The sequence below is a fragment of the Adiantum capillus-veneris genome, chromosome 21, assembly GCF_014529385.1.
Source record: "Adiantum capillus-veneris isolate H3 chromosome 21, ASM1452938v2, whole genome shotgun sequence".
NCBI lineage: Eukaryota > Viridiplantae > Streptophyta > Polypodiopsida > Polypodiales > Pteridaceae > Adiantum > Adiantum capillus-veneris.
This window is the reverse complement of record NC_140951.1, coordinates 41,113,910-41,258,088: the sequence shown is the minus strand read 5'-3', so window position 1 is coordinate 41,258,088 and position 144,179 is coordinate 41,113,910. Positions and strand designations below refer to the sequence as shown.

Here is a 144,179-nt window from a genome sequence, read left to right as displayed (position 1 = left end):
GTGCAAATGTAAGAAGGCTTTGTATGGGTTGAAGCAATCTCCTCGTGCTTGGTATGAGAAAGCTGACACTCATTTGGTTAAACGAGGCTTTCGTAACAGTCCAACAGAAAGCACATTGTATGTAAAGCGTGAGGATGATGTATTTCTCATTGTGGTTCTTTATGTTGATGATTTGCTGATCACTGGACCAAATGAGAGACATATTGCTGAATTTAAGGCTGATTTGAATGCTACTTTCAAGATGAAAGATTTGGGGCTGTTGCATCATTACTTGGGTATACAGTTTAAGCAATGTGATGGTGGTATTGCCTTGTGTCAGAAAAGTTACATAGAGACATTGCTATGTAAGTTTGGACTTGAGGATTGCAAACCTATTGCCACTCCCATGGAAACAGGTTTGAAGTTGAGTCTACATGATGCTGGCGATCCTGCTGATGTCACTCTCTACCAAACTGCTGTTGGCTGCCTCATTTATGTATGCAACACGAGGCCAGATATTCAGTTTGCAATCTCGCAGGTCAGCAGATTTATGCATAGCCCAGGGTCTAAGCATTGGCAGGCTGTCAAGAGGATTTTCCGCTACCTTAGTGGCACTTTACATCTTGGCTTGTTTTATCCCAAGGGGGGATCATTGCCACCAGACTTACATGCTTTTTCGGACTCAGATTGGGCTGGTTGTTTTGACACGTGAGTGTCCACAAGTGGTTTTTGTTTCATGCTTGGCAGTTCATGTATATCATGGTTGAGCAAGAAGCAACCTACTGTGGCCACTTCGAGTTGTGAGGCTGAGTACAGGGCAGTCTTCACAGCTACGGTTGAGTGTGTATGGCTCAGACGCCTTATGGCTGACTTGGGTGTTGGACAGGACACTGTCAACACTATCTACACTGATAGTCAGAGCGCATTGGCAGTTGCAAGGAACCCAGTTTTTCATGCTTGCACAAAGCACATTGAGGTGCATTACCACTATGTCAGGGAGAGGCTCTCAGCAGGAGAGATCATCTTGGCTTATGTGCCAACACAGGACAACCTTGCAGATCTTTTCACAAAGGCATTGTCTCGTGAGAAGCTTGAAGCTTTCCGCAAAGCTTTGGGCTTACTCCCCTTTGTGGACTGATCCTGTCCTCAGGGCATGGCACTTCCCTTTACTCATGTGCCAGCTCTCGTTCACCGCATCACTCCAGGGGGGATTTGTTAACATATACATGTGGTAGTGATGTGTGTGAACACACTAGGACCGCCGGGGCATTTTTTCCCTCTTTAGGAGGTTTTTTCCCCCGTGCATTGTATATACGCCCATCACTCTAGGGCTATCTATCTTTCCATTGCACACTAAGTAACACACTCTCTATTGTGTGCCTTGAGTTTCCTTCGTCTTCTCCAAGCTGTGTGTGTTTCTCTGCAACCCTAATTCCAATAGTAGCATACTTTTCTATATGTAGAAACGACCCTCCGTTAAGGTGGTTTCACAGCACTTGTAATCACAACAAGTCTGTAATTAGTACCTGACAATTTTTGGCCACTGAAATTGTTCCCGATACTGTGTGCGTCAATTGGTCTAATGAACGGATGCGACCAGCACCTAGGGACTTCGTCGCGACACATCATTTCAAATTGAGCGCCAGTGTCAGTCCCAGAGACTCATATTCTCCACATGTGGAATATGTCTCAAGTAAGGATGCCAGGAAAAGTGACATCCATCAAGTACGAGTTGTACTTGTGTGTGGAGGTAACTACGAACACTCTGCGACACGAGTGAGAGGGACCCTCATTATCATGCTCCACACTAGCTAAACCAAACTCCTTGAGTTCCTAGACCATGTTGTATCCCATGTGACAACATGTGCCAAATCGATCCCTACAAGTAGGTTCGTAACAGCATAAGGCAAAAAGGTAGATTGGACACTTGGCCCAAAATACTTTGTGCCGACATGCCCTTGGCATGGCTCTGTAACATTCAAGCGTACTTATACGTCTTGAAAAAAAAAACAAGCAAAGTATACAAAAAATGGAATAACACCAAATTAATAGATGCGTACCTGGAGGTTTGAACGGAATGTTCACTTACCAGTATTCAAACGGAGAGGAGCACATCTCCTACCTGAAAAACAAACAACATTGCACTGGGAACCATGGGTGTTGCCTTCGCAATCCAACCCCTTTGGTTAAAATCTACGTAGTCAAACCCCTTGGTAAGACCCTTTGTAGAAACTGCTCAACTAGCAGGTAACGGCAACCAACATAGGTAACCATGTACATAATAAATCAACTTGAAAAGTTGAGTTTGTCCGCTACCGCGTGGTAGATTGCGGAATTCTTTCCTTGAAAGTCTAACTGAGAGAGATCAAACAGTGGGAATCCTCAATGCAGAGTAACTGTGATCCTCAATGTAGATCATCTATGATCCTCAATGCCTATGGGGTGATGTAGCAGTCACCCGCCGGGTCGTACCCCAAAATAGTATGTCCATAAACACTCCGTAGGGCTATAGAGAGAGCAGGAAATCCACACAAGTGAACTGCCTAGCTCATGTGGACAGCCATGCTGTCACCACTGATTCCTGCATCTATACTTCCTTATAGAGATCAACTGCTGTGAGTTGAAGATTATCAAAAACTCAGCTTGAGTGTCGCACTGAAAACATGTAGTGCAAAAATGACACCCTAAACATCTGTAATGACAAGACTCTTGCTTGTGCATTAACGTCGATGTATACTTCCCTGGGTAGATCTGTTCAATCTTGAAAACAATCACCCCAAAGAATGCCAATAGTTGGGTCTTACCCTTGGCCTGGTAATGGCTCTTAGCCGGTGTGGCTCATAGCCCTTATGCAAATTAGTGTTCAATGGATGAACCGATGAAGAATAATTTGAGTAGCATCTTAGCCACGTGCTAGCTGAGAGTTAGAGCACCTTGGCTCAGGCTGACTCACGAGCAAAACACGTATCAAAAGCTTCTTAGAAGATTTTTCATTTTTCCCTTAAAGAGAAGGAGAGAGAAGAAGAAGAATATGTTGGGCTGAGGAATTTTTCTTAAATTTCTAGAGTGTGTGCCCAATCTGTGTGCTTTTACACATCTTATGCCTGACTTGTAGCTTATCCTATAAGCATTCCACAGTTTTTAGGTGTGACTCTCTCAATGAGAGAGGTAACAGAAAAACACAACCACATTTTGACCTACCTGCCTTGCAGGGTCGTGATTGTATGAAAATGACTTAGCCTTGGCACTTTGCCTGTGAAATAAGTTCTAGTTTTAGGTTCCTTTTAGTGTTGTTGGGTGTTGATAGCAACCAACCATCATGTTCAATAACCATTACTTAGTCTGTCCTTGACAGAGTTGCGAGTGTGACAGCGGAAGCGTAATCCATAAAGTGGTGGAATCCATGCCACCTGCTTAGCATGCCTTGCATGCAAAAACGTAAGCCCTTGGCTACTATGACGGTCTCAAGCGTGAGAACCAAAACCATAAGTGCCTTGCATATAATAAACTGGTAGGGATTCTGTGAGCTGACATTCCCTATTTTTCCCATTCCCCAAACTTGTGTGCCAATGCCCTTAATTCCAAATCAATGGGCATTATCTCGGCACAAGGGAGAAGCCTTGCTTCGTATAAAATTTCCAAAGTACTTTGTTTTGCACCATGACAGTAATTTGCCAAGTAAAGTGTAAACATGGAAAAAAAAACAAGGAAAACTTAAACTTGGCTAACCTGGTAGTTGTTGCTGCAACCAGTTGTCATGAGATTCCAAAGGGAAAGCTTGCGTAAAGGTGGCTCATAGCCAAATCTGCCGTGTGAGAGAGAGTGCTAATAGCCAACTGATGTGGCTACAAATAGCATGACAAAAAGAGTCGACCTTGTCGAGCGATTACAATTGAAATTAGCCAGTACTATGGGGCAAACATCCTCTGTCTGCTTCGGGAAACAGTGATAAGTAGTCGGCCATGCCGAGCAACTTGCTGCCTACAACAAATCTAGTAATAGGCCATATCTATCTCCTTGAGAGACTGAAAAATTGGCACTTGGCCTTGCCTTGGAAAGAAAATGTAACCTTTGATGAGCAAGCTCTATCAAGGTACTCAGGAGAAGCGATGCTTCATATAACTATGTCCGGCGTCCTTGCCAATAGATGCTATTAGCGACCGATGACATAGCAAAAAGAGTCGACCTTGTCGATCATGCAGAAAATAGACCTTGTCTACTTGTAGATCTTTTGGAAAAAGAGAATTATATGTGCAAAGTGTGCGCATCTCATACCTGTGTGACTTTATTAATGATAGCCGTGATCATTCAGTCCTATGCATACCAGAGTTATCAAGCACATGCTCAATAACTACTCTACTGCATGCTGTCAAGGGCCTTGCCCAATTTGCAACCAAGGTGGAATCGTGTGAGAACTTCCATGCTCTTACCTGCTAGGTTTGAGTGCCATTGTTCGTGATAATCACCACATGGTGCGGTTGACCGATGTATACATATGGAAGCCTTGCTTCGTTGCAAGCCCAAACTACCATGCAAAACAACTGTGCAAGCATGAGCCGAAGTAGCCACCGGCCTTGGCGGTGCATCAAAGATCAAGCTTGGAAATTCGTTCTGTATGAGTCTACAAAGTAACATCACATAGGGATTAAGAAAATCCGTGGAATGATGAAAAAAAACAAACCTGATGAGCATGGCGTTCATCCGTGGACGTTGCAAGCATATCCTCATCTTTGTGATTCCCTTGCGAGAAACAGCTTGCATGCCGTATAATCATCTTTGCCAAGTTTTCCCTGTCGAAAACCACGTTGGTAACCGACGAAAATGCAAAAATGGGGATATCTCCGTAAGCGGAATATCGAAATTTGCATGGCTCCTTGAGCAGTCTGTGACTATGTCCGAAAAACTTGCCTAATCAGCATAGGATTTTGAGGTCTTTCTATAAGCAACAGAGGCTTTTGAGGTTTGTCAATGGCTCCTTGAGCCGTCTATAGTGCCCCCTTGAGGCAAGACCACCATGTGCATAGACTCTGTGTTCCTCAGCAAGACCACCATGTGCATGGCTATGCCTCGGATGCCAGTTATGTAGGCGGAATCCAGTTCGCCATGGGTTCAAGCCCTTAAAAGAGATGGGTGCCCAAAATAGGGCGCCCAAAAGGTCAGAATATTTTCAATTTTCTGTAAAAGAAATAAACCTGCACAGGCTATGGCGATTTTGGCGACTCTGCGCAAGGTAATTTGCCAACATGCCGACTCATATGTTGCTCCAATCACTTCCATCAAGTGACGAAAAACCCTCTAGAGCCTGGGGCGCTTCCAACAAGGCCAAAATCAGAAATTTTTGTGCAGACAGAATTCATGCCTGTCCTCAAGGAAGAAACCGTTCCCGCGTCCTCTGTCGACTTCTACTCCTAACACAGGGGTTGCTCCCCACGGCTTGCTTGTCCGAGCGGTAGCAATTTCTTTAACCATACATGCATGCTTGCATGCAATCCTTCTAATCTTCTTCTTCTTTGATTCGGTTTTTCTGCGTTCTGATTCAGGCTTGCCATGAAAGAGAGTCCATCCTTCACTAGAGAGAGAGAGAGAGAGAGAGAGAGAGAGAGAGAGAGAGAGAGAGAGAGAGAGAGAGAACGAAAGGGAGAGAGAGAGGACTCGAGAGAAGGCCCTGCCTCTTCCCCTCCTCCATGGCTACTCCCTCCCCTGAGCTCTGATACCAATTTAAGACCGCGGGGGACTGGACCATGCAAGTCTCCACCCAACGGTGCCATATATAGACTCCTAGCCCCTAAATATAGCGCCCCTTGACCGCATGTCCGTCCTGGCCCTTGGCCCTGCCCTTGGCCTGACATGGATGACCATAAATTCATTAAGCAGATACTCGATTACCTCATTGAGAAAATGAGTTCCCCTATCAGTGAAAATTTCTATTGGCAGTCCATATCTTGTGAATACATACTCATATAAGAATGCGGCAGTGGTTTTGGCATCATTATTTTGAGTTTCCTTAGCCTCGGCCCACTTGATTAAGTAGTCCGTAGCTACAATGATATATTGAGCTTGGGTTCTTTAAGTAGGTGGTTGTATCGTCCCAACAAAATCTATACCCCATTTTGCGAAGCTCTAGCTCCCGTCACTGGTCTTAAGGGCATGCTATCTACTCTTGTTGGCATTTTTGCTCGTTGACAAGCATCACACCTTCAAACATCTTCTTTGGCATCTGCAAAAAGTGTTGGCCACCATATGCGTGCCATTAAGATTGCTCTTGTAGTGGTCTTACTAGAAAAGTGACCTCAGCTAATCTAGCATGTGCTTGTTCTATAATTGGAACATATTCGTCTTCATTTGCACAAAGATGCAAATGTTGATCCTTACCTCTCCGATATAATTGGTTTCCAATAAGAGCATAGTCTCTTGCTTCAGTTTCAATTGCTCTTTGACGACGTTTACTCATATCCTCAGGAAATGTTTGGCTTGATAAGTAAGTAACTAGATAGTTACTCCACTTAGGAACATGTGACATTTAGAACAATATTACATGAGGTATGGGCGTCTATTTTTGACATTGAGGACAATCCTTTACAAAAGAGAGAATATCATCCTCATAGTCGGCCAATATACTCCAAGTCTTAAGATTTGTCGCATAGTTGTGATCTTCCGCAAAGTGAAGTCTTACTATGGTAATATGTGCTTGACTTAGGTATTGGGTTTTCTCTTCAGGATTAATACATAAGAGAAATATTCCATCTCGGTTTCTTTTGTATAGCCTACCAGCTAGTAATTAATACATAGCCGATTGCTTGATTAAAACTATTGTAATAGGAGGTGGTATTTGTGAATCCACTTGAGCTATGGTCATCAATAATACCATATTTTCCGACCATCGAGGTATCATTTCCACGGAGAACAAATAGGTATCGTCTACCCCTTTAGGTGATTCCCCTGAAACAATCATTGATAAATGATCTGCTCTTTGATGAGTGGTTCCCTTTTTCACAACTATTGTGAAGTCAAATTCCAGAAGAATGATGAACCATCTTACTATTCTTCATGTGTTGCATGGCTTGTTGACCAAGTACATTAAGACTTGGTGGTCCACAAAGAACACAAATTTGTTGGCTAATAGGTAATGTCTATACTTTTTTACAGCATAGATCATTCCTAATCCTTCACTTTCTATGGTGGTATAATTCTTTTTTGCCATGTTCAATTTTCGGCTAGCATAAGAAATAGAAAAATCAATTTTCCAGTCTTCTGGTTGAGCTAGTATACACCCAATGGCAAAATGGAAGCATCTACATGTATGTGGAATATCTTATTCCAATATGGTGCTTTCAATATTGGAGCTGAAGTGAGAGCCTGCTTAAGCTTCATGAAGGATTCTTCACATGCCTCAATCCACTCAAAGTGTGTAATCAAGCTATACATAGGTTTTGCAATTATAGCGTACATGTAAATGAACCGTCTGTAATATCCACAATGTTCCATGAAGGCTTGAACCCCCTTGACAGGCAAATCAGCAATAACATGAATTTTATTCATGTCAGTAGTAGCTATGCTGTTTTTAGACACTATATGTCCAAGAATTTTTCCTTGTCTACCCATGAATGTGCACTTTTCAGGATTTAAGCAAATCCTATAAAGTCTACATTTTTCGAATACCTTTTTGAGGTGTTCAAAATGATCATCCCGGATTGATGAATGTACACATAGATCATCCATAAATACTTCCAAGAAATTTCTAAGATATTCTTTAAAATCATGGCTCATCAATCTTTGAAAGGTGGCAGGAGCATTAGTAGGCATAACCCAATAGGCAAAAATATCCCATTTCGTTGCAAAAGCAGTTTTAAGTTGATCTTTTGGATCAACCAAAAGTTGATTGTATCCTGAAAAGCCATCTAAGAAGCTGTAAGCTTCTTTTCTTGCAACTCATTCTAAAACATGCTCAGTGATTGGCAGAGGAAAGTTGTCTCTAATGGGAGCTTCATTCACTTTCTTGAGATTGACACACACTCGTAGTTTTTCATTCTTCTTGGGTACTACCACAATTGGAGACACCCAATCTGTGTTCAATTTCATAAATGAATTCGGTTTCCTTTAATTTTTCAATCTCTTCTTTGATCTTTTTGGCAAATGTCTCATTATATGTATATGGCCTTTGTCTACTTGGTTTTGCATCATCTCTCATGGGTATGGTATGTTGACAGATTTCTGGATCAACACCCTTGAGATCCTTGTAAGACCAAGCAAAGATATCTTGTTATTCTTTCAGTAATCTTAACAAAAGCTCTTCTTCTTCTTCTGTTAAGTCATTTGCAATGTAGGCAGGACTAGGCTCTTCTCCTGGTTCAGCTAGATCTATCTTTTTTGCATTTTCAGGCCCTTCGTAGAACTCGCCCTGTTTTTGTAGTTCTCTAAGAGGTTGTTCAGCTATGATTTTTTGATCTCCCAAATCTTTTGCAATTAGCCTCGTTATCCCCACCTTCTCTAGGGTTTTTTGTAGATCATTCCATAAATATAGTCTGAGTTTTAACAGTTCTCCTAAAGTAAGAGTGCATTGGATGTGTGTAGACATGATTGAATGAATGTTGTCTACTTCTAGGGTCTGTTCCGCTCTTTTTACTTGAGTAGTCTTACACGCTATGGATTCATCTTCGTTATCTCCCAAGTATGAGGGTAATTTTTTCAAGGTCAATGGTTTAGACATTCCTGAAGCTTCAGATCCGTAATCCCCACACAAGGATTATACATCCATGTCCATTTAATGAGGTAGATTGTCTAACCAAACTTCCTCTACAGGAGCTGATTTTAGAGTTAGGCTCCCATCATTGATCTCTCTAAATTTTTTCCATAAGTGTCCTGGCCAGTCTTCTTCTATGAATGGAATTTTGTCTAAGGCATCTTCGCTATCCGGCACTATAAGTTCTGGCTCTTTTGTTTCAAGGTGGGGTTCTACCACCACCTCGGATTTTTCTTTAGTGTCTCTTACCACAAACTCCTCATGTTTTGCCATACTTTTGAGCTTGGGTTTTTGTTTTTCCAGAAATTCTTGATGATTCTTACAAAATTTTGATAAGCTTCAAGCTTAGCTGCTTCCATGTCTGGAGAAGGATAGTTTTTCCATTTGTTTTCCATGTTTTGGCCTGTTTTAAGTCGTGCTTGGTAGGCTTCAAAGGAAAAAATTTGTCAACCAAAATTGATCCTCCAGATTTCACGGTGGTCTCCTTGATTTCGCTTCTACTTTATTTCACCTTTTCCTAGAATAGCTTCTTTGCTTTCTCCTCAATTTCAGCCCTTTGTTTCTGTTTTCTCATCTCATACCTCTTGCTTCTGCTTCTTTTGGTCTTTTGAGAGGCAATTTTCGTATTTTTTTGAATCATCATAGGAGTTATGTTTCTTTTTCTTAGCCTGGGCTCTAGTGATTACCTTGATTGGAACAATCGGTTCACTCTCAAATGAGCTACTAGGTATCACTTGGACTACATTCACTACTGTTTTACCCTTGTTTAAAGGATTTTTAGGACAATCTTTCAAGAAGTGTCCTCCCTTTTTACAACATTGTATGAAATAAGCTTCAACTGGCTTGAGGTTCTTGTCAGGCTCTGGGCATTCATTTTTTCAATGATCATCTGCACCACAATTATGACAGTTTATAGGTCTGGGCTTAATCATGGGTCTTACCATATGAGGTCTAACACCTTGATTAGCTACATAGTACATTGGTGCAAGCTCTGGTGGAGCATAAGTCACAGGTTCTTCCATTGGTGGTGGATGTGAATTATACCAGTCTCCTTCTACCATTACTGTAGATAGACTAGGCTCAACATAGGATGTAACAGGCGCTAGTGCTTGTTCATCTATGACTCCCTCTAGATGCATGTAATTTACAAGCACTGCATTATGTCTCAGATATGGAGTTTGTTGACCCAACACAGATTGAGGTCTTTCCATACCCATCGGTGGTCTTTGAGATGGGGCCATGCTAGGCTGATATCTGTACACGGGTTGTCCTTGTGGCCTCATAGGCATGTATTGAACATTCCCATCATACTTTGGTCGATATAGCACTCATTGGTCTCATGGTTGGTCCATTTACCCTCGATTGCAAATCCTTGAGCTAATGTGTGCAAGTCCATGATTAACCTTGGTGGACTGTTTTGGAACCATGTTAATGCTTTTCCTTCTAATGTCATTTCAAACCCCTCGAATTGAGTATGGAAATCGAATATGCGTTCTGCTCTTAGCACTTGCTTAAAGCTTGCTAAGTGGTCGTGTGGATCCCCAGATCCACTGGATTTTTTGATCCATCTTTTAAAATCAATTGGTTTGACACGTCTATTTGGTTCAACTCCCGGTCTTCTGGCAATTGGTCTTGTTCCGAGTCCTTCAAACCAGTCTATTGGAAATAGTGACTCATGTATCCCTAGACTGGCTTTAGTGTCACCCGTTTTTCTTCATGATGAGGTAGTTTTTGGTTTCTTAACATTACTCCCAAAAGATCTCTCACGGTGTTCATCTCTTGGAATAGTTTCTGGTCCTAATCCCAATATCCAATCCCTTATGGAATACCCTTGATATTTGGTTTTCTCTACCTCCTCAGGACTCATCATAACAAAGTTGTTGTTATAACAATCCTCAAATAGGTAGGTTGGTAGATCTGTTGATCCCTTATCTTTGATCTTGAAGATATAGATGATCTTCATGGCCGTTAGTTGTCCTGATTTGACATGCGAACTCCATAGAAGATCTTTTATATTTCTATCCTCCCAACAATAGACTCCGATCTTATGATTATCCGTACTAAGCCGTTTCAAAGGCTTCAAATCAACTTGATCGTATTCCTCAAATTCTAAAGTTGGTGGTCCTTCTTTTGCTGCCATATCTAGAATTATAGTGTTTACTTCTAACCCCCATTTGTCTATCACGTCAGGGTCTTCGACTTGCAAATATTGAGTTCCTTTTCTATCCATGTACATTTTTCCTTGTTTGTTTTCCCTAATCTCCTCTTTGAACTCAATACCATGGTCGTCAATGCGAATAGCATACTCTTCATTAGGATCCAGGTAAACCTGAGCTCCATGGCGATTAGTCTTATAAAATGAGAGTATATGCTTGTAGCGCATTGTCATTCCGGTTTTTGAGTGAGTCGAATAGGACGACATTTCAAATGTTGAATCTGAAAGAGTTTCTGAGACTTCTTCAAGAATAGTGTGCCCAGGGTTGCCTTGATTCACGCTTTCTTCAGTGGATACTCAACTGGAGGTTTCTCCAAGTATGCCTTGATTTCCTAGTACATGACCGGATCTAAGGTTCATAAAGACTTGTGAAGCCCTGGATAGAGTACTTACCTTTGGATTAACTCGTTGTCAATTTCCACTTGACTTGATTGCAACTTCTGTCAAGCTACCGATTCCTTGTGTGCAACCTGATTCCTATATCAATTTTGATCAAGTTAGCTATTCTTTCACAAGGACTATGTAATTTCTGCTAACTATTGTGATTGGTCTATGTGGATCACTTCAAATCGAGCTAATTTAGTCAGCAGTTGAGACTTTCATATTCGACTTTGGAAAAAATCAAAAGATGAATCTGCAACCTGGAAACTGAGTGAACATGTACCAATTTGGATTTGATTGAACCCAAAATTTCCCAGTGGCCTTGTATTATGTTGTTCTATCACTGTACAAGTTCATAAGTCAAAATTGGTGTCTCTGTGTAGCAGTAGTAAATAATCGCGATTATTTACTTTTGTCGGTTCTTTGCACTTTTTGGCTTGATTTGCCAAGTGTACAACCTATTAAGGTCCCTGGACAAGTTTCACTAAGTTTGAACAAAATTTGTTTAAGTTTATCACTTGTTTCTGTCCATCGACTCGGTTTTCAAGAATCTGGCTTAAGTTTCACTTTTGTGATCCAAATTTCACCAAAATTGATTTGTATGGTCTACTTGATATGCTTGACCTTGTGGTATACTTAAGGTCTCTAGCCAAGTTTCATTAAGTTTGGACTATTTTTTGTCAAATGGTCATCAGTTTTCTGTCCCCATATTGACTTTGCAAATTTGGTCACAATTTTCAATCCAATGATCCAAATCTTACCAAATTTTTCTTATGGGCTTATTACAACATGGTAAAACTAGTGGTATGCTAACTTAGTCAAAAAAGTTGAAAAATGGGGCAGATGTAAATAATCACGGTTATTTACAAACTGGCAACTTTTTGCATCTTTTTGGTCAAGTGAGTATATACACATGTCTATCACATCAATATAAGCCTATGAACAAATTTCATTGAGTTTGGATAATTTTTTCCCCAATTTACACTCAAGTTCCAGGAAGTCAGTACAAACTTTAGTTTTTTCCCAGTTTGGTGATCCAAATCTTTTGTGTCTTTACAAAGGTTGTTTGTACACATGCAATGAGTCACTGGTATCAACCTTGGTTAATTTTGAGCTGAAAGTAAATAATCACGACTATTTACTCCAGGCTTAAAATGAACATTTTTTTGCACTTTTTGAACGAACAGTTTTTTCAGGAGCTATTTTAAGCTTAGGAATCAAGTCAAAACTTAATTTGGCCTAAATTGTCAAGAAAAAGTAAATAATTTGAGTTTTTGTAAACTCTTGAAATTTTTACCTCAATGTGTCCTTTAGCTTACCCACTGGTTCATACAACTTTTAAGCATGCTCTCCAGTCGGATTGAGTGGTTTGGAGTCTTTTTGCGCTATTTCTAGCCATAGACCTAAAATTTTGCAACTTCAAATAACAAGTCACAATGATTCTTTCGGAGAGAGAAATGTTTTGAAATCCACATCGGATCCTACTTACCCTACTCCTAGGTTCTCATGCAATGGGGTTGTGGAAAGTGTCCACAAACACTCGTTTTCTTGTTTTTTATGGTTTCCTGAGTATTGATCTTAAGACTTGTTTTGTCTATCAATCATTCTCACAATTCTAATCTAGTTCTACAATCCTAAAATCCTAAAGGCACTCAACAAGTACAACTTACCTCCAAGCTACCTCTACACAGCAAAAGACGACAATCTTGAGCTATACGGTTTCTAAAAGAAAGTTTTTACTCTAGGAGATCCTAGAGGAACTTAAAGGATAACTTTACAAAATGCTGGTGTTTTTCCCTAGTTTAGGTCTCTTCAATCCCCGGGCAACGGCGCCAAATGTGGGACGGGTGTCTAACCTCACTCCTATCTTATTGCAGATTTAGCGAGAACCACAATTAAATTGTCAATCCATGGGACGAAGCTGACTCGACTAGTGCATAGAGGCTACAAGAGGTTGTCAATCTCTCAGAAAACAACAAACAACTCGCATCTAACTCAAGCTACACTCAAGTGACTGAAATCACCAAAAGCCAATCGTTGATCGGCAAACAAATCACATCCGTTACATCATCAAATGACATCCAAATGTAATGAAACTTTTAGGACATGTTTATAAGACCTAAGCACACATGCTTATGGTCTCAAATCCCACTTTAGGTCAAGTGCAAAAATCACGATTATTAAAAGCAGTGGATATTTGACCTAGTCGTTTTCGACTAAACGTAATGAAACTTTTAGGACATGTTTATAAGACCTAAGCACACATGCTTATGGTCTCAAATCCCAATTTAGATCAAGTGCAAAAATCACAAGTATTAAAAGTAGTGGATATTTGACCTAGTCATTTTCGACCCAAAATGCACCTAAATGCTTAGCAATGATGCCCCAATATCCTGCCTATGCTTAGTTTTTGATTTGGAAGTGTAAAATTCTACTTATGATGAAATTAAGCCGCTACAAAATACTGTGAAATAATTACACCAATGCGTAGAGCTCTTACCTGCGGTTGCAATGCAACAAACGCGACTGCAATGTGACAACCGGGGAGGGAGTAGTAAGCGCCGTTAGCTCACACTGTGTATTTCATTATCCAAAACTTGAAATCAAATTACAAAAATTGGCTTTTATACCTTAGCCAAGGTTTTTGGTGGTCAAAATTAATAATCTGGGAGCTCTAATCAAAGATGGGTAATGACAGGTTGATACAATCTGGAAGCTTGTAGCCCCGGCTCATCAATTACAAGGTTTATCCGAAAAATAGGAGTTACAATATTCTCGATTTATCAAAATAATAAGTGTTTTTACAATGAGAGCTCCGAAAAATGGTATTAAAGTTAGCTTGCCGCTAACATCCACCAAGCCAAGAGCAAAAAAGTGAGAGATGGAACTCTGCAGCTTTGTCAGGAAAAATTAATTGGAAGATTGTTGAGGGTGTACCAAACAGCATGGTCAAACCATATAATGTTGGACTCACAAGCAGCTTTAGGATCTAAAAATCTGCACGCACACTTGAGGTAGGGTCTGGAAACATTCCAGACTATTTCTGTATAGTAGTCAGCATTATTTTTACTAAATGTCAATAGTCCTTTAGTTCTTACATAAAGCCCAATGTTAGAACCACATTTTTTGTCATCGAGGAAAAACATGTTAAACGGTGCTTTAATCATATCTCCTTTCTCCAGAAGTTGCATTCCCTTGAGTATTTTAAGCTTGCATTCTTCCATTGAGACAGGTGCGAGGTTGGCAAGAAAGACCCAAGTTTCCATAGAGATGGGGGCCAGAAACCTTTTATTTGGGAGCATCCAGAGTTTGTATTCTACTCCCAAGGATTCTACTTCAATCTGTTGAGATCGTAAGAAAGAAAAAGCTCTTGATACTTTGGGTACCATTTCTACAAGGGATGCCTCACTACGTAAACAAAAGTCTTTCTAAAATTCTTTGACTGACTGCTTCTAAAGCAGCAGCATCTCTACAGAAGAGGCTGTTAGTAGGAGGGACTATTGGAGTAGAGGGAGCACTGACAAATTTAGGACTTAGCCCACATAATTTTGTAAGGAGATTGGATAACTCAGAGTCTTTAGAAGAGAAAGTAGCTAAATCCTGATTGTGGGTTTTGGCAAGACCAAAAAGATTCGAAGTATATTCAAGTAGTAGGTTAATGCCTTCAACCCTATTTTTAACAAGGAGGGCCATGATTTTTACCCACTGCTCAAAGGTAATAATATGAACTAGAGATAGACTAGCCTTCTGTGAGGCATCAACAATAAGAGAAGAGGCTTCCCTATCCTGGATACATTTTAGAACAAGAAGAGAAGCCATGGATAGGGGCTCCATAGGCAGAGAGGCCTTGGGACAGTGAAATAATCTGAAAAGATTCCAATAACTTATATTAGAGCAAATATCTCAAAGGAATAACGTAAATTGCTTAGAGTATATTCAATAGGTAACTTTTTTGAGTTTTACAACCCTATGAAAATAGGGCCTAGTCCTAAGTAGGATAGCTGGAAAGAAAGTTTCTAATTCTCTAGATTTCCATAATTTTTCGTTAAAAAAGCTCTTTTTGTTGGGCCAGAGCACACCTTCATTCTGACTGTAATTTTTTCAATTACCTGGTAGACAGCAAGTAGTTAAAAAAAGTGAAAAGATAGGGTAAATGAAAAGTGGACAGGAAGAGAGGTGGATTATTTTTATAATAAAATATGTCAAAATATTATAGTAGTGCTAGCAACCTTTCACCAGTTAGGCCATAAGAGGCCATTAGGACTATGTGATAGCACCCCTACCTATTAAAATATAATCCCTTATATTATAACAAGCACTAAATTCTAGAACCATCATCTAAGAGAGAGTGACAAGCCATCCTCTCATTTGTGCTTATTGTGTGTGTGTGTGTGTGTGTGTGTGTGTGTGTGTGTGTGTGTGTGTGTGTGTAGTAGTTACAAATAGATACATATTTGCAAAAGAACACTACCTGTTTACATACCAATAATTATAGACAAGTATAAACGAATTTGTATAAATGATTTATTTGATATTGAAAATAAATTTTGTACAAATATGAGGGGAAACCCAGTGGGTAAAGGACGGAACAATCTTCCTGGATGGAGCCTTGTCACTCCATGATTTTAAAGAAGAACTTCAACTCAGCAACCATAATAGAACAGTATATGTTTTTCATCAGAGAAGGTATCCCTCACTTGCACCCATAGAACACAACATTTTGTTAGCATTGGCTCTGTATGCAGGTGATGCATGGGCATCCCAGTTGTTATCCATGTCACAGTGAAAAAAACACAACCTACTATTTGTAATGTAAAAATCCATATGTGCTAAAAGAATTTAGTCTCAAGTTGGAGAATCATAACTCTTATGTCGTAATTGCAGCTATTAGTAACATAAACCAGCAAAATTCCACAGATTTACCAAACCTTACATATAGCAGTAGACCATATGGGTATCCCATATATCAAAGAAAAGAGGTTCTTATATAGACGCATTATCAACCAACTTCATTTCATTAGCTAGCTCTTCTTACAAAACAAATCTACTCTAATGATCAGTATATATTCCCTAACACTTCCAGGAGAAGGTAGATCTCACTCAGCATGACTGTTGTTATGACAGTTGTTACGTTAAATGGTTGGATAGTCTGTCTTTATTTTGTACATGGTAAAACAAACATAGCAAAGGTAGTAGTGTTAGTCCGTTAGTGAGCAAAGTAATATGTTAGATTAGCATGGCTTTAGAGCATGGTTTTAGAAGCTCAATATCCATATTAAGCTATCTTTCAAGGTAGGAGTGGAGATATGAATGCCCATGCATTCTATCCTTAAGAGAAGCCTCAAACTTAGAAGATTATCCTTCATGTATCTAGCACCAAAAAACAACAGCGGGGCAGTTTATGCAGTTGAAACATTTCCAAGACCTTCAGCTTAACTCGGGAATCTTTACACTTGATATTATTTACCATGATACATCCACAGTTTAGTAAAAAGCACCTAGCCATGTTACCTATACCAAGTAATCGATATATTTTAACCATTAACAAACCATAAGGTCCATTGACATTAAGTCTTAATCTTGTGAGGCAATTAAAAAAGCATCAGCATCATGCCACTAAATTGCCATCTAACTGTGTAAGTGCTGGTTCATAACCACCATATCAAGTTTCATCATCAAATTTTTAATTGTGTATCAATTTATCATATTCACAGCAGTACACTAAGTTCAAAAATAGTGTAATCCAGCAAGAGAGAATCATGCCCCAACAATAAGCATGAGCCAGTATATAGAAAGTTTGGCATGTTCCATAAGCAACCAAGATTTTCATGCTAGCACTAGGCAAATAGGCAAGCAGCTTTCCTCATACCGTCATATGATTTTACATAGGCTCACCTTCTTATTAATAAGAAAATAAACATAGTTCTCCGAACACCTAGAGCACTAACTACTTAATCAGATGATTCGACAAGTCTACGATGATGCAACATTTTCAATTATCCTCCCAAGTAATCAGAAAGGAGGTATACCCTTTAAATCATTTTTCACAGAGTTGGCCAAATTTATAAGGAAGTAGGGGATTATGTGTGAGCATGAGCACTTTACAGAAGTTGAATGCTTGCCCTACTTCCATGTCAGTAGTTAATTAAGTGTTCAATAGAGCACCATTTATGCAAGAGTTCTCATGCCAGTTGAGCAGAATAGAGCCTAGTTCATCCTCACCCCAAGTTCTATAGACCAAGTGACATCAAGTGTCCACAAATTAGTTGATTCCTCCAAGGCATGTGTTGCTATCAATCACACTCCTATGTACTTTCAAGCTTACTCTCCTACAATTGATTAGTATATAGAAACAAGAGCAACAATGAAGAGGCTGTCTTTCAATAACCAAAAAGTCAAACAGTATCCACAGTTCCGACCTGAAGAGAAGCCACTGTGCAAGTGGATCAACCACCACAAATTTCACCATCCCTATGTTAATAGCATGCCTTAGATGTTTCCCACAACAGAGACACACACATAGAGCACCAACAGTACAAAAAGAGCATCATAATAATGTCCGCACTCACTACACTTACCCCTTGACATAAAGTAACCTGCAGAAAACGGTTGTGAAATCTATGATTCTTATCATAGCTAGTAAGTCCATTGGAAAATCAGACAGTACTTCTCACATCATTTATATAGGGATAGAACGTGTAAGTAGACAACATAACTAGAACCTCATAGTCATATTCAGCAGAGCGTTCAGTCTGTGATTTAAGACAAGCCCGAGAGAATCATCATCATTAAAAAACCCCACCATCCCGGATGCGCAGCCATTTCAACTGTGCCTAAAAACAAATCCTACCAAAGCTGGGGTATAACATCATAAATCACTCATATGCACTGAGTCACATTTATTATAATCTCATAATGCTCATTCAATAAATCAACAGGGAGCAACCTCGAATGTAACCAGAAATGCATTGTTACTAGAGTCTGGAACTTCTTTTATTTGAGGTGTAATAGTATTGATGGATAGTTAAAAGAAGACAATGCAAGAATGTTCATACATATGCAAGGTACAACAGCAACAAGGCTAAATGAGTGCCCAAATGAATGATAACAGGCTCACTCTCCTATGGAGCTAACGTACAATTACCATACAAAGTGAATTCAGTTAACCAAAGGAAAACCCATATATATCCGAACCTACTAAACTTACCTCTTGTCATAAACCAACAAGCAGCAAGAGGTTGTGAAATCTAAGAGACCTAACAGAGCTAGTAAGCATTTCTCAAACCATCTGTACATGGAAGAGCCTTCATTGTATGAACTGTACTAACATAAGCTGAAGGGAATTAAGGGTTCAAACTGAAGCAGTCAGTTTATAGAGAAATCTATCTAAAATAGAAGTAGAGTATTTCATAGGGAAAAACCCAGGGGTATAGCATCACCAATCTCTGAAATAAACTGTTTCGATCCTTCCTAATCTCATAGTAAATAAGCAAGGAGCAGCTATGATTGTACCCATGCATGTTCTAAATGGTGCATTGTCTAGTAAAACAAGCATTAAAGGTAATCAAACAAGACGTAATGCAGTCATGGGTTGGTCCACCACTATATGCCTTTCTTGATCGTTGGCCATAGCACGCCTTAGTACTTTTTAGAAAAAAGGCTTTCACAGAAGCAAACATAGGAGAAACTTATCTAAAGTAGGAGTAGAGTATACATGGATTATAACAAACTCCGGAGTATAGTATCTACAATCTCTAAATGAACTGGTTAACCCCTTTCTTAAATCTCATAGTTAATTAGCAAGGAGCATCCCACAATTGTAACCATGCATGTTCTACAAGATGCTATGTCTAGCATATCAAAACAAAAAATAAAGGTAATCAGACCTTAGGAAATGAAGCCATGGGTTGGTCCACCACCACATGCCTTTTATGATCTTTGGCCATAGCCGGCCTGAGTACTTCTTAGACACAAGGTTTTCCTAGAAGCAAAAACAATCTAACATCAAGTTTAGTATATCTAAGCAAAATCTTCCAATTTTTTGCCAAGAATTCATGCAACCATTGCAGTATCTAAAGCAATCAAATAAGTTTAATAGTTTCCCACTATGTTGCCCCAAATATCCTTATCAAGCAAAGAATTTAGGTCCAACTTAGCTATTGGTCAAGCACAGTAGCCACCCTATATTATAGTCAAAATCAAAACTCAGAGAACGAACACTTTTTATCAATATACCTAGATCATAGGATTCTTCTATGTCTAAACATACCTATTTATATGAAATTGGGAGAGAGCCAAGAAAACGCCCATAAAGAAAAGTGCAGTAATCAATTTATGATAGCACCATGAGGTAATACACCTATAAGCCTCATTATGTAAACCCATACATCCATAAAACCAATCTTCTAGGAACTGATTTCAATGAACCAGCATGATTACAATCACAAAAAAATCTCAGGAGGAACTGTTCTCATATAGAATTTCTAGCAATTCTTATATCAAATGCTTAGCAATTCTCGTATACGCCTAGTGTTAGCAATCAATTATTGTAGCATGTTATGATGAACCAGCATGATAACAGTCATACAATTTGTAATGTGAAATTGAAACTCATATATACGAGGAAGTTTAGAACCTATAGCCGCATGCAGTAGCTATCATAGAGTTTCATCTGGCAAATTTATGCAAACAGTAAATAACCTATAGACTTGGAGAAGACGATGACTCCACCACATATTTTGCCTTTCCCTTGGGCATGATGCATTCTTAACTTCTCACAGGGTAGACACAAGCTAAACACACAAGGTGAAAACATAGAGCAACAATGCTAAGGGAGTGTAGTACTCTCTTGTTCCAATTGCGTGAGGGTTTTATAGAGTTTGATGCTGAGCTGTAGCTGAAGGGATGCAAAATCTATAGCCCTCTCTTTATTGCAGGCTTTCTTCTCGGCATTCCTGCATTCAAGGTAACTCATAAAGCCCATGTTTTTTGGGATTTTATCAGCGCAAGATCTGGTAGAGCATCATGTGTGAAATCGAGTTGTGTATCCATGAACGATCAAGTGTCGTGCAGAGGATAGAGTGTGAAAGAAAACATGAATGCGTAGTTTTTATGTTGAAGAGGGTTAAATAGCAAAGCTATATGAGATTTTATGAGGCAAAATATTTGAAAGTATCTAGGGTCTTTAGAAAGCACAAAAAATTAGCTGAATAATTCTGAGAAAAAGGCTTCAAAGAGCCACCCCTTTTTTTAGCTAGAGGAGACTAGTAATGTAGATTTGAAAACTAGTATTTTTGCAATAGTAGAAACTTGAACTCATTAGATTATTTTAGCCTAGTCGATGCGAGGCTCAGTTTATCATAAAAAGGTCTTATGAGGTATAGTCTCCAAATCTGGATGGTCGCAGACGAAATATTCATACAACCGGAATTTCTATAGAGACCCTTATAGGTGGATGGCCAGATGGGTCAGTATCTAGGAAAAATATTTTGCTAAAAGACCAAGGTGTGTTAATGTGTTACGGGATTCTAGTAAGTGTGGGCAAGTAATGTGGGATTTTAGTAATTATAGTCACTGGGTAGAGGTTGCTTTGTGGGTCTATATAAGACAAGAGTATTATACTCCAAAGTGCATTGTAACAGACTGAGCAATTTTTAAGAGTTTAGTCAACACTTCACTAGTTTTTTCAATATCTTGTCTTAAGATGGGCCTTATGCTTCATCGTCTATGACTTATAGTCAAGATCAGACATTAGTGATAGCCATTGCTCATCTGCAGCAGTCAAGTGAGTCCATCAAGAGAAATTCCATACTCTATGAGTGTCTTCTATTCCCTCTATTAGGAACTTTGGTTGCGCAGATGAAATGGTGAACATATCAAAATAGAGTGACATGGGTGACCCTCTGGGGTCAAGAACATTTCCAGAACAATATCCGTCTGGCAATGGTAAAGGAGGGCATGGGCTTAGGGCCACAGTATTATTATGTGGAACATTTAATGAAGCGTGGATTTTTCAAGCAGTTTTATTTGTTAGCGCAGTTTCTACCACATCGTAATATATTTTTGTATCCGCATTTTGCCCTACCCCTAAGAGGATATTTTAACCACTCACCCCAAACTAGGGAGTGTTTGTAATTTTAGCCAACCGTATCTTACCATTGGCAGAGCGTCCAAACATGTGTTATTATTGTGACAATTGCATATGTGATCATGTAATGGATGGGCTAATTGCGATGTAAAGGTGATGACAAAGGGTTTTTATTAATTCTAAGCCATGCTCTTTCTGTCCATTTATGTAGTGAATCTTGAGAAAAGACTCGTGCAATTTTGAGTGTGTATGTGTATGTGTGTGTGTGTGTGTGTGTGTGTGTGTGTGTGTGTGTGTGTGTGTGTGTGTGTGTGTGTGTGTGTGTGTGTGTGTAAAACATAATCAAATGTATATAATGGCAAGAAAATGCATCATCACAAGTTGTATGCTAGTCATAGGTGGTCTCGTAGAGCTGCACGCATACTTTGTCTTCATTTGACCACTTCTCAAGCGCTATTGCATGGCAAAAATATGGTTTTTTTAAAACACCATTAAAAACAAATTTTAATAGGTGTAGTGCAGTTCACACTTGAGTTCTCTAAGTTGAGAATGTGCAAGAAACTATAAAATTAACATGGTATCCGATTGTCAAATTATTATTGCATAGGTAGCAAATACCTCTGAACTACTCGGTAAAAATCCCAAAAAAACATTACTCCACTGAATCCTTGGCGTGTGGAGTTGACTGCAGTTTTGTGGACTGTTATCTCCTTAGTGCAAGATGCGTATATGCCAAATACTATGATGTGAATATACATTGTGTGTGTGTGTGTGTGTGTGTGTGTGTGTGTGTGTGTGTGTGTGTGTGTGTGTGTGTGTGTGTGTGTGTGTGTGTGTGTGTGTGTGTGTGTGTGTGTGTGTGTGTGTGTGTGTGTGTGTGTGTGTGTGTGTGCGCTTTGCCCCACTTGTCATCGCATCTTGATTGGGAAATTGCATTTCATAGAGATTTAACAGTTTGCACATTGGCAATCATTTGGGAAGTGGTTGTCAGTCACCACTTGTGAAGTCCACTTCAAATATTGAGCATCACAACAATCTTTGATTCAACATTATTGTAGCAAGATGTTTACACCAAGTTGCAACAAAAGTTTTTTCCAGATGTCCCTTGGTAAGTCAAGCGTCTTGAATTGTGTACAATAGAGAACCAAGGCATGGGCATTTTCTTGAAAATTGTTTGGATGGATGCAACATCCTCTAAAATCCATTGGTGTGTGTGTGTTGTTGTTGTATTAGACTTAATATATATACACAAAAGAACATAACATTCAAAATACAGCTGGCTTTGGATAACTAGACAATGATTTTTATAGAAATGAATCAGTCTTAGATTCATTTTTGTACAAAATAATAAGAATGAGGCATCATTCCAATAATCCTATACAAAAGTAATAGAACTATTGAGGTCATCCCAGTTGAATCATCAAGGATCTTCCGAGTCGGACTACAACAAGCTAAACCTTTTTAAACCAAGATAGAATTCTCACCTTCATCCATATACACAAATCAATAGATCTGCTAGACTTGGCCACGTATAATAGGTGCCAAAGAAACTATCACTTGTTATCCATGTAAAACTTAAAAATTATTAAACAAACTACAATCCTATATGTAAAAATGATCATATTCTTTAATCTTATATAAACCCATCCTTTCCTTACTACAAGATCTGACACAATTGTCCTTACAAGATTTTTTAGTTAGTTGTTGAAGTTCCAAGCTCTACTCGTGAGGCAAAGTCCATTTTATCATCTCTATATTTTACTGCTTCATGTAAATTACTTCTAGATTATCATTTTTGAACAAATTGGAGACCAATGCATAGTCTATATCTTAGGTTCTCCATGATTGGCTTCTTTTTGGTCACTAGGGCAAGAAGATTACACCCCTCGAGGAGTAGAAATTCCGTACTCCGTTAGATTTAAACAAAAAAAATTCAGATTTGTAATTTTTTTAAACAAGATTTTCACTGTATCCTATCAATATTTTAAGAATTTCCATTCTAATGTATGAATATAAGATATGTATCTCACCCAAGTTAAAACCAAAAGGCACATATGAGGAGAACCAGTGTGCTTAGACAATATGGCAGAGCCCTTTTCAATTCAAGCTAGATAATTAGTTAACAGGTAAACATCTAGCCCAAGGTAATTACCATGAATCCACCCTTATTTCATTTCATCATTCAAAGGAGTATCAAGAAACAACATTTAGTCAGATCAATAAAGCGAGCCAGTTAAATTACCCACCCAATCATATATTCTGAGCCAATATAAATCCAAAAGCACCATAAAAGCTCAGTAGCACATTAGTATAAACAACAAGGAACCAAGAACTAATTGTTTGTTAATCTTGAATTAGGTTTTAGACACCAACCTATAAGAATAGGCATCCGCCACATAGTATGTTGAAAATAGTGGTAAAGTTGAATGTCTGCGGAAACACAAACACCATTCCTTGAAATTACAAAAACTCTCTCTCTCTCTCTCTCTCTCTCTCTCTCTCTCTCTCTCTCTTCTCGTCGGATAGATCTTTACGGTCTCTTGGGATAGTTTCCTATGACATTAAAATTCTCTTCTTCTTCTTCTTCTTCTTCTTCTTCTTCTCTCTCTCTCTCTCTCTCTCTCTCTCTCTCTCTCTCTCTCTCTCTCTCTCTCTCTCTCTCTCTCTCTCATTTTTCTTAAAAGCAAGACAAAAAAAATAAGTAACCAAAGTCTAAGTGAGGGGTTGAATCCTCACCTTTAAATAGAAAGGGGCATTAGGTCAAGTCACCATCCTCCTCCTTCCATAGCTAATGATTAGGTCATGGGAGTAATCCCATATGCTTGAGTAAGGATATGTCGAGTAGGATACCATGCAATAAGTGCTACCAACAAAGGATCTTCAAGAGAATGCATTCCTACTAACTGCATGAGAGTGGGTGCTCAATCCATCAAGGCAAAGCTTATATTAGCCTAGCACCATGTATGCAATATAAACAGTAGTGAGCCATGCAATCAGTATAATGTATATTGTAAGAGGACAGCCTACCCATAACATGGAAGCTAAGAGTAAGGGAGAGAAATCCCATTTATTTAATTATGAGAGCAATCTAGAATGATGGCAGTAAAGCATCAAAGGACATGTAATTTTACCTTTCACTGTGATGTTAGTGGTCCATTATAGGAGGGGAGGTGGGCATTAAAGTTGCAATGTGCTGAAGAATCAAGGGACACAAACAAGTTGTAGAGCATCATCACAACGAGGGTGGGACGCATTAACCGAAGTAGCATGGACAGAATGGATGCTCGATTCACTCCAAGAACGAAGCAAAATGGGGACATTGTTAATTTTTATGAGGGTTTTATTTGAGGGGCCCATCTTGCTTCACACCTTAACCACTAAGGATTGCAAGATGGCCCAGTTAAGAGGTCAAGAATCCTACTACTTAAAATCAAGGAGACCATCGGTCCATTTATGATCAGAGCATCACAAGGCCACTCCAACTAGAGGTAAAAAGTGCAAGGTAAAGACTTATGTTAAATAACCGACCATTACATCGATAGATGAGATTACAAGGTAAAGAATCATGGTGAACACCCCAAGACATCATATTCATCAACTCTCTTATGCATATCATGAGCCAGAATCACCCATTGAGGAAGTGCAAAGTAATTATCCAAGGTAATCACCCACCAGACACTAAAGCTATCAGCTACATCAATAGTTCAAGTATAGGTGTGGGTGTGCGTGTGTGTGTGGGTGTGGCTAGATGTAGCAATCATAGTGTGTGTGTGTGTGTGTGTGTGTGTTTTGGTTTGGGGGGGGGAGAGAGAGAGAGAGAGAGAGAGAGAGGGTTCTTTGGATAAAGATGCTATTTACATTATCTTCTCAAGTCTTGTCTTCATAAAGGATGGCAATATTCAATATCCAAGTTGTCTATGCTTGTCAATAGCTTTTTTTTGCTTATCTTGAAGCTAATAAACAGTGGTTTACATCTTCTCATTGTATTAGCTGCCTTGTTTCCTCCTAAACACTTTAAAGTGATTTCCTCTTGGCGTGTCAAAGTCGATGATACGATTATAGTCTATCCTTTGTAAGTCTTTGAGTGCAGCTAAAAAACAAACACTTATTTAAAGTTAATTTTTTATACAATTGGAATGCCTTTCACACCACCTCTTTGAATTAAAAATAAAATTTAATTGTATAATTTTTTGAAGTAGACCAAAAGAGAGACTTCTTCACGACAGGAATCACTTTTTCTTTGTTGGAAAAAAAAAACTCGATAATTATCCACACAATGCAAGTTGAATCAATTGGGAGGAATTTTCCAGTCTTCATCGTAATATCATATCGTAATGTCCCCCAATCAGCCCATTGAGCAAAAAAGAAATCATTTTTGTCATCCAATCACTTCATATGTGCATATAGCAATAGCCACACTCAACTTTTGAGAGAGAAAATTAATTATGAAATGAAATGTTATATTAACGTCTTCAAGAGGCCAAAATGACCTATGAGACCGAAAGTTTACAACACGGTGAATCTGATACAATGTCTGAGTACCAAAAATAAAAATAAAAAGGTACTGGAAAAGGGGTACGATAAAATCCTAAACTGCTAGATGTGAACTAAGCAACTAGCTGGAACTATGTAGGATATGAGTAGGGGGTTGAAAGTAGTGACTGAGGGCTAATACAACACAATGTGTGTGTGTGTGTGTGTGTGTGTGTGTGTGTGTGTGTGTGTGTGTGTGTGTGTGTGTGTGTGTGTGTGTGTGTGTGTGTGTGTGTGTGTATAATGGGTAAGAGCTGATATAACTGCTGATACGAAGGCTCATACAAGATAAGTAGGGTGTGCAATCCTCAAAAGAGCTAAATCACAAGAGATCCATCATCGATCGTTGGCGGATCTCATCAATCTCCTCCATGGTTAGTAGTTTGATCGAGCGTTGTGCATTCTGGGCCAAAGTGATTTGAATCCTTTGATGTAACCTCCGTCGATGTTGTGTAGTTATCCGCAGTCGTGGTCGTCAGGATCTCCCTAGCTCGGTCGCTCGATCGATCAATGTGCCTCTGGTGTGAGGAGAATGTGAGCTCTGTTGTGGTAGCTGCTCCTTCGGCTGCCCGCTCTAACGAAGTCTGTGATCTATCTCTGACACTGGCTAGCCTCTCCTCTCATCAAGCTCTCTGTGTGTCTACGCAGCTCGAGCAAATAGTCCCAGACATCTTTGGTCCTCATACCCCATGACTCTAGAGAGTGGTCCAAAGCCCTCTCTAAACAGGCAGTGAAAGCAGCCTCGTATCTCATAGTAAACTATTGAGTAGCTTTGTCTCGGGCTCCATGTGACATAGGGGACATGTCCTGGCCTCTGCTGGTACTCCATTGTATCTACCAGTCTCGATATGAAGTTGGTGTGAATCTGGAGAAGATGCTCTCTATAGAAATCCATCTTCGTGCCCAGCTCCTATGCCGATTGTATCCAAGTCCTCCTGGTATCTAGCTGAGTCACGTCCTAGCAGATGAACCTGGTGATCTTGGACTGTGTAAGAGTAAGAGAGGAGTAAAAAGGATTGACTATTGATTAATGTTTTGTATTGTAACTCTCTGATGGACTTACCCAATTCGAGAACTTTTTTTGGGGTGTTCTTTTTTGGCTTGGACTTTGTTTTGTCCGCATCTTGGCAGAATTGTATGTTCCCATGGAGCTTTAAACCTTCCCTAAAGCTTTTACTTTAAATCAGAAGCATGTTTTCATTACTATCTCTGATTTTCTTCTTGTTCGTGTACCCCAGCTGATTCCTGGGCTTGTACCTAATCTTGGTCGTGTATTGACAGGAGTAGAACATCTACTAGTTCCTCCCAAGGTTAAGCAAGTACTCATGTTCGGGTTAAATCACATAACTTCTTGCACCCCTAATCTACATGAGGCATATGAAGAGCTTTTGTCGGTTATTTTAAGACTATTGGCTAAAGAAATTATCTTCTTACCCCCTTGCTTTGACATCGACTCCGTTAGGCTAGCTTTTTATGATTACTGTCTCGGCTGGTTGCCTCAAAAAAAAAATTATACTCCTGACTTGGATATGCATGTCATCTTTAATGCTCTCAAGAATCGATATCTTATTATATCCATTGACAAAGCCCCTAACAAGCCACTTTTTATTTGTAAAGAAATTGTATAGATGGAAAACCAACAAAGACTCACTAGTAGTGACTTCACTCTTCGCCCAGAAGACCCTTTTGAGATTGTAAGGGATATGCTTAAGAGGATGAATATACCCTCCTTAGCACCTCTACCCTTCCTAATGGCATCTTTTAAATTACACAAAAACAGTTTCAGATGGCTAACTTGTGGTGCTTCCAGTATTTACTAAGAGGCATCCTTACTTATGGCCTGCTTGTTGAAATCTTGCCTCCCAAAGCTTAAACAAAGAGCGAGGTTCCTTAACCAAAAAGCCCTTCTCTGCCATAATCTGAAAATCCAGTCATGATGGATTATTGAATCTATCTATGATTGTGTACTTAACCTACCAAAAGATGCTTACTCCTTCTACTCAGCAGACATTAAAAAATGTTATGAGAACATTCCTCATAATGGAAAGATGGGACTAATTCCTCTTACCAATAATCTCATTACTTGTGCTTTCCAAATTGCTGATGTTCCCTTCATTTCTTTCCAGAATTTCCCAGCTTTTGTGTCAAGAGGGGAAATGGTCAAAGACCAAATATAAGAATGGGCTTTCCTTCTCTGTTGATGATGTGATTAATATCAATATTTGGTTAATTAACCATATGTATAATCAATGATACCAAAAAATTTACCAGCAGACTAATGGAATTCCTATGGGGCTTGCACGTTCACTATCTGGTGTAATCTTTATTTACATGTGTTGGAGTACAATTACTATGAGAAGATGATGTTGTCTTCTACGTCTAGGGTAAGATTAATTGAGTTGGCCACCCCTTTTAGGTATTTTGATGATATTCTATCGATAGATTGTCAAAATCCAAAATGGTTTCTAGCTAAGGAAGGTATCTACCCACCAAAGCTCACCATTAAAGGTAAAAAACCATTAGAAACCACTTTTCTAAATCTTTCCCTTTCCATAATTGATGGAAAAATTTACATCTTTAGCTAAAAATCATACGCTCCTTCAATTTACTCTTATAAAGTATATCCATAGGGCTAGCAACAGATCTAGCAACTGGGCTCACAAGTCATCCTGTCACAATTAAAACCTATTTTGTTCTGCAACTCGGATACCTTAAAAGCATGTAATGACATCCACCAACTAGTAGCTGCTTGTTGTAGAAATGGATTTGAAAAGGCAAAATTATGGAGATTGATCAGGCAAACCCTACAGGGATATTGTTCCTCCAATTTTACTTGTGATCCCACAGTACTCTTGCACCATCTGTCTCTCAATGATGGGCACTAGGACCTTCAAGAGAGGGGGCCTAGTGACCCCTCTTTGTCCCAAGTGTGGGATTGGATGGAGGGATACACATATAAATCCCACTATTACTTGGTTTTTTTACAACATGGGCTTATGCACCGACATTTTGAGAAAACCTCTTTGTCCATATGATACTCCTCCTAAGATATTGATTCCCATTAACAAAAAATGAGAAGGCCTAAAAGGATTGAGGATTTATTATCTTTTGCATGTCTAAAACATGTGGGGAGCCACCATTTATGGGCGCGATGAGAAAAACACCCCAGTACTTGGCAGATACGACTTGCAAATATATGGTTTCACCTGCAGGTGGTAGCCCCCACAAAAAACGTCTTCTGGTTTGGCCTGGTTAAGACGTGGCTCCACTCCGCTGTTGAGATGTCGAGCTCTACACCTTGAGCTGGCATCCACTACGGGTCTTGGCCGCTTACGGCATTTACTCACTGGCGCGTTAGGTGACCGACACGGAGGATCTCTGCCAGTGATTCTACAGCTGGACTACACATATAGTGTCAGCCTAGTACACTTCTAGCGAGTTCACACTTAGTGACCGCATGTACATATGTGCTACTTTTCAGCTTTAGCACTTAGTCATTTTGTACTCTCTTTTCTGTGAAGAAGAAGAAGAAGCTTTCCATCTCTGTGTGCTTTGTGCTTGTCTTTGTGTAGCTCTCTTGCATCCTCATTCTTTACATGGTATCAGAGCCTGGTGCAGGCAAGAGAGGCTAAGAGAGAAAGAGCATCACAATCCCTTCGTTCTATCACAGGTCTCCAAAGTGCAGTATACAGAGATTTACTGTACAAGTACATTGGTTGTATGTACGCTTGATTGTTGACACTCGTTGAGTGTAGAAAGCGTTACAGGTACCACGATAGCAGGTTCAGCAGATTTGCAAGTTTTTGCAGATTGCAGCTATTTTGCCTTAGTGCTTCAAGATGTCTGACGGTTTCAGTCAGATTGTTACTGAGAAGCTTGAGAAAAATAACTACCCTGCATGGAAGTTCAGAATAACAAATTTCCTAAAAGGAAAAGGTTATTGGGACTATGTGGAAGGAGACAATGAAAAGGAACCAGAGATTCCCAAGGCAAATGCTACAGCAGAACAAAGGAAAGCTTTGAGGGACTGGCAACAAGGCCGGAGCAAAGTGATGTATTGGCTTTCTATGAGCATCACAGATGGCATGATGGGCTATCTACAGGATGCTGAAACCCCCGCCATTGCATGGAGAAACTTAAGCAGAGTGTTCGAGGTGAACACCAAGGCCAGGAAGCTTCAACTAAAGTCGGAGCTAAATCAAGTTAAGAGGAACAACCTCTCAATCAATGATTATGCCTTGAAGATCAAGATTATCATTGAGGCTCTTGGATCTATTCAATTCTCAGTGGAAGACGATGACATTGTCCGTGCATGCTTGGATGGTCTAGGAGATGAGTATGTACATTTTAGGTCTTCCATGAATACAAGAGGCGACATCCCCGTGTTCCAAGATTTGATTTCTATGCTTATTCTTGAGGAGAAGAACCTTGACACATCTTCTTCTCATGGCAGAAATAATTCTGAACAAGCCTTCTATTCTAACTCCAACAGAGGTAGAGGTAGAGGTCGTGGTCGAGGCCCAAGGGGTTGCAGGGGCCAATTTCTGGAAGGTCAATCAAATCAAAACAATACAGGTGGCAGGGGAAACCAGTCTCAAGGAAGGGGGAGTCAAAGAGGTCGTGGTGCAGGATCAAGCAGGCAGCAACATACTCCAGATAGCAGAGAATGTTGGACTTGTGGTGAAAGAGGTCACATGTCACGTGACTGTCCAAAGGGAAAAGCAAGTGGAAAGAGAGAACATGGCAACTATGCATCTACTAGCAGAGATGCAGATGACAGCAAAAACGAGCGCATGTTTGTTATGCAGCATGTAATGAATACAATGACTGCAGATAATTCCACCCAAGATGATGTTTGGTATGTGGATTCGGGTGCCTCTAATCACATGACGTCTCGTGGAGAGTGGTTTAGAGATATGCGCAAACCAGATGTGTCAGGCTATGTGCAGATAGGAGATGACACAGCTCACCCCATTGCTCATGTAGGGGACATACCTCTAAATACGAAGAGTGGGAAATCAAAGTACTTAGCAGATGTACTTCATGTCCCAAACATTACAAAGAATCTTGTTTCTGTTGGACAAATGGTTGAGCAGGGTTTGCAGGTTCGCTTCAATCCAAATGGCTGTTATGTAGAAGATTTCCAGAATGGTTGTAAGCTGATCATAGAGGGCAAATGTGTGGGCAGAATGTTTACGCTGAATGTAGACATGCCTGAGGTAAAAGCTGCATTATTTGCACAGGGCACAGGTGTTGTGGCTGATGTTGACATTTGGCACAAACGCATTGGCCATGTCAATGAGCAGAGATTGCGCAGCATGCAATCAAAACAGATTGTAAAAGGTTTGCCCAAATTCAAGGTGGATGGTATGCATAAAGTGTGTGCAGCATGCCAGTTTGGAAAACAGTCAAAGGTCTCATTTCCACATGAGCGTAATGTATGTAAAAAGCCACTTGAGGTGGTGCACACAGATGTTTGGGGTCCAACCGATACTGCAAGTATACATGGTTGCAGGTATTATGTCTCTTTCATTGATGACCATACAAGGAAAGTATGGGTCTACTTCATGCGTAACAAAAGTGAAGTGTTTGGTCACTTTCAAGACTTCAAAGTCATGATTGAGAAGGAGACAGATATGCAAATCAAGACATTGAGGTCAGATGGAGGGGGAGAGTACTTCTCCAATGATTTTTCAGATTTTCTGCGAATGCATGGTATACGCAGGCAGTTTACATGCAGATATAGTCCACAATAGAATGGGGTCGCAGAAAGGAAAAACAGGCATATTACAGAGGTTGCACGTGCATTGATGAATGAGAAGAACATGCCTCATCATTGTTGGGCTGAAGCCGTAAATACAGTTGTGTACATTATGAACAGGACACCTACAGCTGCGGTGCATGATGTAACACCTAAGAAAAAGTTTACAGGTACAAAGCCTGATTTGGCACACTTGAAAGTGATTGGCTACATAGATTACGTGCATGTACCAGATGAGTTGCGTAGGAAATTGGATCCTAAAGCAGAGAAATGTATTCTTGTGGGATATTCCCTTGAACAAAAGGGGTACAAGTGCTACAATCCTACTACACGAGAATTACGAGTGAGCAGAGATGTAGTCTTTGATGAGATGAGCAGCTGGTACAGTAATGCACATGGCACTATTGGGGCTGATGTAAAAGATGATGTGGTTGTACAAAATGTGAGGCCACAGTCACAGGTTTTGAGTGGACCACAAGAGTCCTCTTCTCGTGGCTCTGTTGAGAAACCATGGAATGGTAGACTACGTACGCAGGTTACGCCACCAATAGGTACAGGGAATGTATCATGAAAAGGAAAGGAAAAGGTTGATGAACCTCCCTTTATGGCTGATGCATCATCATGTTTTTCACATGTAGACATGGATTCAGATGGTTCTGAACAAAGTCTTGATGAGGAATTTGGAATTCCGGCTGTCAGGACACCTGGTGTAAGGAAAGTACAAGAAGATGCTAGAGGGCAAAGGAGTGACCCAGGACCCCGTAGATCCAATAGAGTCAGAAATCCAGTTCAAAAATTGACTTATGATGGGTATCTAGCGCATCACCAAGCCTACATGGCTAAGGTGATACAGGATGTGGAGCCCACATGTTTTGAGGATGCAGGTGGAAATGTGCATTGGGATGATGCAATGAATGAAGAGATGGCTGCATTGGAAGCAAACGACACATGGGAGTTGGTGCCATTGCCAAGTGGCAAGAAAGCTATTGGCTATAAATGGGTGTATAAAACCAAGCATAAGTCTGATGGTAACATTGAGCGTCACAAGGCAAGGCTGGTCGCAAAGGGTTATGCACAGACGTATGGCATAGACTATGAGGAGACCTTTGCTCCAGTGGCAAAGATGACGATTGTGAGAGCTGTCATAGCAGTGGCTGCATCTAGAGGATGGATTATGCATCAAATGGATGTAAAGAATGCCTTCTTGAATGGTGAGTTGCAAGAGGAAGTGTATATGGATCAGCCACCTGGTTATGTCGATCCAGGTTACCCAGATTATGTATGCAGACTTCTCAAAGCTTTGTATGGTTTGAAGCAGGGCTCTAGAGCATGGTATGATAGGATTGCCAAGTATCTTGTCAGTATTGGTTTTAGGAGAGCTCATGCTGATCATTCACTCTATGTACGTGAGAGTGATGTGGGGATTGTGGTCATTACCATATATGTAGATGACCTTATTATTGTTGGTGACAATGCTATGGAGATTGACCATGTGAAGGGTCTTCTCAAACAGGAGTTTGAAATGAAAGATTTAGGCGAGTTGTGCTACTTTCTTGGCATTGAGGTGATCAGGACTCCAGAGGGTGTATGGCTATCACAGAGACAGTATGCTTTGCACATGTTGTCAAAGTATGGTATGGCTGATTGTAAGCCAATTTCTATTCCCTTGGATGTGAATGCAAAGCTGAGTGCAGAGAAGGGTGATGTTGTTGAGGATGTCAACATGTACAGGAAGATTGTGGGTAGTCTAATCTACTTGACTATCACGAGGCCAGACTTGAGCTACACAGTAGGCTTGGAGAGTTAGTTCATGCAGCTTCCGAGGAAGCCACATTTGGATGGAGTACGACGCACACTTAAGTATGTGCAAGGTACTCTTGACTACGCATTGTTCTATGCAGCAGATGCACCATTAGCATTGTATGGGTATACAGATGCAGATTGGGCAGGTAGCATTGCTGATAGGAGATCTACGAGTGGCTTCATGTTCTCTTTTGGGAGTGCTGATGTTACTTGGAGCAGCAAAAAGCAGCCTACGGTTGCTTTATCTAGCACAGAGGCCAAGTACAGAGGTGCAGCAGTTGCGGCGTGCGAGGTAGCTTGGCTACGCACATTACTTGAGGACTTGGGAGTGCAGGTGGACCAGCAGATTTTCATCCATTGTGACAACCTCAGCAGCATGCAGTTGGCTAGGAACCTAGTGTTCCATGCCAGGACCAAACACATAGAGGTCCATTACCACTACGTTCGAGAGCGAGTGTTGGCGGGCGACATCGACTTGGTCTACGTCAGCACAGAGGAGCAGATAGCGGATATCTTTACCAAGGCCCTCGGAGCTGAGAAGCTTCGACGTTTCCAGACTCTGCGACATGCAGAGCTTGAGGGGGAGTGTTGAGATGTCGAGCTCTACACCTTGAGCTGGCATCCACTACGGGTCTTGGCCGCTTACGGCATTTACTCATTGACGCGTTAGGTGACCGACACGGAGGATCTCTGCCAGTGATTCTACAGCTGGACTACACATATAGTGCCAGCCTAGTACGCTTCTAGCGAGTTCACACTTAGTGACCGCATGTACATATGTGCTACTTTTCAGCTTTAGCACTTAGTCATTTTGTACTCTCTTTTTTGTGAAGAAGAAGAAGAAGCTTTCCATCTCTGTGTGCTTTGTGCTTGTCTTGTGTAGCTCTCTTGCATCCTCATTCTTTACATCCGCCACCACCTTTTTCATGCATAGCCATGGCTTAAAAGAAGTCATCTTTTCGGACTTGGTACAAGCAGAGACATACTACCTACATTCAACATAACCCCATAGCCATGGAGAACACTACTCAGGTGCCAACTTCCTACTATAAGGATTTTGATTTGCATGGTGTTTATGGTTGAAATCTATAACATGTGGGCTTCTTTTGTGACACATGTCTTCCACTAACTAACATAGTTTTCATTTGTTGGCTTTGATGGTGACAGGTAAAGAATAAATCCTTACCGTAAATGCTTCTGCAAAGTGATTTCTCTATGGATTGTTGATGGCATGCCTATGTATCATGATCAATATTTAAAGCTTTTTCTCCCCGTAAACCAAAAATGGTATTCTTTTTCCCATATGTTGTCTACGTGAAGAGCCTTGGTCTCTTGTACCTACACACACCCATTACATTCCCAAAACCAACAAGCCTATACATGCAGTTCACAAAAGGCCTCACACGACGCATTTTGATTCGGCAAGTCTCTATGAACATGGGCACAAGAAATCTTTGCATAATGCCTACCTTAAAGGAAGTGCCGTCAAATGATCATTTCACAATTTTCAGCACCTAAAAGCTCAATATGGACACCGAATGTTGAAAGCCCTAAGAATGCTCAATGGCTCTCTTTGAAGGGGGTTCATCTCTCCCCTCCATGTGTCATAATGAGAGGAAAAAACAATCTGTTAAGTTCACTTTGGCACATTAGTGCTATTAACAACACAATTTTCCTTTAAACCCTTTTATGTTTTAAAACCATCAGCCATATCTAAAGAATATATCTCTCTTTAAGGACAACTATCATGCATAAGACATGCGAGGTTGATGCCATATATGCATCGATTTTCTAGGTATGAAGCGTGAAAGAGTGAAGGAGTGGGTATGCTACTCAATGGCTCGGGAGAGGGGAATGGCATTAAAGGCATGGTACACATTAAAAGCTAATGCCCAAAATTACCACATTGTTTTTACCAAAGTCTAAGGGCATGTTCCCACAGGGTAACAAAATAGCCAAAATGTATCTTTCCAGTGCATGTTAAATAGAGAAATTTGTTTTTACCTAGTGCCTTGGGTATATGCCCATTTGGGGGGGGGGGGGGGGGGGGGGGGGGGGTTAGGTAGGGTTGGGGCTGGTGGTGGGTTATGTGGGGTTGGGGGGTGATGGTTGTGTGGGGTTTTGTTATGGTTTAGGGTTGTCATGTGGGGGAGTTTTTTTTTTCAAATAATAAAAGACCCTTTTAAATTTGTTGGAGAAGGGTTTTATTTCAATCTAGCCAGGGAGTTTTTTGAGAGGCATTCCTTAGCTGAGAAATCATGTAGTGTCAAGTTCTAGTCACCTATCCATAGTACTGATTACTAAAGGGTATTTATCCTTAAGATACAATGACCAATAGCTAACTCTGTAAGTGCTAGTTATTGTAAATCTAGATCCATCTCTTTCAAGTTATATGACAAGGTATAAATTTCAAGGTTTCCACCCATAGGTCTAGAGATATAGTTACCAAGGTGCTTGTTGTGTAGCTAGATGGATGAAGTGACTAGGTTCTTGAAGTGTCAGTTGTGTGGCAAGAGGTAGCATTAATAGTTATATGAAGTGACCAAAAGTGAGTGTGTGTGTGTGTGTGTGTGTGTGTGTGAGAGAGAGAGAGAGAGAGAGAGAGGGATGTGAAAGAGCCATTCTAATTTTTACTGAGAAAAAACTCATGTACTACTGTACACTTAGCTATACATTTGTTAGCTATACATTTGCTAGCCCGATGCCACCTCATGTCTGTGCATGGGCTATATGCCGTATTGGACCTCATCTTGCAGATTGCATAGTGTAGGCATGGATGGTAACAACAACCTGAAGTGCATCAATTGCCTACGATAGCAACCCAAAGTGTTGGGACGGTACCCATATCACCAAAACTCTTTGTTTTCAGGTGGTGGTGTTTGGAGGGAGAGAGAAATGAAATGAGAGAGAGAGAGAGAGAGAGAGAGAGAGGTCACAGAAACCACGCAATAAGAACTCAACGCGACTACAAACCTACAAACAAGGTTAAACTCTTTTGGTACACTTTAACTTTGACTACACGTATCATGGCCTTGATGCTATCTCAAGTCACGAGCTAAAAATACCAAGTGGAAATCGAATCGTAGCATTGCCCTATGAGCTTATAGTGGATTTTGTAATGAGCAAGAGGAGGGAGAGAGAGAGAGAGAGAGAGAGAGTTTGTTGAAAATGCCAATGGGCTATTTTTGGCAAAAGCTTCACCAAAACCTACACCAACTTTGTATGTATCAATAACATCAGGAATGTGTGTTGGTGGCAAGCGGAGAGTGGTAGTGGCCCCTTAAGTAGGTTGTGAGAGCAAAGGCTCCAACAAATTTCTTGAAAGAGCAACATTTTAAATGGGTATTGAACTTCTCTGCCCGTCTTTTGGAAGAATACGGAGCCCATCAAATCTTCTTTTTTTTTTCTGGTTTGGGTCATACAGTTGTGAACTGATGTTGTATTAACATAAAAATGAATGTACATAAAGCCCCAAGCAGATTCACTGCCTTGAGGAGTCAAACACATACGAAGCCCTTCAAATCCTAACATTGAGCTGTTGCACATTGTGCATAGAGATTATATATGGTGTGTTAAGCACATTATGAGCCTATGTGGAGCACCCAACATCAATCCTGCAAGCCTCGTGAAATTTTCAATTGTTTCTACTACATTGACAAATTCTCTCCTCTTTTCTCTGAAAATCCTAGAAATGCTCTTGAAACCCAAACAAATCATAACATAACACAAATAATGGCATTATCTAAACCACCTTATAATCCCACGACACCCCAGTGCATTGACGCCTACGATACATGCTGTGCTATTAATAGTCCAAAGAAAATGATAATGCCTTTAATCTTGCACGGCTCCCAATCAGCCCTTTGGGCACTTTGGGCAAAAAAGCAGTTTTGCCATTGAAGTGGGTCATATGGAGCAATGTCTCACACATTCCACCGTGTGTGTGTGTGTGTGTGTGTGAGAGAGAGAGAGAGAGAGAGAGAGAGGGGGGGGGGGGGGGGGGGGGGGGGTCTACCAGGAAGCCATGAGATTAAACAACACTATATTGAGGGGCGGATTTGATTCTGGGTAGCCAGGTTGAATGTAACCAATGACCATGACTGTAACCATAGTCATGAACAGACTTTACACATTGTCTATCATAAACATCATACAATTTTATCCCACATTGCAAAGTTGAAATCAACTTGCAATGAGTGGGCAGAATACACGTTTGCAGCTGTCCATGACAAAGATGGTGAAGCAGGTGTAGATGCCTGACTAGACAAACCCAGGGTCCCTCCCTCTTCCTCTCTTCATGCTGCATCTCCCTTCAGTGTCATCGATCAAGCTTGGCAATATCCATCTCCTCTACATATATTACAAAATGTGAGCTCCACGTTTGCAGATGAGGCAATGATGCTGTTCCTACTACCCACAGAAACAAAATTTCACAATAGCCATATAGGTCCACAGCTTCAATGCGTAATTCCTCAGTCTACGTCAGCTCTCCCTATACTCCAGCTTTGAACTGCTGGCATGGAGAACCCTTCATCATGGTGTAGCTCCTCACTTTGCCGCATCCACTCCTGTTAAATTTACGACTCATCTCCACCCATTTGTATCTTACTTCTCAATACCTTGCTGTAAATACTGAATAAGGTCATAGCCTGCCGTGGTCCATTTATTGTAGGCATCTGCACACGTCTTGATCATGAAGTTCGCAGCTTCCTGCTCGCTCATTTCAGGGTGAAACCTCTTTCTGAGATTCCCAATTGGGTCCCCACGACTAAAGCATGGAAGTCCACTATCCACCATCAATAAAACAGTGTTGACAATTCCATCCATATGATACCGTGCTGCTAGGTATCCTTTTACACACAAACTGAAAAATAATGGATAGGCACACATGAGTATACAAGGACAAATGCCAGGACAATTTTTTAGAGATTTGATCATGAGGCCAACCTGACAAATCTGCTCCACGTGTCACTTTTCATTATTCCGGAGGGATCCAATAGTTGAGTCATTTCATGACTCAGCTTGAACTGTGCATTTTCAAACCTCATGTTCCCGCCCGGTGATGTTTCCAAGATGAAACCAAAATCGATATGCACAAGTCTCCCCTCGCTGTTCCAGAGCAAAAAAATTAATTTGATTGACACATGTGCCAATGATTATACTTTGGTAGAGCCCATGATTGTGCTTGTGTAACTCAATGTAAAAAATCGCAAAACTTACTTATCAAACAGTAAATTCCCATTGTGCCGGTCCTTTGGCTGAAGCAATAAACTTGCCACGGCATAACCTGCACTGCTCACAATAAAATTGTCACGTGCAGCTTCAAACTGGGGAGAGCCAACTGGACCATAATCCTGTTGGAAAATCTCATAAAGCCCTCCATCCGTTGTTTCCCCCATTTGATTTCTGCTTCGTGTATTGGGAACTACCTGAAAATAAAAGAATCGATGAAGCTTGTCCCAAAACAGTCATGTCTACTTGGTTATCTAAGAGTAATATCAAAAATCCTTTCATGGCCTTAAAAGAATCACACAAAAAGGTTTGGACAAAACTATCAATCAACACACCTGTAAAGAAAACACACAAAGGTTTGCGAGACATCAAGACTTCATGCAGCTGCAGTGTTCAAGAATCTCAAGTTCCCTAAACTTCGAAAATGTATTTCTTTGGAACTGTGCAACAGTTTTTTTTTTTTCTCAGCTCCTCAAGACAAAAGCTGGACGTTGGACACAATCGTCTTATATATGAGCACACAGTGGAGCTCCAGTATCTGGTAAAAATCTGATGCTCCCTGCAGGCACACCATGCGCTGGAACCTTCATGAACAGGTGTAGGTAAGCATGCTCCTTATAAAATATACAAGCCTTCCAGAACTTCACTCATGGGTTACTGTTATGCCCCTATCACAAGAGAGGACCTAGTCTATGACACCGTTGGGAATGATGTCCAGTGTCCGACGGACAGTGTGAACCCAGCCAGCGTGGCCGGTCGCTTGTTAAAGGAGGCCAAGGCCTCATTTGTAATGACGACCTCCACTAGCAGAGTGCCAATGGTCAGCACAAGGCTAGGCATGCATGAGGTCAACTCGAAGAAGCCCTTGCTTCATATAGGCCAAAAATGGTCTCTTGTCCTGTGGCATGAGTCAATGAGGTGTAAGCCTGTCAATAGTGGTGCTGTCCAGGGCTATTCTCGCACACAACTATATACCTCTTCTCATTTTTCTGTTCTGCTGTAAATTTTCGATATACCACTATGTGCTCAGTTCACATATCATAAAAAGTGGTGTATCTGTTTGAGCCAAAAGTTGATCTCGCAGATATAGGACATATCAATTGGATCGGGTAATGATCATACAGGAAAGAGAACTGTACATGCAGAGCAAGCTGCATGCTGGAAGGTTAAAAAGATCTCCTCTGTGCACATCTCAGGTCCCGAGAACCGAACAAATGAGAGCCTAGCACCAAGGTTGCCACGCCTAGTAGCATACTATTACTTCAGTCGCATTGTTAATACTGTATTCATCAGCTGCAATGTATGCTACATCCAATCACACACACACACACACACACACATTTATTTATTTTTTGTAAATCTGATTTGATTAATTTACCTGTGGAAAACCTCGAAGGGAGGAAAACCCACCAAAAAGATCAGATATAAAGGGAGGAACATAGAAGTGTTCTGCAATGAGAAAGCACTAAAAGCAAACATAGAAGAGTTGCAAGATTTCGAGGGATATGTCCCCAATATCAAAGGCAACATGTAACAATTGCCTTAGCAAATTCCCATAGAGTTTCCACCTACTCCTTAATGCTTTCGAGCTCCTTCATCATTCTCCTCCTTTGAAGAGGTATTTTTGTAAACTGCGAGGTCTCCCTTAAGTGCTTCAATCAATGCATCCTTTTCATTCATGCGTTCTTCCATTTCTAATTTCCAGGATTCAAACGCAGCAAGTGCATCCTCTAATCTTTATTGCATCATACATTCCATTACATTCACTTCTACCCTTACAATCGTCTACATTTTGGCCTTCAATGATGTGTACATTTCGTCCCGCTTACTAAGCATCTCTTTGTCCAATTCTTTCCTCATACTGCATACATAGCTTTTTTGTAAGTCTCCGCATTTGCATACATCTCTTTTTCAATGTCACCCCTCAAAAGGCTCAACTCCGCCTTAATCATCACCTGTGCCTTCTCAAACATTAAGTCATCTTTAACTCTAGAAAGTTTCTCTGCTCTCACAAAATCTGGCGAAATGTGCTCTCTCGAATACTCCGCCTAAATGTTGCTTTTGATTTGGGCGGGGTTTCATAGATATCGTCATATATATATATATATATATATATATATATATATATATATATATATATATACCTTCATAAGTTCAGAATAGTCTGAACTCACGAATTATAAGAGGGACTAAAGCACTCATAAAATTATAAAAGCAAGGGACACAAGAAAAGAAAAGAGAAAACAAAAACAAACAAACAAACAAACCAAATCACTTTGTTTGCTAACTAGATAAAACAAAACATTATGAACTTAAAAAAGTTTTTAGAAAAGGCATGCGTAAAATAAGTTGATGCAACTTACTTGGCTTAAAATAAGTACTCAACTTTAAGCAAAAAATGATAAGACGTCTTAAAAACTTAATCCTAGAAATCAAACTTCACACAACAACTTCTAAAGCAACACATTCTTAAGTCCTCAAGTAAGCTAAATATGAAATCGAAAAATGAATACTACTACAAACCTACGAAGAACAAAGATCCAAACTGACAATATGTGACCTCAACTTCGTTGCTTGTCCAAACAGGAAGAATAAGATTATCAACTTTATCATGCATAGTTTGGACAACAGCTATGACATCCCGTCAGTGCCCAGGAGTAGGTGCAGGTTTGTATAGAGGTCATTCATGCTTTAAACGTACTCTACAAAACCAACGAGCTGAGTTTCTATCACCCTCCGGAGGTGATGGGTATACTCAGCCATGATAAAGGCTAGCATTTGTCAAGCTATAGTAGAAATACTAGAAGCGCTAGAGATCAAAACAACAACATAAGGTGTTATTAAGTCAAACAATAAGTGGGCTTTTTAGCTCCCCACTTCTATTGAATTTACTACTGATTATCTTGAACATTCCAAAGGAAGAAACATTAAAAATAAACTTACTGCAATGCAAAAATGAATAAACGTTTTTCAAGATAATAAATGAGTATCGTTTTTCAACTAGTAAAGAAATAAGATGGCAAGATTGAACAACAAAAGCAGATTTGCTAGAACAAAGACGAGAAAATCTAAATAGTTGAGAGCAAATGATACCGTACTTAGCTAAAAGAGATATGTTCGAAGAAATGTGAGCCATACGGATGATATTTAGATTGGCATATTCTGGTTCAAGGCGCTTATCATAGATATCTACTTCTAATCCCAAGGGAGTCTGAAGGAACGTCATCTCCGAGATCGGCTGATTGGTCCATCTCCCCCACAACCGGCACAGCCCTGTAGAACTTGTTCGCTCACACGCTTGTGTTGCCTCTCCCCTGTGGTACTACCGCCTTGCTTTGCACAGACATTCCCGGTGCTACTTTGCTTGAAGAGAGAGAGAGAGAGAGAGAGAGAGAGAGAGCGAGAGAGAGAGAGAGAGCGCACACTGGTGTGTGCTGCTACAAAGTGCGAATCTATGTGCTTCTTTGTCTGCTCGCTATACTTCCCTTGCCGCTATACTGCTCACTCCTCAGATTTGCGCCCACTGCCTACTGTAACCCTACTCCGGTGCGTGCTGCTAGGAGGACGACGACATCAGCGTGCTACTTGACATCACAGAGAAATGAAATGAAATGATATATTAACGTCTACAAAAGGCCAAAATGACCTATGAGACCAAATTGATATGGTGAGTCTAGTACCAAGTCTGGGTACAAACAAAGAAAACTAGAAACTAGAAACTGAGATAGGAGTGCTACCGACTCCTATGGATGGCTCGTAAGCTGAGCAATGGTATAATGCCACAAAAGTACAAAGTGGGGATAAGTGTCACCATGATACAATATAGCAGTAGCATGAGGTCTATCCTGATCGACACTCTGGGTGTCGTGCTAGAATCCTGTGGATCTTCTACCGCAATCTCCATCAGTGCTCCATGGCTCCCCTCCTCAGTCGTGGTCGTCTCGATCTCCCCAACTCTATAGCTCGGTCAATGAGAGTACCACTGGTGTGTGTATGGGTGGGAACCGAGCCCTGTAGTGGTGGTGGCCCCTCTGCCTCTGTGGTACTCGGACTGAAGAAATCTGAGATGCGTCTCTAGGACGGTCTCTGTCTATGCCCTCTCAATAGAGAGTCTCTATGTCTCTGTATCTCAAGTAGAGATAATCCGAGACATCTCTGATCCTGATATCTCATGACTCTATCTAGCAAGTCAAAACCATCTCTGAATAAACAGTGAAAGCGTCCCCGTATCTCATAGTAGAATGTGCAGTGACATATGTAGTGAGACTCTGTCTCTGGCTCTACATGGCATAACTGACATCTCCTACTGTCTGCTAGTATGCCTCTGAATCTACCTGTCTCAATCCCAAGCTGGTTTGAAGATGTGCGTATCTGGTCTGTGGCACATCGTAACCCATGAGATAGATGTTGTCCATGTAGCTGGGCCGTGTAAGAGCCGAAGATGGTGCATCAAGAGAATACTGGAAAGGGGGCAGCTTGTCCATGTTGAAACCATGAGCTCATTTGTGCATACCAACATGATGTATCTCCCTGTAATGCCAGTTGTCTAGATGACTCAAGAGCAAGCCTAGCATATCTGTCCCTGGTGGTGTCCCATAAGCTGTGTACAAATGATACTGATCTGGTAAGTGCCTCAATCTCCATAGTTGGGGCAGCCAGCTCCGCTCGCATGATGTCATGTGGAAATGAGGCCTTGGCTCTAATCAACCTAGAAATCATAGATACCAAGGGCCTCTCCATATTACTCCATCTAGCACTGTCAACAGATGGTCCCCAAACCTGAACCCCGTAGTGCATAACTGAAGCGACCAAAGTGTCGAAGTGCCAGAACTTTGTTCGAGGTTCCTGGAACTAAACCTGCGAACAAATTCTCTCTAAACCGCCTAGGGCTGCATAGGCACGAGTCAATCTAGTGTTTGCTGCCACTTTCAGTGTGAACCTCGGTCCACTAAAGACCACCCCAAGATATGTGTATGCATTAGTGTACTCCATACTGTCCTAACCATATGTGAATGTAGGTGCTGATCTCCTAACCCACTGTGGCGTGGTATTTAATACCATGACCTTGGTTTTACCAAAGTTGACAAACAATCCACTATCCCTTGCCAAACTATGCAATGCGTCCAAATGTCTCTGCATACCCTCTGGTGAGTCTAATATCAACACGATATCATCAGCATACAATAAAAGAGGGGTTCATGTCCCTGCAAGCTGAGCACCTCTATCTCCTCCTCTGTCAATATAATGAGAGACCTCATCAACATACATACCAAATAAAATAGAGGACAATGGGTATCCCTGTTTCACTCCGATAGTGGAGTGAACCATGTCAAATATCCCCTCTGGGGTGCGTGCATGACCCATCACTGAACTCTACAATGCCATAATCCCCCATATCAGCTCTATAAGTACCCCCAATTCCATAAGTCGGCGCATCAATCTGGCCCTCGGTACTCTGTCAAAAGCTTTGCGGAAGTCCACAAAGCTGCAATAAATCCGTCTACCATGTGCCCGACCCTCCTCAATGATAGCTCTGAGTGTAAAGACATGATCCAATGTGGAGAAACCTCTCCTGAAACCAGTCTGTCCAGGTGCTCATATGCCCATAGTCTCAGCCCAGCTGCTCAGCCTATGCTCAAGGATGGATGCATACAACCGTGCCAATGTGTGTCCTACCATGATAGTACGGTAATTCCCTGGCACTCTGGGGTCTCCTGTCTTGAAGATAGGTACAATAGTAGACAATCTCCAAGACTCAAGAAACCTCCCACATGACACGGTTGAACAACCGTGCAAGCATCTCTTCCAATAAGTCCCCAGCATGTATAATGTGCTCTGCTACCAAACCCTCATGATCCTGTGCCCGTCTGGTCTTCATCCTATCAATGGCCTCCATTACCATCTCACTGGTAAAGAAGGTGCTCGTAGCTGGACATGGTTGTGGTGGATCTGGTAGTGGTGGCTGTCCAAGTACAATGTATAATGATGCTGCATACTGCCCCCATATCTCCGTAGAAGTAATCACTGGTGGGGGAGACTGCTCATGGAATAGACGCCAAGCCTCTCCTGAATCTCGACTAAGGAAGAGTTGATATAAATCCTTCTCCATCTGGACCAAGAAAGCTCGCTTCTTGCGTCGTACTAGTCGTCGTGTAGCAATATGAGACTGTCTATAGGTGATCACTCCCAATGCAAGCTCCCGCTGGATCTGAGCTCTCCTCTATCGACACTCCTCATCATACCAGCTGTTCTGAGGCATGTGCCCAGAACGACGCCTCTAACCAGAGAGAGAGAGAGAGAGAGAGAGAGAGAGAGAGAGAGAGAGAGAGAGAGAGAGAGAGAGAGAGAGAGAGAGAGAGAGAGAGAATGTGTAGGCTATGTAAACATCAAGGTGGTCTGTATGATGAATGTAATGTGACCTTGATCCACTTTTCTACTTCCTTTGGGTGATAGGCTATTGAGCATCTCCCGAGGTCTCTATGTACACAAAAAGCAACCCCTTTTCGCGCACACAGAGAGAGAGAGAGAGAGAGAGAGAGAGAGAGATGAAATGCATTGAAATGTTATATTAAACGTCTTCAAAAGGCAAAAATGACCTATGAGATCAAACCAATACAATCTTGTTGGATCTAATACAATGTCTGGGTACCAAAAAGAAAATGAAGTGAAGTAAAATGAAGTGAAGTAAAAAACTAAAATCATCATGAATGCCCAGGATACATGGCATCGGCCGTTGTCCAAGAAAGTATTGCATCGGTCGTTGAGGAGCTTCGCCAATGTCTGCCTCTGTAAATAGTCATACTGGGTGTCTCCCATGTCGTGCTAGAATAGTCTCGCTCCTCTGATGGAGCCTCCGTCGATGTCGCCCGAGCTCAATGGCTCTGTCAACTAATATACCGCTGGTATAAGTGGGCTCTCAAGTCTGTTGTGAAGCATGCTCGTCTAGCGGTTGAGTCCCTGCTCTAAAGAAGTCAGTGATCTCCCTCTATGTCAAGAGACTCTCCCTGTGTATACGCAGCTCTAGCAAAAACAACTCGAGGCATCTTTGATCCTGATATCTCATGACTCTAGCCAACGGTCCAAAGCCCTCTCTGAATAAAAAATGACAGCGGCCGTGTATCTCATAGTATACCGGACAATGACAAATGTGATGTAACCTTGACTCTAGCTCTATATGACGCAACTGGCATATCCTGGCTTCTGCTGGTACTCTCCTATATTTGACACTCTAAATCTCTAGCTGATGCGATATGGGGGGGGGGGGGAGAGAGAGAGAGAGAGAGAGAGAGAGAGAGAGAGAGAGAGAGAGAGAACGTCTCTAAAAGGCCAATGTAGCCTATGAGACCAAACTCGTACATACAATGAGGGAAATCTCTCATCTGAAAGAAACAAAAAAGTAAGCCTAAAGCTAAAGACATGTCTCCCTCATGGGAAGATGTAGGAGGTGTCAAGGCATCTGCCTCTAATGGCGCTCAATGATAGTTTTGATTTGTTTGTGATGTAGGCGCCCGAGTCTCCTCCAGGATGGAGGCAGTTGCCTCGTTCGAGTGAGCGTTATTGCTATGTCCAAGGTAACACCTCTTAAAGATGAAGGCTCCCAATGCTGTGTTTGTGTCGAAGTCCATGAAGCAAGAGTGGTGTCAGCAACACTACCCGTAGTCGGCAGCAGCGGTAGTAGGAGAGAGAGGGGGGGCGGGGGGGCTCTGCACAAGCTAATATTGTCATTGATTTCAACTTTGAAGTAGCACGCATGGCAGCGGTTTCTTTTAGCGACGCACTCTGCGGATGCTTAGCACATTCCGCTCTTTGCTACTCATGGGTTTTCAAGGGGGCAGCTAGACTGCTCGAGCGTCTCGATAGATTTTATGTTGGTGCATAGATAGCCTCAAGGGTGGTGCCACCTCAATTTGGGCCGGTTCTGCATTGTTAGATCATGTCCCTATTTCACTTTACATCTCTTTTGGGGTTCCTTCAGCCCCGAGAAGAGGTGCTCGCATCCCAGAGTGAGTTCTTTTACAACAAGATCTATGTTAGCAATTACAACGTATTGAGAAAGTTCTGCAACAAAGTTAGGGATTATCATTTGAAAGCAAGTATGCACATTCCAAGGTATATTAAAGGAACTTTGGACCATGGAATTGTCTATGGGCTTAACCCTATTACTCTATATGGGTATTGTGACTTGGATTGGAGTGGAGATTGTCATTCTAGAGAGTCTTAGTCTAGAGATTCAGCACAGAGAGCGTGCTATACGTGCTCCCCTCAGCTTTACGCATCGCATCCTTCGCGACTCTCCACATAATCCTTACTTTGCAGGCACACATAGAGAGAGAGAGAGAGAGAGAGAGAGAGAGAGAGAGAGAGAGAGAGAGAGAGAGAGAGAAATGAAATGAAATGTTATATTAACGTCTTCAAAAGGCCAAAGTGACCTATGAGACCAGAAAGTTACAATGTGGTGGATCTGATACAAAGTCAAAGTCAGAGTAACAAGATGACAAAAATGAAATGACAAATGTCACAATAAAATACTATGGAATCCTAAACTACTAGGTGTGAACTAAGCAGCTAGCTGGGATAGCTAGATCACAAGAGATCCGGCAACGGTCGCTGGCGGATCTCATCAATCTCCTCCATGGTCAGTAGTCTGACCGGGCGTCGTGCATGTCGAGCCAAAGTAATCCGAATCCTCTAATGCAGCCTCCGTCGATGCTGTGTAGTCCTCCGCAATCGTGGGCGTCTGGATCTCCCCAGCTCAGTCGCTCGGTCGATCAGTGTGCCTCTGGTGTGAGACGACGAGCTGTGCTGTGGTAGTAACTCCTCCGAGCGTCCAGTGGTGGCAGCTCTAAAGAAATCTGTGATCTGCCTCTGAGACTGGCTAGCCTGTCCTCTCATCAGGCTCTCTCTGTGTCTGCGTAGCTCGAGCAAAAACAAACCCAAGCATCTCTGATCCTCGTACTGCATGACTCTGAAGAATGGTCCAAAGCCCTCTCTGAACAAGCAATGGAAGCGGCCGAGAGAGAGAGAGAGAGAGAGAGAGAGAGAGAGAGAGAGAGAGAGAGAGAGATCAACAGAGTCTCTGATGAGCGCGATCGGGAATTCTACAGTGTTGCATACGGAGCCGGATCAGGTGCTAGCTAATGCTTTAGATTTCTATGAGCACTTGTTCATAGCAAAGCCATTCGCTCTTGAGGTTTTATAGGCTAGAGATTAGGTCTGGCAATTCACGAGGAGGTAAGTGACCACAGATGCGTGCCTGCAGATGGCTCTTTTTTCCTTGGACGAATTGCAAGATGCAGTGCAAAGTTTGGCTCATTTCTCTTGTCCAGGTGATGATGGTCTCACTAGAGGTTTTTTCACGACTTAGTGAGATGTAGTACACCTGTGGCTTTTGAGGTTGCCATGATATATTTGATACTACTCGGTGAGTTTAGGCCTTATATCTCTTATACCGAGGGGAGGGGACACCACTTGTTTGCGACAATGGTGGCCCATCACAATCCTCTCTTCGGTTTAAAAGATAATGGCCAAATTGGTTAGTGCTAGACTGCATCCTTTTTTGCTAGACCCTATACACAATTCTCAGATAGGTTTTGTTCAGGATCCGCGTTTTTTGGACACTTTCATAAGGCAGTAGAGTGGGCTCGATCATCCCATATGCCGTTGGCAATCCTCCTCCTTGATTCTGAGATGGTCTATGATAGAGTAGACTAAAGTTTTCTTGTGGGATCCCTAAATTGGATGGGTTTTTCAATTGCTTGGATCATAGGAGTATCAACATTGTACGGATCAACTTCTAGTGCAGTGACCATTGGATTTGTTGGACGCTCGTTTGCGCTCTCTCGTTCAGTTAGGTAGGATTGCCTGCTTGCAGCTTACTTGTAATTGTTTGTGGCGAAGACGATGTCGGATTTCATTAAAGCCCAACAGCCAGATGTTAAGAGGTCTACTCATGCTTGTTGAGGATAAGCCAAATTTGGTAGAGTATGTTGATGACACTCTACTGCTTTTACGCTAAGCTATGGGTGTTTTGGATACAATCTGTCACTCTTTGGATGTATTTTGTTTGGCCAGTGGTGCACGCATCAACTAGCACAAATCTTTTGGCATTCTTGTGAGGACTGATGACATGTCCACCTCGGGTACAGTGGATTGTTTCACTTGGTCGAGACCTAGTCAGTCTTGTGGATCCTTGGGGTTTCAGGTAGGTCTTCAAAGTAGCAGTTTGCACCTGTTATGCACTTGAAGTATAGGAAGCTTTGCTACTGGTCCTCACAGCATCTTTCTTTAGTTGGTAGAGCATTGGCGGCCAATCACGTGTTGTTGGCCTCTGCTTGGTACATTGCATCATGTTGGACACGACATGCGGGAGTTATGGAACAATTTGGACGCTTGATTCGAAACTTCCTTTTTAAAGGATCAGATGGCACTCGTGACACTCAGGCTAGAGTTCAATGGCACAGTGATTATCCCTTGTGCAGAGGGTTGTTTAGATATCATTGATCCTAAGTTGCAAAGCCGTGCACTTCTGACCAAGCTCATTGTCACGGGATTTTTCCTAGGCACGAAACCTTGGAAGATGCTACTTCAGTCCACCTTGGCTACAATCACTTCCACCCATGGTCTTAGGGACATGCACACATGGACTGCAGGGATACAATTTTCATTTATGGATGCGCCTTTTCAACGAGATCCTCTGTCTCCTTTCGTGCGCTCTTTGTTATAAATTTAGAGCTCCATTAGAGTGTGCTTGGTCAGATGCACTCCTCGCTCGAGAGAGGAGATTGAGCAATTGCCTCTTGTATGGAATTCTTTGGTCACCATTCCAGAGTCTGGAGAAAGACCTCAGCAGCTAGGACAACTATTTGGGATGTCGGTCCGGCGAGCTCGATGACCACTTGGTATTGTGATAGATTTTTGCCGACTGATATCCTGGCAGAGAGGTATACTATCTACACACAGATTCAGCCCAGGATTCTTGAGATTGAGTCCACTCCAAACTTGTGAAACTAGGTTATGAGAGGTGATCCTATACTTCCATAGAATCAGGGTTGGTGGGGTTACTTTGATGGGTCAGACACAACCCTTCTTGTCAAGTATCAATTCCTTTCGTTCATTATTGCTAGAAAGCAGAATCCATTTTTTCTTTTACTTGGATGGGTCTGACACAACCCTTCTTGGCAAGTATTTATTCCTTTCGTTCATTATTGCTAGAAAGCAGGATCCATTTTTACTTTGATGAGAAAGAGCCTGTTCTTTTTAGCCTTGCTTGGCAGTTGATCAGAGTCGTGGGTTTCTATGTCATAAAAAGATGCGTGGATCCTTATCTCTCTGCACACGAGGCTGCCTCTTGAAGGCTTTATCTCAACTATATTGGGATCCTGGTGAGTAGCAAGGGCCGTTGGATGTACAGTGACATGCTCCAATCACCTCTTTTGAGTATTCTGTCAGGGTAGGACGTACATTACTTGTGCATAAGAAGTCTGAGAGCGCTTACATGGAGGTTTATCACATGCTTTTATATATCAGTTTTGGTTGGACTTGTGGGCTTTGCAAGTTGCACTGAGGATTCCTTATTTCCATTGGCTACTTACTCAAGGTGGTCTTCCAATTGGCTCTCGGAGTGCTCAGCTGAGCTTCGATCCTCTATGTATACGCTCTACAAGTAGGATTGTGGAGACTCCCAGCCACTGCCCTGGGGATGCATCACATCACTGCTTGTTTGGAGAGTTCTTGCATTACATCTTTCCAGAGCTGGGGTCCAGTTTGGCTTTCATACCAAGGTGGAAAGGTACGATTCGGATTCAATATGTAAGATACGATACGTTTGTACTAATGAAATTTTAAGGTACGTAACAGTACATACCTTAAAATACATAAATTCTACATTTTTTAAATACATATTCAGCCATGTATCCATTACATAATGTCTGCAATGACTCTGCTCCATAGACAACTATATAACTATCATAACCTGTAAATCCATGAGTGTGGAGAACACTCGTTAAGAGTATGGGCATGTCTCTGGATTTGTCTTCTCAATATCACTATCTCCTAAGGAGAGGTGATAGAAAGTGGGCTGTTTTGTGGTTGTGCTTGATCTGAATGAGATAGTTTTATATTTTCCCAAACAAAAAAACTGTGTACTGTACGAATCCGTACGTATTGTTCCAAACCGTACATATGTACCGTACAGAGGGGATCACTATGTACATACTGATGCAACCTTGGTTCTTACGTGGGGAGCAATCTCGTGGTTGATGCATTGTCTTGGCAATGTAAACAACCTGCCTCTCCTGAGCCTAATAGGGTTCTTGGGAATTATGCTGTACCCTTATGCACTTCCTGATAGAAATGACATTCCAAATGTTGTGCTCATGACACAGTATGAAGAGATTTTTTCTCCTCTAGAATTACAACAAAACGATTAACTGAGAGACTGTTTTTAAAAACCAGGAAGTAGTCTTAGTAATTTTATGTATATTTCATGGACGTTCTGGAGATCATGCATCTGTGGTGATCAGCTTTGAGCATTTTTCTTAAGGCTATGCCCTTGAGATGATTATTTTGATAAGAAGAGTTTTCCTCTGTGTGTGTGTGTGTGTGTGTGTGTGTGTGTGTGTGTGTGTGTGTGTGTGTGTGTGTGTGTGAGAGAGAGAGAGAGAGAGAGAGAGAGGGACCTCAATAATGCCCTTCCCACAGCCAGTTGGAAGGACACCATATGGAAATAAATAGAGGTTCAGTCCAGAAGCTTTAAAAATGTCTCTCAACAAGGAAATTACTTGGAGCGCTAGTACATCTTGCCTACAATCATCCCCCACCTGTTTGGCTCACGACCACAAAAAAAATTTAAGACTCGTGAGCAATTTGTTTATATCATGAAAATGTTTGTCAGATTGTATTCAAGCAGACTTTGGGAACTTCCTATCAACCTTGAAAATGCAAGCCTGCGGCCTGATCACACTGGTGTTATTTCTGTCCACCACATCGAATGTGACCATAATGGGAACCTTTGCTGCTGATTGTAATGGTATTCCACTGTTAACTTGAATCCCTCTGACTAACTTGTTTGGGGCTGTAGGTAAGTAAAGGTCCTCACCCTCCAATTCAATTTTCTCCAATTCCCTGTAACGCACAGAACACTGAATCATCAATTGAAGCTTAAAACATTCACATCAAAAAGTTTCAAAGGTATGAATATCCACCTCTTTATACCAGCACGCCGCTGCTCCTTCGGTAAAGGATACAGAACTCCAGAAATGTTTGTAACTTTATCAAAGAATCTGAACTCTCTCTCAAACATATCGAGAGCTGCAGGGTTGAAACTTTCTATTATTCGTTCCCTAACCCTTGAGACAAGATCTTGGAAAAGGTTCCTCTCCTGTGGCAAGGTAAAACAATGAAAGCTCATCATTATCTTCCACGCGAAGTTGCAGTGATACCCGTGCAATTAACTTAAGGAAGACCACAAGCTTCAAGTACCAAGCCCCACAGCTCCCTAAAAGCCTTGCACCAAACAAGTTCTATTACTCCTGCTTCTGTTTGCTACTACACACCAAACCTCTGTATATATAGTTTCATGAGGTCAAAAGGATCTAAACTCATGCAATACACGAAACAACAAGAAACAAATGAAGTTGAATAAAAAAACATATGCTTAAGAGACTATTCATTTGAAAAAAAAATAAAAAAAGATGAAACCAAGAAAACAGACAGATGAAGCTTCCTTAATTGACATTCATCTATTTCTGATGCCCAACCAGCGTTGAAGTTATTAACGCCATGGACATGAGGCCAAACTTACCAAACTCTGATAAATTTTCCTAATGCCAGCTAAAATAGTTCGAAACAAAAAGGACTTTTGAAATGAAGCCTTACAAGATAAATTCAAAGCCACAACATGCAGCCTTAACATCACTTTTATCGTGCATAGCTTTGATGATTTACGAAAAATTTTAAGAGACTATCTTCAAAATTTGACATCATACTACAATCATCACTATTAGAAAGAGAACGATAGCTAAAATATCCCCATTCTCACCATAATGCCCACAAGTAGGTCCACACCTTGAAATTGTGATAGAAAGTCATTTGTTTGATTCAATAAGCAACTTCAAGTTTGGAATGGGAACCAAGAGTAAGAGCAAGCACACAAGACAACATAGAGCACAAAGTAAGGCACTCACCTAAAGAATAATGGGCTTTCAAGATATATACCTAGATGAATCCAGAAAGAGCCGAAATTCACCTATGAAGGAAAGTGCGGCTACAGACTCATGGTAGTCACCCATAAGACAATATAACCTTCAACTTCATCATGCCTGGTATTGACTAAATACTACAACATCCCCACTAACGTCATCAGTGCCCAATAGTGGGTGTAGAAACTAGGTACTCACATATTATCCCAACACACCACACGCACACACACACGGGCATATATCAACACAACGTTCAGTGTACCGAGTTTCTGTCATGACTCCGGGGTTCAAGGGTTGAGTCAGCAATGATGAAGCCTAGAACCGGAAAAAAACTTAGACAGAAAGAATTAATGCAACAAAAAGGCAGTTGACAAGCCATACGCACCACTAAGAATAGAAAGAATTTCCACAATATCAACCGGTCACAACTCGGACGGAAACTTCACCATGTGAAATCTGCATGTCCGCTAATACGACTAAAACATATACTTGGATGAATCCAGGAAACCCAGATTCACCTATGAAGGAAAGTGCAGCTATAGACTCATTGTAGTCACCCAATAGACAATATAACCATCGACTCCATCATGTCTTGTATTGACTAAATACTACAACATCCTCACTAACGTCATCAATGCCCAATAGCGGGTGTAGCAACTAGGTACTAGCATATGCTCCCAACACATCACATGTGACACGCGCCCACACATGAGCATACATCAACCCCAAAGTTCAGTGTACTGAGTTACTGTCAACTTAGCCACGATGGCTTAGCCATGATGAAGACAATATAACCATCAACTTCATCATGCCTTGTATTGACTATACAACATCCCCACTAACGTCATCAATGCCCAATAGTGGGTGTAGAAACTAGGTACTAGCATATGCTCCCAACCCGCCACACGCATGCACACATGAGCATACATCAACACAAAGTTCAGTGTGCTGAGTTCCTATCATGACTTAGCCGCGATGAAGCCTAGCACTACAAAAAATCTTAGATAGAAAGAATTAATGCAACAAAAAGGTGGTTGATAGGCCATACAAACCACTGAGAACAGAAAGAATTTCCAGAATATCAACTAGTCGCAACTCAGACGAAAACTTCACAATGTGAAATCTGCATGTCCACTAATACATCTAAATCATATACTTAGATGAACACAAGAAGAGCCCAAATTCACCTATGAAGGAAAGTGACTCATGGTAGCCAAGCATAAGACAAAATAACCATCAACTTCATCATGCCTAGTGTTGACTAAATTCTACAACATCCCGACTAATGTCATTAGTGCCCAATGATGGGTGTAGAATCAAGTCCTAATGTATGATCCCAACACATCACACGCACACACATATGAGTATACATCAACACAAAGTTCACCGTATTGAGTTTCTGTCATGAGTCCGGAGATAAGGGCAGACTCAACCTCGATGAAGCCTAGCACTAGAAAAAAGCTTAGATAGAGAGAATTAATGCAACAAAAGGATAGTTGTTAGGACATATGCACCACTACTGTAGTGTGACCCCTCTTTAAATGTCAAAGGGTGGAATTGGGGCAGCTCTATGAAAGAAGTCCGTGAGATGTGCTGGTCGCCCTCCACTAGTGTGTGTGGGTGACGGGAAGAGTCTCTCTACGCGTTTGAATCTCCAGTAAGAAGCGACCAAGCTGTCTCTCATCTCTCAATTCCAATAGAACTCTTAGTATGGGCTGTCATGTGAAAAGGGTTGTATATCATGTTTGTATGCTCTCACATGCTCGGCATCTCCATACATAGTGCTCCTCGCTCTCCCCCCCACATCCACATACCTTGCATGTCCTCCGCTCTTTGTCAATCTATGTTCCCCGCCTAACCTCAAACTCTAGTGTGTGAGATGAGACTCTGAGCTGTCCAATCACCACTCTAGCACCATGTGGCATATATGTGTCCATATAGCTGCTCGACGAAGACATGCTCTAGAATTAACATGAAGTGCTCTCTATAACATGCATCCTTGATCGAAGAGGCTGATCGCGTGTAATGCATGCCTCTCAGATGTATAATTGCTAGAGTTCCTATACAAGGATCCGATTCTTCTCACTATGAGAGGCATATAAATCGTCAAAGACTGGGCTGTACTAGAAAGGTGGGGGTTGCTCTATATCAAGACCTTTACAAGTGAGACACTGTATCATTTGGGCATACCATGATTTACTCTCAACTGTTTCTGTCAATAGCCTAGATGCTTCCAAAGCTCTATACAAGAATCTGCCCTGCGGTAACCCTTAATCTCTGCATGAAACATACTGTGTGGAAGAGAGCCTCCACTAACATGGGTGGTGTGGCCAATTCCCCTCTGATAATGTCATGTGGGATTGAAGGGCCTGTTGCGGATGATGCGGGAGATCATCATGAAGTGGCCTCTCAATATGTGCCCACCATGAAGCTGTAAGTGCTGCATACATGCCAAAAGTAACTAGGGCCTCAAAAGCCACACCTTTGTGCGGGGCTCTTGGAAGCGTGTCTAGTGGAAATTGTGCTCTAGCATTTCTAGTGCATTGTGCAACAAACCCTCTAGTGAGTACGTCTCTGGCTGCGCTTTCCATGGAGAACCTGCTTCTGGCGGTTGTGAAAGCAATCCCAAGGTATACATACAAGTCTACCACCTCAACTTTCCCTCTAGCTAGTGTGAATCGGGCTCTGCTCTTGATCTAGTGTTAGGCCAATGTGCTGCCTATCATGATGGCCAGGTAGTTCCGCGTCGAGATGTCCCTGAACTTGTGGATAGGCACAATGGTGTGCCTCATCCACTCTATTTGTAATCCCTCTACTAGTGCTTTATTAAAGAACAAGGCAATGAATGGTGCGAGGGTGCTTGCGGCATATATGAGGTGCTCACTTTGCATGCATGAGAGAGAGAGAGAGAGAGATTGCGAACGACTCAGCTTATAGACTTCCCCAGAGTTGCCTTACTTACACCACCTATCCCTAGGATTGTGATGGTCTCCCCACTCGGGAGAGGATGCTTGTTACAAGCTTGGACACTCCAAGCGAGAAATCGTCAACAACACACGAACAGAATCTGCAAAATCATTGAACTTTAAGAGAGAGAGAGAGAGAGAGAGAGAGAGAGAGAGAGAGAGAGAAGAAGAAGAAGAAGAATTGACACGACATGACGGAGTTCTGAGCCAAGACGCACTCGACCCAAAGATTGGCGCCCCTTTCAGTATTTCTTTATTATTGCTCTTCACAAAGTACAACTCCCGAGGGTCCAACTCTCTCCGAGACGTTGCGTCCAGAATGCTTTGCTGAAGAGTGGCCCCAAGGGTCTTATAAACTTACGAGAGATGTCCAAAAGCAGATCCCCAAAAGCACTTGAACCACTAAAAGCTCATGCAAAACTGCCCGGGGCCTATAACGGGACGGGGACCACGTGCCAGCGCAAAAGAACAGACTGAACACATTTAGCACTTCAAATAACACTGAACTGAAAGAGAGAGAGAGAAAGAGAGAGAGAGAGAGAGAGAGAGAGAGTGCACGACACATGAGACGGGAAGTGGCGGGGTGGAAACCTTGGCGCCCCTTTCGGTATTTCTTTATATTGCTTGAACTTAGTACAACGCCGGTACTCCATCCTCTGCACCTCACACGGAGCATGCCAGAGAATGAGCCCTTGGCTCATATTTAAAGGCCCTTCGCCATGAAAAGCATTTACATGAAAAGCTTTTAAACTCAAAAGCATTTGGCCCAAAAGCTGGCGTAAAAATCAACCAGCATAAATCATGGAAATCCGTACAAGTGCCACATCAGCATGTCAGCGTAAGTTGCGGAATTTCGAATTGTCTGCCACGTCAACATGTCAACGTAAATTGCGGAATTCCGTATTGTCTGCCACATCATCAACTGCTACGTAGGAGTCCTATGTGTGCGCGCGTGCGCTGGTCCTGCTTTATTTGTTCTCTTTAGGTCACTTGGGCCCCATGGAACGGGGTCCCGTAAGTTGGTGGGAGCTCCTCTTTAAAAATAGACCACTCGGCAAGACTTTGCAAGTTGGTAAAAGTTCTTCTGCTACTTCTGCTTCTTCTATTGCTGCTTCTAGGCTTTAGGCCTCTCGGCTGGGATCTGCAAGTTGGCTCCGTTCTTCAATGGCTTGACACGTCAACAATTTGTGACATCTGAAATAAAGTAATCGTCCGGGATTATAACATATTTGTAAAACAACTGAAGTTAGCTCAAAAAAAATTGAGGGTCATTTCGAGGGACAATCCGAGGGACAGTCACTTTTCTCAATCCAAATCGGAGCTCTTGATTCCCTAGGTCGTTGGCTTTCCAAAAGAATCTCATCCAATAAGGAGTCTCATTGGAGCTCTTGATATCCTGGGTCGTTGGCTTCCCAAAAAAATCTCATCCAATAAGGAATATTCAGTGGTTGGCACATAACAATGCAACACAAATGCTCACATATGCATGTTACAAGACATAGAAACATAAAGTCGTCGATGAACACTCCCCCCACAAATAACCATCCAGGTCCGAGCCATGAGCTATTCAACGACTCCCTCATCACCCCTCTTGCATAACCTAAAAAGGTCCGGGTCAGGAGATATAGAGGCCTTTTACAACCAAACGCCCTCCAGACCGCAACCTGCGTCATTTGGAGGTTCAAGCATACAACAAAACGCTCCCCAAACATCTCGTCTACGTCGTTCCGAGGTTTTCAAGCAATACCAAAACAACATTTCTCACTACTCCACCCGGGAGTAAAATCACCAATCAATAAAACCAATGTTAAAACCAGAGTCAAACAATTCAAATCAACACCAAGAAAGGTTCAAAACAAATATCCTTCATTTCAAACAAATTCCAAACAAGATCACCAAACAATTTCCCAAACAGATTCAAACTTAAAAAGCAATCTCGACATCAGCCGAGCTCGAAAAGTCGAGTGACTTTCCATCTTGAAACCTGCACCAAAAATTTAGGGTTAGGTTTCTTCCATAAGGTTGTAGCCGACCGCAGCATGGTCCATAAGCGCTTGAATAATCGAAACAAGCCTCGACAAACAATGTTCCTCTGGCGGTGATGGTAGCCCCAAGATATACACCTAGACCTCCAAGGTTATCATTCCAATTTCAGGTCGTGATCTGCTAGGGTTTCCCCGGCAAGCCCCACTCTGCCAAAAGCTGCACTCTAAAGAATGTCAGAAGGCATATAACTTCGGGCCAAAAATTTTCTTGAAAGCTTGCCAAGTCCTTGGAGTGTGTGGCTTGGTAGCTATAGACCTCCACCACTGCATGGCACTGACTCTCAGAAATACAGCAGCTCGAAACAAATCTTGGATCCTTCTCTTGCAAGTGATCTTTATGGCTTAAGCCACTCAGTACAACGTCGGTACTCCATCCTCTGCACCTCACCCGGAGCATGCCAGAGAACAAGCCGTTGGCTCATATTGAAAGGCCCTTAGCCATGAAAAGCAGTTACATCAAAAGCTTTTAAACTCAAAAGCATCTGGCCCAAAAGCTGGCGTAAAAATTAGCCAACGTAAATCACGGAAATCCGTACGGGTGCCAAGTCAGCATGTCAGTGTAAGTTGCGGAATTCCGTATTGTTTACCACGTCAACATATCAACGTAAATTGAGGAATTCCATATTGTCTGCCACGGAGTCCTGTGTGTGTGTGATGGTCCTGCTTTATTTAGTCTCTTTAGGTCACTTGAGCCCCATGGAACGGAGTCTCGTAAGTTGGTGGAAACTCCTCTTTAAAAATAGACCACTCGCTAAGACTTTGCAAGTTGGTAAAACTTCTTCTATTGCTTCTGCTTCTACTACTGCTGCTTCTAGGGTTTAGGCCTCTTGGCTGGGATCTGCAGGTTGGCTCCGTTCTTTTAGTGGCTTAACACACCAGCACTTTGTGACAAGGCCAACTAGCACAAAAAGCGGAAATTCATATAGCTGCCACGTCAACACTATCAGCACAAATCGAGGAATTCCGTACGTCATCAGCCAATGCGATTTCCAAAAAGCTGCCCAGAGTTCATGTAACAGACTTGGGCACCCCAAGTCGAGAATCTGGAACGACACACGAGAGAGTAATCACTTTAAAATACTTCACCCTTAATCACAGTTCAATTTAGTCGACAAGGCCCCCGACGTAGTTCCGTGCCCAAAGAGATTGGCCCCAAAGACTGGCGTCTTTAGGTATTTCTTTTTTATATTAATGCTTGAGCAAAGTACAGTTGCCCGCGGGTCCTCTCTGCTCACAAGCTCGTCAGCACATATGAGCCAAAGAGAGACCCAGGGGTCTTATTTAAAGGCCCTTGGCCAGGAAAAGCAGTTACATGAAAATCCTTCAAACTCAAAAGCACCTGGCTCCGAAAGCACTAGCGCAAAAGCTGACAACGCGTTCTGTGGAAATACATACAGGTGCCATGTCAGCACAGCATTGTAATTTGTAGATTTCCGTACGGTCTGCCACGTCAACACAGCCAGCGCAATATCCGAGTCCATACAGCCAGCCCGCCAGCTTCTTCTAAATCTCTAGTGTCCCTAGGGCCTTGTCGGCAGGTACCCATAAGTTGGGACAACTTATAAGTTTTTGTCCTATCAGTTGGGCGTGCCACATCATAATTTTGTGATAGTTCAAGCTTTTAGTTTTTAGGTTTTACGCCCCTCGGCCGGTGCTCCATAAGTTGGAAGATGGTTAGGATTAAAATCCCTAACCCCCTCCCTCTGTTTAGGCCCCTCTGCTAAACTTTTTGGATTCAATTCCCTTGTTCTCTTAGCCATTTCCTCACTTGAGCACACCACCACCTCATCACTTTGTGACATTTCCCCCTCTTGAAAGTAATGTGATTGCCCTTGATTACCCCTGCAAAACAACCAAAGGACAGAAACTTTCTTCAGTAGACACTGACTCTATGTACCCATGCACTTACAAAGATATCAGTCATTGATCAATCTCATTTCCGTCGAGGGTCTCAGATACAAATCATGATAATTGTAACCATTTAGCAATCACATCCAGACCGCGTTGATCCTTTTTGCGGATATCTTGATCTAATAAATCTTGTTACAATCACATTCATATCCTTTCTTCTCACATTTCAAGCAAGCAAATCAAGCCCATGCCCATCCCCACAAGGCAGTACATCCAATAGCATGCAATTCGCAAAATCACACTTAGTTTCTCACAAATTGCTGACATGTCAAGCCACTGAAGAACAGAGCCGACTTGCAGATCCTGGCCGAGGGGCCTAAACCCTAGAAGAAGTAGAAGAAGAATTGTGTGGGGAACTGATGACGTGGCAAAGCTGTACGGAATCCCCGATTTCACGCTGGCATGCTGACGTGGCAACTGTACGGATTTTCGCAATTTCCACTCACATTGTTGACGTGGCAATTGTACGGATTTCCGTGTTTTACGTTGATGACGTGGCAACTGTACGGATTTTCGCAAAACGCGTGGCAACTTTTTGCACTTTTTGACCAATTGCTTTTTGAGTTTAAAGCTTTTCATGTAAACTGCTTTTAATGGGCAAGGGCCTTGGCTAGAGCTCATTCTCTGACACACTTCTGGGAGGTGCAAAGCGTGGAGTATCGGCTTATACTATGTTGATGCAATATAAAGAAATACCGAAAGAGGCGCCTAGGTTTGGGGCCAATACTCTTTGGGTGGAATTCCGCCACTCCCTGTCATGTGTCGTCCCTCTCTTTCAGTTCAGTTTTTATTTAAGTGCTAAAAGTCTGTTCAGTCTGTTCTTTTCTATTGGCACGTGGTGCCCCGTCTTGTGACAGTGGTATCAAAGCATTAGGCGTGTGCTTTCTGAAAGCATACCGGTCCTACAAAAGAGCAGACAGAGCAAACCAAAGTCTATTGAAATCTTATTTGAAGTACCCCAGACTTATTAGCTTTTTGCACTTTTTGCCAGTTGCTTTTGAGTTTAAAGCTTTTCATGTAAACTGCTTTTAATGGCCGGGGGCCTTTAAATATGGGCTCATTCTTTGACACACTTCTGGGAGAAGGTGCAGAGCGTGGAGTACCGAGTTGTACTGTGTTGATGCAATATAAAGAAATACCAAAAGGGGCGCCAAGGTTTGGGGCCAATACTCTCTGGGGTGGACTTCCGCCACTCCGTGTCGTGTGTCGTCTCTCTCTTTCAGTTCAATTATTATTGAAGTGCTAAAAGTCTGTTCAATCTATTCTTTTCTATTGGCACGTGGTGCCCGGTCTTGTGACAGTGGTATCAGAGCATCAAGCGTGTGCTTTTCTGAAAGCATACCGGTCCTACAGAAGAGCAGACAAAGAAAATTGGCGATTCCAAAGTCTATTGGAATCTTACTTGAAGTATCTTCGGGCCCCTACCTCGTGAAAGCATACCGGTCCTACAAAAGAGCAGACAGAGCAGACCAGCGATTCCAAAGTCTATTGGAATCTTATTTGAAGTATATTCGGGCCTAGAACCCAGACTTATTAGCCACTCCCACCCTTACTTCATAGCGCATCAGGCGCGTTCCCATCTTTACGGCTCATGTCTTACGAGGCATAAGCCAAAAAGATCACGTGCAAGAGAAGGATCCAAGGATACCTGCGCTATAGTGACACAAGAGAGGGGAATGGGATACATATTCTAGAATGCACCTGTATGAGAAGACCGACACCAGATTGGCCCCTAACTTAGGCGCCCCTTTCGGTATTTCTTTATTGTTCAAAAGAGGGAATAAATGTTGTGGATCCCTACAAGCTGCCCCGCACAAACATGGCTGAATTTCAACTGTTCCGGCCTGATTTCGGCAACATAACTGTACTAGGACCCTTCACAGTCAGTATTCCCACGAATTGACCGACTTTCCCGACGCATACAGGCACTTTGCAAAACCTGGCGAGAATCTGCAGCATGCTGAATTCTCTGTTTTCAGCCCTGAAAATGCGCCAGATCGCCTGTACAGCGGTTTCCTTGCGTCCCCGAATCTCCTGGGGGTATTAGGGTCCGTTTAGGGCGAAAACCATAAACCTGCAAATATACACAGCAGGCTGTAATTTACTGTTTCGGGCTCCGATTCGCGTGCCGGTCGCATCCGTAGCAAGTCCTCGAGCTCCCGCACCTGTAGGGCTACTTGCCCTTTGAATCGGACGAGATTTCTAGCGTGAAACCTCCCCGAATTCACCTGTACCTGCGGGGGGATTAGCCGCTAGCTAATCTAGAACCTGTACAAGAGGCTCTTGCCTCGGCAATCGCGCATGAACCCACACAACTGTACATTGGTCAAATGAAGAGCCCACTAGTGGGGCATAACATACTGCCAAAGGGGAGAGAGAGGGCAGTGCGTAGCGTGCAGGGCATCACTCCTGGCACCGCACTGTGCATACATAAGAGGGAAAGCAAGCACTCCATAGCTCTTAGCCTATGACCAATTCTGAACATCAGCCTCCTCTCTCATTTTAGGCGTCCCCTCTTTGGCCAAGAGTAGCAGAATGCTCACAGAGTGCCACATGGCACATTTTTCGACTTTGGGCATTCCCGGCTAAAAATATCTCAACCGGTGCGTCAGTTGACTTTGCAGCAGAGCAAGAAAATGTTCCCTTTGTCATTCCAGAGGTAATGACATCAACACATTTTCAAGTCCCAAAATAGCAGTTCCCTAAATTTTAGGAGATGCTGCCATTGTATCTTTCTAGGTCATCCGACCCTCTTTGTACACTGCAGCCACATCCAGAACTGAAATGTAGCCTCTGTAGCAAAGGATTCCACTTTGGCTAGTCAATGACCCCACTTGGCTAACCATAGTCCTTGTCCAACCTTAGTGCTCTCTTGCCCTCAGGCCTGGACTCCCTCTGGACAGTTTCACACTAGCTATGCAATGCAGGGCAGTTAGATTTCCCAAGGGGTGTTTCCAAAAAGTGAAAGTAAATAGATAATAAGAAAGAAATCAACAAAAAGGATAGATAGTAGTCACACGCTGGTGACATACCCGCCTCTTGAAATCTCAAACGTCCTCGTTTGCATCTATGTCGTACATCCTTACTGTCAACACTAATGTATTCAACACCTGTCGACACATATACGACACATACATGCTCATTGTCAACCTTGCCGTATTCAACACCTCGTCGACTCATGTATTGCCTGCGTGTGAACCCTGTCCCAATGACATAGTGGTAGCTGCGCACTCTGCCATTGCTTTGAGTCACGAACTTTCCAATGACAAAATGGTAGCTGCACATTTTGCCACTGTCTTATAGTACACGTTGGATCCCGTAACACTTTCGAGCATACCCAAACCGACAGTTTAAGAATGCAGTTACACATGTACTCTTTAATAGAAGTAACTACTGTATTCTTGACAAACTGACAAGAAATACTCACTTCTATAGCACTAACCAAACTTTTGGACATTCCATAAGAGCAATTGACAAACTGACACTGTACAGCTCTAACATTCATGTAACAGGTATTTCATTTGAGCTCACTTTAAATACCATGTACATCATTTGTTTCAGAAGCCATTGTCACACTGACAATCCATATAGCTTTGAAACTCAAGGGGTCAAGGTAGGTTGCAAATCGAAGGCTTCCAAGTAAAGTGATAACACAGTTGGTGACTCTGCAAGTTCACCTTCTTCCATCCACTTAGCATCCATTGGTGGATAGCTTCTAAACTTTACCAAGTAACGCCTAGCAACCTTGCCTTTCACTTTCCTTTCTTTGTGTGCCAAAATCTGTTCAGAGACCAAGATCTCGTCAAGTTCCTCGACTTCCGGCTGATCTTCAGCTGGCATAACTTCTGGCACATCACCCACATAGGGTCTGAGAAGACTCACATGAAACGCATTGTGAATCTTCCAACTGTCAGGCAATTTCAGCCTATATGCAACATCACTGATTATGTCGCACACTTGAAAAGGCCCATAGTAACGCATGTTGAGCTTTGGAAACAGTCTTTCCTTGCCCTTCATCTTCTTTAACCTTGCCTTTTCAAACCGTAAAAGCACCCAATCACCAAGTGAATATACCACTTCACGACGGTGATGATCAGCTGCTTTCTTTTGCTTTGCCTGAGTCTTTTCCAAGGCCACTTTGACCTTCTTGTACATTTCATCCATGTCCTGAACATACTTATCTGCTTCAAATATCTTGTCCTTTGTATGCAGTATGGGAGGAACTCTTGCCATCTACAACTATCTCAGGTGCCTTGTGTAACCGGCCTGTTCAATCCAAAAAGGGTGGTAGACTTTACTTTAAACCTTGATTTAGCTTTCACCCATTATTAGTCGTCTATTTTACCTGTACTTTCAAAACACAACAAAGGGGAGAGGGATACAGGCTGCTAGATTGCACCTGTATGAGTAGACCGACACCAGATTGGCCCCTAACTTAGGCGCCCCTTTCGATATTTCTTTATTGTTCAAAAGAGGGAATAAACGCTGTGGATCCCTACAAGCTGCCCCGCACAACCTTGGCTGAATTTTGACTGCTCCGGCCTGATTTCGGCAACATAACTGTACTAGAACCCTTCACGGTCAGTATTCCCACGCATTAAATGACTTTCCCGACGCATACGGGCACTTTGCAAAACCTGGCGAGAATCTGCAGCACGCTGAATTCTCTGTTTTCAGCCCCGAAAATGCGTCAGATCACCTGTACAGCAGTCCCCTTGCGTCCCCAAACCTCCTGGGGGTATTAGGGTCCGTTTAGGGCCAAAACCCTAATCCTGCAAAAATACACAGCAGGCTGTAATTTACTGTTTTGGGCTCCGTTTCGCGTGCCAGTCGCATCCGTAGCAAGTCCTCGAGCTCCCGCACCTGTAGGGCTACTTGCCCTTTGAATCGGACGAGATTTCTGGCGTGAAACCTATCCGAATTTACCTGTACCTGCGGGGGATTAGCCGCTAGCTAATCCAGTACCTGTGCAAGAGGCTCTTGCCTCGGCAATCGCGCATGAATCCACACAACTGTACATTGGTCAAATGAAAAGCCCACTAGAGGGGCATAACATACTGCCAAAGGGGAGAGAGAGGGCAGTGCGTAGCGTGCAGGGCATCACTCTTGGCACCGCACTCTACACAGGAGGGAAAGCAAGCACTCCATAGCTCTCAACCTATGAGAGACACTTGCAAAATGAGCCTTCCAGCTATAAATCACGTTTTTGCCTTCTCTATAAGTAGTAAACTGGCCTCAGAGTGCCAAGTGTCACTCATTTGTGCATTTTCCCGCTCTAGACCCTCGGGTCTAAAAATATCTCACCTGCAGCCTCTGTTGACTTGGCCACAGAGTAACAAAATGATCCCCATGTCAAACTGCACGTAATGACGCGAAGACATTTTCAGGTCCCAAAATAGCAGTTCCCTAAATTTTAGGAGATGCTGCCATTGTATCTTTCGAGGTCATCCGACCCTCTTTGTACACTGCGGCCACATCCAGAACTGAAATGTAGCCTCTGTAGCAAAGGATTCCACTTTGGCTAGTCAATGACCCCACTTTGGCTAACCATAGTCTTTGTCCAACCTTAGTGCTCTCTTGCCCTCAGGCCTGGACTCCCTCTGGACAGTTCCACACTAGCTATGCAATGCAGGGCAGTTAGATTTCCCGAGGGGTGTTTCCAAAAAGTGAAAGTAAATAAATAATAAGAAAGAAATGAACAAAAAGGAAAGATAGTAGTCACATGCTGGTGACATACCCGCCTCTTGAAATCTCAAACGTCCTCGTTTGCATCTATGTCGTGTATACTTACAGTCAACACTGATGCATTCAACACCTGTCGACACATGTACGACACATACATGCTCATTGTCAACCCTAGAGTATTCAACACCTCGTCAACTCATGTATTGCCTGCGTGTGAACCCTGTCCCAATGACATACTGGTAGCTTCGCACTCTGCCATTGCTTTGAGTCACTAACTTTCCAATGACAAAATGATAGCCACACATTTTGCCACTGTCTTATTGTACACGTTTGATCCCGTAACACTTTCGAGCATACCCAAACCGACAGTTATAGAACGCAGTTACACATGTACTTTTTAATAGAAGCAATTACTGTATCCTTGACGAACTGACAAGAAATACTCACTTCTATAGCACTAACCAAACTTTTGGGAATTCCATAAGAGCAATTGCCAAGCTGACGATCTGTACAGCTCTAACATTCATGTAACAGGTAATTGATTTGAGCTCACTTTAATACCATGTACAACATTTGTTTCAAAAGCCATTGTCACACTAACAATCCATGTAGCTCTGAAACTCAAGGGGTCAAGGTAGGTTGCAAATCGAAGGCTTCAAGGTAAAGTGATAACACAGTTGGTGACTCTGCAAGTTCACCTTCTTCCATCCACTTAGCATCCATTGGTGGATAGTTTCTAAACTTTACCAAGTAACGCCTAGCAACCTTGCCTTTCACTTTCCTTTCTTTGTGTGCCAAAATCTGTTCAAGGACCAAGATCTCGTCAAGTTCCTTGACTTCCGGCTGATCTTCAGCTGGCATATCTTCTGGCACATCACCCACATAGGGTCTGAGAAGACTCACATGAAACGCATTGTGAATCTTCCAACTGTCAGGCAATTTCAGCCTATATGCAACATCATTGATTATGTCGCACACTTGAAAAGGCCCATAGTAACGCATGTTGAGCTTTGGAAACAGTCTTTTCTTGCCCTTCATCTTCTTTAACCTTGCCTTTTCAAACCGTAAAAGCACCCAATCACCAAGTGTATACCACTTCACGACGGTGACGATCAACTGCTTTCTTTTGCTTTGCCTGAGTCTTTTCTAAGGCCACTTTGACCTTCTTGTACATTTCATCCATGTCCTGAACATACTTGTCTGCTTCGAATATCTTGTCCTTTGTATGCAGTATGGGAGGAACTTTCTTGCCACCTTCAACTATCTCAAAAGGTGCCTTGCCAGTTGATGAATGCACAGTATTATTGTATGCATACTCCACCAATGGCAAATATTGCTCCCACTTTCCTTTATGCTCTGACACATAACACTTCAGCAGATCTAGGACAGTAGAATTTGCCTCTTCTGACTGCCCATCTGTTTGAGGATGAAATGACGAAGAGAATTTGAGCGTGGTGCCCATATTCTCAAACAAGCCTCTCCAGAACAAACTTGTCATGCGTGGATCACGGTCGCTAACAATCGACTGTGGCATGCCATGATACTTGAAAATATTGCTCATAAACAAGCATGCCATCTGATCTGGCTTTATCTTCTTCCTGACAGGAAGAAAATGAGCGTGTTTGCTGAATCTGCAAATGATGGTCCAAATACCATCGTTTCCTGTCTGCGTTCTCGGAAGATCAAAGATAAAATCCATAGCAATACTTTCCCATGGTTTATCTGGAATAGGTAGTGGTTGCAATAACCCTGGTGCCTTTTGCCTATCAAACTTGACCTTTTGGCATATTAGGCATTCCCGCACAAAGGCATCCACATCTCTTCTCAATGTAGGCCAATAGAAGAATGTCTCAACCGGTTTAACTGTAGCATCCATACCACGATGCCCTGCATACGGTGGGACATGACTCTCTTCCATTACTTTGCGTCCCAATGGCTTTGTGACACACAATCTGCCATGCATCATCATGAACCCGTCTTTAAGAAGATAGTGTTCATGACGTTGTCCATCCATTAGCTGCTCGAAGACCCTTGCAAAATCTTCATCATTTGCATACTGTTCTCTCATATCATCAAGTTCATGATGATAAGGAATTGACACAGCTGAAATTTGTGGCTTCCTAGACAAGGCATCAGCCACAACATTCTTCTTGCCTTCCACATTCACAATCTGAAAATGGAACATGGACAAGATATTTGCCCATCGCATATGCGTCTTAGATAACTTTGTCTGTGTCAAGAAGTATCGCAAGGTCTGATGGTCCGTTTGGACAACGAAATCTGCACCTAGCAGGTCGTGTTTCCAACTTAAGAGCACATGAATCACAGCCAGTAACTCTTTCTCATAGACCTGCATGGTCATCTCTGGCCCTTGCAAAATTCTGCTCTCATAGGCTACTACCCTGCCATCTTGCAGTAGCACTGCACCAATGCTACTACCACAGGCATCACACTGGACCACAAATGACTTCCTAAGATCTGGCAACACAATGACTGGATTTGAAGTCATCTTTTCCTTTAAGAGATTAAAAGCTGAAATCTCTTTCTGTGTCCATCTAAAGGTGACTGCCTTCTTTTGAAGAGCATGTAAAGGTGAAGCAATCTCAGCGAAATTTTGGATAAACCTTCTGTAATAGGAGCATAGTCCCAAGAAACTTCGGACATCGTGCATCGTCTTCAAATTTGGCCATGACTTGATCGCTTCAACTTTTGCAGGATCCAATCTGACACCATCCTTTGAGACCATGTGTCCCAGAAAGTGAATCTCTTCCAGAAAAAACTCACTTTTCTTTACATTGATGAGCAACCTATGACTGCGTAGCTCTTTGAACACAATGGCCAAGTGATGTCTATGCCCCTGTTCATTCTTTGAGTAGACTAACTATCATGTCATCAAAGAATGTACCAACAAACTGCTGGTGTGGACGGAAAATTCTGTCCATCATCCTATTGAACGTAGCAGGAGCATTTGTGAGACCAGAGGACATCACTAAAAATTCGTAAAGGCCAAACGTCGTTCTAAAAGCAGTCTTGTGCACATCCTCTGATCTAATGCGGATTTGATGGTACCCACTCTTTAGATCTATCCTGCTAAACATAGCTGCTCCTTCTAATTTGTCCATAATATCATCAATTCTAGGTATAGGGAACCTATTCTTGATGGTATTCTTGTTCAGTGCACGATAGTCGATGCACATACGCCATGAGCCATCCTTTTTCTGCACCAACAACACTGGAGAGCAGAATGGAGATGAACTGGGCTGAATCAGCCCCTTTTCTAACAGCTCCTGTACTTGGCCCATTATCTCTTTCTGCTGAGCCGCACTAACCCTGTACGGAGGCTTATTTGGTGGGCTACTGCCTGGCACCAAATCTATCGCATGGTCCTCGGGTCTCTCTGGCGGTAATTGAGACAGTAATGAATTGGAAAAACAGTCACTTTACTGTTGTAAAAACATTGACCTTTCTTTATCTAGCACAGATAAATTTGATTCATCACAATCTGACACTTCACGTGCAAAAACCAAGTACGCAGAAAGATGCTTTTTCATTACAGAAGTAATAGCAGAAGCTGATACAGTGGGAATAGACTCCCCTTTAAGCTTTACATCCAGAATGTGAGTCTTTCCCCTGCACTGTACAGTGATCTTTTTGTTGTAGGCATCCATGATTCCCTGTACACGAAACAACCAAGGAATACCTAGCAACACATCACATCCGTCCAGTGGCATGATGTAAAATTCTTCAGCATCTACATAGGACTGGATATGTAGGCGCAACTTTCCAATGATGGGTGTCACAGCCTCTGTATGGCCAGGACATGCCAAACCTGCCTCTGCTGTATACCCCATCTCTTTAGGTCTGATTCCCAACTTTGAAGCCAATTCTGGGGAAATGAAGTTGGCTTTGGCACCTGGATCAAAGAAGATAAGCACTATTTGATCCCTGACCTTTCCCCATGCTCTGCAAAGCTCACTTGCATCTGAATTTGGCTTGTCGCCCACCATATCTGGCACTAGACCAGCCATGGGCTTCTTTCCTTTCTTGTCTTCCTTGTCATCAGAATCAGCTGGCCTTTTCTTTGTAGGACAATTGTAAGCACGTTGGCTGACTCCTGAGTCCCTTTAGGAGCCTCATTGGGAACGTGCTTCTTGGCTGAATTTTTCTTCCCTGATCCTGCCTTGATGCCAGTGTTAAATTCACAATCTTCTCCCTTGAGCAAACCATTGCCAGTGTTTGCTACCTCGATGAGCTGCGTCAAAGTAGTGACTTTTGTCTTCGTACAGTACTTTCTCAATCCTTTAGGTAGGCCACAACAGTATTTTTCAATCTGTTCTGTCAATGGCACAAACCTATAGGAAGTTACTGGAAGTAGAGCTTTCCAAAACTTCCGATTGTAGTCATCCAGATTCTTGCAAGTGGCAGCATTAAGCTGGTGCCATTCTGTCATGACATCTGCTTCAAAGTCATCAGATAACCATGCTACTGCAAAAATCTGCTTGAAGTAAATCCATGTGGACGGAGCTTGCCCTTGAAGCAATAAAGTTGTCCACCATTGTCCCGCATTCCCAGTCAAGAAAGTGGCTGCCTTGCGGACCTTTGAAGCCTCTGTAAAGTTTTCCCCTGCATAGGCCTTGTCAAACTGCTGGAGGAATGAGAGAGCCTTCTTCCTGTCATCAAACCCTGTAAAGGTCGTGAAAGACACACCTTTGCCACCTTCTTTGTACGGAGTTGGCCTCTCCAGCAGCGTTAAATTGTCATATGGAAGTGACTGAAACATGGGAACACTATTAGGGTTCATCTGTGTTCCTTGGCCGCTATTAACTTGACTTGGAAATGCCATATTTGGCTGTTGATTTGTAATTCCAGCCATACCAAATTTGCCTGTGGCATCCCAAATTGGCCCTGAGTGCTCTAAAGCCCTGGTAGCATGCCCGTGGCACCATACATGGGGTTAGGCATCATCGTTTGAGCACCCCCAAACACTGTTCCTGGCGTGTAAAACTGATTTCCAGGTGCATGACCAGCCATGCTCTTGAATACCAATCCACCTCCAAAATAGCCAGCGTGTACTGAAGGTGGTGGGAAGACCTCTTGCATACCCTGTAGGTTGCTTCCCTACCCATTAGATCCAGCTATAGGCTGCTGAAAGGTGGCGGGCTGAACTGGTACAGCTTGAAAGACTGGCATCTCAGCCACCTGTTCTTGCACCTTAGGCACAGGTTGTGGAGACTGCATGTTCTCCGTCAAGTGTACAGGTGTTTCCATTGATTGGGCAGTATAAATCACCTATGCTTGAGCCTTAACAAGCTTCTGAATACGATCCAGTGAGCCAACTTGCTGAGACGGAACAGGAGGTTGCAGAAAGGCTAAAAACCTCGGGTTCTGCATTACTTGTGTGGACATAGCCACAGCAGTAGCTAACTGGGTCCTGAATATATCATCATCCATCTGTGGTGGTCTTGAAGACTCACCCACTTCATGTGTCTGTTGACCCTGTGAAGAAGAAACCTCTTCAGTCACATCATTTGGTCTGTCAGCCATAATTGCAATTCCCTGTGTCTGGTCTATGATCGCCTACGTCTTCAAGCCCAAAACTGACCAAGGCTCACTTATGGGAAAAAGTGATTTAATCCCGTCCATGGAACCATGTAACCAGCCTGTTCAATCCAAAAAGGGCGGTAGACTTTACTTTAAACCTTGATTTAGCTTTCACCCATTATTAGTCGTCTATTTTACCTATACTTTCAAAACACACCAAAGGGGAGAGGGATACAGGCTGCTAGATTGCACCTGTATGAGTAGACCGACACCAGATTGGCCCCTAACTTAGGCGCCCCTTTCGGTATTTCTTTATTGTTCAAAAGAGGGAATAAACGCTGTGGATCCCTATACGCTGCCCCGCACAACCTTGGCTGAATTTTGTCTGTTCCGGCCTGATTTCGGCAGCATAACTGTACTAGAACCCTTCACGGTCAGTATTCCCACGCATTAAATGACTTTCCCGACGCATACGGGCACTTTGCAAAACCTGGCGAGAATCTGCAGCACGCTGAATTCTCTGTTTTCAGCCCCGAAAATGCGTCAGATCACCTGTACAGCGGTCCCCTTGAGTCCCCGAACCTCCTGGGGGTATTAGGGTCCGTTTAGGGCCAAAACCCTAAACCTGCAAAAATACACAGCAGGCTGTAATTTACTGTTTTGGGCTCCGTTTCGCGTGCCAGTCGCATCCGTAGCAAGTCCTCGAGCTCCCGCACCTGTAGGGCTACTTGCCCTTTGAATCGGACGAGATTTCTGGCGTGAAACCTCTCCGAATTCACCTATACCTGCGGGGGATTAGCCGCTAGCTAATCCAGTACCTGTGCAAGAGGCTCTTGCCTCAGCAATCGCGCATGAACCCACACAACTGTACGTTGGTCAAATGAAAAGCCCACTAGAGGGGCATAACATACTGCCAAAGGGGAGAGAGAGGGCAGTGCGTAGCGTGCAGGGCATCACTCTTGGCAACGCACTGCACATAGGAGGGAAAGCAAGCACTCCATAGCTCTCAACCTGTGACAGACACTTGCAAAATGAGCCTCCCAGCTATAAATCACGTTTTTGCCTTCTCTATAAGTAGTAAACTGGCCTCAGAGTGCCAAGTGTCACTCATTTGTGCATTTTCCCGCTCTAGACCCTCGGGTCTAAAAATATCTCACCTGCAGCCTCTGTTGACTTGGCCACAGAGTAACAAAATGATCCCCATGTCAAACTGCACGTAATGACGCGACGACATTTTCAGGTCCCAAAATAGCAGTTCCCTAAATTTTAGGAGATGCTGCCATTGTATCTTTCTAGGTCATCAGACTCTCTTTGTACACTGTGGCCACATCCAGAACTGAAATGTAGCCTCTGTAGCAAAGGATTCCACTTTGGCTAGTCAATGACCCCACTTTGGCTAACCATAGTCTTTGTCCAACCTTAGTGCTCTCTTGCCCTCAGGCCTGGACTCCCTCTGGACAGTTCCACACTAGCTATGCAATGCAGGGCAATTAGATTTCCCGAGGGGTGTTTCCAAAAAGTGTGAGTAAACAAATAATAAGAAAGAAATCAACAAAAAGGATAGATAGTAGTCACACGCTGGTGACACTTTCCAGTTGATGAATGCACTGTATTATTGTATGCATACTCCACCAATGGCAAATACTGCTCCCACTTTCCTTTATGCTCTGACACATAACACTTCAGCAGATCTAGGACAGTAGAATTTGCCTCTTCTGACTGCCCAGCTGTTTGAGGATGAAATGACGAAGAGAATTTGAGCGTGGTGCCCATATTCTCAAATAAGCCTCTCCAGAACAAACTTGTCATGCGTGGATCACGGTCGCTAACAATCGACTGTGGCATGCCATGATACTTGAAAATATTGCTCATAAACAAGCGTGCCATCTGATCTGGCTTTATCTTCTTCCTGACAGGAATAAAATGGGCCTGTTTGCTGAATCTGCAAATAATGGTCCAAATACCATCGTTCCCTGTCTGCGTTCTCGGAAGATCAAAGATAAAATCCATAGCAATACTTTCCCATGGTTTATCTAGAATAGGTAGTGGTTGCAATAACCCTAGTGCCTTTTGCCTGTCAAACTTGACCTTCTGGCAAATTAGGCATTCTCGCACAAAGGCATCCACATCCCTTCTCAATGTAGGCCAATAGAAGAATGTCTCAACCGCTTTGACTGTAGCATCAATACCACGATGCCCTACATACGGTGGGACATGACTCTCTTCCATAACTTTGCGTCGCAATGGCTTTGTGACACACAATCTGCCATGCATCATCATGAACCCGTCTTTAAGAAGATAGTGTTCATGACGTTGTCCATCCATTAGCTGCTCGAAGACCCTTGCAAAATCTTCATCATTTGCATACTGTTCTCTCATATCATCAAGTTCATGATGATAAGGAATCGACAACGCTGAAATTTGTGGCTTCCTTGAAAAGGCACCAGCCAGAACGTTCTTCTTGCCTTCCACATGCACAATCTGAAAATGGAACATGGACAAGATATTTGCCCATCGCATATGCTTCTCAGATAACTTTGTCTGTGTCAAGAAGTATCGCAAGGTCTGATGGTCCGTTTGGACAACGAAATCTGCACCTAGCAGGTCGTGTTTCCAACTTAAGAGCACATGAATCACAGCCAGTAACTCTTTCTCATAGACCTGCATGGTCATCTCTGGCCCTTGCAAAATTCTGCTCTCATAGGCTACTACCCTGCCATCTTGCATTAGCACTGCACCAATGCTACTACCACAGGCATCACACTGGACCACAAATGACTTCCTAAGATCTGGCAACACAATGACTGGATTTGAAGTCATCTTTTCCTTTAAGAGATTAAAAGCTGAAATCTCTTTCTGTGTCCATCTAAAGGTGACTGCCTTCTATTAAAGAGCATGTAAAGATGAAGCAATCTCAGCGAAATTTCGGATAAACCTTCTGTAATAGGAGCATAGTTCCTGGCGTGTAAAACTGATTTCCAGGTGCATGACGAGCGATGCTCTGGAATACCGATCCACCTCCAAAATAGCTAGGGTGTACTGAAGGTGGTGGGAAGACCTGTTGCATAGACTGTAGGTTGCTTCCCTGCCCATTAGAACCAGCTATAGGCTGCTGAAAAGTGGCTAGCTGGACTGGTACAGCTTGAAAGACTGGTATCTCAGCCACCTGTTCTTGCACCTTAGGCACAGGTTGTGGAGACTGCATGTTCTCCGTCAAGTGTACAGGTGTTTCCATTGACTGTGCGGTATGAATCACCTGTGCTCGAGTCTTAACAGGCTTTTGAATATGATCCAGTGACCCAACTTGCTGAGACGGAACAGGAGGTTGCAGAAAGGCTAAAAACCTCGGGTTCTGCATTACTTGTGTGAACATAGCCACAGCAGTAGCCAACTGGGTCCTGAATATATCATCATCCGTCTGTGGTGGTCTTGAGGACTCGCCCACTTCATGTGTCAGTTGACCCTGTGAAGAGGAAACCTCTTCAGTCACATCATCTGGTCTGTCAGCCATAATTACAATTCCCTGTGTCAGGTCTATGATCCCCTGTGTCTTCAAGCCCAAAACTGACCAAGGCTCACTTCTATGGGAAAAAGTGATTTAATCCCGTCGATGGAACCATGTAACCGGCCTGTTCAATCCAAAAAGGGTGGTAGACTTTACTTTAAACCTTGATTTAGCTTTCACCCATTATTAGTCGTCTATTATACCTGCGCTGTAGTGACACAAGAGAGGGGAATGGGATACAGATGCTAGAATGCACCTGTATGAGAAGACCGACACCAGATTGGCCCCTAACTTAGGCGCCCCTTTCGGTATTTCTTTATTGTTCAAAAGAGGGAATAAATGTTGTGGATCCCTACAAGCTGCCCCGCACAAACTTGGCTGAATTTCAACTGTTCCGGCCTGATTTCGGTAGCATAACTGTACTAGGACCCTTCACAGTCAGTATTCCCACGCATTGACTGACTTTCCCGACGCATACCGGCACTTTGCAAAACCTGGCGAGAATCTGCAGCACACTGAATTCTCTGTTTTCAGCCCTGAAAATGCGCCAGATCGCCTGTACAACGGTCCTCTTGCGTCCCCGAACCTCCTGGGGGTATTAGGGTCCGTTTAGGGCGAAAACCATAAACCTGCAAAAATACACAGCAGGCTGTAATTTACTGTTTCAGGCTCCGATTCGCGTGCCGGTCGCATCCGTAGCAAGTCCTCGAGCTCCCGCACCTGTAGGGCTACTTGCCCTTTGAATCGGACGAGATTTCTGGCGTGAAACCTCTCCGAATTCACCTGTACCTGCGGGGGGATTAGCCGCTAGCTAATCCAGTACCTGTACAAGAGGCTCTTGCCTCGGCAATCGCGCATGAACCCACACAACTGTACATTGGTCAAATGAAGAGCCCACTAGTGGGGCATAACATACTGCCAAAGGGGAGAGAGAGGGCAGTGCGTAGCGTGCAGGGCATCACTCCTGGCACCGCACTGTGCATAAGAGGGAAAGCAAGCACTCCATAGCTCTTAACCTGTGACCAATTCTGAAAATCAGCCTCCTCTCTCATTTTAGGCGCCCCCTCTCTGGCCAAGAGTAGCAGAATGCTCACAAAGTGCCACATGGCACATTTTCCGACTTTGGGCATTCCCGGCTAAAAATATCTCAATTGGTGCGTCAGTTGACTTTGCAGCAGAGCAAGAAAATGTTCCCTTTGTCATTCCAGAGGTAATGACGTCAATACATTTCCAGGTCCCAAAATAGCAGTTCCCTAAATTTTAGAAGATGTTGCCATTGTATCTTTCTAGGTCATCCGACCCTCTTTGTACACTACGGCCACATCCAAAACTGAAATGTAGCCTCTGTAGCAAAGGATTCCACTTTGGCTAGTCAATGACCCCACTTGGCTAACCATAGTCCTTGTCCAACCTTAGTGCTCTCTTGCCCTCAAGCCTGGACTCCCTCTGGACAGTTTCACACTAGCTATGCAATGCAGGGCAGTTAGATTTCCCGAGGGGTGTTTCCAAAAAGTGAAAGTAAATAGATAATAAGAGAGAAATCAACAAAAAGGATAGATAGAAGTCACACGCTGGTGACACTGCACACTCCAAGAACTTGGCAAGCTTTCAAGAAAATTTTTGCCCGAAGTTATATGGTTTCTAATATCTTCCTTCGGAGTGCAATTTCTAGCAGAGTGGGGTATCCTGAAATGTTTACCACGGAAACCCTAGCACATTACAGCTTGTAGTTGTTAGACGTCTCTCAGCAGGTGTCTCTTGTTGATAACCTTGGAGGTCCAATGTGATTGCTATGTCTTGGGACTACCATCGCTGCCAGAGGAACACTGTCTGTCCAAGAGCTGATGGACCATACTAGGGTCGGCTACGACCTTGTGGAAGGAACCTAGCCCTAATTTTGGGTGCAGGTTTCAAGATGGAAAGTCAGTCGACTTTTCGAGCTCTACTGATGTGGAGATTGCTTTTTAAGTTTGAGTTCTATTTGGAACTTGTTTGGTGATCCTGTTTGGAATTTGTTTGAAATGGATGGTATCTGTTTTGCACATGTTTTGGTGCCGATTTAAAATGTTTGACTCTGGTTTTAATACTGGTTTCATTGATTGGTGATTTTACTCTCGGGTACAATAGTGAGAAATGTTGTTTTGGTATTGTTTGAACCTCGAAACGACGCAGACAGAATGTTTGGAGAGCGTTTCTTTGTATGCTTGAAAACCTCGGAACGATGCAGACGGGATGTCTGGGGAGCGTTTCGTTGTATGCTAGAAACCCTCCGAACGACGCAAACGGGATGTCTGGGGAGCGTTTGGTTGTATGCTTGAACCTTTAAGCGATGCACGCTGCGGTCTGGGGAGCGTTTGGTTGTACAATCCTCTCAGCTCATGGCCAGGAGCTTTCAGGTTATTTGCGGGGGGGATGACGAGGTAGTCGTTGAGTAGCTTCATACCGCAGACCGTTTGTCTCAGGGGAGTGCTCAACGGCGTTTTTCGTTGTGTCTTGTAACATGCATATGTGAGCATTTGTGTTGCATTGCCATGTGCCAACCACTGAATATTCCTAATTAAATGAGATTGCCTAAGTATGTAATTTTAGTGCATCAAGACACCCGTGGAAGATCAGTACGTTCTTGGTGTGATGGCTAATTTTACTACGCTGCAATATCAAGAGTTCCGATCTGGACGAAAGGAGAAGCCAACTCCTTGATCAAAAGAGTCAAAAGGAGAAGCCAACTCCTTAACAAAAAAAGCAAACGGATTGTCTCTCGGAATTTTCCTCGAAAATTTTTGAGCTAACTTGAGTTGTTTTGCAGATATGCTGTAATTGCGGACAATTACTCTCTTTCAAGAAGGGAGAATGTCACAAATTGTTGACGTGTCAAGCCATTGAAGAATGAACCGACTTCCAGATCCCGGCCGAGGGGCCTAAACCCTAGAACAAGAATTGCGTGGGGAACTCTTCACGTGGCACAGCTATAAGGAATCCCTGATTTCACATTGTCATGCTGACGTGGCAGATGTACGGATTTCCACAATTTCCGCTGACAGAGCTGATGTGGCAATTGTACGGATTTCCACGTTTTACGCCGATGACGTGGCAACTATACGGATTTCCGCAAAACGCGCTGGTAGCTTTTTGCACTTTTTGACCAATTGCTTTTGAGTTTAAAGCTTTTCATGCAAACTGCTTTTAATGGCCAAGGGCCTTAAAATATGAGGCTAGGGCTCATTCTCTAACACACTTCTGGGAGAAGGTGCAGCGCATGGAGTACCGGCTTGTACTGTGTTGATGCAATATAAAGAAATACCCAAAGTAGTGCCAAAATTTGGGGCCAATACTCACTGGGATGGAATTCCGCCACGCGTGTCGTGTGTCGTCTCTCTCTTTCGGTTCAGTTGTTATTAAGTGCTAAAAGTATGTTCATTCTGTTCTTTTCTATTGGCGCATGGTGCGCAGTCTTGTGACATAGTTAACATTGAAAACCGTGTTTCAATCATTCAATTTAGCTGTCACAAATTGCTGACGTGTCAAGCCACTGAAGAACGGAGCCGACTTGCAGATCCCGGCCGAGGGGCATAAACCCTAAGAAGCAGAAGCAGTAGAAGAAGAAGAAGAAGCGGAAGAAGTTCCCACCAACTTATGGGGCCCCGTCCGATCGGCCGCAAGTGACATGAAGGCATTAAAATAAAGGACCAGTGCACACACAATTGATAACGTGGCACTTGCTGTACGGACATCCCGCAAAACGGGCTGAGAACGCGGCATCCTGTACGGAATTCCGGGTTTTACGATAGCCTGCTAACGTGGCAAAGCTGTATGGATTTCCGCGTTTTACATTGACTGCCGACGTGGCAAAGCTGTACGGATTTCAGCTCTTGCGCTGGCAGCTTTTGAGCATCTGTTTTTAAGCCAGTTGCTTTTGAGTTTCAAGCTTTTCATGTAAACTGCTTTTCAAGGCCAAGGGCCTTTAAATAAGTATACAGGGCTCAGTCTCTGGCACGCTTCGGTGAGAAGGTGCAGAGCGAGAGTACCTGCATTGTACTGAGTTCAAGTAATATAAAGAAATACGGAAAGGGGTGCCAAGGTTTGGGGCCAATACTCTCTAGGGTGGAATTCCGCCACTCTATGTCGCATGTGCTCTCTCTTTCTTTCAGTTCAATTGTTATTGAAGTATTTAAAGCCTGTTCAGTCTGTTCTTTTGCCCGTCTTGTGACAGTGGTATCAGAGCTTCAGGCGTGTGCTTTTCTGAAAGCATACATGTAACCAGCTTGGACACTCCAAGCAAGAAATCAATAGCAACACATGAACAGAAACTTCATAATCACTGAACTTCAATGGAGAGAGAGAGAGAGAGTCGACACGGCCCGGCGGAGTTCCATGCCCAAAGGTATCAGCCCCAAAGACTGGCACCCCTTTTGGCATTTCTTTTTATATTAATCTTTGACCAGATCCCGCGGGTGCTCGCTCTCAGATTCTGCGTCCAGATGCTCTGAGAAGTGAGCCCCCTTTGGTCACTTATAAAGATTACAAGGGTTGCTAAAAGCAGAGCCAGCATTAAACTCAAAAGCAATGAATTCCAAAAACAATTGCTTCCCAAAATCTGCCAGCAAAAAGCACCAGCGCAATTTGCGGAAATCCGTACAATCAAGCCACGTCAACAGCCAACGCGTTTTGCAACAGTCCATATGGCTGCCAACGTAAATCGCGACCGTCTGTAGAGCAGCCACATCAGCAGATTCTTACGCACTTTTTTTCAAAGCCTAGTCCCCTCAACAGTTGTCCATAAGTTGGAACAACTTGATAAAGTCCTACCACGTCATCAGTTTGTGACAATACCAGTCCCACCAAAGAGCAGACAGAGCAAATCGGCGCTTTCGCTCTGTCTTACAGGGCATAAGCCATAAAGATCACTTGCAAGAGAAGGATCCAAGATTTCTTTCAAGCTGCAGTTTTTCTCGGAGGCAGTGCCATGTAGTGGCTAAAGTTTTTAGCTACCAAGCCATACACTCCAAGGACTTGGCAAGCTTTCAAGAAAATTTTTGCCCCAAGTTATATGGTTTCTGGCAGCTTTTTGGTAGAGTGGGGTATCCTGAAATGCTTCCCATGGAAACCCTAGCAGATTACAACTTGCAGTCTTTAGACGTCTCTCAGCAAGTGTCTCTTGTTGCTAACCTTGGAGGTCCAGTGTGATTGCTATGTCTTGGGACTACCATCGCCGCCAGAGGAACACTGTCTGTCCAAGAGCTGATGGACCATGTTGTGGTCGCCTACGACCCTAATTTTGGTGCAGGTTTTGAGATGGAAAGTCAGGCGACTTTCGAGCTCGACTGATATCGAGATTGCTTTTTAAGTTTGAATTTTGTCTGAGAATTTGTTTGAGAACTTGTTTGGTGATCCTGTTTGGAATTTGTTTGAAATGGATGGTATCTGTTTTGAGCCTATCTTGATGCCGATTCGAACTGTCTGACTCGGGTTTTGATATTGGTTTCAATGATTGGTAATTTTTACTCCCACATGGAGTAGTGAGAAATGATGTTTGAGAATGCTTGTTCATACTCATGGCACGGACCTTTGTGGTTATTTGCGGGGGGAGTATTGAATGATTGAAAAGTGTTGTTTTTACTCATGGCCCAAACCGGGATGGTTATTTACAAGGGGAGTATTAAGAAGTTTGAGCTGGGAGTTACTCTCAAGACCTCCAAACGACGCAAGCTGCGGTCTGGAAGGCGTTTGATTGTAAAAGGCCTCTATATCTCCCGGCCCGGACCTTTTTAGGTTATGCGGGAGGAGTGATGAGGTAGACAAAGGCGCCTCCGGTCCGCCCCAAGATCTCTATAGGCTTCTTCACCTTCTTCAGCATAGATACCACCCGCATATCCTGACGCCATTAGGGTTCCAAAGGATTTTATTGAGTCATCTTCTTTAGCAACGCTACCACCTGCATCTCTTGGACCCATTAGGGTACCTGGGAACTCTGTTGTGTCATCATGCAGTTTTAATAGTGACGATGTTCCTTATTGTGCATATGGCACAATTTGAAGAGAATTTTCCCCCTCTTGGATCACAAAAGAATGTATATGTTAGGAGATCTGAAAGAATTTCTTTGAAAACCAAGAAATAGACTTGGTCATTCATTGTCTACTTATAGACAGTTTTGAGATCACACCTCTGAGGTGACGGCTTTTGTACATTTTTTCTTGAGGCCATGGCCTTGAGATGTTTATTTTAATAGAAGATTTTCTCTTTGGGCGCGGGGGGGGGGGGGGGGGGGAGAGAGAGAGCTTTTAGGTGGGAAAAAGAAAGAGAGAGAGAGAGAGAAGTGAACTGCCTTTGAGATGCATCGCACGGGCCTTGCCTACGATCAAAGTCATAGTTTTGTAAGACTGAACAAAAAAGCAGAGTTACTTGAATCTTCTTCTTTCTGTGAAGCAGCTTATAGCCCTCGAAACTGGCAGGAAACTTACAATGCTCATCTGTACTACAATCTCCCTTTCTAATCACTTAAATAACATATTTTTCCTTGTGCTTGCTCTTTCCTATCCTAATTTCGTTATGCTAGGCTGATAAGACTACACTTAACAAAAGAAAAATTGACGATAAGAACAGCCAATAGATGCAGCCACAATACATGTAATTTGCTTCAACAGAGAATACATAATGCTTGTCTGCTTCTTTTCCAATGCTGGCAATGATAGAATATAATCTAACTGAAAAAACAAGCTCTTTGAATTTCACCTGGATCTGTTCTTTCCCAACATCTTCATTGGATAGAGGCTCCTCGCCCTGAAATGCCCTCAGAAAACATAAAAAATGACAATCTTAGATCTATTGACCTGCATCAAGTAAGGCCTTTCGATGAAAAGGCTATATATTAGAATGTACAAAGCTGGCAAGGGCTCAAGAAAATTGAATGGGTGCACTGAGTCGACCTGAAGCTGCCAGATTAATATATGAGCAAAGAGATAGCTCCTCTGTGCAGCCGTTATCAAATATTGTTCAAATAAGCCCTGCAAGATAATCTTGTGATTAGAAAATAGTGCCAAAAATTATAGTACTAGTTCTAAGCATGTAAAAAGGGGCTTACACCATCATCATAACGAAGACTCTGCACTAATTGAGGCATAAAAAAGGTGACACTCTCAGGAGGGTACGACTCCAAGACACGGAGGACAAAAGCCATGATTCGTGGATGTCCTTTGTAGGCAGGGGTTAAGAACTCCAATGCACTAGTGATGGAACAGGGAGCCCAGTGTGCCAATCGTTGCAATATTGATGAATTCTCTTCTGCAGCCTTAGGAGTGACAAAATAGGGGAGGGCCTCTGGGATATCATAAATGTCACCAATGTGCTCCTGCTAGCATTCTCAAAGGCATTTACTGTCAATAAAATATAGAATTAACCAAACAGTCTTGAAAATCTATGTCAGAAACGCAAAATACCTGCACCAACGATGTTACTTCGGCCCTTAAAGACCCTACTGCTGGAAATCTTGCTGCAAGAGCAAATGCAATGTGGGGATCAACAGACCAAGCTGTTCTAACAAAGTCTATCCAACGATCAGAACTGATACGCAGACGAGCTGGTTGACTGTCTCTGCTTCCGAATGAAAAACAAGCTTATTATCAACATTCCAGTTCAAAAACTCTAGATATACTTTTGAATAGGCATAATACCTGAGAGGATTTGCCCAGGTATGGAGCCTCTCTGCTTCATGCTGGCAAAGCATTAACAGTAGCTGCTTGCGCTTCTCTTTTCCAGCCACATAATTATCCCCTCTACCCCAAACTGGATGTGAAGTATCAATCTACAAGACCAAAAATTTGGTAAGTCCTTGGAAACCTCGTACAAGTTGTAGCTGTGTTGCTGTGTTATCAGTGCTGACCTGCGAGCAGCTGCTATTGATTTCCCTTTCCAGCATATACAACTTGCCAGATGGCTCCATAACTGGCACATTCTCTGACCGTTCCAAGCTGACTTGCTGAGCAAAAGTGGAAACAGTTTGGGCCTCACCTTGTGCAAACGCTTCTGAATTGCAATCATACCATGCCGGATAGGATGAAAACCACGCTAGAGCCGCACTGTATTACCAAAACAAAAACAACTATTTAGATTTTCATTCCAGTTCAACAATGCTAGATATGCTTCGAATACGAACTCCCCTAAAATTCTAAAACCGCCCTCAAAATGTGAACTCTAAATACCAAACAAGATCACTTCAAAAAGAGAAAATAAAGGAGTTAAACCTTAATGTATCCATCCTCTCTGCAGAGACTTTCCAACATTTTCAAGCCACAATAATTCAACTACTTGCAGTTCATTTTCTGAACATACAGTTGTCTTGATAAGGGGAGTGTAAGAAATATGCATCTCTAAGCAGTTGTATTAATTCAGTTGGACTCCAAAAAAGGGGAGTGTAAAAATAAGCATCTCTAAGCAGTTATATTAATTCAGTTGGACTCAAAAAAACGTGCTTGCTTATTCTTCTAGATCTGCAATCTTCAGCCTTAAGGAGGTGATGCAATTGCGTTTTTGTCTCTCATGAGGATGTGTGTTTCCATGGTACCCTGCTTGGAAAGGCAATGCAGACCTATGGCAGGTTGTCACCACAGAATTTCTGTTTTTGCTGGTAAAGAGATGTACGCTGTATCTACGTTTTTTACTAAAGAGAAGACTGATATTATGGGCCTCATACCTTGGATGGTCCGGATCTTCAGCTGTCGGGGCCTTTGAAGCAGTGTAGTCCTGCATCAGACTATAGATCTGATCCCAGGGAGGTTCTTGTGCTGTGTCCCTCAGCCTCGGAAAGACCTTGACCCCTCTGTACACACTCTGCAAGGTGAGGTCTGGAGTCTCATGCCTCGTGACACCAATAGCGATACGGTGGTTCGGCTTTAACAGGAGGATGAATTGCAAGAATGGTGGGCCGAAGTCTAGACTCTATATCCGAGTAATTGTTATCTTTGGGAGATGACGAGAGAATGTCTACTTGGCTCCAGATGGTGACGCTTGGCAAGCGGTGGAGATGTGTTGTGGATCCAACACGAACTAGTCATCTTGTCCGGTTACTCTCCAATGTACATACCCTCATGGAAGTTGTTCTACACATGGTTTATCAAGTAGATCTACCTTGTCCCCCATGTTAGTTGACTAGTTGAACCGTGCTTACAGACCACGAGGTGTGGGGATTGCCTCACAGACGAGGTCTTCTAGCCGGAGGGGGCCTTATACCTCTTGGACGAACTGTAGACAATACGTCTGGACACATGAGGGACTTTATACACAGAGGATTGAGATTCTTTTGGATCTTATAAATAGGCAAGACAATAAGATCTTTGATCTGCACGTGGTATGGAAGGACATGTTTGGATGCATTACTCAATTGGCTTGATGCCGAGGTAGAGCATGATCATGGTATTTGCAAGCGACGCAGTAGTTCAACGCACATGGCTTGGTGATAGAGCATTACCCGCAGTTCTGGTATGACCTTGACTCTCCTTCCATCCACCTGTTCAATGCACATGGCTTGAACGTAGAGCACTTACCACGATTCTAGTATGACCTTGACTCCCCTTCCATCTACCTCTCACAAAGTAAGAGGAGCCGGATCTCAGACATGATCTCTAGCATTCAGGAAACACAGATCACACCTACACAGCCTCTTCCCCTGAAAATGTTTTACTAGATCAGTTCTTAACTATTGCAAGATAGAACTGGCTCACTGCTGCTGCGAACCCCCCTAGCCTGCCATCGCCATCGCTTGCCCTCTCGCGCACTGCTCTCTCCTCGCCCACCCCTGCACGCTGCCGTTACCCCCTCCCCCTGCGCCACATTGCCCCCCTGCGTGCTCGCTAACCAGCCCCCTCACGCTGCCCTTCCCGCCGACCCCTCCCTCTCCCTTCGCGCTGCTCCCCCCTGCCCGCCTGTCCTCAGCCCGTCCCTCCCCTTGCTGTGTGTGGCCCTGCTGGCTGCTATCCCCCTCGCAGCCCTCCTGCCCGCCCCCCTCCTCCTCGTTTCGTACAGTGACAACCCCCCTCCCCCCCCCCCCCCCCCCCCCCCCCCAATTTATCCGCAAGATTATTGGCACTCGACCCAGCCGTGGAGAGGTTTGGGATTTACTCCAGGCCCGACTCCTCTCCAATGTAAGCAAGATCACCGATGTCCAAATCCTCGGGAGAGGGTACTATCAGATAGAGTTCGAGTCTCCAGAGATGACGGCCAAGGTGATATCGATGAGCCCGCTCGGTATCCGAGCAGCTCGAGCCTACTTCAGACGATGGCATCATGGTTTCGACCCAACTACAGATGTGCTTGAGGAGGCCGACTTGGCTATCTCGGTTTGCTTCCTAGGCCCGAGGAGAGAGTACCTCTTCTCCCAAGGATTGGTTCCATGTTTGGGACAATTCTGGGGTCTCCGCGCACAACAGCTTCAGTTGTGGCCAAGGCCGTAGGTTTTACCTACTGTGCAGGTGGTTGTTCGAGAGACACTCTCCCTCCCGAAGGTGATACTACTACCTCGTGTGAGTGGGGGTTGGATCAGACAGAGTGGAATATTCATGTCTCCCAAATCAGTGCTTCATTTGCAGACAAATGGGCCATTTAGCAAAGGCCTGTCCTCGTAGGAGATCTCGACCCACAGCACATACGCACCCTCCCAAGGTTGAGCATGCCCAACAGCCAAAGACTCGGGACACACAGGCTGGTACCTCGACAGAGGCCGGCGATCAGACAACTGACAGTTGGTAGCAGATGTCTGGCCGCCGCCGACAGGTACGGGCTCGCCACACTGCTCCCCCTGGTGGCCAACCTCCTGCAGCTCAGCAGCATTGGATTCCAACGGGGAACCGTTTTGACCCCCTTCAGCAGGAGGAAGCTCCCTCCACTTCAGCTCCGCCGCCTTCCCCTCCTCCCTCAGACGCTGCCGCTCCACCTCCTCCACCTTCACCCCCACCTCCCGCTCCTCCTCTCTCCCCAGTGGGGCCCTCAACTCCATCTCTCGACCCCTCCCTCACTCCTCCTCAGACACAGGGGACTGGACACACGTCTGCAGCGAGGCGTTCTCTTGGTAGTGCTTTCGCTACGAGCCGCGTGGCTCGGGAGGGACAGCCCCATCTGAGGCCGCCACTTCCAGTTCAGACTTCACCTTTTGCAGCAATCCCTCGAGGTTTGACTAGCGTTGACATTCGTAGACGATGGGACTTCTTCGACTACAGCTTCACACGAGTCTAGGTGATTCTTCTCTCGACCTGGACGAGGCTTGCTTTCGAGTCCATGTCCTCTTCCTAGCAGCTCGAGGCATTGAGGCTCTGGATACAGCGGTAGGTTTCTCCTTTCCGCTGTGCGGCACGGATCCTATAGAATGGACCCTGCACACGGTTCTTGACTGGCTCCAGATCCAGGCCACTGAGTTCTCACACCATACAGGGACCTAGGGGTGACAGATCTGGTACAGACACTTTGGCCTTTAGCCAAGTTCAACGTGACACCGCCGGATACAGTAGGTTGTAGGCACATTGTGGTGCATTTTTTTGCTGACACTCAGAGCCCTCCTTGCTATGTATTTGTACATGAGGATTCTTGGACAGAGGATGTAGCCCTACGGGCTTCACGCTCGGCCTGGGATTGGGTGGGACAGTCACTCTAGACGCGCTTGTCTAGAGGTCGCTCGGATGCGGATTACTCCCCATCCAAACAGGCCTCAAAGATAGCGAGGTGGTTTGCTGTTGCAGCATCTGTTTTCTCTCACTGGCCCCATGAGGATCGTCTCATGGAATGTGTAGGGATTAGGAGGGCCCCAGTTTCAGCGTCAGAGGGGTCGGTTGCCTCGGGAGCTTTAGCGATGCCTTATGGGTGGTGAGATTGATATTCTTATGCTACAGGAGCATAAGAAGGGATTAGGAGGGCCCCAATTTCAGCGTCAGAGGGGTCGGTTGCCTCGGGAGCTTTAGCGATGCCTTATGGGTGGTGAGATTGATATTCTTATGCTACAGGAGCATCATTTGTGTGAGAGCCGCATTAGACGATGTGGTCAGATTTTGTGTGGTCGCTATGAGACGTTTTGTTTGGACCTAGAGGTATCCAGGGAGGTGTATGTATGACTATTGCGGATTCTTTATATGCACCCAATGTGGCAAGTGCACGAGCAGAGTTTTAGTCTCATTTTGTTGAGTCTCTGCCGCATGCAAAGCAACGGGGTGTTGGAGGGGACTTCAACATGTTAGAGGACCCCAATGATGTGTTGGAGGGGACTTCAACATGCTGGAGGACCCCTCAGACAGGATAGGAGGTTGTCATGCTACGTTGCATGGGAATGATCTAGCAACTTGGGAGCGGCTATGTATGACTATGAGGGTTTTTGATGTTTGGCAGAAATCAAGTTTTGTGAGACCTAGATTTCCAAGGTGTTTGTTTTTTGGCAGCCCTAGCCCCTTATAAATTGCTCCCCCCTCACCCCTTTCCTTCACAAATCCAGCAAGCCTCAAGGCTCTCCCTCTCCCTTGCTCTCAAGCTCTACCCTCAAGCTCTCAAGCTCTCTCCCCCTTGCTCTCAAGCTCTACCCTCAAGGCTCAAGCTCCCAAGGACCCAAGCTCTCTCCCTTGAGCTTGCCCTCAAGGCTCCAAGCTCTCTCCCCCTTGATCTCAAGAAGTGAAGCCTCTCTCTCAAGCTTTCTATCTCAAGCTCTCACGGAGTCAAGCCTCTCTCAAGCCCTCTCTCTCTCAAGCTCTTCTCTCAAGGATCGAGCTCTCTCTCTCTCTCGGATAATTCATGGCCTCTTCTTCTCGTACAACCCCGTCCGTTCAGGGCGGGCAACAATCAAAAGGCGAAGGAATGGTCATGGTGGGTGAAGTGACCTCGGAGGGCACCTTGTCGGCTGTGGGAGGTTCTCGTGCATAAGCATGCAAACTATGCTCTTACACGCGGAAAGGGGGGCATGATAAAGTGAGGACAAACCATGAAGCCAAGCCCGCACGCAAAGGAATCGACCCAAAGACCCTCATTTTCCCTTCTTCTTCTCTACCCGGTGCCGGTGCCGGTGCCGGTGCCGGTGCCAGTGCTAGTGGATCTTCATCAGGTCCGATTCGTCCCCAAAGGACCCTTGCCACCTCTTAGGACCCAAACAAGAAGGAAAAGGTGGATACTGCCGCAGCCCAATTCTACTACCACGACCATATCCCATTTGTCGCGGCTCGGTAAGCTTTATCGATCTTCTCTCTCATTTCTTCAGTTATCGTCGTTTCCGCCACTGTGATCTCTAAAGTTTAAACTATAAATAATCATACTAACCTCTTCTATGTGTTGTCGAAATAGATCGGAATATTGGAAAGTTATGGTGCAACGGATAGGAGAGTACGGCACCAGCTATGTGCCGCCATCTTCAGAAGCTCTCCGAACCACTTTGCTCGATCAAGAGAAGACGATCGTGGAGCAAGCAACACTCAATATTCAACGGCTTTGGGCAAAACATGGCGTTTCCCTCATTGCCAACGGGTGGAGCGATATAAGGAAGAGATCTATCCATGGCCTCGTCGCATACTCGAGTGGAGAGATATACTTTGTGCACTCTCATGATGCCACCGAGAGTGGCAACTCCGCCAATGTCCTTGCTACAGAGTCGATAGCCGCCATAGAAACGTTCGGTGAGCAACATGCGATGGCCTTTGTCACAGATGGGGAGGCATCAAGCAGGGCAGCAGTAACTATTGTAGAGGGCCACTATCCGCATGTGACTGTGTGCTTTTGCATGGCACACTGCTTGAACAACCTTCTAAAAGACATCGGCAAGCTAGAATGGATCGCTCCGGTCATTGCTTATGCAGTGAAGATTGTTACTTTCATCAACAATCACAACTTGACTTGGAGCAAGTACCTCAAGAGGTCGGGCGGCAAAGTGCTTCTAAAGTATTCAGACACCTGCTTTGCATTCAACTTTCTTCTTGTGTGCAGGCTTTCTGAATGTTAAAATGCGGTCCGACAAGTCTTCATCAGTGATGAGTTCACCACCTCCCCCTATGCAAAGACAGTTGCAGGGATTTTGTGCAAGGAGAAGGCAGAGGATCTTGAGTTCTAGAAGGAGCTCAAGAGTCTAAACGCACAGGTAAAACCGGTGGTTCATTTGCTTCGAGTTGTGGATGGCACGGACCCTTGCATTGGCAAGGTTTATAAGGCAATGGACCGCATGATTGAGCAGCTTGAGCTAGATGCAAAGCGATACGAGGAAATCCATGCGCTTTGCAACTCGAGGTGGAATTCATATGCCTCTCCTTTACACACGGGGCAACGTACATGGTGGATCCAAAGTTCCAAGGTGCAGGACAAGAGACAGATAGAGAACTCATGAACCAATTTACAGAGATCTTAAACAAGATGGTTCTAGAGAGAGATGGGCGACGCATTGTCAGAGATCAGTTGACACAATACACAGAGATGCGTGTTGCTTAAAGAATCAAAAAGCTTTCAACTTTGTCGGATAAGTGGCTCCTCCAACAACATCACGCACTAACAGTACCCTCAAACAAAACTAGAACATCTAGGCATGCCATGAGATATAGCTTATTAGAGTGAATGTGATGCCTCAATCATGATCCAATTGCCTTAGTTTCCAGCAATAGTTATGAATTTCCATAAAGAAACAGAATTAACAGTCTCCATGATTGGAACTACACAAGAAAAGTTGATGTAAAGAAAACATGAAACTCCTTACCAATAGATACGATCCTCAAGTAGCCAGACGTCCACACCCTTTGCTTGACGCGTTTGCAGTTGGCATGCACAAAAACTTAATCCCAGTACCATCAGAGAGAAAAAAGTACCAGTCGCAGCAGGATGAGATGAAAAGTGGTTAGGTCTCTTTAATGACCCTTGGAGCAAGCGCCCAATCAAAAAAAGCTGATCCAGACTATCATGTCTCACAACCTACACAAAAAGCAGAAAGACGGTCAGTATTATCATAAATGCTTTTGACAGTCACAGCAATTTTTTCACAGATGCCTGCATGCTCTTGGAATAAATTCAAGTAAGTTTTACCTCAAATCGATCAAAAAAGAAGCCTAACCATATGCGATGAGCTTTTATCCCTTCCACGGGATCTCTATCTCCGGAAGAGACAGGCTCCCCTGGTGACAAATGCGGCCTTAACTTCCCATTTGGCCCTGAGCTGCCAGGCCCTGAAGCAAATAAGCCACGGCCAGTTTCTATGCTCCATAACCATGCATCTACAAGCTCTGCTAACAGAAGGGAGCTCAAATGAGGTGCAGCTGATACAAGCCAAGTCCAGATAAACACTCCAGTCCCCATGGCTTCAGGTGAACATATATAAGCTGGACACCAACACAAGAGACGGACAAGCTGTGAAATCCCTTCCATCATTTCCCCATTTTTGCAGAGTTCCTGCATAAACACACACAAATCTACCTGAGTAAATAAAGTTGCCGTTTTAGTGCTTTATTTAGAGTGTTGACACTCATAGAAATAACCCATAACCCCTGCTCCCATTTTCACATGCTTAGCCATGAACACACAAACTCCTGGCATAGACCTATGCTTTTCAAATGCCTCCAGCTAACTCTACACGGCACTGTATAAAACATGCCCAGCCATAAACACACAAACTCCTAACATAGGTATGCTTTACAAACACACTCTACCAAGTACTGTATGATATATGCTCTACCCCAAATCTACTTAAGAGCAGTCATACAAGCAAGGACAATACCAACTCTGAAACAATAAAGGCTGCCGATCTTAAGCAAGTCTCTCGAAAAGCTTCTGTATCTATAGTTGCTCCGCGTTCTATCAATGAAATGAACTGTTGCAGAAGCTGCAAGAAGCTTGCAATTAGTCTCTCTTTCAATTTATTTTTTGCAGAGAGAATCTTCTCAGACTTCCTCTCCTTGAAACTGTTAGACCTTGAGCCTTCAAGTAATAATCCGGCTGTGGTATCAGGCAAGTGTCCCTGACCAAAGGTTAAACCACCGATATTAATGTGTATATAGCTCGATTTCACATTTGCGCTCACTATTCCATTGGAAAGCACTTCCAGATTTCCCAAATTTGTCAGATGTTCTCTGGCTCCTGTTGCAGCTGCTGCTGCTGCAGACACTGCAGGAACTGTCACAGACAAAATACTGTTGCCAAACCCGTCAGTCCTTGCCGGTTCCAATTTGATGTCTGACAGTATTGGAAGAAGATCACTTGTGTAAGACCCTTTTGACCAAGAATTAGCAACGCGGATTCGTTCCTAAATTGTTGCATAATAAGAGTATCAGGTATTGGCAAATATATTCAAAAAGAACTAGCCTGACTTCAGCGTTTTATAAAATTACCTGCAAAAGCCCTTGTGTGGTGCATGGAGCTACTGCAAGAGAGTGGGTGACCCACACACAAAATTGATTTCTGATAAGAGACTGCATGGAGCTCACCCTTACTGGATCTAAAGATGGTTGAGGTTGAGTTTGAACTAGACCAAACAAAGCATCCACACACAATGGATGCCATAAAACCTATAGATAACAGTTTACACAGTCTTAAGTTGTGTCCAATTCTTGCAGCCATAAGAAATCTTCAATATACCAACATAAAACCTGTCGATATTTGGATTTGATCTGGTTCAGGAACTTGCAAGATAAATCACACACCCTCTCATCTCTGTGTTTCAACTTCGATATCAAAAAACAGGTATGAGTGACAATCACCATATCTTTTTCCACCGCTGCCACTCCACTAACAATAAGCCTTTCAGCCTTGCACCCGAAAGAATGATACTAATTAGCTTTTCAGGATGTTAACATAGCTATTGTTCTTGACAACCTGGGACAGAACTTGCAAAACAGTTTTAAAAGACATACCAACCAAACCAAGGAGGCATCAAATGCCCTGTGGACAATAGCCATCAAACACTGATGAATGGATGGTGGCAAATTGGGCTTCTCCAGGTACTCAAAAACACAAGAAAAAGCACTTCTTTTCTCCCCATTTCTCTTGACTTTTAAGATACCTCCATTGCAATTGAAACGAAGAATCTCCAAAAATGCAACAGCCAGTAGAAAAGTGGCTTTGACACCTGTTCAAGCACTCACATTCTAATTCCATAAGATGTAGCCTTTAGAATGTTAATTTTTGCCCCACAAGACCAACACACCTTCAACTTATCACAAGAAAATAGTCTAACAATCTCACCACAGCTATTCAAGACACAGTAGCATTTAAGAAAACAATAAAACGCCTGTCCAAAGTCTTATGTTATCCAAGGTCGGTAGCCCTCTACTCGAAAAAATCTCCTGAGAGCATGATAATGTAACACAAAGGAGAATCAGTTGGCCTAAGACCAATGTCTTGCATGCTTAAGACCAATGTCTTGGATGCCCGGTCTTGTGAGGTTTTTCTCTTGTGGAGTGATCGTGGGAAGTGCCCACTTTGTGTCCATTTTCTAAGGTCGTGGCGTGTGTGGGGAGTTGGTAACTTACGGTGCACTGTCACAAAGTGATGACGTGGCGGACAGCAGAAACCCTAATTTCTGCCAGAAACCCTAAAATTCCTGCAAACCCTAATTTTTGCCAGAAACCCTAATTTCCGGAAATCGCGGAGGCGGATTGTTTTTTTTTAAAAAAAATTTGGAAAATGATGAGCGACGCAAATTTCGCTTTTTCTCTACTTAAATGAGAAAGAGAGAGAGAATGCTTTTGCTTTCATGTTTTGACTCTCTGTGAGAGAGAGAGAGCAATTGCTTTTGATTTGAAGCTTTTGGCGCTCTGCTTTTGGGCATCCCTTGTAACCTTTAAATTAGTGGTGAGGGCCTCACTTCTCAGAGCATCTGGACGCAGAGTCTGAGAGTAAAACCCTATCGCTCTCTTGTACTTTGATGATTGATTAATACAAAAAGAAATACCGAAAGGGGCGCCAGTCTTTGGGGCCAATATCTCTAGGCACGGAACTCCGCCGGGCCAGTGCAAATCTATTGTGATCTGTGAATTGTTTTGAAGTGGTTATTTGGTGTTGTCGCGGTTGATTCTTGACTTGGAGTGTCCAAGTCTGTTACAGTGGTATCAGAGCACGGCCGATTTCTCTTTTACGGGAAATCCGATCCCCGAATTTTTTTTCCGCGGCACCTATGGCTTCAGGCAATGATCAGTCGACTCCTTCTGCATCTGGAGATGCGCGCTGGGATCACAACGAAGATTCAGGCAGAGAGTATGGCCCGCCTTGGCCTACTTAGGCGGAGCGGCGAGAGATAGAGCGTCGCCAGTTGATCAGCGATGCAACAAAGATGATGCTCAATTTTGCCAAGGACCCGAAGATGGCAAAATATATGAACCAGACCTCTTTGGAAGAGGTACAGATGGAGTGGCAGAGAACCACAACACCACTCCCGAAACCCGCTCTCAAGAAACCTTCTGCCTCCAAGAAAATATACGGAGCAGGAACTGGAGAACGTGGTTGATGCACGGATTGCTCAGCTTTTTGACACGCAAAAGAAAGCCAAAAAGCACGGCAAAAAGCAAAAGAAAGGCACTGACTTCCCGGGATATTTGGGTCGTCGGTCGACATTTGACAAGGCAAAGAAATTGAAGAAGCGCGTCAAGTTTGAAGACCTACCGACCACAGATTTATGAGTTTGTTTTAGAAGGCAATTTGGGAGAACATTGGCACGCGGTTGCAATTCTCGTCATCGTTCCACTTGCAGACTGACGGGCAATCTGAGATTGCCAATTCAGTGATTTTAGATTTATTGAAGTCTTGTATCTCGCATCAGAAGACTCAATGGGAAAAGAACTTACCTTTGGTGGAATTTGCCTACAATAACACGATACACTCTTCGACGGGGAAGACGCCATGTGAGATTGTTGAAACTATTGCGAAGGTTCCATCCTTCCTGAGGACGAAAGATTAGAAATTTGAAGCGGATGAATATTCGCGAGACTTGGATACGGCTTTTGCCAAGGTTCGCGAGACTTTGCAGAAGTCTCAAGAACGACAAAAAAAGGCAGCGGATCGCCATCGTCGCGACTGGAAACTGAAGGAGGATGATTGGGTGCTCTTACTTTTGAGAAGGCACGCCTAAGAAAGAAAAAGGGAAAGGAGAGGCTTTTTCCAAAGCTTAGTATGTGATACTACGGACCTTTCCAGATTACTGACAAGATAAATGATGTCTCCTTCCGATTGAAACTGCCAGATACTTGGAGGATTCACAATGCATTGCATGTGAGTCTCTTGAAACCTGTTAAGGGTGATGTGCCTGATGATGGGGAGCCTGATGAGCAACCCAAAGTGGAAGAAAACGAGGAGATCCTTGTTCCTGAACAGATTTTGGCACATAATGATACGAAGAAAGGTAAAGTCCGAAGGCGGTTCTTGATTAAGTTCAAGAACTTTCCTGCATTTGATGCAAAGTGGAGGGAGGAGGAGGACCTAGCAGATACTCCTCGGATTGTGAAACTTTACCTCGATGTTTTGGTTTAGCATAGTCTACTCCAAACGGAACCCAGAATTCAGCTTGGCCGGAGATCTGGTGCAGTGGGATGCACAAGAGAGGAGTCACTCCACTCCTTTGTCAACAGATGCCTCGATTTTGATACTAAAGTCACTGATGTCTCTTTGAGCTTCAGGGATACTGAGAGCTGACAATATTCTGCTGGATGACTTTATGAAATGGAATTCCTGATTATGATACTGATTTGTTCTTGACTTCTTGTGAGTGCAGGAACTGATAGCCGAAATGACTGCAGCATTTTGGTCTGATTGATCTCGAATAGACATGGTTGCAATAGGGGTTAGTCAATCCGACATCGATGAGGTCCCGATTGGACCTAGATGTGATTGCTAGCTACATTGCCGATAAATCATGGTCTAAGATCCGAATGAATGTTGAATGTCATGTGATGTCCTGTGATGTGACTGTCGATTTTGTACATGTGCTAGATGTGTGTTCCTAGTACGTAGGTACTAACAGTCAGTGTTTGCTAAGACGGTTTATGGCTTTTGTCGGTTTTGCAGGCGTAATCGCGGTCGATTACAATGCTTTCAAGAGGGGGGTATGTCACAAAGTGATGACGTAGCGGACAGCAGAAGCCCTAAAATTCCTGCAAACCCTAATTTTTGCCAGAAACCCTAATTTCCGGAAATCGCGGAGGCGGATTTTTTTTTTTATTTTTTTTTTTTTTTTTTGGAAAATGATGAGCGATCGCAAATTTCGCTTTTTCTCTACTTAAATGAGAAAGAGAGAGAATGCTTTTGCTTTCATGTTTTGACTCTCTGTGAGAGAGAGAGAGCAATTGCTTTTGATTTGAAGCTTTTGGGGCTCTGCTTTTGGGCATCCCTTGTAACCTTTAAATTAGTGGTGAGGGCCTCACTTCTCAGAGCATCTAGACGCAGAGTCTGAGAGTGAAACCCTACCGCTCTCTTGTACTTTGATGATTGATTAATACAAAAAGAAATACCGAAAGGGGCGCCAGTCTTTGGGGCCAATATCTCTAGGCACGGAACTCCGCCGGGCCAATGCAAATCTATTGTGATCTGTGAATTGTTTTGAAGTGGTTATTTGGTGTTGTCGCGGTTGATTCTTGACTTGGAGTGTCCAAGTCTGTTACATGCACCCTTGTATACGTCTCAAAACGCTGCTGCAATAGCTGCCAAGGTCGTGTAAAACTGTCCATTGCGTATCAAAAAGCAACGTCAAGGACCTAGTAGCTCTGCCAACAAGAGACTCCGCCTCCTAGCGTTTCAGAACGCTGCCGATGGAGGCTTCCCTATGCATTGCGTTGGAAAACGCTATAACCAAAAAAATTCCGATTTAGCCTGCCTTTTAAAAAGCCTATTTTGGACGCCAAGGTTGTCGATGCTCCACTGCTTCTCGTCTTCAACGGCTCCTTTCCTCTTCTTCCGTGCTCTCCACTCACAATCAGAGATCACGAAGCTCTGATACCATGTCAAAGTTGGCAATGCGGAAGCGTACAATTAGTGGGAGAGAATACACGAGAGAGAGAAAGAGAGAGTGAGACCCGGCCGAACCAACCAACTCAGCAATGAATTATACAATGGGGGCTGGGTGTGCTAATATACTTCCCTCAGAAAATTGCCCTACCCACGACTCTGACAAATAAGTAAAATAAATACCTAAAGCCAAAATAAAATATCGGGATCACATTGGACTATTCACTTGAGATGCTAAAACTTTAACATCTCTCTCTCTGTCTCTCTCTCTCTCAGGTCAGTAGTGGGGCATGTACGCACCCCAGAGGGTCTATCCACACCGGTTTACTCCACTATTGGGGTGAAGCAGGGCTGCCCGCTCTCTCCTACTCTATTTGGTATGTATGTGGATGAGGTTTCTGACTACATTGAGAGAGATGGTGATCGAGGTGCACAGCTGGCAGGGACATGGATTCCACTATTGTTATATGCTGATGATATTGTGTTGATCTCCGACTCTCCGGACGGGATGCAACGTCACTTGGATGCTTTGCATAGATTTGCCCAGGAAAGTGGTTTGTCCGTCAACCTTGGTAAAACCAAGGTCATGGTATTTAATACCACCCCATAGTGGATCAGGAGGTCAGCGCCCGCATTCACATGCAGCCAAGAGAAGGTGGAGTATACAGATGCTTACACTTACCTTGGAGTGGTTTTTAGTGGGCCAGCATTTTCATTGAGGAGGGCAGCAGAGACTAGATTGACCAGAGCCCATGCAGCATTAGGCAGATTGGAAAGGATGTGTTCACAGGTTCAGTTTCAGGAGCCTTGGACAAAGCTCTGGCTCTTTGACACTTTGGTGGCTACTGCATTGCTTTATGGAGCTGAAATTTGGGGACCCTCACTCGATCATCACGGGAGGACAGGCCGCAGTGATGGATGGGGGGACATGGAGAAGCCTCTGGTCTCTATGATCTCGCGGCTCATTAGAGCCAATGCTTCAGTATCACGTGCTATTGTACGAGCAGAGCTGGCTGCCCCCCCACTAGTGGTTGAGGCGCTCACCAGATCTGTCTCCTTCATACACCGCATGTTGGAACTTCCCAGAGATAGATATGCACGCCTTGCACTTGAGTCCTCTCGACAGTTAGCCATGCAGGGAGATACAGCATGTTGGTATGGGGAGATGACATCATGGTTTCAGGCGCATGGGTTCAGCATAGACAGATTGCCTCCCTTCCAATACTCACTGGATGCGCCCTCTCTGACTCTTACAGAGTCCGAGATCACCAGGCTTATTCGCCAGGACTTGACTCAGCTAGACACCAAGAGGACATGGATACAGCCAGTACAGGAGCTGGGCACGAAGATGGCTTTCTACAGAGAGCATCTCCTCCAGCTTACGGAGGATGGTTTTGTGACGAAGCCCAGATACATGAACACCCACTTGTCTCATGGGATACGATGTGCTATTGGCCAGATACGCACATCTTCACACTAGCTGTAGATAAAGACTGGGATAAAGACTGGGAGATACAGCAGAGTACCAGCAGAGGCCAGGACATGCCCACTGTGTGACATCGAGCCTGAGACAGAGTTGCACTACACATGCCACTGCCCCGTCTGCTACGAGATACGAGGCCGCTTCCATTGCTTGTTCAGAGAGGGCTTTGGACCATTCTCTAGAGTCATGCGGTACGAGGATCAAAGATGCCTGGGTTTGTTTTTGCTCGAGCTGCGCAGACACAGAGAGAGCCTGATGAGAGGAGAGACTAGCCAGTCTCTCTCTCTCTCTCTCTACTCTATAATCTCTTGTGTGTGAAATCTATCTCTCTCCATTAAGTAATCTACTCAATTATCTATTTAGCTACGTCTTATTTCCTAACACGCAAGAGAGAGAGTGAGATTTTGTGAGGTGGTGAGGGAGGGAGAGGTTGAGGGTGTGGAGAGCGTCTGCGTGTGTGTGTGTGTCTGGATAAGCGAGAGAGAGAACAACGACGGGGTGTCTACAGACGAGCGCGAGGAGAGAGGGAGAGGGTGATGAGGGAGGGAGAGAATGGTGTGTGTGGTTCCAAGCGCCCGTGACGGCCGGGGTAGGTGTGTGGGCGTGAGAGGGAGAAGGCGGGGCCACCTGATGCCGAAATTCGAGGGGGGGGGGGGGGGGGGGGGGGGGGGGGGAGGGAGAGGAGAGGAGAGGGGGGGGGGGTCCCACCATGGGAGTAAGAGAGAGGGAGAGCACGGGGTGAGGAGGGAGGGAGAGGATAAGGGAGGGAGGAGGGTAGAGAGTAGAGAGAGAGAGAGAGTGAGAGAGATAGAGGGAGGGAGAGAGAGGGCTTGCCCGCAGAGCTCGTCGCCTTACACCAGAGGCACACTGATCAACCGAGCGACTGAGTTGGGGAGATCCAGACGCCCACGACTGCAGAGGACTACACAGCATCAACGGAGGCTGCATCAGAGAATTCGGATCACTTTGGCTCGACATGCACAACGCCAGGTCAGACCACTGACCATGGAGGAGATTGATGAGATCCACCAGCGACCGATGCTGGATCTCCAATATCTAGCTATCCCAACTAGTTGTTTAGATGCTTAGTTCACACCTAGCAGTTTAGGATTCCATAGTATTTTATTTTGTCATTTTGTCATTCTGTCTTGTTACTCTGACTTTGTATCAGATCCACCACATTGTAACTTTCTGGTCTCATAGGTCACTTTGGCCTTTTGAAGACATCAATATAACATTTCATTTCTCTCTCTCTCTCTCTCTCTCTCTCTCTCTCTCTCTCTCTCTCTCTCTCTCTCTCTCTCTCTCTCTCTGTGTGTGTGTGTGTGTGTGTGTGTGCACGCGCGCGCGTGTGTGTAGGCTTATTGAGTTGTAAGCTTCACGCCTCTCTCTTACACACAATCGTAGCGACTTGTAGAAGTAATCACAAACGCGACCTCTCTTCTGGCCTAACAACGTGCGCAGGTAATTCACGAGCGGATTGAAGTAATGTAACGTGGAGACAAGCGTTTGTGTGCGTAGTAGATTGGCACGGGTAAAGCTACACAAAGGTTGCAATTCAACAGGTTCAAAATCGTACACTCTTCACTGATATAATTCTTACGACGATTGCAAGGGTTTATTTAAGCAAGCAAAGGGCCTGCCTGCTTATTCTACAAGGAGGCGGGCTACTTATTGAGGAAGCCAGGGGTGAGCTTCTTCATACAAGCAGGGGTTGAGCTTTTGGAGACATTCACAATGATAGAGTATACTGCAAATGCTTGTGGCCTACACAGGAACCCCTCGTCTTTGTTGAGAGAGAACCTGCAGCGTGTTTACAGATATTGCTTATGTCCAACTAGCATCCGTTCCACCAAGGTCGACCAACCAGACAATATCGGAGATCCAAATGCATATCAAACCCCACCAAAGCAAAGGTTACATTTAGTAGGAAAAGTAGAGACAACACATTGTCGCCTGGTTCTCTCAGAGCAAAGAAACCATACAAGGTAAAGGATGACCTAATATTTGAGAGGGTGCAGGTGATGATTAAGACGGCGTTGAACCTTATGAGGGGAGACATTGAGAAAGAGATATATGCAACTGTGGAAAATTATAGAAATGCAATGTATGCATATATGAGGAAAGAGCTAGACAAAGAGATGCTCGGTAAGCGTGATGAGATGTACATGGCATTGAAAGGGGAGATGCAAGCTATTGTGAGGGTAGAGGTGCAAGGAAGCTATGATGCAAAAAAGGTTAGATGAGGCTTTTGCTGCTAGCGAGTCCTAGAAATCAAATATGGAAAAACGCATAAGTGCAAAAGATACACTGATTGAAGAACTTCAGGGAGAACTGGCAGCTTGTAAGAGTAAAAGTATTCTTGGAAAGGAGGGAGAAATCCAACCCTAAATGATTAAGGAGCTCGAGAAGATCAAAGAACAGATGAAAACTCTCCGGGAAGAGGAAGAGCAGAAGTCAAGAACTGTCATGAGATTGTGACCGAGTTTTACCAAACATCGAGTGACCTTTTCCGAGCAAACAAAATATCGAGCGAGCCATACATCTAATCCAAGGAAAAGATTGACGGAAAAACGTGATTTGTCCACTTGTTTACAAAAGGAAGATGGTGTAAATAACACAATTTTAATTTATGGTCATATTGCCATTGAAGAGATGTTGCAAGACCATGACATGAAATCCAATCATCGAGCTTGCTTTGGGGTGAGTAGAGACTACTCGTAATAACTAATGTGCATGCTGACAGTAAAGAGATTTTCTTGCATAATGACTTATAAGCCATCTCTCTAGAGACAATAAAGAATGCAATATAGAATCCAATTTGCAATAAAGTATATTTTAAAAATATTTCACTTCAATTTATAGTGAAATATAAACTAACAATAGAAAATTACACTTTGATCTCACTTTTATATTCTGTGGATACACTTTGTTCTAACACTTAACAAAAGAAATGAGGACGTGACCTAAAACCTTGCAAGGTATTTTGTGTCAAATCATAGAGACTTTATTATTATAATATTATGTGAGAGATAATTATTGATAATTTTAATCTGTCACAGTGTTTGAAAATGTCCATAATCCTAGAAAAGATCATGGCATTGAGATGTCCTAAAAACCTTGAAAGTAAATATCTGTACATTTTATTATAGAGAAAAAAGATTCAAAAAAGCTTTGGGCTAATCTAGATTCTTGTAGTTGCTAGAATTTGATAATTTTGACCACACCGTTGCGTTCGGAATGTCCCAAAACGCTAGAAACGACTATCCATATGCCTCATTTTTTGGGTAGTTTCCCGATGGAATTTCACAATTTTGGCCACATGGTTGCGTCCAGAATCGTCAAAAACCCTAGAAACGGCTATCCATATGAGGCACATGGATCCTTCATTTTCAATAAAAATTCTTTTGTTTTGAGCTCGGACTTATGTTTTCTATACATGTTCTTTTAATAATTTCATGTAACACTATCAAGACAATGTTGTCTATTGGTGCTTGTAATATCCTATTTTTTGTAGAAATCAAAAATATATAGCTTCTAAAAGTAATTCATCTTTCATCTTTTGTGTGGGCTCATTGTAGGAATCTTGTGGTCACTAGCAATTTTTTGATGAAACTACTTGCTAACATTTTTATAGCAATACATAGTCTCTCATCTCTCCGAATGTTTTAGCCATACTTTGTGTGATTATTTGATTTCTTTTATGACGGTAGAATATTAGAGTTTTGGTCACCTTCGCTCAAAATTCTACTTTGCACGTTTTTTTTTCGCTCGGGCAATGGAAATGCTCGTGACAACTACTATATATATTTATTGGTTTCTTTCCCTTGATTTTTATTTAATTTTTGGGACCCTCTTGTTAAAATCACAAATGCCCTGTCACGTGACACATCCCAACCCTATGTGTCTGTGGACAAGCTACACCACAACAGGGTTCAACTAGTCCAGTCATTTTAGATTAGCAGTGATCTGGCACTTTTGTGAGTCTATTCGTAGACCGTGCATATCCAGTCACTTAGCATAGATGCATATCCTCCGGTTGCACACAGCATGATCATCGGAATTCCCATCAGAATCCATTAGCATCAGTTAGGGGAATTTTCCAGTGCATTTAGCCTATTTTCCTATTTATTGGTATTTTCACTTATTATTTTTAAGTGACTTTCCAACAAAAGTAGGTAGGGCAATATTGCTAAGTTAATATAAGCAAACCAAAGTTCACACTTTCTGGCAGAAGAGGCAGCGGGAGCTTCCCGCTCAACGGGCAACTTCTCAGCAGAACCCCCCTCGCGCAGTAGATCCTCGCCATCTCTATCCCTTGCCTTGGCGATTCCTACCACAGCAGTTTCCCCCACTTCCCTTCCCTTGCATGATTGCCCAAGCAGCCCTCAGTCCAGCGTTTTCAGCCATAAAAACGCCAGCACTTCAGCCAGCGTTTTTCATCCAAAAACGCCAGCAACCTGCAGCAAATCTCAGCGTTTTCAGTTTCAGCAATCAGCGTTTTTTATCATCAGTTTCAGCAGGGATAAAAGCGCAGGTTTTCAGCAGCAGAACATTAGCAGATTCCCCCATTCGGTTGCAGATGATCCCCCAAGATTAGCCTCGAAAAACGCAGCCAAAACAGTCATTTTCAGCCACCGAAACAGTCCCAAAAATTCAGCATCAAGAAGATCCCAGATTTCAGCCATCGTCGTCGTCGTCGTCATCGGCATAGACCAAGTTGCATAGTCCATTGCATACGCATTGTACACCTTTGTGCAATCAAAGAATAGACCACTCTCGCCGACGAGAGTGGGGCCTTCGGAGGAGGGTTTTAAAACCTCTCGGGTGTCGTATCTCTTCTCTCTCCTTCTCTCAGTCTCATTCACTTGCACGCACAATATCCACTCACTTTGTTCGTGATCATAGCACTCTCCATAAGACGGAAAGCTCTCTCTTTCCCTAAGAACTAAAAGGAACCTTGAGCAATAAAGATCACTAATCTTGAGAAAATACAACATTCATTCCGCTGCACCTAACATGCCCGGACATTGCGTTGCCAATGTGAAATGGTCGTTGGCCGAGAGTTTCATCCGCAAGAGTCAAGGCTAGGCAACCACGAGATGGTTGGGCTGATCGGCACTCGAATCCGACTAGTAAAGAAGTAGTTAGACTCAGTTAAAGTCATTTAGGCCCCGCGACAGAACTTTATAAGTCGGTGGGTACTAGGAATTAAACCAAAAGGAGCAAAGTGGACACATGGCAGTAGGAGAGCAACCTGTAGGTCAACACATGGTCCAAAGTATCTCATTCCAAGAGGGGGCGCCCAAAATGGAGGCTGGGGCTGATTTTTGATCATAAGTGACTGCAGTGTGTGTGAGTAGTGGGTGCAGGTGATCACAGCTTTAATGGAAAGCTTGCCTTCTCCCTGGTCTCATGCAACGCAATGATTTTCTCTCATGCATCTCTCTCCCCCCTTTGCACATATGGCAATGCCCCTCTAGTTGGGCTTCTCAGATGACCATGTACAATTCTGGGGGTTTTATGTGCGTTTGCCAAGGCAAGAGCCTTTTATACAAGAACCGGATTAGTTAATTGTTAATCCCCTCCAGGTACGCACAATTCCATCGCGAAGAAATGTGAAATCAGAGAATTTTATCGCATGAAAACTTGTCCAATTTACAGGGGAACTGTCCCATTGCGTGCGGGAGCTTCTAAGACACACGTAGACATGTTTGCTCCGCTCAAAATGATGCGAAACAGGGAGTTACAACCTGCTGTCTTTTTTTGCAAGTTTAGGGTTTTGCACCTAAACTGCAAGGTAATGCCAGGGAAGCCTCTGGAAAGCCTTGGGTGCTTGTACAGGACAAATTTAGAGAGATTTTCCCCCGAGGAATCTCGTCTAATTCAAAGAGCAAATGACCCTACAGCTGCGGGAGCTCGAGGGCTACCCACAAGAGTGACCGGCACGCGAATCGGAGCGCAAAACAGAGAATTACAGCTTGCTGTAATATTTTGCAGGTTTAGGGTTTTAGCCAGTTTTGATGCCTATAGGTCCCAAGAGCGTCGGGGAAGCTAGGGAATCACCGAACAAGTGTTTTGGTGCAAATTGGAGGCCAAAAACAGAGATTTCAGTGTGCTGTAATTTCTCGCAAGGTTTTGTAAAGTGCTCTAAAGTGCGTGGAAAGTCACTGTCTACTTGGATTTTGTCTGTGGAGACTTCTACTGTGGTTATGCTGCCAAAATTGGGTTAGAGTAGGGGAATTTCAGCCCGATAGAAGTGAGACAGCTTGTAGAAGTTTACAAGTTTTTCTCAAGTGTAACAAGAAGGGACCCTAGACGAGGATGCGTTCAAGACATAGTTGGTTGCTGCTGTGAATGTGTTTTCTCGGTTGGTGCAGAATCCTAGGTTTATGGAATTTCTGCAAACAAGCGCCACCAGTGGTCGCGGGCAGGGATCACTAGGAAAACCAAGGTTATGGTGTTCAACACCACATCACAGTGGGTTAGGAGGTCATTGCCCACATTTACGTATCGCTAGGAGACAGTGGAGTATACAAATGCATACACTTATCTTGGGGTAGTCTTCAGTGGATGGGTGTTTTCATTGACGAGAGCAGCAAAGACTAGACTAACAAAAGCTTATTCCGCCTTGGGAGGATTGGAGAGGATGTGTTCGCAGATTCAGTTTCAAGAACCGCAAACAAAGCTTTGGCTTTTTGACACTCTAGTGGCTTCAGCTATGCTTTATGGAGTTCAGATATGGGGCCCCTCAGTAGACCACCATGGCAGATCTGGCAACACGGATGGATGGAGATGTATGGAGAGGCCTTTGGTCTCTTATGATTTCCCGAATGATTCGAGCTAAGGCCTCAATGCCACACAAGATTATCCGAGCCGAGCTAGCCGCCCCACCCCTCGTGGTCGAGGCATTGACTAGATCAGTATCCTTTATACACGGTGTATGGAACCCCATAGACAGATACTCTCGGCTAGCCTTGGACTGCAGGGTGACACAGCATGTTGGTATGGGTAAATGACATCATGGTTTCAATCACATGGTTTCAGCATGGATAGATTGCCTCCGTTCTAGTACTCCTTGGATGCACCCTCCCTATCTCTCACATGAACAGAGATCACCAAACTCATACGTCAGGATTCAACTAGATATCGGGAGCACATGGATGCAGCCGGCGCAGGAGTTGGGCACGAAGATGGCTTTCTAAAGAGAGCATCTTCTCCAACTCACAGAGAACGGTTTTGTGACTAGGCATGCATACATGGATATATGATGTGCTATTGGGCAGATACGCACATCCTCACATCAGCTTCAGAGTGAGACTGGATAGTTTTGAGGGGTACCAGCAAAGGCTAGGATATGTCATTTATGTCGCCTAGAGCCAGAGACAGCTGCACTACACGTCCTTGCCCGGTATACTATGAGATACGAGACCGCTTCCACTATCTGTTCCGAGAGGGTCTTAGACCATTTTCTAGAGTCATGAGATATGAAGATTAGAGATGTCTTGGACTGTTTCTACTAGAGCTGTCACAAACTGCTGACGTGTCAAAGCCTTGAAGAAGTGGAGCCAACTTACAGATGCCGGCCGAGGGGCCTAAACCCTAAGAAGAACAAGTAACATAAGAAGAAGTCCTACCAACAGATGGGGACCCCGTCTGATGGGGCCCCAGTGACATAAAGGAATTAAAAATAAAGCAGGACCAACGCAAAAGCTGATGATGTGGCAGCTGTACGGACTCTCTGGAATTTCTGCTAACACGATGACGTGGGAGTGGCAGTTGTACGGAATTCCGTGATTTACGCTGACAGCTTTTTGGCATTGCTTTTGGACCAGAAGCTTTTGAGTTTGAAGGTTTTCATGTAAAGCTGCTTTTGGGGCCTAGGCCTTTAAATATGAGGCTAGGGCTCATTCTCTGGCATGCTTCCTGGAGAAGGTGCAGAGTCTGGAGTACCGGCTTGTACTGCGTTGATGCAGTATAAAGAAATACCGAAAGGGGCGCCAAGGTTTGGGGCCAATACTCTCTGGGGTGGAATTCCGCCACTCCGTGTTGCGTGTGGTCTCTCTTTCAGTTCAATTGTTATTGAAGTGTTAAAAGTCTGTTCAGTCTCTTCTTTTCTATTGGCACGTGGTACCCGTCTTGTGACAAAAGCTGCACAAACATAGAGAGAGCTTGTTGAGGACATCACGGGAGAGCCAATCTCAGAGACAGATCACAAACTTCTTTACACCAGCCAGGGGACAGCCAGAGGAGCAACCATCACAGCACATCTCAGATCCCACACACACCAAAGGTACGCGGATCGATCAAGCCATTGAGCTAGGCAGATCCAGGCGCCCACGACCACGGGGGGCCTCACATCATCTACGGAGGTGGCAGTAGAGGATCCAGGCCATCCTAGCTATGCGAGACGACCAGTGACCATGGAGGATATTGATGAGATTCGACAGCGACCGATGAGGGATCTCATCTGATGATTTGTATCTCATTTGACCCATCTTCAGCTAACCCATTTAATCAGCCCTCACCCCATCACCCCTCCCCACCTATTTCGTCTCAGTTTCAGTTTTTTAGTTCTTTGTACTTTTTGTACTCAAGACACTGTATCAGATTCACCAATTGTAACTTATGGTCTCATAGGTCATTTTGGCCTCTTGAAGACATTAATATAACATTTCATTTCATTTCATTTTCTCTGTGTGTGTGTGTGTGTGTGAGCGCGTGCGCATGCTGTGCCATCGTTGGCTCGATAGTGATGGCCACTTGTTTTAGAATGCAACATGAGCCTTTCATCTTGTTAAATAAAAAATGAAGAAAAAATGATGTCAATAAATCAAGCTTCCAACTGATGAGAAGGTACACCTTATACCTGAAATTGTGCTCAAAGAACTTGTGTCAACATGATCTTTCAATGCTGCATAGAGAGCAGCTCTCTGCGATGATGCAGCCTTCTCATTACCACTTCCTCTTTTGCTTCCAGGATTGTGAAGCTCATTTAGCTCCAATTCATCTTCAACCCATTTCAATGAGCTTGCAACCTATTAAATGTTTACAAGTTTCAGCACCATGAAAATTATAATGACATAACAGTTTTGAGTCATGCTTGACTTTTGACTCACAAGTGGGGGTGTTCCTTGTGTGATTTGGATCACTGCAGCAGACCACTGGAAATTCCACAAATATGGTCCTGCAACTGCTTGCAAAGCAACAGCACTTGTGCTTCCTATGCTGGGCAATGTGGAAGATGTACCCTTGTGAGCCAAATGTACATCCTGAATTGGAGGCGCCAAACCAAATAAAGCAATGTAAAACCACAAGTTTCTGAAAAGCTTTAGGAGGAAAGGAGAAACATTCTCCGAAAAATCAAAATTTGAGCAGATCTCAGCAACAGCTGGAAGAAGAGGGCCTAATAAATCAGCACCACTCCTGCAGACAGCAGAAACCATGCTTGCACATTGTCACCTGCTCAATCTCTCTCCATCAACTGTTTTGCATAATTTAGACAAACGAACTAGAGTTGTGAAGCCTGCCCAGTTTAAGGACTTCTTACTTGCCACTTTTTGATTCTGCAGCGAGCCCAACATCGGAGCAAAGCTGAAGCAACCGTAAACGATAGTCTGCCCGTAAATTGACTTGAGAAAGATTAGAGGCAATGGTAAGAAATGCACCAGGGAGAGTCTGTAAAGCACCGTAAAATATCACATAGTCTGTAATCACAGTAAACTTCCTCACTTCTAAGCATCCTAACTTGATGTGTACCTCTACTCTTTCAGTTGTTGCCTCCGGTGCTAATGTCCTACTTTGAGTTGATCCCACAGTAGAAAGTTTGTCTAAGTAGCTTCTTGTCAGTAAAATAACTGTCTCTCTGTACGATTTTTCAGATCCTACAGTTGCTATGCATGCAACTGCATCCAGAAGCTGCTTAGACAGAATAACAGAATAAGGTAACTTGTGAAAACTGACATATCAGAAGTGTTGTAAGTAGACTTTTCTGAACCTTTAATCGCAGGCGGCTTGGTGCAGAGGCAACTCCTTCCTCAAGATTCTCAATAAGAAGAGGACTTATCATCTCTGCAACATCCGGTTTGCCGATGAGAACAACCAACTCTGCTAAATACCGAATAACATTGAGCTGCATTGTTGCCACCACTTGCCTCTCTTTCTCTTCCTTCACACAACAAACAGCTATGTACTTATGGCTTTACAAATATCACAACAAAATGTGATCAAAACTTGACTCCAACGAACATTCAGTCCTGCTTCCAGTTTGACATTGCTTAACAAACACTAATGTTGCATCCTATGAGTACTGAACTTTCAATATCTGAAATTATCCCCCTTTGCATGCCCTCTGTCCTACATTGCTACACACAACTCTATCCTTTAGAATGGTCTATACAAAAATTCTCAAAACAATCAAGGGGACTTCACAAATTCAAAGAAAGGCTCATGAACTATGATATGGAAGGCAAGATGTAAATACCAGCTCATTGGATTCGCGAACACTTCCACTCAGAGAAAGAAGAAATGATTCGATTGCTGCACGGTCTGTGGCCCAGCCCGATTCTACTATTCGGCAACTTGCTTCCACAAGTGATTGCAGACATGGACTATTACTCCAAGGATCAACCTGTGAAAGACTAGAATGACCTTTTCCTTACAAACTTCCACCATTTCACTCTATATTCAGCACCAAAGTACTGAAGAAAAATCACCTGCGCACATGTAGCCATCACCAAGTTTTTTAACCACGAAAACAAGGTTGTCCAATCCTGGCCTCGACAGAAGGAAGAAATGCTTGCCACATTCAGAAGCAAGCAACTAAACAAGTCCTCACAAACCCTCAGCCTGCGACATGATGACATCGCACAACCATTTGCTGCATCCATCAGACAACCAAGCGTTTCTCGTAATCTGTTCTTGTGCCCCTTGCTTTCTGGTTTTAGAAGCTGAAAGCACCTTGTGTAGACAGAGGATGCTGCTTGGCAAACTTGGAATTTCATGTTAATCTTCAACATCGCATTCCCATCAGACAGCAGGTCACACTTTTTGTGCTGTGATGGCAAAAACCAAGAGCATAAATTTTCATTTGCAGAAATGCATATCAAAACTAATGGGGAAACATAATACCCTTACTTCACATTGACTTTAGAAAAACAAGGCCTACTTTGAGAATGAGAGGAAGAGTCTTTAGCTGTGTGCTTGCAGCAGTCCTCAATTGCAGCATGACATGCTCTTCGCTTACAATGCCCGACTCTGCCATGTCAAGCACCTTCGCAAAAAGGCGAAATGCTATTCCTTGCTTTTGCAATTCAAAAAAAAATTCTTCATGAAAAGCAGCCGGGCATAAAACTGCTCCCTCATTTGACACATGCGTTTTTCTGGAATTTCCAGCACCATGCCCATCAGCCACACTACCATTGACAGCAACAGACGGCAGCCACACTTGCCCTTCTTCATCAGATTTAGAAGGGGAAGCCATTTTTGCTGTTAAAGGTGCTGAAGATGAAGTTGAACTACGACACTCATCATCTACGGACGAATCTTCTATTTTTTTTGCAAGATCGATCACATTGTCTTCATTAGAAATGTCAGAACTCATCTCGTATGCCGCTTTTTCTCCATATGTAACTGAAAATTTCTTCAATGAACCCTCCTTAGATCCATTGATCAGAACATCTGGCGATTGAGGAGGCGGTTTGGATTTAGTTTCAAATATATAATGTTCAAGCAAGCACCTGCCAACCTGATCAACGTCAGAACCATTTAGTCTCGGACAACCATGTGACAAAGCTGTCAAAAGAGCCCTGCCGGCCTCCGTAATTTGTGCTCTGCTTTCCTGCAAAACTAGAATTTTTATTGCACTGCAAACAGCAGCACTAATGGCAGTGTTATTGGTGAGGCCCAGCTCTACAATTTTCACAAGATAGCTACCCAATTCAGTGAAAAAAACAGTAGCAGCTTCGAAGGTGAACCATTCTGGGAAGGCTGAGAGCCTTGAGAGAGACGGGACGGCGCTGAGGAAGCTAAGAAGCACATCAAGGAGGTCACTGCCACACTGTAAATCTTGGCAACGAGAGAGGAATCGTGCAATGGCCAGCACACCCTGGAGCTGGGAGGTGGTGATGGTGAGATGGTGGTAATCATCGCCATGGAAGGAGACCTGGTCATGTATCCAGCCAAGCCTCTCCTTGGCAAGGTGGGGATTCTCTGCGAGCACGTCTACGAGCTGTGTGAGAGAATCCATGGAGACCTTGGCCTCTTCCCCTTGCGTTGCGCGTAGGAAGCACATTTTACCATTGATCTCTGAGGCTGCAGGATGCGAGGGGACTCGCCTTGGCTGTCATGCTCTTACTTATATAGGAGCACATGAACAACCACAGTGAACACTATATACATCTCAAAAGGACCATTAATTCAACTCGATTCATAAAGCTGTATCTTTGCGTAGCCCCATTGAATGCTTGAAGTTTTGGTCACTTCTAAGGGCGTGGTCACACGCGGCTTAGTTATCTGTAAGCCTGGCGACCTTTTGACAAAAGCTCAGAGCCGAGACCTAGAGCAGCAGGTAGAGAGAGGGAGAGCACGGCGCAAGTAGGAAAGAGAATGACCGAGGCGATCGAGCATAGTTTTGTAACTATGCCTTTTTAGGCATAGTTCCGTTACGAAGCCGGTCAAAAGTTGCAGCGGTGTCAGAGCTAATCAGCGAAACTAAGCCTCGCATGACCATAGCCTAAGTTCTAGTTGCCCTACAACCAAGTGGAGCTTTGGTGAGTGTCCACTGCAAATGAAGGGAAGAGCGTATCGTGATGCATCCCGGCTTGACATTCCCTAAAAGATGGATAGCAAAAACCATCCAAGGTGGTGGCTTTCATGGTGCATCACTTGGTCCTTTGTGTTTTTCGATGGTTTGCTTGGTCTCATTGTCTGCTTTGGTGAGTGATGTATCTCTTTTCTTATTGAGCCCGTCCCCATGGACTGATGATATTGGCGACCTTAGGATTTTTATGTATGGTTGTGGCTCCATGGTTCAATCTAAGCATGGTTATGTGATTCTTTTTGTTATGCTTTAAAATATGGATGGCAAAAAAAAAGTTCTTTTAAAACAACTTAATTAGAAATTAAAATGGCCTCCCATTTACATTACCTAAAAGTGTATCTTTAGAGTTAAAAGACATTAAAAAAATGTACACAAGTGCAAAATTAGTGTGTAAAGCGAATACTCTCTCTCTCTCTCTCTCTCTCTCTCTCTCTCTCTCTCACACACACACACACACACACGCGCACGCGCACGTGCGAGGGGCCTGATGAGAAATTAAAGAGCATAACTGTTAGTGAAAGTTCAAAACAACCTTCCCGAGAGTCCATGTGAAATGAAGTAATAAAACGAATTGTGCAATGAGTGGGTGCACAATATTGAACAAAAGAAAACTCATAAACTTTGCAAATATGACTGATTTTGCAAAGATACAAGCCCAAAACAAACAAAAATCTCAACATAATTTTTTTGATAAAACAAGACAGCATTTAACTCATACAAAACTAATCATGTTTTGAGTAGAGGAAACAACTCACATAAAAAACTCATCATCATTTTAATATTAGCAAAAAAAATTACCATACTCCTTCCTTGGGCAGGCTTCATGCAGCTCTCAACAAGGAGCACACTCAAACCAATGAGAATGAAAAAGATAAGGCAATGGTCACTCAATGCATAGTTATCTGTTACTTTTTGTATAATTGTGCCTTCCTCATGGTCATGCAATTTGCATCCAAGGGTATCATAGAACTATGCATTTCTTGGTGCAACTATGCCAAAATCTATGCCGATTTTGTCATAGTTGCACAAGCAGCGGGTTGTAACTTAGTAAATGCAAGAACAAAAAGTCTTCTCTCTATAGATTTCTCTCTCTCTACCAGCCATGAAAGTAACACTGGCTTCAGAGGCATGTTTGACTGCCACGCACCTATAATCGTGCACAATTGCACGCTCATGTGACCATGGCCTAGGTTCAGCTATCTTCCTTTAATGCATGGGAGGCCTAGTTGCCTCATTTATCTTGACTAAAGACTATGAAATCACATGACCATGCTCTAAGTGCCACCCTTACTCCATTGTGTTTTAACTGGATTCATTTTATTGCATGGCAATATGTGCTTCCTCTCTAGTCAAAAGATCATTACAAGATGGTTACATTTGAAGGTTTCTTTAAGAGGACCAGCACTTTAATAGATAAGGAAACAAGGCAGAGTTATTGTGAGAGGACAAAGAGAGAGTAAAGAAAAGGTAAAAGATGTTCAATAAACAAGGAGACAAATGGATAGTATTCATACAACATGAAATGGGCTTCACCTTTCAAAATCCATTGATATGGTTTTTAAAAAGTAAAGGCCATACTAAAGGTTTCCTTCTCCCTCGCTTAAAGCGAACCTGTTGATACATCTTTATAACACATGTGTTGCAACTACCTTCTCCTCCTACCCAACACACCCCTCGACCCCTTCCAAGGCGTGGTGTGTGAGGGGAGGGGAGGGGGGGGGGGTGTTTAAAAAGAAGAAGATAATTGTTGACATCATAGGAACAATCCCAAGAGATTTTGGAACATGTATCTGACAAGTCTTGAACTCAAACCATGTTGCTCACGGGAATTGGGATAACCAATCTACCTCACGTAGATGATAGAAGGTTATTGATGCAACACTTCCCAAATTTTTGCAGTCCATACATCCTTTTCTACCTTGGGTGCCGATCCACAAAATTCCTTTGATTTTCTCAATACAATCTATACTCTTCTTTTTTGTTTTCTACGTTGGGTGTTGGTTCACAAGTTTCCTTCGATTTTCTTAATACAATCTATATTCTTTTTGGACTCCATAGGTCCTTTTCTACGGTGGGTGCCAGCTCACAAGTTTTCTTTGATTTTCTCCATACAATCTATACTCTTCTTTAAAGAGCTTGAAAAAAAAAGCTGATCTCTAGAGCATCCACGTTTCCATCCCTCAAATTTGAGGGGTGACCTCTTTTTTCCTTTTGAAGGCCATTTGAAGGATGACTAAGGTCTGGGTGGTAGAGGGGGCAATGGCACTGGTTGTAGTGTCATGGACAAACCCCTGGTGTAGGTGGTGGTCCAATCGGTAGTGGCTACCCTAGTAGGGGCAATTGGGAAGATCATAGTGGTGGTTTAGGCGGTCATTTTAGTGGCAAGTCTAGTGGTTTCAATAGCGGGTCTGGATTTGGCAGGCCTGGTGGTCCTTGATTTTTGAAGCCTTCTCATTCAAACGCCTACCTATTGCTCACTCACCATACGTAATACAAAATTATGATGTATTATCAAACTGCCAAGTTACAATGTAAACACCCAAATTTCTAGTCATAATAATTACATCCGACCATCCGACTTCCCAATTCTACTACATGAGAGAGAGAGAGAGAGAGAGAGAGAGAGAGAGAGAGAGAGAGAGCGATAAATTTTTAACATTGTAGAAGAGACCTTAAAGATTTTTCTGGTGAGTCTTGAACTCAAGGCCTATTACGAGAGAGAGAGAGAGAGAGAGAGAGAGAGAGAGAGAGAGAGAGAGAGAGAGAGAGAGATTACTTTCAAATTTTTGTATAATGGTATCGTGAAAGGAGGTTACTTCTTTGCAATGTCAGAGTGAGAAGGAAAAGGGAACCAAGAGAATATGATAGAAGATTGCAAATAGTACGTATTAAAGAGGGTGCTTACCAGTCGTAAATTGTAGTGCTAAATTTGCCTTCATTGAGATGTAACAATTATACAATTTACTTCACAAGAAACTCTTCCTTAGCATGGGTGCAAGTTTGAAATCTTTTTTTTTTTCCATATTCATGATTGTGAGTGGATGTGTTATATTAACACAAAAACGAATGTACAATTACGATTTAGAGCTACATAGTCCCTTAAAACAAGGAGTTGCTTAGTTAATAACGATTTGTGGATTGGTTGAGACCACATTCATGATGGCTTTGATTACTTGCGTCCACTCTTCTAAGTCCTTGTGTTTTCCACTAGAATTGATCACTTCCATGCTTTCTAGGATGATCTCTTTGAAGCTGGCTGTCAAGTGGTTGCTTTCAAAGACACAGTGGTTCCCAGCCTTCCAAACTTTTCTTAAATTGTAGAAGCGTTGTAGATTAGGGTGGCTTGGTTTTTCCAGATCTTTCCTCCCAATATGAGGTCATTCTTGAAAAAACTGATATTCCATGTCTTTCGTATTCATTTACATAATTTTCCCATAAGGCCTCTTTTAGCTTGACAGTTTTGAAAAAACTGAAGAGGATCACCAACTGCTTTGCACCCAAACCATCTATCAGAGCCTATCCCTCTAGAATCTTTACCACGGTGGGGATCACCCCTCCCTCAGAGCACCTTCCAGAGAAAGATTCTCATAGCTCGGGGACTTTGAGGGTCCCAAATGTTGTTTGCTACCAGCACCCATTAAGATTTTGGCCACTGTTTCCGCCATTGCTTATTTAGTGGGGAGAACCAATCTATTTTAAGCATAAGTTTGCAAAAGATTTCCTTTGTTATGTGTCTATGCTTAGTCTAGTTCCAAGCTTTCCTATCAATTTCAGCCTCACAAATTGGCATAAGCACATTGCTTAGACCTTCACCTGCTCTCTTGATTAGTAGTCCTTAAGTTTTGTTTATATTATATAGAGTAGCCAATTGATTTGCTTCTTTCCATTTCATGCACCTCCATCTGGGTCAAGTGTATGAGTCCTTTGTTATTGACTTTTCTAGCAACTTCTCTCCAGAACGGACTTTATAAGTCACTTCCCACTTTTGAGAGCTAGGGGGATCAGTGTGTTATGGAGTTTTTGAAGTATTTGGCTACCTCGCCCCATTTGAGTGCTACTAATGCTTTGGTGCATTTTTATACCAGCTCGCCCATTAAGCCTCCCAATTTTAGGTTTGCCCATTGAGGTGCCAACAATTTTTCGTGAGCCCTGATCTCTTTCCAGAAGCTTCCATAGGACATTAGCTTCACTTTGTCAACCATGTCCCATGTATGGTGGTCAATGCCTGGTCTTGTTTCCCGATTGAGACTATAAATTTAGCACCCTAGGGTTCAACATGTAGTATACAAGGTTAAGGATCCCCATGCCACCTTGCTCCTTGGGTCTAGCAACGCACTCCCATTTATCCCATTACTAGGGTATGATATCTTTCATGTTGTTTGTCCATAGGAATCGTTTCACAATTTCAAGAATTACTTCCAATTACATTTATTTTGAGGAGAGGCCTAAGAAGGACAGATCGAGATAAAAAACGAGTTGGTCACCTTCACCCTATTGTGAAATGGGAGGAGCACATGTCCCCACCTTTGCATCTTGCTCTGAACTTTGTCCATAGCCCACTAGAACCTTTGTTTATGAGATACTCCCACCCATAGCGGGGCTCCAAGGTGGCAAAAGACCTTTCCTTTTGAGACAATCTCTCTTGACCATTCATAGGGTTCGAGTGAATGGTTTTCTGATAGAGAGACCATTCTTGACTTTTTCACATTGCACTTAGATCTAGTGGTTCTGGCAAATGTTTGGAAAATCTCCAAAACTTTCCTCGTCACCTCAAGGTTGAATTTTAAGAGGTGTAGTGACTCATCAGCGAATAGATTTGCCAAGATTTGGTTTTATTAAGGAGAGATAGCCCTTGAACTTCCTCTCTCTTGCATCACTTGCCTCCTGCATGGTGACTAGTGGGTGAGAGCCGAGTGTGAACAACAGCGGGGCTAGAGGGAAACCTTTTTTGATTGATCGTTTGACTTCAAAGGCACCCACAATTATGTTATTAAACAATAGCTCTAAGTGATTGCTTGCACCTAGGGTATTTATTATCTGACAAAGATGAGGACCAAAACCAAGCACTTTCACAACGTTAGTTACCATACATATGTGGTAGAGATGTGTGTGAACACACTTAGGACCGTCGGGCCATTTTTTCCCTCACTAGAAGGCTTTTCCCCCCGTGCATTGTATAAATGCCCATCACTCTAGGCCTAACTTATCTTTCATTTTGTGCACTAAGCGATACTACTCACTGTCGTGTGTCTTTAGCTTCTTTTGTCTTCTCCAAGTTGTGTGTGTTTTCGTGCAACCCTATTTCCAACAATTGGTAGCATAGCAGGTTGCATCCTCCCGCACATAGTCACCAGCACATGCCTGCTCACTTTCTTTGATTTGGGTGAGCTTTGATGAGTGTCAACAAGTCGACAAATAATATGGGAAAGGTCTTAGAGCTAGGTCTTCTCAAAATTTTGATTCAGACTCATTTTGATCTCCATTTCCACTACAGACAGTATTGTGTAAGCAATTTTTTCCTTTTGTGCAGAATTTATGTTAGCATAGTTTTCTGCATAACAGGTCCCTTATAGTCTTCTACGAGTTGTTCTACATAGCACGTGTTGGTCTCGCTTCACTTCTCCTCTTTTTGGGTAGTTTCACATCAAGTGGTGCAGGCACTCGCCATGGCTGACAACACAAATGTGTTCAAGATGATTGTTGTTGAGGATAAATTGGATGGGGACAATTACCCAATGTGGGCTTGCATGATTTGACATGTCCTTGTGTCAAAGGGAGTTTGGGATGTTGTGCAAGGCATTGATGTACGCCCTGGTTCTGAGGATACAGGCAATATTGAGGATGTTGCATGGTTTGGTGGCAGGGTTGCTCTGCCTGCCAGAGCTATATTTGCCTACGGCTGAGCAATCTCTTGGGATGTTTGATATGCGCAGGCTCATGCATTGATTGCATTATCTGTGAAGCGCACCATTACTCCTCACATTCGCTCAGCTAAATCTACAAAACAGGTTTGGGATATCTTGGATGGTCTTTATGCAAGCTGTAATGAGGCTAAAATTGCACTGTTGCGTAAAGAGTTGGAATCAAATTTTATGCATGAGGAAGATGAAATGGAAACTTTCCTTGCTGGTATAAGGATATTAATGAACAACTTATTTCTGCAGGTGAAGTCATTCCTGACAGTTCTCTTGTGCTGACTATTCTTGATGCTTTGGCAAATTCTTACCAGACTTTTGCTAGTACTTGGAGACTTATGAGCCAAGGAAATCCTATGTTGTCAAGTTTGATGCATTATGCACATTGTTGTTGCAAGAGTCACTTTCAAGAAACAACGGGGCTAAACAGTGTGCAGTTGAACATGCCTTTATTATTGCTCAAAGAAAAAATGGTAACAGCAATGTAGCCACTTCTCATGATTCTTTTGCGAGTGGTGAATCACATGTTCCTAATGCTTTTTTTGGCAGCACACTTTGTCTAGGATTTCTGGTGAAAAGGGCAAAAAGAAGATGTGTTGCCATTACTGTAAAGCTAATAATCACTTGATCAAGCAGTGTTCGAAATTGAAGGCAAAAAAGGCTAAGAAGAAAGAGGTTGGTTCCACTACAAGTGAAGCAAGTGTAGAATCTTCTGGGAAAGAAGATTGTGATACTGATGTAGTTGCAGAACGGTATTTTGATAGTGGTGCTACAAAGCACATTATCCCTCATCGTGACTTGTTTAGCTCTCTTGAGGATGTCCCTCATGGGAATACAGTCACTTGTGCCAACGATGCCTCTTATCTGATCAACGGAGTTGGATGGCTGACTGCTGCGAAGGGAATTTCTTTCACACTTGTTAAGGCTCTTTATGTACCTGGGATCAAGTCTGTATATGTGCCAACTAGACTTGGTCTTGTGGTGGAATTTGTGGATGACAGATGTACAGTTCATGATCTCAGTTTTGGTGATGAAATTGTTGCATCAGGCATTTTGTGTTGTGGGCTTTATAAGCCCATTTTGTATGACAAGTGTGGGCAAAATTTTGCAAATGCAGATGTGGATTCAAAGGCTATTTCAAATGCAAAACTTTGGCATGCATGTTTTGGGCATGTGACTTTTGCCAATTTGCTGCATTTGCAAAAATCTGATATGATTGCTTCTTTGCCGCCTCTTGAAGCACATGCGAAACATGTTTGTGAAGGTTGTATTTTGGTTAAGATGCAGCGTTCACAAGCAGTAAATACATTCATTTACTTTGATAAACCGATCACCCTCAATGACATTGGATGGAGAAATTCTAAAAGAGACGTGGATAGGTAAAAAAGGTGAACTATGCAGTTCTCAAAGTATTTGTATGTGAGGCTTTCATGCACATAGACAGAAGTCTAAGGTCAAGGCTAGATGCAAAGTCAAATCTCTTGCATTTTAAAAAAACGATTCACAACATCTCTCTATGGATTCTTAAAAAAATTATACATGCAAGAGGCAGTCAAAATTCCTTTAATACCAAGCTTGGTAGGTTCTCACATGTTACGTAGGATTTTCTAACACTTATTCAATGGATCTAGGAGTGCTTTATAGCTATTGGGGGGGGAGAGAGAGAGAGAGAGAGAGAGAGAGAGAGAGAGAGAGAGAGAGAGAGATTAATATTTATATTCTCCTCCTCCTTCTCTCTGTTTAATTGGATAGTTCTAACAACTTAAGCAACCTAGAGAACTATCCAATTAAACAGAGAGAAGGAGGAGGAGGTTGATTATAGTTGTTAGAGAGAGAGAGAGAGAGATTAATATTTATATTCTCCTTCTACTTCTCCTCCTTCTCTCTATTTAATTGGATACTTCTCTAGGTTGCTTATAGTTGTTAGAACTATCCAATTAAATAGAGAGAAGGAGGAGGAGGAGAAGGAGAATATAAATATTAATCTCTCTCTCTCTCTCCAATGCCCAAAAAAACTTTAAATACTAAATTCCTTCATATTTTGTATGTTTTCTTACCATCTAATTTGAAATTTAGAGGTAACGTTTCAAAATTTATAGGTGACATTGCACTTTTTTCTCGAGATTTTCTCCTAAGTCATAAAGTCTCCAACGTTTATGGTGTTTGTCGTACAATAGAAGTTGCTTCTTGTTAAGCAACATGTTAGAGAGAGAGAGAGAGAGAGAGAGAGAGAGAGAGAGAGAGAGAGAGAGTCTGGTTGTGTGAGAAAAAGAGAGCTACAGAGGACTTGCTAGCTCTATGATGAAGGAAATTCAATAGTAAATAGCTTCTCCAAGGAGCTAGTGCACATCTTTGCTCAACAACCAAGGGCCACATAAGTGCATTATGAGAGGCTACATTTAAATATGTTGTACATGTCGACGAAAACATTTTCAAACAGAAATGTTTTTTTTAAAATCCCCTCAATAGCCATTTTAGTTTGCTCATGTCAAATACTTGCATGATGTCACATGCCTATGAGATATGATACACAATTGTATCAGGACACGAGCCCTCACCTTTGCCTCATGTGAAAACTACTTAGAGCTTCCTTACCCTCACCCTTCTCCTTCTAGACATATGCGGCATCCTAAACTACAAACATTAATACATGAAAAAAATCCATTGTATATCCATGTGCTAAAAAAAAACCTAGGTTAAGTGTAATCCCACCTATAAATTTTGAGGTTCACCTCTAAATTCTATATTTGAAGGTGAGAAAACCTACAAAGTTCATAGAAATTAGGAGGGATGAAATATAGATCAAAGGGGAGGCATACAATCATCATCATACATGCAAATTAAGAAATTCAAATATAAAAATTTCAAATATATCATATTTGTCTCTAAAATTTTATCATATGTAGGTCTTTTAAATGTCAAATTTTTGTGGGATTCTCCAAGAGCCCTTAATGGCAACCTCCAAATTTCATAAAAACCTTCAAATCTTAGAAAAGTAATGTAAAAACCTTCTTTTTCTCATATGTAGGTTTTCCAAGTTTTTGAAAAAGAGCACTATGTATTTGAGTGCTCGAAAAAAGGCTAGGTTTAGCGTAATCACACCTAAAATTTTTATTATTTTTGGCAAAACTCACAATTGTGAGTGATTGTATTAGAAAGAGAATAGAAAATTACAGATCAATCTCAAGCGAGGGCGAGCCTTGAGAGGCGAATATTACATCAGACTTTACAACCATAAAGGCTTTGATCGAATGGCTTGTGCTGCCCAAATCCAATCATCCGAGTCATGACTTTTACTTATCATATATATCAATTCTTTGCTTTCTTGAATAATTAATGAGAAACTGGCCACAGAAACTTCATTATTGAAGACACAGCAGTTCCTGACCTTCCAGATATTGTAGAAGAAGCAAAATCTAACAATTTGGGTATTGATCCCACCTACAAATTTTAAACTCTAGATTTGAAGGTGATAAAAACCGATGAATTTTATAGAAACTTAGTGTAAAAACACTCAAATATACTAAATCTAGAGCTTAAAGTTCTCATATGTAGGTTTTCTAAGTTTTTGGGAAAAAGCACTATGTATCCAAGTGCTTGAAAAAACCTAGGTTTGGTGTAATTCCACCTACAAATTTTGAGACTCTAAATTCTAATTTGAAAGTGAGAATGCCTACGAAGTTCATAGGAAAAAACCTAGGTTTAGCATAATCCCACCCACAAACTTTTCTAATTTGAATCTCAGAACACCTACAAAGTTCAGAGAAACTTAGCACAAAAACCTTTAAACATAGTCAACACTTTACTTCGCCTTCCGTAGTTGTCAACTTGCAATTTCTCACTACCCGCCCTAGATTTTCTCCCTATCTTGGATTCGTCAGCTTGGACTTAGTGGCCTTTGTTCGTCATTGGCTATGGGACCAATTGCTCTCTCTCTCTCTCTCTCTCTCTCTCTCTCTCTCTCTCTCTCACACACACACACACACACACACACACACACACACACACACACACACACACACACACACACACACACTTTGTTACTTGCTTTTTGAGCTTTCAGCATATTGGAAAATCCTTTACTAAACCTCAATAATGTCACCTTGGGTAGATAGCTTCAATTTTGTACACTAAGTTTGAAATCTAACATGGGGTAGAGCCCTTATAGGCTAATAACTGCCACTTAAGTAGTAGCTGGCTAGTAAAAAAACGTGGGTCTCTCTACTTCACACTTACCTACTCCGCCGTGAGGCGCTATGGTAAAAATTCTGGTACTGAAGCGGCTGCATGACGTCGATTCCCCAGAAGGTGCATACTAAACTCAATACCTGGGAGGATTCTGCGCGCGCCAGGAGTGATGGTGTTTCCCACCCTCTATTTAAGGAAGTGAGGGTGCTTTCTGCCCCTCACTTAGCTTTGGGTGTGTGTTTTTTGAGAGAGAGGAATGTGTGTTGGTTTTCATTATTCACTCCTGCACCAACATGGAGCTTGTAGCTCAACCAACTTAGGTTTGTCACTATCTACTGAACGCGGTTTTCTTTCTTGTTTAGATTTCATAAACATAACCATGCTAGGGTATTTTGATCACCTGCACGGGATGCCTGATATAGCCCACCAAATGGGGTTGCTTTACATTACAAGTGCATAGAGTTGAATGGTTTTGTTACTCTGACCCCTCAACTATAATTTTTTTTAGTAAAAGCCACATATGGTTTGAATAATGGTAATCCTTAATAATTTGAGGTTTTGGCTTATAAATTACGGTCGCTGTACACAATAAAAATTCTAATGCTATACGTTAACTGGTTCACTAGTTTTTAAGGAGATTTATTTGTCTAAAATTGCTTGATTTGGCATAATTTGGTGGTAAGTAAACTGGCAGCACTAATAGTGTTGTTTTCTACGCACTGATGTGGGGGAGTATTGTATGGTAATTGCCGCTTGGCTTGACATTGAAATAGTAAGTAACCTGAAGCTTTGGGATGGAGGGTATACACCTGATGATTATTGGTTCTTACACATGGTACTGGCGCTGTGACTTGACATCATCATGCTTGTCGCTTGCAAATTCTGGTAAAACCTATTGTGTGGGTTGGCTTATTGAACTTTGTGGTCGTTTTTTTTCCCCACTGAAAAGGTAAGTAACTTGTTGATGCATAATGGAGCTTTGGGATGGAAGGGTATACCCCGGATGATTATTGGTTCTTGCATATGGTATTGTCGCTGTGACTTGACATCATGAGGACTGTTGCTAATAAAATTGAAAAAAAAACCCACCGTGTGGGTTGGCTTAGTAAAACTTTGGGTCGTTTTTTGCCCTTTTACACGATGATAACTGCATGTTCTAATAAATGTGGGCTACTTTGGGGGAATAGGGCCCTGCTACATTCCATTTATAAAACTGTTCAATATCAGTTGATTGGTCGAGATGATGCTATACACTATTAGCATTTATAGCTAGCCCTTGTTTTTTGGTTTGACAATTAGACAAGCTAGTTTGCCACATAAGTTCTCTACCACTTGGCTTGCTATGAAACTGTGACTTGTAAAATTAGGAAGGATGAGATTCCATATTAACAAAAACTTTATCAGTAAACAAAAACAAGTTTTGAACTCATTAAATGGTATTTAGGCTTTTTAGACAAAGCCTTAGTAATTTGGCAGATAAAAATATTTGGTTTTTTTTTTAAAGGGGGAAAGAATACCACTTGGAGAAGAAGGGGTTATGGCCATGTGGTAAGTATAAAGTACTAAATAAACTTTGGGGTGATAAAACTTTTTAAATACTTTGGACCAAGCTTGTAATGTTTTTTAAAAAGTTAAGAGATGGACATGGATAACAACTGGTATAGTCCATTGATACCTGTAAAACACATCCAAGGCAAACATATCTGTTGTCTTGTTTGGATGGATGCAGGTAAGGACTCTATCTTATCTTGGAGGTTTTTTTGGCTTAAAAGTAGTTGTCCACACATGATTACACATACACCTACTACAAAGGAAGTACTTCTGGTAACTTTATACTGGAACGAGGCTTCATTCTATAAGCATTGTACAAAAATAATTCTAAGACTGAGTTGTTTTTGTACTTATCATTTCCCTTTCTCTGGAGCCATCTGTCTTTTGAATGTAAAAGTTCAATTATGTATTATTACTTATGTTAAAACAGCTACACACACGTCCTAAACATAAGGTTTTTCCATTTTTATGGGGAAACCGAGACGCTGGCTTTAGAAACTTGTTTTGAGACTTAGCTCTGAGTTGGACCCACAATCTGTAATCCCTTGACTGGTTGATTGGTTGACTGGTGTTAGGTGGTCCTTTATAGACTAAATTTTTGGTTTTCTGCTCACAGCTATCATAGTCTCTGACTTTGTCGGTTTAAGGAGTGCAGGCCCAATCTACAAGACTAATCATATTTATATATTTCCTTTTAGGAACACAAACACTTTAAAATGACAGACCGCATGAAAGTAAATTACAACCCTGAGAATCATACAAGGATTCTAGAGCAGATTAATTTTTACTTAAAAGACCACACTTCAAAAAAGGCCCTAGCAATTAGAACCCGACCCTTCCTAGCTCGAAAAGCCAAAAATTGTGTTACTTACTCCAAGAAGCTGTTATAGCCACACTAACTCTTTTGTATATTGCAAACCCTTGCTCTCTTGCAAGGCTTGGAATTATTATCTGAACCCCTTTCTGTAGCAACATCTTTGGTCCTCAGATGTATTAGTAGCTTGGATGCTTCCCAAGTAATAATGACTTGGCTCTTACCAGAGACAAAAAGATGACTATTTTACATATGTTGTCTTTCAATGATTGGGTCAAAGTTTTGGCTACCTTGGACAAGGATTCCAAAGATGGTGTTAATCTTATTTCCCAGTACATAGCTTAGCTTCCTATACTTTATGTACAATATCAACATGAGCTTGCCCTATTCTCATCCTCAGGAGCTGACCTATCCAACTTTTTGAAAAAACCATGTGGCCTCAATCCTACACCCCAGCTACTCCAGCTATCCCTCAAGCAGGTGGTATCTTTTGTAGGGATAGTGCGACTTTAGAAGCTGGCAAGGAATTTCAAAGTAATCTTTGTTCCCTCAATGACTCTAACCTCTTAGAAATGGTACCAAAAATCTCCAAAGTCTTTCCTTTCCTACCAGTTAGGCAGATTGAGATTGAATCTTTTGGGGTAGACCATCAACTCTGGGTCTTACCTAACAAAGCCTTTCTAGCACCTATTCTTAGTGAAACCTGGGCCTACCTAGCTAATCTCCCTGCCTCTACTGTAGAAGACTGCAAACTCAAAATTTTAAAAGGTGGACAGTTCCTTGACAAAGGGGAACTCATTAAAGCCCCCTTCAACCTCAACCTCATCGATCATTCCAAATGCCCTTCTAATATAGGCGTCTACATTCAAACAAAGGGGAACATGGAGTTTGCCAAAAGTAACCCAAATTTCTACACAGAATCCATTTGGAATGTTTTTTGACCCTATGTCATTTGCATCTGCAAGTTTCTTGACCCTAAGGCTTCATGCGAATCCAGTATCATGTGGTATGACCATGCTATTTGGTTTATTCTCAACTGTCTTGACTTGCTCTTCCCTCAGAAACCATTGGACTTTCATCTCTCCCTTATTTGTTCTTCGTTGGGTGGCCAAGCTAAACAGATAGTTATTGCTCAAATAGCTTTCAACATATTTCGAGGGCTAATGTTGGATATCTTGAAAGAACTAAAGTCTGATGAACCTGGGATTTACCTCACCACTTACGCCGATCACAAAGGGGTAAAGATTATCTAGCTTACTCAAGCCTTGTATTGATGAAGATGACTCCCCTTCACTAAAAAGACCCAATTCCCTTGCTACTCCCAGCTCTTTTACTTCTTTGTTGACACCTAGCTCTTCCTCTAATTGAGGGAAATCTCGTAGCTACACTAGAGGAGGAGGCAGGAACACCCCTATTAGAAACTTTCTTGATTTGTAATCATTGATGAACATGCAGGTGGCAGTGAGCCCATGTGGAAGGAAAATTTTCAACAAGCCAAGACTTTATTTACGTACATTGTCTCTTTCAAAACCAGCTTCTCCACTGGATACACCCTAAAACACTTTTTTGTAAGTGCTTTGACTTACTCTTTGGGAATCACAAATTACTAGACAATGTACTTTTTGGCTGGAAGTATCAACCATCTATCAAGAATTTGGTATACAACAACAATTTTCTTAGACATAACTCAATTCCGGAATGTATCTGCAATCAGTTCGTCACATTTTGCAAAGACTTTAATACATAAGGTATGCATGTTTGTACTTGTGATCTTGACATCATTAGAAATATCAAAGTCCAGAAAATCTTGGCTAAAGGGCTTAACCACATACTTAACTATCCCAAAAACCCATATCTTGCCTTATCAGCTCTACTGAGCTGCTTAACTGACCTTGTCAGTTCTCTCCGATTGGAGATAACAATCCTACTGGACTTAACCAAAATGGTGGAAGAATGTTTTTTTTCAAAAAATCTCTCAAATTCCTAGAGAATGGTTATCTACATATAGCTCTTGGATAACACCACAACTTGCGCATGAATTTTAAAAAATTATCAAAGAATTGGTTCATTGTAGGGCTGGATAAAAGCTCTAATTGTCCCACTCTTATTTGTAAAAACCTAGCCTAGAAAGCAGCACAATCCCGGTTATTTGGGAAGGAATTCACAAAAATCAACACATCTCTACAAGAGGTTACCAATAATATAGTCTCGGCTATCCTCTCCAGGATACTAAACTTCTAGTACTTTTTCCCACCTACAAAATTCATAAACATAAATTTAGATGGATATCTGATGCCTCAAATGGCATCTTTACGAATTTTACTAAAGATTTCACTCTTTGCTTGACCTTGTACTTGCAGAGTTTGAACTAGCCTGTGCCTCTAAACAAAAAATTTGCTTTAACTTTTTACAAGTACAATACAACCCCTTCTGGATAACAAAAAACTCTACAGAAGTTTCTCTTAACCTCCCTAAACAAAATTTTCATCTCTTTTCATCATATATTACTCAGTGTTATGAGAATATCCCCATAGAAGGTGATCTTGGGCTTAAAGATGTCCCATCACAGGTTATTAAACTTGCGTTTATTAATGCTAGGATGAAGGGTGTCTTCTACATTTCTCTTTCCAAGAAACCTAGATGGATTAAAAGGACACACTCTTCCACCCATTACACTTTAATGAAGAGAAGCTATGTCTGTATATATCTTGGCTACTTAGTAAATGCACCATTCTCTCTGGAGGACACTGTTTTAACCAAAGCCTTGGAATCCCCATGGGCTTCTCCTGCTCCCCGCTTATGTGTAACAATTTTCTTGCCTTCTTTGAATACAAATGGTTTCTTAGAGCCATGGGGGAAAAAAGTGATAAACTTTCACCGTTCAGACACACTTACAGGTATATGGATGACTTATATCCTAATTGTTTAAAAATAGATCCCACTTCTATACAAGGGTTCACTACATCCAATGGGTTTTTCTGCACCTCATTACAATTCCTTAACTTTTCTATTTCTTTGTATGTACCTTGTGCTGGAGAATATGACCTAAAATTTCTCTGGAAAAGAGATCTTCTGAACCTTCCACCCTTTGAGTTCATAAAAAGAAATAGTAATAGACCCAACAAAGCGTCTCTTAGCACTTGTATCAACCTGCTTTACTTAATTGTCTACTCCTCCTCCAATTACCTCCTTGCTTGGAAAAATATCAAACTGCTTCTAAAAAAGTATTGCCTTAATGGCTTCAATAGATACGACATAATTGCTAAAATTCATTATCACTTACTCAGCATGATTGGCGTGAGTTACACTTCAACCATAATATTCTCATATTTTTAATAAGGTAGTAGGCCCATTCACAATGGGCCTACTATCAACCCATTGTGTTTGGTGCCTGGGACAGAGTGGGTACACACACACACACACACACACACTTTGTTACTTGCTTTTTGAGCTTTCAACATATTGGAAAAACTTTACTAAACCCTAAAAAATGTCACCTTGCATAGATAGCTTCAATTTTGTACACTAAGTTTGAAATCTACCATTGGGTAGAGCCCTTATAGGCTAATAACTGCCACTTAAGCAGTAGGCTGGCAAGTAAAAAACGTGGGTCTCTCTAATTTACACTTACCTACTCTGCGATGAGGCATTGTGGTAAAAATTCTTGCCAATGGTGAGCCAGACCACTACTAAGGCGGCCGCATGGTGTCGATTCCCCAGAAGGCACATACTACACGCAATACCTGGGAGGATTCTGTGCATGCCATGAGTGATGGTGTTTCCGCCCCTCTATTTAAGGAGGTGAGGGTGCTTTCTGCCCCTCACTTAGCTTTGGGTGTGTTTTTTTTGAGAGAGAGGACTGTGTGTTGGTTTTCATTATTCACTGATGCACCAACATGGAGCTTGTAGCTCAACCAACTCAAGTTTGTCACTATCTACTAAATGCAGTTTTCTTTCTTGTTTAGATTTCATAAACATAACCATGCTAAGGTATTTTGATCACCTGTAGGGATGCCTGATATAGCCCACCGAATGGGGTTGCTTTACATTTCAAGTGCATAGAGTTGAATGGTTTTGTTACTCTCACCCCTCAACTGGGTTTCAAATTTTTTCTAGTAAAAGCCATATATGGTTTGAATAATGGTAATCCTTAATCATTTGAGGTTTTGGCTTATAAATTATGACCATTGTACACAATAAAAATTCTGATACTATGCGTTAACTGGTTCACTGGTTTTTTAGGAGATTTATTTGTCTAAAATTTATTGATTTGGCATAATCTGGTGGTAAGTAAACTGGCAGCACTGATAGCGTTGTTTTCTACGCACTGATGAGGGGGAGTATTGTATGGTAATTGCCGCTTGTCTTGACATTGAAATAGGAGTGAAATAGTAAGTAACCTGGAGCTTTGGGATGGAGGGTATACACCTGATGATTATTGGTTCTTACACATGGTATTGGCACTGTGACTTGACATCATCATGATTGTCGCTTGCAAATTCTTGTAAACCTACTGTGTGGGTTGGCTTACTGAACTTTGTGGTTGTTTTTTTGCCCATTGAAAAGGTAAGTAACCTGTCAATGCATAATGGAGCTTTGGGATGGAAGAGTATACCCCTGATGATTATTGGTTCTTGCATATGGTACTGTCACTGTGACTTGATATCATGATGACTGTCGCTTACAAAATAAAAATAAAACCGATCGTGTGGGTTGGCTTAGTAAAACTTTGGCGTCGCTTTTTGCCCTTTTACTGGATGATAACTGCATGTTCTAATAAATGTGGGCTACTTCGGGGGAATAGGACCCAGCTACATTCCATTTATAAAACTGTTCGATATCAGTTGATTGGTCGAGATGATGCTATACACTATTAGCATTTATAGCTAGCCCTTGTTTTTTGGTTTGACAATTAGACGAGCTAGTTTACCACATAAGTTCTCTACCACTTGGCTTGCTATGAAATTGTGACTTATAAAATTAGGAAGGATGCGATTCCATATTAACAAAAACTTTATCAGTAAACAAAAACAAGTTTTGAACTCATTAAATGGTATTTAGGTTTTTTAGACAAAGCCTTAGTAATTTGACAAATAAAAACTCAAAAACATTTGGTTTTTTTTTTTAAAAGGGGGGAAGAATACCATTTGGAGAAGAAGGGGTTATGGCCCTGTGGTAAATATAAAGTACTTAATAAACTTCGGGATGATAAAACTTTTTAAATACTTTGGACCAAGCTTGTAAGTTTTAGAAAAAGTAAAGAGATGGACATGGATAACAACTGGTATAGTCCATTGATACCTGTAAAACACATCCAAGGCTAACATATCTGTTGTCTTGTTTGGTTGGATGCAGGTAAGGACTCTATCTTATCTTGGAGGTTTTTTTTGGCTTAAAAGTAGTTGTCCACACATGATTACACATACACCTACTGCAGAGGAAGTACTTATGGTAACTTTATACTGGAATGAGGCTTCATTCTATAAGCATTGTACAAAAATAATTCTAAGACTGAGTTGTTTTTGTACTTATCATTTCCCTTTCTCTGGAGCCAGCTGTCTTTTGAATGTAAAAGTTCAATTATGTGTTATTATTCATGTTAAAACAGCTACACACACATACGTGCTTAGGCAACGAGCAACTGTGATCTCGTGTTCTCTCTCTCTCTCTCTCTCTCTCTCTCTCTCTCTCTCTCTCTCTCTCTCTCTCTCTCTCTCTCTCTCTCTCACTCACACACACACACACACACACACTTTTCTTTTTTTGGTAAACTCAACACACACACACACACACACACACAGAGCGAACAATATAGCTAGTTGCTTGCTCTCTCTCTCTCTCTCTCTCTCTCTCTCTCTCACACACACACACACACACACACACACACACACACACACACACACACACACACACACACACACACACACAGCCTTGGGTGCACGCACGGGCTCTCTCAGCTCGATTGGACTCTCTCCCACACATGCCACCAATACCCAATCGCATTGTAGGTTCAGATTCGAGTCTCATGCACACACATAGCTAGTAGCCAATCACATTTCTTCTCTCTCTCTCTCTCTCTCTCACACACACACACACACACACACACACACACACATAAAGCATCTAACACGACATCTATCATCTGCAAAAAGATTGCCTTTGAAGCAATTGAAAGTCGACTTAGAGGTAGTGAGTTCTGTTACATTGCAGAAGACCTGGATATTATTATCCAGAGAACATGTAAAAGTATGATTGAGATAGGATTTCAGGAAGAAACTACCAAGCTTCCCATCCAATTTCCAACTTAAAAGTCATAAAGGTAAATTTCGATGGATCTCAGATGCTTCCAATTGCCTTTTTTCCAAGATTATGAAACATGTCACGGAAGGACTTAATTTGATATGTGACGAACTCAAAAGCATATGTGCTATTAAAAGAAAAGATGTAAGGTGCTTCTCAAGAGTAGACATCCAACCCTTTTGGATAGTTGGTAACTCGTCTAATGTCCTCTTAAACCTACCATCTGCCATTTATTCGGTATATACAACAGATTCTACCCAATGCTATGAAAATATCCCTCTAGTAGGTGATATAATTTTTTAAAAGGAAATTAAAGGAGAATCTTGGAAAATTCTCTTGAACAACGACGATGAAGATGTTAGTTCAAAGTCCCAGTCTGCATGAAAGCACTCTCTCTCTCTCTCTCCTTGCGCAATTGGTTGTCTGCCTGGGAGCTCTGTGTGTGTGTGGAGGCCATGCTTTTTTATTCCCACTTTCGCATCTCTCTCTCTCTCTCTCTCTCTCTCTCTCTCTCTCTCTCTCTCTCATCTGCGCTCAGAGAAATCTCTCTTTGTGGCTCTTGCATCCAAGTCTAGTAGTATGCGATGTCAACTGCAGAGGGCCCCGAAGGGTTTGATCTCGCATCCAAGTATAGCAGTAGGCAGGTGCACTCAAGATATGGTGGGTTTGCTGACATTGGTGATGGAAACAATATGCATTATTGAGGGTTTTTTGTAAGGCTCTACATGCTGCCAAACGAGAAGAGGAGGGTTTTCGCTAAGGGAGGAGAGGTGGCCCGAGGAAGGAGTGACGGACAGAGGGGAGAGGGGCAAGGGGGATGACAGGATGGAAGGGCATGGCACTGGCGGGTGTGGACGATGGTTCTTCGCGGAAGTTGCAGGTGTTGAAGGTAGGGCGCAAGAAAAACCTTAGAGAAATGATGGGAGGAATCTTAGAAACAAATGGTTATTTTAAAAGGGGAGCCAGTAGGAGCCAGTCAAATAGGAGCCAGTAGGTGAACATGGTCTCATAAATGTATTAAATTATCTCGTAGACTTGGCCTAATAAAGCAAAAGATGGATTCTTTGGTATCTCGTTTGTTAAGAAAACCAGGTGGGTTAAGAAAGTGAGCAAGGCTTCACCACTTCACAGGAATAGTAATCAATTTAAAATAATCATTAAGTGGGTTATAAACCACTACTATGTTGTACTTGGTAATAACTGTTTGCGTCAAACAAGTGGCATTCCTATGCGATTCTCTTGTTCCCCCGCTATGTGCAACCTTTATTTACTATATTTTGAATATAAATGGATTATTAGGCAAACTTACCAAGCAGAGGGGCTCTCCATACTTATAAAATGTAATCACACTTTTATATTTATGGATGACATATTAAGTATTAATAATCCCAACTTTTCCCATCAGGTGTTGGATATCTATCCTGCTTGCTTAGCAATCACCTTTTTAAAACAAGATACCATCAATGGTATTGACTTCACTAAATGTACTAACTATCTGTCCATTGAATTGATTATTGACACTTACTCTGTTGTAACTTTTTTACTAGCTTTTTTTTGGAAACGGGATCACCTTAAGCTTACTGCTACTGAGTTTGCATTAAAAAAGAGCAGCAGACCATTCAAACTGGCTCTACATACCTGTTTAAGTATTCTTCATTTAATTATCTACTCTTCCACTAATGTATTTTCATCCCTAGAAGAAACGGGGGTCCTTATTAGGAAATTTCAAGCTAAAGGCTTCCATAAAAGAGTTTTGGTTTCCACCATAATGACGGCTCTAAATAAAAAATAATGGCATGGGATCAAGTTTGATGTTGCATTACTTAGTCTTTTACTGAGGAAGAAGGCCCATATCTAATGAGCCTACTAAACTCATTGAAGGAGTACGAGCGGAAGTGCGACGCGAGAGAGAGTGCGAGAAGAAGAGCACGACGATATGGTGAACTCGCTCTACTGTAATGTGTAGAGCATAGTGAGTTCTTATTAGGTTTTTACAAAAGAATATGTGTACATACCTGGCGGCCCGCCCACTTACCTGGGCGACCACATTGGGCTTTATACCCCAACAACCTCCCACTTAAAGTCCAATGTAGTACTTTAAGTGTGAGAGAAGCTACTATACAAGCTAATATACAAGAGATGTAGAGAAGTGATGTACTACCCTGCACCTATCTGCTTGCGAATATGCGCAAAGCTCTCTGAGGGAAGTCCTTTTGTAAGTAGATCAGCAGGATTTTCTGTGGTGTGAACTTTGACAAGCTGAAGTTGCTTATCCTTGAGCATTTCCCTGATGAAATGATACTTCACATCCACATGCTTTGTCTTTGAGTGATAAGCTGGATTGCGAGCCAATTGTATAGCACTTTGACTATCACAATATAACACAGGCATCTCTTCTTTGATTCCCAAATCTGTTACTAGTCGATTAAGCCAAATTGATTCTTTGCATGCCTCTGATGCTACAACATATTCAGCCTCTGTAGTAGACTGAGTAACACAATCTTGTAATCTAGAACGCCATGATACTGCTCCACCAGCCAATGTAAAGACATACCCTGACGTAGACCTTCGGTTGTCTAAGTCACCTGCATAATCTGAGTCTGTAAAACCCTTTACACTTAGCTCCTGACTCCCATAGCATATACGCATACTCTTTGTAGCTTTCAGGTATCACAATATTCCTTTCACTGCCTCCCAATGTTTCTTGCCTGGGTTTGACATGTATCGACTTACTACTCCCACTGCAAATGCAATGTCTGGGCGAGTAGCAATCATTGCATACATCAAACTACCCACTGCAGACGCATATGGAATCTTATCCATTTCAGCCTGTTCTTCCTCAGACACAGGACAATCTTGTTTGCTAAGTTTCACATATGGTGGCAATGGAACACTCAATGCCTTTCCCTTCTCCATATTGAAACGTTGCAAAACCTTGTCAATATACTCTGTTTGAGATAACCAAATCAACTTCCTTGATCTGTCTCTCTCAATGCGCATACCAAGTATATGACTTGCCTCACCCATGTCTTTCATGTCAAACGATTTTGCCATCTTTGACTTCAAAGCTGAAATTTCTTCCAAGTGCTTGCCAGCAATCAACATGTCATCCACATACAAAATAAGGATCAGCCAACTGCCATCCTTAGCCTTCTTTGTATATAGACAGTGATCGGACTCACTACGTTTGTAGCCTTGAGAAAGCATAAACTTGTGGAATTTATGGTACCATGCCCTCGGTGATTGTTTTAAGCCATAAAGACTCTTTAACAACCGGCATACCCAATCTTCCTTGCCTTTCTCAACAAACCCTTCTGGCTGCTGCATGTAAATTTCCACATCTAAATCGCCATGCAAGAACGCTGTCTTGACATCCATTTGGTGCAACACCAAATCTAATATGGCAACCAATGCAAGAAAGCATCTCAATGTAGTCATCTTGACCACCGGAGAGAAGACTTCATCAAAGTCAATGCCTTGTTCTTGCTTAAAGCCCTTGGCAACAAGCCTTGCTTTGTACTTTGGCTGACTATCATGAGCGGTGATCTTATACCTGTAAACCCATTTACAAGGTAGAGCCTTTTTGCCCCGTGGTAATTTAACTAGCTTCCATGTCTGGTTTTTATGCAGTCTCTTTTCATGTGACCCTTCTTGCCACAATGGTAGCATTCTATGTCACTCTTGCCTTTAGCACTGCGGGACTTGCTACGAGACTGATTCCTCTTTCCACCTTTGTACTTTTCTTTGGTGCTTCCCCTGACAACTAAGGCTGTTCCTTTGCCTTTGTCCATTGTCTTTCTATTGGTTTCTTCAGTAAGCAGACTTCCTTCTACACCTGCTATGTTCAAACCATCTGGAGGTGCAGAATTACTCAAAGCTGTGCGAAAAGTGTCCCAACTTTCCGGCAATGTTATCAATAGGAACATAGCTCTAACAGGTTCATCAAACTTGACACCTTGAGCTGACAACTGACTATAGATTGTGTTGAATTCATTCAAATGATTCGACATAGGTGTCCCTTCTTTCATCTTCAAGTCAACAAGCTTCTTAAGCCAGTATACCTGTGAAGCTGCACTCTGCTTCTTATAAAGATCACTGAGCTTTAACCATGCTTGATAAGCCGACATCTCGTCTACTACATTGAAGTAAACGCTTTCTGCCAAAGTCAGCATAATGGTAGAAAGTGCCAATTCATCCATTTCTCTCCATTCATCTTCGTCCATATCTTCTGGTTTTATCCCCTTGAGCTTTATAGGTTATATCTGCTTCTTTTGTACCAACACGTGCCAAATCTGCTTCTTCCACAATGGGAAATTGGTTCCATCCAGCTTCTTGATATTGTAAAGAGCAGTGTCCTGTGATCCAGCCATAGCTACGCTTCACAGTGGTTTACTTTCCTGGGAAAAATTCGGCAGAGTTTCCCTTGTAAACTGACCTCTGAACCAATATCAACCTGTCAAATGAACCAAGAAAGCTTCAGATTCTGCATAAATTTCGGCAGAGTCTCCTTTGTAAAATGGCTATGGTGTACTCAAAAACAGACCAAAAAACAGCTCAAAAAACACTGTCTCTCTGACACTGTAAGATGCGGGTAAACCTGTCTTGCACCTGTACTGTCTCTCACTGTCCTGTCACTGTCCTATAAGCATAGACTGCGACAATGCCTCAACGGCAGTAAAGCAAAGATGCAATCCCAACTGTCTAACTCATAGTCAATACATCCTTGCTGCCTATCTAAGGGTGCTCGAGGGATCGCTCCAAGACCTGTATCACCGAAAGGATCTCAACATTCGAGAATCCCCCAGCTCAATAAAACCTCACTCGACCCTCAACAAAGGCTGCAGTAAATCTGACAGTACATAGACTTCCCACAAAGTCATACATCCACAAATTTCCCACTATATGCTGTAACCGCTGCGGCGGTTGTTTGCTGTGTGACTCACAGCCAGCAAACCCTCAACAAACATACATCATCTCTGACAATACATCCCATGTGGAAGTACCTGCAATGTCAGGATGAAATCTGGAATATCAAGCAGCAAACACAAGCTACCTGATGAACTAGTGGATGTCGCCTACAGTCTGTGTGTAGATGCGCCCGTGTCGTATGTGACACGCCTCCAAGAACTGTGAGCCGTCCTTCGATGTGTAGACAACCACAAACCAACACTCTGGGAGTGTCAATATCCTCAGCACCTGCAGTCGTAGGCCGAAAACCCCCAATTTGCAGAGTCGGATCTGCACCCGTCGAGACCACGTAGTCGAAAATGGCCTACGCAGACCTTTGTCGAAGCCGAACGGTGGCCGAGATGACCTCAAAATGAAATTCTGAGAACACTGAGCCCTTTGGGCTTTCCCACAGGATTTGGGGCCGTGTCTTCGCCTGTCGAATTTCACTCCAATCTGAGCTGGTGACTCTAGCCTCCTGCAGTGCTGCCCCGAGCCTCAATCTGAGCTCTGATACCAGTTGAAGGAGTACGAGCGGAAGTGCGACGCGAGAGAGAGTGCAAGAAGAAGAGCACGACGATATGGTGAACTCGCTCTACTGTAAAGTGTAGAGCATAGTGAGTTCTTATTAGGTTTTTACAAAAGAATATGTGTACATACCTGGCGGCCCGTCCACTTACCTGGGCGACCACATTGGGCTTTATACCCCAACACTCATTAGTTATGGTGCCTGAGTAAGGGTAGGCGCACGCGCGCGCGCACACACACACACACACACACACGCACACATCTCTAGGAATAGTGTGTTAATATCCTTGTGGTATTATTAACTGGGGACTAATCGGCCTAGGGAGCCTTGGGTGAATAATTGTAGTAAATCCAGTAGGTGATATTTTAGGAGGTGCCTTAAATGGCACCTAACCCATAGTAGCTAACTAAGAGCTATGAAGAAAGGTGGGTAGCTTGGCTCTGTCATTTTTGGTCTGTTTTGCGTAAAACCACAATGGCCTCCTGTAGTCTGCGCTACTGTGCTATCTAACTGCCCTCTTTCTCCCCCTTCTCTCTCGCCCCATCTCTCTATCTCTCTATCTCTCTCTTCCCTCCGTTCTCTGTACGAGATTACAATGTTGTTGAAGCTGGGCCCGCCTAATTACTAGGAAAGAATGTGGCCACTTAATGAAGCGGCGTTCCTGTATCATCTTCCTCTTGAAACTGGCCTACCACAGTGTTATAAAGGGAAATGACCACTGGCTCCCAGCCGTATAAAGGTGAGCTTTCATGCTCACTTAGCATTGGTACTGTGTATCTCTTGTGAGCGTGTGAGTACTTGTGTGCTTTGAGATTGTGAGGGTTTTACCCGCAAGGGTCTAGTGTTTAGTCTCAAGTATATATGGTCATATCCCCAATCTTGGACCATTTTCAATTGTTGCATGTCATAATAATCAATATCTAATTCTCCTAAATGATTTTCTCATATTAAACTGATCATTTAATGTGGGGAAGTGCCAAGGGAGAAAAAGCTAGAATATTGGTTAAGTTAGCAGACCGGCCACAGTAGGGATCCAAAGGAGGGAAAATAGGGATCCAAAGGGGGGGCCATCTGCAAAAGAGCCATGTGAAACAATGGGCCAAAAAGACCCTAAGGTTCAGCCCATTAAGACTTCCAAAATGCTAAGGTTCCAAAATTCAAAGGTTGTGTCCAAAGGTCAACCTTAGGGAAAATTGGATGCTTAGTGTGTGTCCCAAAAAGTCTTTCTACATCCCTACATGGGAGGGGGCGAGCCCCAAAGCTAGGGGATGAGAGAGAAAGCCACACACACACACACAGGCTCCCTTTACACAAAGGGAATGAGGGACACATGTCAGCTCCCTAGGCCAGATGCCCACAAGGTGTGCCCAATTCCTATTGGAAGACCCTTGAAGTGGACCAATGAGAATTAGGCTAGAGTAAATCTAGTTTAATTAATTTAAAAACATTTAATAAAAGAAACCAATAAGAATTAAGTGTCCTAGAAGACTATTGGGCAGTCTCCCAAGGGGTCCAATGAGCATTCAGGAGCCCCATGGCTTGCCTGATTCCTATTGGCCGGGAGGCAAAGGGGTCCAATGAGAGTTTAGTTTAATTATTTAATTATCTAAAGCTCTCACAAAAGGGGAAAGGGGGACACATGTCAGAAGGCTATCACTTATGCTGCTTAATCCCTATTGGCTTGACCTGGGGAGGTCCAATGAGGCAAAAGCCAGCCTAACTTAGCAGCTAGGGCTCGCCCAAGAGAGAGAGGGGGCTGATTTTTGCTTGGCATTGACACACACACTCTCACACTTGACCATGTGTGAAGGGAAAAATACTCTATCTCCTCCCAAGCTTTAATGGAGAGCTCATCACCTACTCCAAGCTTGTGAGATAGAAGCCTACATCAACACTCTCTTGGCATGTGGATGCAAATCCAACCAAGAGCCAAGCTTCAATGCATGCTCATCTTCTCTACCAAGCTAATTACTAAGCTAAGCTATGCTAATATGAGTGATTATGTGAGGAGATGTACTTCTTTCTCGTAAGATACTTCTTTTTCCTCTCAATCTACTCTCATACCCTGCTAGCTCTCACCATCTTCGAAGGTGTGTGAGGTCTTGGGTCTGAGAACGGGGATAATTCAAGTTGTGTTTGATTAAGTGTTTTGCTTGGTGTATGAAGCTTCCATCTTCATTGCACTAGCTCGTCTTGAAGGAACACAAAGAATTGTATTGTACAATGTCTCTCTTGATGGGAGAAACCATAATACAAAGCCTTTTGGAGGGGGGACCGGCTCCATGCAAATCCGGTCCTCAACTGTTGTCAATAGCTTAATTGCTCTCTCTTTTGAAAGTATTGTCGATGCTATCTAACTAGGTGTTATGCTTTTTGTTGCTCTCTCCACCAAGCACTCTTGTAATTCTCATTAGGAATCAACTCTAATGAAATGCTCACTATGTTCATGCTAATTTCCGCTACACATAAGATTTTAGGCCATTAAATGTTACATTGGTATCAGAGCTCAAGGTTTCTCTTTTCTTGCTCAAGAAGGGAGGTCCTCAAGCTAGCTACAAATGGTTGGTATTATTAATTGCCTGTGAGTAAGTAGAATAGGGATTTTTCAGCCTTGCAGTGCGCCTGCCTTTGTGCAGTTAACGGGGCATCACCGTCGAGAGCTATGGTCTTAATAGTGGAGTCCTACGGGGCTTGCCTACGGCTTAACCACTATTGAGCTATTAGAAGCTTGACAGGAGCCGGTGCTGTTTTGGTGTCGAAAGACCCTCTCTTCTATTTCTTGCAATTAATGGTATTCGAGCCGCGGGTACAGTAGCTTGAGTGCTTTTTCTAAAGGGGTAAAGAGGAGTAGCAACTAGGGCTTGAAGTGCCAAAGTACACCTAAAAAGTTTACACCTAAAAGTTGTTAGAATGGCTGACAATATTAAAGAGAGTGAAATTAATGTTGATAACTTTGATTTTGCTCATGAGCAAGCTACTAATGATGCTTCAATGCTTGTTAATTATCTTGTTTCTAGGCTTCAACAAGCCATGGGCAATCCATCTCTCCAAAGTGAAGTGCAACGGCAGCTCCGTGCTCACGGGATTCTCCAAGCTCATCACCATGACGAGAGAACACCTAGGAAGCCTCCTTGTGAGACTACCAAAAGAGGTCTCTCTCCGATTCGGGAAGAAGAAGAGAATCCATATGAAGGGCTCAAGAACTTACTTCTTGATGATGCATCTCCTTCCCAAAGGAGAACTCAAGAGCCTCCACCGAAGGAACGAGAAAGAAGCGAGTCTCCCGCCACTTCGGCGGAGATGGCTCCACGAAGACGGCGGGCTAAACGCTCTCCATCACCACCAAAGCGGAGAAGACCATCACACTCTTCTCCACGCCATAATTCAAAGAGGGATGATAAAAAGCAAGAGAAGAAAAAGGCGAGAAAGAGGACACCCTCTTCTCCATCTTCTTTATCCTCTTCCTCTTATGAAAGCTATGGTGAAGACGACAAAGATCAAGACAAGAAAAAGGCGAGAAAGAGGTCACCCTCTTCTCCACCTTCTTCAAATTCTTCATCTTCTGAAGAAAGTGATGGTGCAACTTTTGAACCATCAAAAAGAAGAGGCCATAGGAAATCCTATGCCGCATGGAAGAGGTCGTCCAAGCTGAAGAAATTCAAAGAGGGAGGGAAGAGCATTCTTTCCTTACCTATGATGGCACCTTCGGTGCTACAGACAAAGTTTTGGCCTTTATCCAGCAATTCGATGCGGCGTTTGGAGATGAGGGCTTCATGGAGTCCTCTAAGCTACGCCATGTAGCTATGCACTTTCAAAAGTCCGCCAGACAATGGTGGTCTAGCCTACGAGCCAACGGTGAAGCTCCACGAACATGGAAGGCTTTAAGAGCTTCCATTATGAAGCAGTTTTTGGCCACCGATGCCAAAGACAAAGTACTCACCGAATGGCGAAGCTTAAAGCTCTCTCCCAATGAATCCATCCACAAATATGTAGACAAGTTTTGGGACCTACAACTCAAAGCCACTGTCTTCAAAAAGTTGGATTTTGGAGAGCAAAAGCAACAATTTTGTGCGGGCTTAACCGAAGAAATGGCGGAGTATGTCAACTCCCAAAGGCCACGTACCATATCGGCGGTAATACACCATACTATGGTGGCCTCGCGAATCAATTTCCAAACGGGGGGTAAAAGAAATAATAAGCCCCCGGAAAACAAAGGTTCCAATGAGCCTAAGGGGAAGGACAATGTCCAAAAGTCTCCTAAGGGCAATTCCAACAAAGCTAAAGAGAAGGGAGTTTACAAAGGAAAGAATAAACTCTCTCCTGAAGAGCTTGAGCGTTATCGTAAAGATAACCGGTGTTTCAAGTGCGGCGAACAAGGGCATGCGTACCGCGCTTGTCCCCAAAAGAACAACCGCCAAGATCCTCCTAGAGCTTCTTTGGTTGAAATCCAAGAGGAGGAGATTCACCAAACTCACCACAAAGGATCTCCTCTATGCCATGCTTGGGGAAAGGTAAGAGAACATGATGCTTTTATTCTCTTTGACCCTGGTTCTACTCACAATTTCATATCTATGGAGTTAGCCACCAAGCTAGGCATACAATCCTACGAGATGGGAGATATCCTACCCGCAGACAGTGCCTTCAAGGGGCAAGAAGCTTCAGTCACTCCCTTAATCGGGAAATTGAGGCTTCATGTCCAAGGCTATGTGGACAAAGAGGATTTCTTTATCTCTCCTCTCAAGCATGAGGATGTAATCCTAGGGGCACCATGGTTTGACCGTCTGGCTGCCCATGTTAAATTTCCTGAAAGGAGAATCTCCTTTAAGTTCAGGGAAAAGGACATGTATATAGATGCTAGGGAGATGGGTAACACCATCCCCATTGTACATACACCAGCTTTCAACAAGTCAATAAAGAGCTCTATTTCCGTGTACATGATTTTTGTTAAAGATTCTCAAAATGAACCTAATGCTTTAGCAAAAGAAAATAAAAGCAACCAAAAGGAATTAGAGTTATCCAATTTTCTCAAGGGGTTTCAAGATGTCTTTATTGACGACATCCCTTGTGAGCTACCTCCTAAACGAGGTAATGACGACCATGCAATTGAACTTCTTCCAGGAAGTTCACCGCCTAACAAACCTCCTTATAGAGTTTCTCAAGCTCAACAAGAGGAGATTATGCGGCAAGTGCATGAGTTAATTGAGAAGGGCATGGTTAGGCCTAGCTCATCTCCATTTTGCTCACCTGTGCTATTAGTGCAAAAGAAAGACGGCACATATCGTATGTGTGTCGACTATAGAGCACTAAATAGGATCACTATCAAGAATAGGTTTCCCGTTCCACGGGTAGAAGACCTATTTGATAAGCTACAAGGATCGACCTACTTCAGTAGGATTGACCTAAAAAGTGGCTATCATCAAATAAGGATAGTTGATCAAGACATTGTAAAGACCGCATTTCGTACTACATTTGGTCTTTACGAATACATTGTCATGCCTTTTGGCTTGACTAATGCACCAGCCACATTTAACCGCTTGATGGAGAAGCTGTTCAGACCTCATCGAACCTTCACTGGAGTGTTCTTTGATGATATTATCATCTACTCTAATTCATTAGAGGAACACAAGCAACACCTCCAGGTAATATTTCAAGTTTTAAGAGAGAATAAACTTTATGTTAATCGAAAGAAAAGTGAATTTTTCTTGCAAGAGATTCAATATTTAGGTCACATTATCTCTCAAGATGGAATCCAAATGGATCCATCCAAGTTAGAGGTAATAAAAGGATGGCCTAAACCAAGGAATCTTCATGAACTAAGAAGCTTTATAGGTATGTGTGCATACTATAGACGCTTCATAGAAAAGTTCTCACAAATTGCGGGACCATTACATGACCTAACAAAGAAAAATGTTAGGTATACGTGGTCTGCTAAGGAGAACAATGCTTTCGAAAAGCTTAAAGAAAAGCTTATCTCTCAACCTGTGCTTACACTACCGGATCTCTCAAAACCATTTGAGGTCCAATGTGATGCTTGTGGTGATTGCCTTGGGGCTGTTTTGCTCCAAGAAGGGCACGCCATAGGCTATGAGAGTCGAAGGCTCGACCCTGTTGAGCAAGCTCTAGGCATATACGAAAAAGAACTCCTTGCAGTTCTACATGCCTTAGACTCATGGAAGCACTATTTATTGGGGACTCCTTTCATTCTGCGAACGGATCACCAAAGTCTTAAGTACTTCATGACGCAGACCAAGCTCTCCGACAAACAAATGAGGTGGGCAAATTTCCTTTCGCAATTTCATTTTCATATTGCTCACATTGCTGGCAAGCATAATCAAGTAGCCGATGCACTCTCAAGACGACCGAGAGTGAATGCGGTTTCCATAGCAACTCACAATGATCTATCTTTAATGATAGATGAGTATGCTATTGATCCCGATTTTAGAGATGTGATTTCAGCCCTTGCATTAGGGAAGAAAGAAGAACCATTTACTTTACAAGATGGTTATCTTCTCTATGGCAATAGACTATGCGTTACTAACTCACTACGTGAGAAAGTAATGTATGAATCTCATGCTCCCCCATATGCGGGGCATAGAGGGATTCAGTCTACCCTAAAGGGAATTGAAACATATTTCTATTGGCCTACCATGAAAGTGAACATACATGAGTATGTTTCCAAATGTGTGGTATGTCAAAAGACAAAATTTGATAGAGGGAAGCAACTTGGATTGCTTCAACCCTTGCCAATCCCTAATTCACCATGGGAGAGCATATCCATGGATTTTATCTTTGGATTGCCTAAGTCTATCCATGGGAATACGGGAATATGGACGATAGTAGACAGGTTCAGTAAACAAGCTCATTTTATACCTGTCAAAAAGACTATCAAAGCCCATCAAATGGCAACCCTCTTCATTTCACAAATTTTCAAGTACCATGGCTTGCCAATGTCCATAGTGTCGGATAGAGATCCTAGAATGACCAGTAATTTCTGGAAGGGTCTCTTTGAGAATTTAGGAACAAGGCTAAACTTCTCTTCGGCCTATCATCCACAAACTGATGGCCAAAGTGAAATAGCTAACCTAACTATTCTCGATCTACTAAAAGCCTATGTAACGGAAGTAGATCAAAGATCCCAATGGGAGAAGTACTTACCCTTAGTAGAGTATGCTTACAATAACACTGTACATACTTCTACAGGAAAAGCACCTTTCGAGGTAATTGAGGGAAGATCAAAAAGTCCCTTGCTACTTAAGGTACATGGGAAGATCTTCGCTGCAGATGAGTATAGCCGAGACCTACAAGAATCTTTCCAAAAGATTAAGGATGCTATCTCTATCTCACAGCAAAGGCAAAAGGCTGCTGCTGACAAGCACAGAAGAGCCCAAGCCTTTAAAGAAAACGATTGGGTCTTGTTAAAGTTTCCCAAGGCTCGATTAAGGCACACTACGGGCAAGAATCCTACGGGCCACCAAAAGTACTATGCTAAACTAGCAAAAAGGTACTATGGTCCCTTCCAGATTCTTAGGCCAATCAATGAGATGGCCTATCAACTTAAGTTGCCCAATCATTGGCTCATACACAATGCTTTTCATGTGAGCCTCTTAAAGCCTTACAAAGGAGAGCCACCTCAAGAACCAACTATTGAAGACCCACCGGAGATCGAGGACCACGAGGAGGTGCTGCAGCCCGAGTCCATTCTCCGACATGAAGACAAGGTATTAAGAGGCGGTAAGACTATCCGACGATATCTTATTAAGTTTAAGAATTATCCTTTTGAAGATGCTAGATGGATGCAAGGCATACAATTAAAGGATAACCTAAACCTTGTCAATGCTTACAATGCTTCCCAAGAGTAAGCAAATGTACAAAATGTTAAAAATGAACAAAAATTTTTGTCTTATAAGACTCTCTTTTTCTTTATTTGTGCACAAAAATGAAGTAGTATGCATGCTTAGATCAAGTTTGTGGAGACGACGTCTCCCAAACACCAAGTAGAGCTTGTCACTCTACTATGGAAGACTGATAGGACTAATGTGCAGACATGCTTGCGGCAGCCTCAGGCTCTCAAGCGCCAAATGGACTAGTCATCCATTATGGAATGATGTCGTAGGGTAACATAGGGATCCTCTACCCGCTAAGAAAGGACTCATGCATATGCTTTATCTTCTCTACACCATAGTCGAGGACGACTATGATTTCAAGAGAGAGGTAATGTCATAATAATCAATATCTAATTCTCCTAAATGATTTTCTCATATTAAACTGATCATTTAATGTGGGGAAGTGCCAAGGGAGAAAAAGCTAGAATATTGGTTAAGTTAGCAGACCGGCCACAGTAGGGATCCAAAGGAGGGAAAATAGGGATCCAAAGGGGGGGCCATCTGCAAAAGAGCCATGTGAAACAATGGGCCAAAAAGACCCTAAGGTTCAGCCCATTAAGACTTCCAAAATGCTAAGGTTCCAAAATTCAAAGGTTGTGTCCAAAGGTCAACCTTAGGGAAAATTGGATGCTTAGTGTGTGTCCCAAAAAGTCTTTCTACATCCCTACATGGGAGGGGGCGAGCCCCAAAGCTAGGGGATGAGAGAGAAAGCCACACACACACACACAGGCTCCCTTTACACAAAGGGAATGAGGGACACATGTCAGCTCCCTAGGCCAGATGCCCACAAGGTGTGCCCAATTCCTATTGGAAGACCCTTGAAGTGGACCAATGAGAATTAGGCTAGAGTAAATCTAGTTTAATTAATTTAAAAACATTTAATAAAAGAAACCAATAAGAATTAAGTGTCCTAGAAGACTATTGGGCAGTCTCCCAAGGGGTCCAATGAGCATTCAGGAGCCCATGGCTTGCCTGATTCCTATTGGCCGGGAGGCAAAGGGGTCCAATGAGAGTTTAGTTTAATTATTTAATTATCTAAAGCTCTCACAAAAGGGGAAAGGGGGACACATGTCAGAAGGCTATCACTTATGCTGCTTAATCCCTATTGGCTTGACCTGGGGAGGTCCAATGAGGCAAAAGCCAGCCTAACTTAGCAGCTAGGGCTCGCCCAAGAGAGAGAGGGGGCTGATTTTTGCTTGGCATTGACACACACTCTCTCACACTTGACCATGTGTGAAGGGAAAAATACTCTATCTCCTCCCAAGCTTTAATGGAGAGCTCATCACCTACTCCAAGCTTGTGAGATAGAAGCCTACATCAACACTCTCTTGGCATGTGGATGCAAATCCAACCAAGAGCCAAGCTTCAATGCATGCTCATCTTCTCTACCAAGCTAATTACTAAGCTAAGCTAAGCTAATATGAGTGATTATGTGAGGAGATGTACTTCTTTCTCGTAAGATACTTCTTTTTCCTCTCAATCTACTCTCATACCCTGCTAGCTCTCACCATCTTCGAAGGTGTGTGAGGTCTTGGGTCTGAGAACGGGGATAATTCAAGTTGTGTTTGATTAAGTGTTTTGCTTGGTGTATGAAGCTTCCATCTTCATTGCACTAGCTCGTCTTGAAGGAACACAAAGAATTGTATTGTACAATGTCTCTCTTGATGGGAGAAACCATAATACAAAGCCTTTTGGAGGGGGGACCGGCTCCATGCAAATCCGGTCCTCAACTGTTGTCAATAGCTTAATTGCTCTCTCTTTTGAAAGTATTGTCGATGCTATCTAACTAGGTGTTATGCTTTTTGTTGCTCTCTCCACCCAAGCACTCTTGTAATTCTCATTAGGAATCAACTCTAATGAAATGCTCACTATGTTCATGCTAATTTCCGCTACACATAAGATTTTAGGCCATTAAATGTTACATTGCATGAATGGTCTTCTTAGAATGTTGTCATAGTTGTTCCTTTTGCCAAAGTCAACAATAGCAAAGGTATCCTCATATTCAATGCCACAAGAAGTAAGAACTACTTTTTCTAGCCATCATATGGGATTTTCCATGTGTCCGTCTCTACAAGCTGCACTTTCAACCTGGTAGCTCCATTGCTGGTTTCCCCATTGTTTCTAGATCTCTTTTGTTGCGATGGAAACACCAGCTCCATTGTCAAGGATTGCCATGGTTTTTACACTGAAAAATTCCACACGAAGAGTGGTGTTCCCATCTTCTCGCTCATAGTACTTACCTGGCCTAGTG

General features: G+C 42.8%; 1 protein-coding gene across 2 annotated transcripts; it reads right to left on the bottom strand.

Annotated features, from left to right (window-relative positions):
- Positions 1-37,524: 37,524 nt before the first annotated feature.
- Positions 37,525-109,378, bottom strand: LOC147430839 (Phosphatidylinositol 3- and 4-kinase family protein). Of its 2 annotated transcripts, none has more exons than XM_086493379.1 (26): positions 108,149-109,378; positions 107,697-108,035; positions 107,465-107,611; positions 106,979-107,149; positions 106,741-106,899; positions 106,532-106,659; positions 106,101-106,407; positions 105,851-106,019; positions 91,418-91,632; positions 91,154-91,312; positions 90,896-91,072; positions 90,286-90,810; positions 89,598-89,960; positions 89,275-89,486; positions 82,459-82,654; positions 82,250-82,380; positions 82,016-82,172; positions 81,661-81,927; positions 81,506-81,583; positions 81,312-81,359; positions 51,934-52,109; positions 51,661-51,853; positions 51,409-51,549; positions 38,720-38,928; positions 38,447-38,608; positions 37,525-38,363 (listed from the first exon to the last, which is right to left on the bottom strand). In XM_086493379.1, exons 1-26 carry the CDS (start codon positions 109,271-109,273, stop codon positions 38,105-38,107), a joined length of 6,213 nt encoding a protein of 2,070 aa, XP_086349505.1. In that variant the 5' UTR covers positions 109,274-109,378; the 3' UTR covers positions 37,525-38,104. The 2 variants fall into 2 exon arrangements, with proteins under 2 accessions (XP_086349505.1, XP_086349506.1); XM_086493380.1 differs by having other exon boundaries at positions 82,016-82,169; positions 108,149-109,377.
- Between the last annotated feature and the right edge of the window lie 34,801 nt (positions 109,379-144,179).

Coding starts and splice junctions, on each gene's coding strand:
- LOC147430839 (XM_086493379.1), bottom strand. CDS start 109,273: ATGTGCTTCCTACGCGCAACGCAAGGGGAAGAGGCCAAGGTCTCCATG. Junction 108,036..108,148: donor CTCTTCCTCTCATTCTCAAA/GTAGGCCTTGTT, acceptor TTGCCATCACAG/CACAAAAAGTGTGACCTGCT. Junction 89,961..90,285: donor CCTTTATTGTTTCAGAGTTG/GTATTGTCCTTG, acceptor GTGTTTATGCAG/GAACTCTGCAAAAATGGGGA.